Source organism: Asterias rubens, chromosome 15 (genome assembly GCF_902459465.1).
Source record: "Asterias rubens chromosome 15, eAstRub1.3, whole genome shotgun sequence".
NCBI lineage: Eukaryota > Metazoa > Echinodermata > Asteroidea > Forcipulatida > Asteriidae > Asterias > Asterias rubens.
In genome coordinates this window covers 5,005,755-5,132,518 of record NC_047076.1, presented here as the reverse complement: position 1 = coordinate 5,132,518, position 126,764 = coordinate 5,005,755, and the positions used below count along the sequence as shown (strand labels likewise).

At 39.2% G+C, this 126,764-nt stretch overlaps 2 protein-coding genes across 8 annotated transcripts; one reads left to right on the top strand and one right to left on the bottom strand.

The window, feature by feature from the left end:
• The first annotated feature begins 6,680 nt into the window (after window positions 1-6,680).
• LOC117299913 (ankycorbin-like) lies at window positions 6,681-43,308 on the top strand. 5 transcript variants are annotated; one of them, XM_033783510.1, is made up of 11 exons: window positions 6,681-6,830; window positions 16,748-16,974; window positions 28,547-28,752; window positions 31,483-31,617; window positions 34,655-34,860; window positions 36,750-36,894; window positions 37,569-38,415; window positions 38,793-39,404; window positions 39,719-39,963; window positions 41,133-41,252; window positions 41,893-43,308. In XM_033783510.1, the coding sequence occupies exons 3-11, from the start codon at window positions 28,625-28,627 to the stop codon at window positions 41,996-41,998; spliced, it is 2,544 nt and encodes an 847-aa protein (XP_033639401.1). In that variant the 5' UTR covers window positions 6,681-6,830; window positions 16,748-16,974; window positions 28,547-28,624; the 3' UTR covers window positions 41,999-43,308. The 5 variants fall into 5 exon arrangements, with proteins under 5 accessions (XP_033639401.1, XP_033639397.1, XP_033639399.1 ...); XM_033783506.1 differs by having other exon boundaries at window positions 36,717-36,894; XM_033783508.1 differs by lacking the exon at window positions 6,681-6,830 and adding an exon at window positions 8,266-8,318 and having other exon boundaries at window positions 36,717-36,894.
• A 20,074-nt stretch (window positions 43,309-63,382) lies between these two features.
• On the bottom strand, window positions 63,383-119,525 carry LOC117299789 (coiled-coil domain-containing protein CG32809-like). Of its 3 annotated transcripts, XM_033783308.1 has the most exons (21): window positions 118,566-119,525; window positions 97,816-98,006; window positions 91,060-91,164; window positions 87,691-87,844; window positions 87,016-87,214; window positions 86,181-86,457; window positions 85,390-85,717; window positions 84,110-84,539; window positions 83,376-83,687; window positions 82,796-82,958; window positions 81,910-82,009; window positions 80,907-81,052; window positions 79,022-79,188; window positions 78,509-78,639; window positions 77,699-77,774; window positions 76,928-77,011; window positions 76,199-76,337; window positions 73,975-75,927; window positions 69,579-69,691; window positions 68,844-68,897; window positions 67,263-67,342 (listed from the first exon to the last, which is right to left on the bottom strand). In XM_033783308.1, the coding sequence occupies exons 1-20, from the start codon at window positions 118,582-118,584 to the stop codon at window positions 68,891-68,893; spliced, it is 5,094 nt and encodes a 1,697-aa protein (XP_033639199.1). In that variant the 5' UTR covers window positions 118,585-119,525; the 3' UTR covers window positions 67,263-67,342; window positions 68,844-68,890. The 3 variants fall into 3 exon arrangements, with proteins under 3 accessions (XP_033639197.1, XP_033639198.1, XP_033639199.1); XM_033783306.1 differs by lacking the exon at window positions 68,844-68,897 and having other exon boundaries at window positions 63,383-67,342; XM_033783307.1 differs by lacking the exon at window positions 68,844-68,897 and having other exon boundaries at window positions 63,383-67,342; window positions 84,110-84,536.
• Between the last annotated feature and the right edge of the window lie 7,239 nt (window positions 119,526-126,764).

Genomic DNA, 126,764 nt, shown 5'->3' with positions numbered 1-126,764 from the left:
TGTATTCTTAAGTCTGGGTTAGACTTGACTAAAGTCCCAATCCCGTGCCATCGTCAGAAAACTATTGTTCTGTGATGCTCTGGAATCCCCAACCTGTTCCTCTGCCATGACGAGAACGGGACTTGTATCAAGTCTAATTCTGGGTCGGCTCGAAGTCAAATTCAAATATTTTGGTGAGAAATTGCTTCTTTCTCGAATCTACATTTTACATCATAGGGAGCTGTTTTAGTAATGGTCATTTTTTGACAATTATGGTCTTCACCTTTTTTTTTTTTGCAGAGACGATGACCACACTTTGCTGGAATATGTCTATTACTTTGGTTCGACAAAAACCTCGTTTCTTGCATGTCTTCTTAAACATTTTATACAATTTAGTAAGTTCCTATTCGAATGTGTGTTTTTGTTTAGTCAAATAAATCAATTCAAATCAAACTAAATCAAACACCGAAAAACTACTACAATGCGTAAATAATGCATTGAGACCAGGGTAAAACTGTTTCCCCTGTGTGCCGTGTTTTTAGAGCGAAACGGACGTTATTCGTCTTCTCATTTACGATTTGAGCCCATTGTTGTGTGCTCACCATCGTCACGGTGTAACAATAACACTACCATAATGAGGAATATTGCGTTGCAAATTGAACAGGTGTAGAGAGACGGAAGTTCGTCCAACAACGCATTTCTGGCACAAAGGCAGGGATTATTGAATGGTTTAATCACTATTATGTTTTCGGACGTAAACGGCAAGGGACGCGAGACGCCAAGCCCGGAGATTCTGTGCTCCCATACGGCGAACTGTGTACAAACTACTTCTGATAATGCCCTCTTTTGAGACACTTCTCAGCCCAATTTCCTACATGAGGAACCGAATCTCCAGCGGACAGAATTCCCTGGGACACCAGCCAACTATTTTACCAAGTCGGGTAAACCATGAATTCCTTCCTCCATGGGTAAACTAGTAAATTGCAACTTTACTTCTTTTGTTTATCATTGTGGAGGCCGCGAGCGAAAGGTGTGGGTCGGCTAATTAGTTACCAATTTAGATTTTTGTCGCTTCTATGTTTATTTAATGACAGATTTAGGGCTATAAAATAGTCAAATAATCGTTAGAACGGGTCAGTCTCTCGTAATGTTGATGTATCAATTTGTTTGGCCAAAAAAAATCAGTGAGTGACTTCTGCAACAACAACAAAAATACCAAGGAGCAACAGCCATGCAGTGTCTTTTTTCTTGATAACTTGTTATGTTCTCTAGATAGTGCACCTTTAAAAGTTATTGCGCCATATTGTGATCAAGTGATGCTGGTCAATAACCGGAAATAGTCGATGAGTTCGTTTCATCGTGTAGGACCCTATAGACCCACAACATCCACAGGCGCTTGGTGCTACGCAGACTCAAGAAATAATTGTTCATGTTTTGTGACTATAGCCCCCTCTATCGCTACTTTTTGTGTGAGGAACATCACTAACTGAACATCTGACGTCACACTTTGCGGATAATAAAGACAGGGGCCAAGTCTATAGAACAACATGCACTTCGTCAGATTTCCATTCATAGCTTCGTTATGTTAGGTTTATGGTTATATCATGCTCATTTCTGCTATGCAGAAGAGTGTTAATCCACATTTTCTGCATATGAAATTGGGGCCCTGGTATGCGAGACTCCTTGGATCGGTCGAGTTGGTCTTTGAAAAGCGTTTGTAACCGTTTGATCCACACACATTTGCCACAAAATTTATTGCGTGGTTTTCCTTTTACTTTGCGAACTAACACGGTCGGCCATTATGGGAGTCAAAAATTGGACTCCCATGAATGACCGACCGTGTTTGTCGACGAGGTAAAAGGAAAACCACGCAAGTTCGAGTGTGGATTATTATATACTACTTTTAAAACATCTTTCTAATCATATTATGCATTTTATAACAAACGGTTAACAGACGCTTTTCAAAGACCAACTCGACCGATCCAAGGCAACGTGTTCCTTTAGTAGAAACAACCATCTGAAGAGAGAATACGAGGAAGTGAAAACCTTTCATTCACGTTGACGATCCGAAACAACAAAAATAGGCAAACTTTATTGAATCTGTGTCCAAGGGAAATCTCTGTCCACCTGAGAATCTGTCCCCATAACTTGGGAAGTTAACATGAATGAAGGAGGACAATTCAAAGAGGGCCGGTGCTATCGGAATCAGTGGGACAGATCACATAATCTCCTGCCACGGGGACCCAAGAGAAGCTGATTGAGGATCGTATTTAAAGAAATATGCCTTGTATCAGAATTATGATGTGTAGGTTTCAGTCCGCACTTCCCGGTATAGTGATTATGCTGATCTCACAAACATGATTATGATTCACATTTCCGGTAAGAAATGTGTGTTAGTATTCAGAGCACATAGGGAAGCTTCTTTGTGGATAATAGCTTAAGTCATAGCGGCTTCGATCGTCAAATCCCGGCCATCCGCTCCGGACTCGGTGTGATGTTGGAGCACCGTGAGTCTACTCGGCTCCACAAATTGACGGCACCGCGAAGCCGAAACCGGTGTGGCAGGCGATTCTGTCCCCGTAGATGCTGTCCCCCATGCATAAATTATTATGACTAACTGTGTACAAACTTCTTCTCTGTTAGCGCCCTCTTTTGAACCATCCTCTTCCAGTCCGTTTTAATTTCCCACTATCTCTGAGACACCGCCCTAGCCTGGGTTTGCAAAAGGACAAGGCGGTGGTGGTGGTGGTGGTGGGGGTGGTGGTGGTGGTGGTGGTGGGGGTGGTGGTGGTGGGGGTGGTGGGGGTGGTGGTGGTGGGGGTGGTGGGGGTGGTGGTGGTGGGGGGGGGGTGGTGGGGGTGGTGGGGGTGGTGGGGGGGGGGTGGTGGGGGTGGTGGGGGGGTGGTGGGGGTGGTGGTGGTGGTGGTGGGGGTGGTGGTGGGGGTGGTGGTGGGGGTGGTGGTGGGGGTGGTGGTGGGGGTGGTGGTGGGGGTGGTGGGGGTGGTGGTGGTGGTGGTGGTGGTGGTGGTGGCGGTGGTGGTGGGGGTGGGGGGGGGGGGGGTGGGGGGGGGGGTGACCAATACAACCGCTGATAAAATTGAACAGTGACACATAATGGTTTTCTATTCTCCTGCAATGAGCGATAAACAAACTCAGTATAATGGGTTTTGTGGTCGCATAAAATCTGACCCGGAATGAAAATTCTTGCGGGTGTACATAAAATCGACAATACTACATCAGAGCTTATTCTGAATTTATAACCCCAAAGTAGTCTGGATTTCAAATTGGGGGGGGGGGGTATACGGGTGGAGGGCGCATTATTGGGTCTAGACGGGTAGCTAAACAGGATTCGAAACAACAAGTTTTAACTTTCCCTCATGCAACAAACACATGATGTTGTGCTCCTGGACCCAATTTGCCTACCACAGATTGGTTTGTGGGTTCATAATCTGATCCCTTTCCGTTCTGTTGAGTAACGAATATAAACAAATGAGATTCATACACAAAGGAATTAATTACTCCAAAAATTGTAGACAGGAGGCTGCAAGGGTGTCGATACGCGGTAAACGAGCCCTTAAAACCAGGGCAATCGGTCAACACATTGTGCTGAAAATGTCATAGACACTGAACACCTTTGGTAATTGTCAAAGACTAGGCTTCTCACTTGGTGTAGCTCAACATAATGCACAAAATAACAAACCAGTCAAAATTTGAACTCAATATTTGTTGCTCGTCAAAGTTGCGAGATAATAATGGGTAAAAAAAAAATACCCTTGTCACACGAAGAGACCTCAAAATCGAATTCTGAGGTCTCGAAATCAAACTCAAATAATATTAATTTTGGTTTTTACCCATACACCGATGTGTGTTAGCACTGTATACTCAGTACTTTCCCGAGTCCTGTGAAAAAAATATCACAGGCATGTTACTCGGGTGGGATTCGAACCCACGACCCTTGGTCGTGGGTTCAGGAAAGTGGGTAAAAACCAAAATTAATATTCTTTTATATCCCCGATGCAAATTTAACATCTATTAAACTCAAATAAGTATTTTAGTAGAAAATTACTTCTTTCTCGAAAACCATACGTTACTTTTCAGAGGGGGCCGTTTCTCACAATGTTTTATTCTATCAATAGCTCTCCATTACTCGATATCAAGTAAGGTTGTATGCTAACAATTATTATGAGTAATTACCAATAGTGTCCACTGTCCACTGCAATTAACACCTGCCACAATATTTGGCAATAATTATTATTGCGTAAAACGAATGGTTTGTTGCAAACGACAGCACGTGATTTTCAGAACAAACAAAAGTTTGTTCAAACTTTCGTAAACCCTGGGCTCATACGGATATGACACATTAACTCCCGTAATATTACTTTCACAACGTGAAATTAGGCCCTTATGGCTGCATCTTTTATATAAAAAATTGTGACCGTATATTAGCACATAATTCGGCAGTAAGCAGAGAGCAATGAACGGGTCGGGACCCAGGACGACAACCCTTACGGATGAATTGTTTTCTTCCATGGTTATTAGATAAAATATCTCTATTACTAAAATGCATCAATTTCCTCGTTTAAAGACAGTGGACACTATTTGTAATTGTCAAAGACTAGTCTTCACAGTTGGTGTATCTTAACATATGCATAAAATAACAAACCTGTGAAAATTTGAGCTCAATCGGTCGTCGAAGTTGCGAGATAATAATGAAAGAAAAAACACCCTCCGTCACACGAATTTGTGTGCTTTCTGAATCTTGATTTCGAGTTCTAAACTTGAGGTCCCGAAATCAAATTCGCGGAAAATTACTGATATCTCGAGGGGAGCTGTTTCTCACAATGTTTTATACTATCAACCTCTCCCCATTACTCGTAATCAAGAAAGGTTTCATGATGATAATTATTTTGAGTATTTACCAATAGTGTCCACTGCCTTTAATAGCTAGCTATAAAAACAACGAGGTCTCTTTTTATTAATAGGATACATGATCTATTTTGGAGTAAATGGCAATGGCCTATGCCATACAAAACTCAGTGAGAATTCTCAGGTGCGTGAAAAGTCTGACCACATCTCTAAGTTTAAGTTAAGTTTCGAACAGTTTACAAAATTCTTCTGTTAACTTTCAAGGCTCAAACATGTCAATCTCCTGCTTATTTATCTGAACTTGTTCATCATTATTCCCCTACTCGGACTTTACGATCATTTCAACAGTCACTGTCAATCGATACCTTTCCTGTACATATGAGATATAAAAGATGTACCTAAAGGATTTAGGTGTCTTTTCAATCGATACCTTGTCTGTCAAATGTAATATAAAAGATGTACCTAAAGGATTTAGGTGTCTTTTCAATCGATACCTTGTCTGTCAAATGTAATATAAAAGATGCACCTAAAGGATTTAGGTGTCTTTTCAAACGATACCTTGTCTGTCAAATGTAATATAAAAGATGTACCTAAAGGATTTAGGTGTCTTTTCAAACGATACCTTTTCTGTACATATGAGATATAAAAGATGTACCTAAAGGATTTAGGTGTCTTTTCAATCGATACCTTGTCTGTACATGAGATTTAAAAGATGTACCTAAAGGATTTAGGTGTCTTTTCAAACGATACCTTGTCTATTAAAATGTAACATAAAAGATGTAACTAAAGGATTGGGAGACACTAGTTTGCAATGATAATGTTGTCTGTAAGGGAACTGTTACTGGTTTTCACCAACAACACTCTGGACACCGCATGGAGGAAGACCTACAAGCAATATGGATCACAATATCGTGTTTTGGGATCGGACTCCTAATTAACCGACCCCTCCCCCCAAAAAAACAACTACTATTATCGCATAACCTTCCCATTGTTTACAATAACACTATATCAGAACAATTAGAGATGTGTCTTCTATAGATGATCAAGATAATGGATTGTCTTGAAAATAAACCAGAAACGTGTTAAACAAGTATACTTTATATATACATGTATAATGCAGCCATTCAACGGGTTCTCCAACGGTGTTTTAGAAGACTTTGCACCACTGCTGGTGGCTGAATTAGAGTCGTAACGACTGGGGATGTGGGTTTGGGATTGGAATACTCCTTTAGTATAAGAGTATAAGTGTTAGCATTGTATTCTCGACGGCATTCCTTACGAACCAAGCTGGTGAAAGAAACGAACAATGAAAAACCGGGGCTCGTTGTGGGATTTATAAGGATGTGGACAGTCGTAGAGGGAGGGGCTTGGGATGGAGTCTTCAAAGCAGACCTTTTTATTGGCCAGGAGCTTAACGAACGTTTTACGTACGTGCAAAACGCATGAACACTATTATTATTATTATTTATTAACGATTTAAAACGGTGCATTCTGCTGATAGTCATTAATCTAAAAAGAGAAGCACCCTGGTCAAATTAAACATTGAGTGTCCTTGCTTTTTACTTTGTTATAGTTGGGGCAAAAAGTAAGAAGGAAGAGCAAGGGGGAAACCATGCACAGTTATGCGGTGAGAATTTCTGCGAAGACTCAATGCTTGGTTTAACCATGGTTTAACCGGATCCGTTAAACGGGATTTATTGGGGATTCCCCGTTTTTACCTGAACGACCAACAGACACACGCGATGCACACAACCCAGACGTCTGTATGAGGTAAAATACACAACATGTCGAACGGCATCTATCTAGAGCTTCGAAGGTCGACTAAACTGCGAGCATAACTCGATCGATTTAATTTGTTTTGGCGAGCAATCGTGAAAATAATGTTAAATAATACAATTTAGAGTTCACTTTGCTCTCCTTTTTTGGAATGTGAAGGACATGAGTATTGCAAGCACTATTCTTGGTTTCCAGTGGACTAGTAGTTGGTAAGCATGAATTTGTTAGATTTTGTTTTGTAGAAGTTCTAATTCTACCTCCATGTTATAACTATGGCGACAGTGATGAGACCGATGTTAAAAGCGGAGCCATTAATTAACAGCTCAACAAGGTGGGCTAGGGAAACAGAGACAAACATTAAAAGCCGACTCAGTCGTTTTCCTGTGCGGGGGGGGGGGGGGGGGGAGCTGTGTGTGTAGGTCCTACTACTTGCCATCAACCCGCCGACTTATACCGTCAACTCGCCGTCAACTCATTTTCGTGCCGTCAACTCGTTAAATTTACATAATTTTTTTTGTAAATTATGCAGAGATGCCAAGTCCAGAGGCCAGCTATGCGTGAGATTTTTCAAAGCTCAACCCCCCCCCCCCCTGCAACCCCCCGGGAATTTTTTTTTTGTGATTTTAAGAAGGCCTTTTCGAAATCGTCGCCAACTTTTTTTCTTCTTTCCCCCCCCCCCTCCAAAAAAAATGCAGAAATTTAATTGTGGACAAAAAAGTGTTCCAAAATGCATCAAAAACCTCTTCAGAATAATTAAAATTCACATGAGGTACACAGGAGATACTGCTGGTTAACATGAAAGTATGATTGTATCAGATTATTTCCCCCAAAACTATAAATAAATCTACTAAAAATGATGTCCAAAATCCTCCGCTCACTGCTTCTGCCTGTTGTGTCTAGTGGAGCGCATTGAATGAATTTGCGAAACGAATCGGGACAAACTTGTGCGCAATAACCGTTTTGCGCTCTGCCAAATTTGAGCTGAACCTGCTTGGAGAGCAAAAGTGTGCGCAATCTGCAAATTTGCGCTCTGTTTGTGCGGCAGGTCAAGTTGATGATTCTGACAAACTGCGTGCAATCTGAAGATTGTGCAAACTTTGTTGATTGCTTTTTTTGTACACACACGATTTGGCAATGCATTGTCGTTATTTTAAAAAAAATTCCCGGTCTGGCCCCAATGCGTGAGAAAATGGTTGCTGTGCGTCGTGTGAGCGTGAGATAGAGCCCAAATGCGCGAGTCTCACGCCTAATGGGTGAGACTTGGTAGGTCTGTAAGTGGGACATGGAAGCGTTAAGTCTGTGCTAAACTAAACTACCGGTACATAATCTCATGGTTTTTCGTAAAATTTCATTTACAAAAACGACTGTGTGTTGATAAAAACAAAAAACAATCATTGACATCTTGGGCCAAGACTAATCCATGTGAAAAAGCAAGATGGCGGTCGACGGTTTTGCTGCTTTGAGATTATTTTTTCACAAGAAAAAAAAACTCAATTTTTTTCTCCAAAATGTAACCTAAAACTTACGCGAATTCTCTTTTTGCTAATACTTTACAGTTCTATGCTTCTTTTGTGGATTTTAAATGTATATTGGAGGAGTTACCGCGAGTTGACGGCACAAGTGAGTAGACGGCAAGTTGACGGCAAGTAGTATGACCCGTGTGTGTAGTACAAGGGGTTGCCAATACAAGTTAACAGGTAAACACACTGGATCATTTCCTAGTTCAGAGTCGCAACTTTAGTAAGACATTGAAACCATTGCGTGGAGCATGACACAGCGAGGCTAGTCCGAGGCTAGTCCCAATGACAGGAATTACAATTTGTTAAAGATTTTCCAACATTAAGCTTTCCAACGAAAAAGGGCATCTTTTATGAAAGGGAATTTTATTAAAGAGCCTTTAATTGATAAGGGTCATGGCTGTGTGGTAAAGGACCTTGCCCTTTGACTCGGCACTTATATATTATAAATATCGCTCAGCCACATCTGGGCCCAATTTCATAGAGCTGCTAAGCACAAAGATTTTGCTTGGCATGAAATTTCTTCCTTGATAAAAACAGGATTACCAACCGAATTCCCACGATTTTTAGGATTTAGCAAACAACAGCTGAATACCAGGAACAAGCAATCACAACAAATGGAAATTTGGCGGTTTTTATCAAGGAAACTTTTTTGTGCTTAGCAGCTCTATAAAATTTGGCCCTGATATCCGAGTAACCTTGTTGGATCAGTCCTATCATAGTTGCCTATGATAAGACTGATGATGATGTGATAAAAGAGATCCGTAACAGCCCAATAAAGATTGGGCTTAGCTATGCCTACCAACAAATTGTCCAAAAAAAATACTATTCCGTGAAGAGACACAGAAGTGGTTAAAAACATTTGCACAAACCCATATTTCCAGTGGTTTTCCATTGTTGGTTTGTGTTTGTATAGTTTCATAGGCTTACGTGTTGTATTGTCTTGTTAAAGTCCAAACATTACTAGGCTAAAGGTCAACCTTAAAGAGTTACATGTGCAATCATCGCAACATCAATACCTTAGAAGACAGTTTATCCATTCTGATTGGTCGAGAGGGCATCACGTGGGGGGTGTTTAAACGGATGATGTAACACCAGTAAAAAGTGTTTAAACATGGGCATGACACACGAGCTTTTACCTGTGCTTATAAGACAGTTTATTATTTCTAGATTGGTCGAGAGCAACGGCTGGAACAGTTGTGTCGCATCACGCGATACGCACGACCTGCACATCAATCTCTTTATAAGGAGTTGTTTACTAGAGGGCCTTACCATTTCAAAGCTGGAGGGGTGTTTTGTTGAAATAAATCATTGAACAATTATAAATTTTGCGTTTTTAAAATACTTTTGGACCAAAACTTTTCATGATTTTTGACCGAAAAAGGTATTTATGAATGGGAATAAAAATGTGCTTGGCCGGTATTGAACACTGTTTAAAACCGGTTGCAGTCCGGATGCTGAAAATTACCCGAGCCGGATATCGCATCTGGACTGTACCCGGTATTAAGCGGCCAAGCACATATTTATTCCCTTATTCAAAATACTTTTTCTTCTATTCATGCAATACAGTGTAGTCATCAAACGGATACAATTTTCCCTGATTTCTCAATGAAGTTAGACAGTTTTACTATAGTCATTTTGTAGTCAGGGGGGTTTTGAATAAAACTGACTGCAGTAGGAAAGCAGTTTGGGGTGTACTGAGTATGCCCATGGAGGAATCAGAACGTGTTCTTATTCTTCCATGGTATGCCCATCAAAAAAAATTAAAAAGTTCCCTATCAGGCATACATGTTCACCAGGCGTTAAAGCCATTGGACCCTTTCGGTAAACAGTATTGTCCAAGGCCCACACTTCGTGTATCACAACTTCTATATCAAATAACAAACCTGTGAAAATTTAGGATCAATCGGTCATCGGAGTCGGGAGAAAATAACGGGAAAACCCACCCTTGTATCCACGCGTTTGGCCGTGTCATGACATGTGTTTAAAATAAATCTGTAATTCTCGCTATCGAGAATTGATATTGTTTTACTGTTTTCTCAAAAAGTAAAGCATTTCATGGAATAACATTTCAAGAGAAGTCTTTCACCACTACCTTCTGTAAACCCTGTAAGTTATTTGTAAATCTGTGAACTTTTTTTTGTTGTTCTGAACCGAAAGGGTCCAATGGCTTTAAGCTAAGCTTTTTGTAAAGTTAGCCCTCAGGCTTATAACTGGGCATTGTAATTGATCCCAAGAAGTTTTAGTGGCACAGATTTTAAAGTGTAATTTAAAATAAAATAAGATATGTAATCCGTTTCCCGTTGCATGCAAACATGGTGAGGCAACATTCAAGGTATGGTCTCAGAGTCATTGACAAAGCTGTTTGTTTTATAAGATTTCCCTGCAATGGAAGTGATTACAGTGCATTAGGTAAAGCTGTTGATTCAGTATACTCTCTGGAATGATTAATGTTTGCTCTTTGATTAGTTAGAGAGGAAGATCAAATATCAAGGGCATTGGACCCATCCCTCCCTCCCCACCCACACGGGGAATTTACACCTTTACACATTCATGTTTTAAACAGTCATAGCATTTGAAGGCGCTATTCCATCAAGATCATAGCATAGAGAAAAGTTGTCCTTTCTCTATGATCATAGTATGTAGTGCACCATGAAAGCAATTAACATGTAAAAAGGTGAGTCTTTAGAACTTTACGAAATGTGGATGGATAACAGATTCACCCAGTTTGTATGTCAAAACAGCTAATGTCTGTACAAGTTTCCTTTTCTCAAAATGAGATTAGTTTAGGTATAGGCTATAGCTTTTTTTCCCATGCAAGGGTCGTGTAGAGCAAAGAGGACCATTCCTTTGCTCAACAAATATTTTAAAATAAAAGTGTTGTGGCCGAGCGGTTAAGAGCACCGAATTCAAACTCTGGTGGTTGGAATCCCCAGCTGTGACACTTGTGTCCTTAAGCAAGACACTTAACCATTGCTTCGTCCTGCGGATGGGACGTAAAGCCGTCCCATGTGTTGTGTAACGCATGTAAAAGAACCCAGTACACTAATCAAAAAGAGAAGGGGTTCGCCCCAGTGTTCTTGGCTGTGGCTGCTGAATGCCCCATAGTCACCTTGTAAATCCTTATAAGGTGCTACATAAATGGGTGTCAGAATTCATCACTTCAATAACCTATCTTTCTGAAAGTTTGTATATATACAATGTACTCAGCGCATTGAGTACCTTGTTGGTAGTTACATGCGCTATATAAGACTTCAATATTACATTACTTAACTGTGGTCCAACTGAGAAGGTCACAGTACTTGACCTCCAAAAAGTACACTGAATCATCAAGGAAGGATCTAACACAATATCGCTGTCAAAGTATTCAGTTCCTTTTTTCTGAGACATGGACCCTAAGGATCCGTCTTAAGTTAATTGGGCAATCTTTGTGACCAGAATAGAGAGAAAGGGGAAGTGCAAAAACTGTCGTGCATGTATAGTAACCACAGTTGGGGTGCACTTTGGCAGGATTAAAAAGACCCTCAGGACTGTAGTGGGCCCTCGGTGGGTTGTAGGTATGTGATAATTGGTGCATTTTTGTTCTCATCATGTACAGCAGTACATGTACCTGTATTGTACTGGAATGAAAATACAGCAGATCTATTAAAAAATAAATACCGGTAAGCATTTACCAGGTTCTTTTACATGCATACACACAAAACCAAGTATCACGACTGGGACTCGAACCCACACTCTGCTTACAGAAAGACCAGAGCTTGAGGCCGGTGATCTTGTCTGCTTTTGCCAGAACGTTTGCCAGTGTACCATTTCACAAAGCAACGATAGGAACTATAAAAGGCTTCAATTCCCTTCTGAGTGCAAAGTTATCATTGATGCCTGATGCCTCTTAATGTAGGCCCTATAGCCCAATTCACCTGACGTCATCATCAGAATAATCTTGGATGTTCCATTTTGGTGGTCAATGCCAACGTGTGTTTTTTAATTCAGAGAAGCGCGCATATTAGGCGACGCAGCGTTTACATGTAAACCTATTGACCACCATGCATGGTTAGCGTGGCATCAGTCGCCACGTGTGACGCGCCTGCAAGGGGGTCAATAGCAGAAGATCTATCAGGGATAGGTTTGCTCAGTGTCAGTGGTTTCTTAGTACTGTCTTATAGGCCCTAATCTCTCATGTTTGACACTGGTTAGAATTAAGCTTGGGCGATATCGATTTATTTTATTCACGATATATCGCAGACAATATATCGCGATATTCGATATAATCGTGATTAATTAAATTTGACATCGTCAGTCTTCAAACTCCCAGTGAAAGTTGTAGAAGAGACAGTCATAGCATAAGAGAGGTGTTCTAACGACCTATTCTTCTAATTTTACTCCAAACCTATGGGGTGCAAGATGTCTCATCAGCTAGGAAATACATCGCGATATTGCGATACTTAATTGATATCGCGATATACCGATATTTTGATTAAAACCAAATCGATCCGATATCGAAATCCTTTCCAAATTAGTATCGTGATATTCGATATCGCCCAAGCTTAGTTAGAATCCCACCTCAGACTGGAACATTTTATCTGGATTGGGCTGAGTTCCTACTTGGGGTTTTAATCGTACCACATCTAAAGTTGACCATTTCTTCTTACCCATTTATCCTGTAAATGCAGATTCATTCATCCCATTTATAAACCTGGGTAAAGAGAAACAATTATGGCTTAAAGGCAGTGGACACTATTGGTAATTACTAAAAATAATTATTAGCATAAAACCTCTCTTGGTAACGAGTAAAGGGGAGAGGTTGATAGTAAAAAACATTGTGAGAAACGGCTCCCTCTGAAGGGACGTAGTTTTCGAGAAAGAAGTAATTTTCCTCAAATTTTATTTCAAGACCTCAAGTTTAGAATTTAAGGTCTCGAAATCAAGCATCTGAAAGCACACATCTTCGTGTGACAAGGGTGTTTTTTCTTTCATAGCTATCTCGCAACTCCGATGACCAAATCGAGTTTAAATTTTCACAGGTTTGTTATTTAATGCATATGTTGAGATATGTAGCAAATGAGAAGACTGGATTTGAACAATTACCAATAGTGTCCATTGTCTTTAAAGTATCTCACGAAGGACATGTGTGGGCATCAAACCCACACACCAGATGATTCAGCCATCAATACACTAGACAGTTCCACTAAATAATAAGGTGGTCATATTTATTATGACATGACAATGGTGTGCCACCGTGGACATTAAAATACAATACAGTGTACAAGAATGGGTGACCTGTCTGGATTGTTGGGGTCATTTTATGGTCATCAAGTGCCATGAAATGACATGGTCATCAAATGACATGACAATGGTGTGCCACCGTGGACATTAAAATACAATACAGTGTACAAGAATGGGTGACCTGTCTGGATTGTTGGGGTCATTTTATGGTCATCAAGTGCCATGAAATGACATGGTCATCAAATGACATGACAATGGTGTGCCACCGTGGACATTAAAATACAATACAGTGTACAAGAATGGGTGACCTGTCTGGATTGTTGGGGTCATTTTATGGTCATCAAGTGCCATGAAATGACATGGTCATCAAATGACATGACAATGGTGTGCCACCGTGGACATTAAAATACAATACAGTGTACAAGAATGGGTGACCTGTCTGGATTGTTGGGGTCATTTTATGGTAATCAAGTGCCACTTGAAGTAAATCAGTCAGGAAGGAATTATGATGATTCAACTTTGTTTGGAAGACTGTCTGCAATGTGGGAGTTAACTGTTACCATGCTTCCTCCGCTCAGTGGATGCTGACAACCTGTTTAGGCCAATAAAAAAAAAACGTTTGAGCGTTCTTCATTTTTGAAAAAAGGAAGGAGTTTTTTTTTAATGGCCACCACATTTTTTAAAACAAACGGCTGAAATGATTTTTTTTAAAAGTGGTATATCCTTTTTTTCCTGGAAAAAAAAATCATTTATAAAAAAAACCACTACAAATAAAGCGGGCGAGGACGCTAAACATGTTTAATTTTTATTTGGTCTAAGCAGGGTTGACTCTCATTATTTGAAGCTTCATTTCCTACACACACCATGGTAGATGAAGATGATATAAATATAAATAAACTAGTAAGCAAAATGATTGTAGCAACAAATTAGTTTTTCCCTTTTTTTCTTCTAATTCCAAATGTTTTGCAGCTTCATTTTCTACACACACCATGGTAGTTGATATAAATATAAATAAACTAGTAAGCAAAATGATTATAGCAACAAATTAGTTTTTCCCTTTTTTTCTTCTAATTCCAAATAGGAATTGAGTAAAACGAAATTGTGCTCAGTTTAAAACTTTCTTAAAAATAGCTGTACAACTTTACAAGTGACTTTCTTTCCTATTTAAAATAAAAAACAGTTGAATTAGATTGGTACTATTCCTCCATGGTCCTACTGACACCTATATGTCCATCTGTGGCACTTTCTATTTCTTCTTCTTCTTCTTTTTCTTTGGTGGTGGTGGGGGGGGGGGGCCTAGCCTTAAGACAATCTTTACGAAACTAATAATGTTTGTTAGGGATTTATTTCCCTCTAGTAGGTAGACACACCTGTTTGCAGTTTGGTGGTTTTTGAATGAATTTCATGTTCCCATTAACTGTTCCTTTCCTTTTAAAAGCAAGTCATACAGGAAGGCATGAAGTGATTCAACTGTTTTGAAAACCTTTAGCGCTTAAACCTTTTGTTTGACCTGCTTCCCCCCCCCCTGTACCCTGTACCCCTTATTTGTCTGTTAAGCACCCACTCATTTAGTGATCACAATGAGAATGGGTGACTACGCCCACTTACCAAGGATACTGATGAATACAGCATTTATCACTAATTACCCGAACGAGAGTTCATCAGAAGTGTACTTCCATTTTTGCCTTGAGAGATGTTTTGCCCTTTTTGGACGCCCTTGGTAACTTTCAGTACGTTCATTTGGTGTATCCCAACATATGCATAATATAACACATTGTGAAAAATGTTGTCTCAATTGGTCATCGAAGTTGCAAGAGAATAGTGAAAGAAAAAACACCTTTGTTGGACAAATTTGTGACAAATCAGATGCCTAATAAAAGGCTTCGCGCCTGAAGTCTTTAAAAGTTTGAGTGGGAAGTACCTCTTTCTCAAAAACTACGTTACTTCAGAGGGAACCATTTCTCACAATGTGTTATACTATCAACAGGTCTCTATTGCTTGTTACGAAGTAAATTTTTATGCTATCAATTATTTTGAGTAATTACAAGAGACAATGATTTCTAGTTGTTGTTTTGGTCATCAATTTGTCAAATCCAAAAAATATGTTAGACCAATAGTCAACAATTTGTTCAAACCCCAAATAGCTTTAAACATTGGCAAGACAAAATTAAAGCATGTGAGACAGGTCTGACGAACAAACAAACCAGGTTTCACAGCTGAGACCAAGATTTAACCATGATTTAACTACCAAAAAAATTACCCTTGTTTATATCCCAGACAAAAGTTGTTGGGATTTTTTTTATGGGCCATTGAAGTTGATATTTGCACATGTTAGTTGGATCATAGAGGAGTCATATAGATTGTGTACTCTTTTGAAAACCAAAGAATGGGAACAGTTTAGTTTATTCGGTAAAGTGTGATCAAATTCAAAATGACAAATCTTGTTGTCGTTACTCAGCAATATTCTCAAGGTCAGATATTGCTAGCCCAAGCCATTCAGATTTGTGTTTATTACTTAAAAATCTTGTTCTACGAATGAATTGAGACTCCCTACTGCAGGCCATACAGTGTACAAATGCAGGTCAAATTTTACAGGCCAACAAACAGTGAAGGTGTTCTGTACACATTGTTGTTAGAATCATTGTGTGATCAATATTGAAAGTTGGTACAAAAATAAATTGATGCAGCTGGTTTGTGTTATAAATAAGTCTGCAACAGGCCAGTAAAAGAGACAGCCCCCCCCCTGCCCTTGCCGAAAAACGAAAGTATGCCAACAATAAATGACAATAGTGGACAAAACAAATAATAAGCACAACAATTGACCGAATGGCTTGAACTAGGCTTTCAATCCAATTCTATTCTACATAGCTGCGTGACAGGTAGTGCTCCAATGTAAGTTTTCTTTCATATACGCCCCTTTCCTCCCAAATTCATATTCGCTTTTCCAAAAATAAAAATTCCTTGTTATACGCAATGGCCTAATTTCATAAAGCTGTTTAGCAGAAAGTACTGCTTGACAAATTTCCGTGGTTAAGCAATTAGTGGGGCACTATCCACAACAATGCAAACCATGTCATTTTTGTTGGTAACGTGTTTCAAAGCTACACTATTCTGTGCTTAGCAATTTTGTTGTGGTTACACTTATGATAGGCTTAATGAATTGGTCCATGTATGGTCTATACGTTCCAGATCAATGCACTTTCTGTTGGCAAAAATACTTTAAAACTTTTAGCTGAAACCTACGGTTCTTTTCAGAACCACCCAAACTCATTTAGAGATTATCATTACATGGTGTACCGCTAAACCTTACTAAAAGAAATTCCAACATGAAAAATTTCAAATCGTACTTAATATTTAAAACTTTTCTTACTGTCATTTTCATGTAGTGGCTTTCCAGATCAACTGTAGCAGGCATGATTAATACACAACCCTGACTATGCAAGTCTTGCCTGCAATGTAAATAAGTTGTGTGAATCATCTGTATTCAGTATAATACTACTACTACTTCAAGGTGGGTGTTTCTGGCTGCGATTTATAACCAGTATTGTATGATGAGATGGTCAAGCGTGTGGACATATTTGGCATTGCATGGAGTAAGGCAACCAACTGTGAGGTAAGGCTTTATACTTTTACGATTTTTCTTTTGGCAATTCTGCATTGTATTTAATAGATGGAAATTTGCATCAGGGATATAGATTATTAATTTTGGTTTTACAGATAGACCGATGTGTGTTAGCACTGTATACTCTGTACTTTTTCCCGAGCTCTGTAAACAAAAATCAAAGGCATTGTATGTGTGAAGGTCAGTTGACCACTGTCGATTCCACTGCAGGGAATGGCCGACATTGAACCAATGCAAAGCTGTGTTAGAATGGTACTCCACTAACATTTCTCCATGTAGGTAGTGAAGGTAGTTGTAAACTTGTAATATGGAGGTTGAAATAGGGATTTCTACCTCCATGGTTGTATTTAACGGAACACGTTGCCATGAATCTGTCGAGTTGGTCTTTGAAAAGCGTTTGTAACCGTTTGTTATAAAATGCATATCGGGTGGAAAGATGTTGTTAAAGTAGAATACAATGATGCACACAAACATGCCTTGAAATTGCACTTATGTTTCACTTAGTTACCTGTTCATGTTTGTTGTGTTGTCATTTAGCCTTCGAGAAAGACTCTGCTAGGTTCGAAACGTCAGGCCATCAACTATTTTTTGCATTTATAGAAAAACAAACAAAAATGTTTAAAAGTTGAAGTGAGATATTTTGAGTAATTTTTCTTGTAATTCATACTAAAATTAACACCAGAGAACAGGGCCATAGTCCAGCGATTTTAGAATCATGCCAGCTAACTCTGGACTGGACAAGTCCATTGGTCTTCAATTCAATATCTTTATAGAAAAGGAAAACAAGGTGTTCAAATGTTGACTTTTCTGATAAATATCTTTCAATTCTGCTCGGTATCAAAGTTTACTTACCCATAAGAGAAATCAGATCAGTCTGTGTGCTTGTTCAAACATTTTATTGACCCAATTGTTAATGTTAATGTCCCTGCTATACAGTATTAGTTGGAACTTTAGGCAACATGGGTTTCTAGTCTAGGGATACACATACAGATACCGATATGTCGACACTTTGTGTATTTTGCACACACGTTAGCAATGGATTATAGGAGCTCATACGCGTCGTAGAAAAATGGATACTGTTTTGCAGACTTTTAGTTGTCTTTTTGTCCTAGATGAAAAACATTTCCCACGGAGTTGCCTTCACTGGTATCGTTGATATTGATAGAAATTTGTTATAGTCATTTGCAAGCAAAACGATGAGAAAATGCAGTGTATAAAACACATGGTCTCTATCGGTCATGCATGTCGGAAAAACACTCATGATGAATGCGAGCTCCCTCAAGTGACACATACCTACATTTTGCGAAACAAAATCCAACACGCGGCTGACGTGAATGGAAACGGTTATCATATCCGTATCTGTATCTGTATCCGCACGCATGCGAAACCTCTCTATCGACGGTACACGCTTACCTGTTCAGGCATGTATGCTTTGTTTTTGAAAGGGCAAGGGCATCAAGGCATTCTCCTTGGTAAAGGACACCATAGATAAGGAAATTGTAAATTTCTACTGGAGCATTTCAAGGGCACCAAGGCAATGACAGACAAGAGGGGCATGGAGGCAGTGGTTCTCGTTGCCTTCGTGAAGTATCAGGCCTGCCTGTTGACTCCTAAATGGCAAGCCTTAGGCACTCCCCGTATGTGTGGAAGGCCAGGGCTCATTATTTGTAAACTATGTTTAAACTGCTTAGCAGAAATGAGCAGGATACCATTCGAAACTGTTACAGATGACATGGTTGCTTGGCTGGCAACCCTATTCTTGAAAGCATAACTTTGTTCGTGCTGAAAGCTACCTTTTGTGTTTTTAAAAACAGCTCTTTGAAATTTGGCCCAGATCCGGTTTGTGACTGAGCCTGCCCTGTTTTTATGGGATTCTAAGGCAAACATGTTCATGATTAAATATAGTTCTTACACTGTCAGCATCTGTTTTGTTGCAAAAACCTAGTATCATGTAATGTTCATTTTAGTGAGATACTCTGCTGATTCTGTAAACAGGCTTATCTCATTAGATTGTAAGGGCACACCTAGGAAACCTTGCTATAGTATTCAAACAGAGTCCCCCCCCCCATAAACCTCCATAGCCTAACACACACTGCTAAATATAAGTACTTCATGAATAATTCATTAGACCATAAGGGGACTGAAATGGGGATTCCCCTTTTATCACTGGACCGTTCCATTAACAGATAAGGTTAGGGTTGTCCCTTCTTTTGCAACTGACTGAGGGCACTCAAAAAATGTATTGCTTCTATAATCTGACATTTTGTAGTGGGGGTTTTCTATTTGAAATCCAACGCTTTTTTTTCCAGTCTTCAATATTGACACTCACGAGAGTGAATAAACTCAGATTTTGGCGTTGCTTTAAGATATTTTTGGGGCGTTGAGATGTTAGTAACCTGGAGGGTTGACTAATGTCTGACTTTGTTTAATGTTTTACTGGAAATACAATCTGTCGGCGCAAGTGGCCGATAATGTCCTGTACATCCGCTTTGAATGGACGCTGCTTTAAAGATCGGAAATACACGGAGGATGCTTTGCTCAGATCACACCACCCCGCCATAAAAGTTTGGGAACCAACATTGCACCCCTGCCAACATAACCAAGAGGCGTAGATTTAGACTCTAACCTTCCACTTCAACAGTTTGGAAGTAGGCCTAAACATTTCTTTTCGCAAACTTCAATTATTACTTGTGGTGGTCATCAGGTATTCACGTACATTGTCTACAAGTGAAGTGGTGTTTACTAGGTAAGAATTTGTTTTTATTAGCCGTTTCGTAGCGCAGCGCTGCAAAACAGCTCTTGATTTTTTTAATAGTTTTTTTTAATAAGGTGTATGTTAAAACAATGTTCTAAATAAAAGCCGAATTGCTTTTCAGGGTTTGCCCTTCACAGACTGCATGGAAGCAAGTAAGATTTGAAACTTGGCATGGTGGAAGTATAACTAAGACAGGTTGCAGTAACACTTCTCCTGAAGACAATCAGAGTATATTGATCAAAACGTTGAGTCGTTAACCACCTGTTCTTTTCAGAAGCAACACTACTCAAAACAGATATTCACATTTAGTAAGCGCAAACCTCTCTTAGTTACATGTAGGCAGTTTGGCTAGAGTGCAGCCCAAATCCTTCAATTTTCTATTCTCCTATGTCACTAAACACCAAGTTTACAGTTCACACCAAGCAAAGCTTCAAACACCATTTAAACACCACATTGTTTGGATTATATTATTAGAATGTCTGACTCAAATCCTTCTCAATCCTTCACTTGAGCATACCATGAGCATACAAATTGGAGGAACTCAGAGTATAAGGGTTTTTAGTTTAACTTTTGCAGTGACAGGGCATTAGGTCCAGTTAGCTTGTCTTAGTCAGTTTTTTTTGTCAGCAGTCCGTTTTTCATATTATTTGGGATGCTTTTTAAACAGTGCTCTAACCAGTCGGACCACTTTGAGAGAATTTTGACTGGTCCTTTGGTTTTTTAACAAGCATGGGGCATGAATGCAATTGCCTCTGTGTTACATAAGCAGAAAATATGGCTAAACAACTTTTTGCTAAGCAGAAGTTAGCGGGATACCAGTCACAAAGTGCACACATGACATGGTAGTTTGACTAGTAACTTTATTATGGTAAGCACAATTTTGTTGCACTTAGCTACTTATTCTGCTTTAAAAGCAGCTCTATGAACTTGGGCCCAGGTTTGTTTTTAGGTTGTCATGTTTTAGAGCTACCATGTTTAAGAGGTACTTAGTGCAACAACTTTCTTTTGGTTAAATGTCTAAATTTAAATTTTACAACTTCCTCGCCAGAAAAAACAGCATTTCCACACATTTTCTTTTACACTAAAATCAAGTAACTGTTATAAGTACCTGCCAATCAATCGTAGTTGCTTTAATTGTAAAGTGTGGTGTCACATTATAAATCAATCACTATGGTTATACTGACAAGTTGTCTTTCAATGAATTTTATTGCTTTGTGAAATCAACCCCATGGCCCAATTTTATAGAGCTACTTTAAAAGCAGAAAAAGTAGCTAAGTGCAACAAAATTGTGCTTACCGAAATAAGGTTAACATATGTAATGCCTGAATTTCTTGCCAAGCATAACCTTGGTAGAAACCCACAGCTACCATACAATATACCTCTGTATGTATAAGGGGATGACTGTCAAAAATGAATAGTGAATTGCCACAGAGCTTGTTTGAAAAGGATGTAGACCAGGCACCCTTTTTTTTACAAATGAAAACACTGTCACTCAAGTTTGTTGACCCAATGCTCCAGTAGTTCTTTTATACTACAGGTTTACTTTGTTCATTATATAATTCATGAAGCCTACGTGTATTTTTACATGACCCAGGGAAATAATTTTGACTTCCTTGTAGAGCATTATATATACAGGTTGATACTTTTTTTGTGGGATTTGTTAATTTTTATTTTTTAAAGTATCCCTGTCTGAGCTAAAGAAATAAATTTTGTTATATTATATAACAACATCCAAATGCAATTTTTTTTATTTGATAATATATAACAACATCCAAATGCAAAATTTTGACCCAATTCACCTGCCGTTGTCATCAGAATAATCTTGGCTGGGCCATACTGGTGGGCAATGTCACAGTGAGTTATTCATTTAGGCAACGCGGCGTCTACACGTAAAACATATTGCCTACCAAAATGGTGAGCGTGGCACAGTCACCGCGCGTGACGTGCCAGCAAGGGGTCAATAGCACCAATAATACTAGGATGAATGGGGAACAAGAAGAATGTTCAGTTTTAGATGTTGGAGGAAAGCCCATTCATGCAAGGACTAAAAACCCAGTCGACATGCAAGGCTCCACTGAAGTGGGGGTACACAGAGGTAAAAGGCAGGGAAAGAAACCACTGAGACAACCTGGGCCCATATTCATGGAGCTGCTTAAGCACAAAATTTTGCTTAGACGAACAAATCCTTGCTTAGTAAAATCAGATTACCGGCCAGGACTCCACTAAATTGTTAAGACTCCACTAAATTGTTATGCTAAGTACACAACAGCTAAATATCAGTCACAAGCAATGTATATGGCATGACATTTAGGCAAGTAACATGTGTAAAACAAGTGAGCTATTTTTGTGCTTAAGCAATTTTGTTGCTTTATGAAATTGGCCCCTGATCAACCTTAACTGTTGGATTTGTTTTAAAAGCATATTTTTTCCCAGGACCTTTTTGCACCAGGTACCTATAATTTCATAAGTATCTAACCAATTCAAATGAACACAAAGAACAGGGAACTACTTTTATTAATCTACTAAAAACATCCATACAGAACACTGTGAAATTTATACAAATGGAACTTAATGCGGGTATAAACTTTGTTCATTGAACTTTACCAAAAGCCATGCCATTGCCACAATGAACAATACACAAGGAAGTAGAATTAACCAGCACAACACTTTGGGACTTTCCCTTAAGTATTTGTTTGTCTCTTTGCCACAGGTGCAAACAGTGCTTTCTATTGAAATGGCATCCTTCGTTAATTATTGTCTTTATTTTGTAATATTTTGTAAGCGGTTACACATGACCCTTGGAATAACTTTCTTAAAGGCAGTGGACACTATTGGTAATTTCTCAAAATAATTATTAGCATAAAACATTTCTTGGTGACGAGTAATGGGGAGAGGTTGATGGTATAAAACATTGTGAGAAATGGCTCTGTCTGAAGTGCCATAGTTTTTGAGATATAAGTAATTTTCCACGAATTTGATTTAGAGACCTCAGATTTAGAACTTGAGGTCTCGAAGTCAACCATCTAAAAGCTCACAACTTCGTGTGACAAGGATGTTTTTTTCTTTCATTAGTATCTCGCAAGTTCGATGACTGATTGTGCTCAAATTTTCACAGGTTTGTTATCGTATGCATATGATAAGATACACCAACTGTGAAGGCTAGTCTATTGCCTTTAAGCGTCATGTACATATACTGTACAGGTTAGTAAATACACTTGTGATTAAACAAAAAAACTCTTTTGCCACAGGTGCAAACAGTGCTTTCTAATGAAATGGCATCCTTTGTTAACCATTGTCATTATTAAGGATTTTGTGAGCAGACTCGCCAGAGTATAACCCTTGGAAAAACTTTCTTAATAGCAGCATGTACATGTACTGTTTATGTTAGTAAACACACTTGTGATTAAATTTTTTTTTTTAAAACCTCTTTTGTCACGGGTGCAAGCAGACTTGAAATGGCATCCTTATAGTAAATTATTGTCTTTACTTATATTATTGTGATTTTGTAAGATGACACACCAGAGAATGACCCTCAGATTAACTTTCTTTAGCGTCATGTACATGTTCTGTACATGTTAGTTAATACGCTTTTGATTTAAAACAAAACTCATGGCTTCTTTTTGAGCGATGCCATTTTGTGGCGAACCTTTCTGAAGGGTATGTATAAATTATGTGCAAAGAAGTTTTGCTCCTATAATAATATTATAGGCTATATGTGACCATCCACCACCAATGGGCTGTAAAGTTGACACTTTTACTGTTATGGGCTCAATGCATTTTTGGAGAGAGTGTGTAATCAGCTTCAAAATGATACCATCCACATTTAAATCAGACTTTTCTTGACGAAGTTATGATTTCTCAAAGCCACCTACTTTTTTATTCAGATTTCTCAAAGATTTCTTGAAAACCCAAACAATTTAATAGGCTCTGCAATGTACAAGTGCAACTTACAGCCTATTGGTGGTGGATGGTCACATATATTAAGTAGTAAAAGGAAGTACTGAATGCCCTTGTATGCATGTACAATGATAAGTAAAAATCTGGGTTTACTTGTGCTTAAATAAAGTAAAACAATAGTTAGTGACCTGGCATTCGACCCAAGGAGAGTTATTCTCAAAGAAAGACTTTGCCAGGGTCACGTCATGCCATTTTACTATTTTTATTTCATAGGTCTTTTGGGTTGGTAAGAAGTTTGCTGCAGCTTATCATATTTTCTAAATAAAAATAAAGTAATTAAAAGATTAGTAGATAAACCGATTTAGTTACCAATCAGAAATTTCTAGTTTGATTTGGGAATTTGTGTTGTTAAAATCTTGAAGTACTATATCTTGAAGCAGAATTAGGTCTTCAAAAAGATATATCTTTATTTTATGCTGAATTTATCAAACCAAAGCTGAAATCTTCCTTGGGATTTGACCTCTCTCTGTCCACCGAAATTCAATCGAAAAACGATATTGAAAGGTTTGCAATAACACCATGTAATGACCATCTCTAAATGAGTTGGGGTGGTTCTGAATAGAACAGTTGGTTTCAACTTTGAGGAGGATCGTTATTAACTTCACTAGCTCAGAGTGAGTTCTTAATTGGTCTCAACGCTTCGACTTAAGCTTGCTCTAGTCATCGTCAGGAGATGAAGTCATTGCCTAATACTCAAAATCCAGTGCTTGTGCAATATTCTGCAACTCTCTGTACAGTATGAAGTATTCAGGGATTCAAACAGTGTAATAATACATCTCTAAAGGATATTAAAAAAAGGTTTCAATTTGATATCATTTTTTTTTCAAGAGTGGAGGTTTGGTTCAGTGACTGTCGATTGCAAAGGCTAGATGGCAAGTCCACGTCCAAAATACATATGTACAGTGTAAATGCTGCACATAATGTACTAACCTAATCACTGCTTCTATTATACTACATTTCTTTTCCTAGTCTTTTTTTTTTGCTCAGTTACTTCCTGGTTTGGTTATTAAAGCCTCGCGGAACCAACAAATGTGTGACATTTGACTAAGTGTTGCGTTGGTGACTTGAGTAAAGTCTCAAAGTACATGTTTGCAGTGGGATGACTGACTGTACAGGGCAATTTTAGGAAGGATCCGGAACTTGTAGACTCTACAGCTTCTGTGCTGTTTGCAAGTATGGAGTGACCTGCATTTCAATATGTACCATAAACGGACATGTCAAGTGTCGCTTGCAAAAACCTGTACAAATTGTGACATAAGGTAGCTTTTGATGGTGACGGAAGTTTGAATGCTCCATGTGTAATAGGAATAGACCCACCTAGCTATGGATTTTTTTAGTTATGGTGTTTGATGAGAGCAGAACCTTAAAAGTTTAACAGTTCAGAGAGCTATTTTTCTTCTTTTTGCTGGATATGGTCTGGAAGATGATAAGCTTTGGAGTTTAGCAAGTGTCTTTGACTGGGGACAAGCTGTGAGTACTCTATTTTGTATTATGCCCAATGAAATTTGAATACAGTACAACAAAGTCTACATTTACTTCAATTTAACAGCAGTGGACACTATTGATAATTACTCAAAATAATTATTAGCATAAAACCTTTCTTGATTACGAGTAATGGGGAGCTGTTGATAGTATAAAACATTGTGAGAAACAGCTCCCTCTGAAGTGACATAGTTTTCGAGAAAGAAGTAATTTTCCACGAATTTTATTTCGAGACCTCAGATTTAGAATTTGAGGTCTCGAAACGAGCATCTGAAAGCACACAACTTCATGTGACCATGGTGCGACAAGGGTGTTTTTTCTTTCACTAATATCTCGCAACTTCGACGACTGATTGAGCTCAAATTTCCACAGGTTTGTTATTTTATGCATATGTTGAGATACACCAACTATGAAGACTAGTCTTTGACAATTACCAATAGTGTCCAAAGTCTTTAATAGATGTTAGATTTCAACGGGGATGAAGAATATTCATTTGGTTTTACCCATTTATACATCATTAGCACTGTATACTGCACTGTATACTGCACTGTATATTAGCACTGTATACTGCTGTGTTTTCAGCAGTACCCGCTGCTAAAACATATGATTTGAGCTCCCTCTAGCTACCGGGCAATCTTAGTGGTCCAGTTGGGAGGTATGTTGCGAAAACAAAACCCTCCTCCCGACGGGAGGAGGGTTACGTTATCGCAACTAGTTGGGAAGACACTGCTGTAGAATTGCTAAGGTGGTATGGTCGAATCCATCCTGAGTAATATGCCCGTGATTTTTTTCACCGAACTTTAAAAAGTTTAAAAGTGCAAGTTTTCAAATCTATGCATATTGTGAACAGGAAGGCAGTGAAGTTCAATGAGGGGTGAAACATGATCAGACTGTTTTGTTGTATAAATTTGTAGTTCTATATTGGAGATTATTTCTTCCCCAGATAATCCACATAGACCCTTAGTGTGTATTTAATGATAAAATTGCATCGGGGATGAAGAATATTATTTGGTTTTACCCACACACAGATGTGTGTAAAGCACTGTATACACGTACTTTCCCAATTGCTGTGAAAAAAAGTTGTATTTCGGTATCAATGTGATTGCACTGCCACACAACAGATTGTGAATAACTTGTGTGTTAGTTAAAAAAAGCAAACGACTTCCACGAAGTACCCACATCAGATGACAAAAAAAACAGATCCTGCCAGATTTTGACATTTGGTTTGAAAATTGCATAAAAACTGTTAAATGTGTTAAAGTTATAATGAGAACTTGACCTTTTCAGGATGCTTACTAAAAACAGGTCCAATGTACATGATGTGCATGCTGAATAGTATCCATTCTCTGAACTCTTGTTCGATTTTGTTGTTTAGTTGGGTGTTTTTTTCGCTCAGCTGTTGTAATTTCAGGGAAAGTTGGGGTTACTGAAGCTTCATTGTTAATTGTGTCCCTAAATTTCCCCAAAACTTGCAACCCATTGTTACAAATTCTTTGGGCAACTGATCAACCACAGTTATATTAATAATTTGTATTACAACACAGTGTACACATGTTTGTTATCAGTTCAAAGGTTTTTTTGCCTTGTGGTTTTTAGGTACTATATTGTCCTATTTTGTGGTCGGTAGTTCCTCCATAATTTTGGTTTTGCTCCAAGCATTTTCAATTCCACAGTTGTAGATCCTGCTTAGCCGAAACAAACGTAGATTTGTGATGGGGAGCAAAAGTCGGCAGCCAGCGGCTTCATGCGAGAGCAGTGATCTTGCGAGAGCAGTATTCGATTATGGAAACCTGAAGAATAACGCCACTGCTACAACTTGGCTATCTAACCGTGACAGATCATTAACGACTTGTCCACAAGTCTAAAACAAACACTATTTTCAGATTATTTTGTCTCAATAAAATGCATTTTTTTGTCATTGTTGCAGCTTACCTCAAACCGTAGGTTCACTTTGTTTCTGGCAAGGGTGTATATTTGTTTGATAATGACTCTGAAAATTAATGGCAATAAAAACTTACGTGTTAAAAAGTACAGGAGCTTTGGATAGTATAAATGCGTTTTTAGAAACCTTTGCTTTGAAGTACTGCTGTTGTGGAAAAGAGGAGGTGTGATTAGGGTGTATATGACCCCGTTCCCACTGGACCCCGCATTGATCTCCCTGTTCGAGAAAAGGGCGATCAAGACCCCGAGAGGCGATCAAAGGTGATCAAAGTGAAATAAGCTCCAGTGGGAACGCGAGGGCGATCAGGATCTGACCGTGCAATTTTGATCCTCCTCAGGAGTAGGATTAAAGCGAGATCTGATCATCCTTGTGGATTATTGGGCTATCAAAAGTCTAGTGGGAATGCAAAGGGCGATCAGACATCGCAATTTGCTAGCAAAACAGTGTTCTTTTGAACCCACTTTCGTTCCCAAAAAGGGGGGGATCAATGCGCGATCATACTCAAGAGGGAACACGACCGCGATTTCACGCCTGCAACTAATCTTGTTGCGGGATCCTGATCTCGCAACTTTGGATCCAGTGGGAACGCGGTCTATGTTATTCCAGTAAGTTGTCACGCTCGCAAATGGATTCTTACCAACCTTGACATTACATCTGGGTTTTTTTTTAAATACCAAACACACAAGGAAATGGGGAAAGTGACAATACAAAAAGGGAACAAATTGGAATAAACATTGTTATTGTTAATTTGTGTCAAGTTTGGTGCACTTGCCCTACATAAGGGACATATCCCAGAGATTGCCGAGGACATCTTTTTTGCTGTTAGCAATGAACGCACACAGCCATTTTAATTTTCATACAAGGACCCTATCACACTTTCATGTATCACTGAGAGAAGGGGTTCACCCAGGTGTTTCTTGCAGTGCCATCTTGTAAAGACCCATGTAAGGTGCTAAATAAATAGGTCTCATAATTCAAAAACTTAAAGGCAGTGGACACTATTGGTAATTACTCAAACAAAATGTTAGCATAAAAACTTACTTGGTAACGAGTAATGGGGAGAGGTTGATAGTATAAAACATTGTGAGAAATGGCTCCCTCTGAAGTAACATAGTTTTCGAGAAAGAGGTAATTTTCCACGAATTTGATTTAGAGACCTCAAAATTTGACTCGAAATCAAGCATCTGAAAGCACACAACTTCGTGTGACAAGGGTGTTTTTCCTTTATTACTATCTTGCAACTTTGTTGACCAATTGAGTTTAAATTTTCACAGGTTTGTTATTTTATGCATATGTTGAGATACACCAAGTGAGAAGACTGGTTTTTGACAATTGCCAATAGTGTCCAGTGTCTTTAAAAAACCTCGAAACTAAGTTTTATCTCACCTTAAGTATTGAGCAGTCTTTCTTTGGGTTCCTCCCAACAGGTTGTCTCAATGATTGAAAGGCTCACATCATCTCCAGCGGGACGAGGAGTCGAGAACACCAGGTCGTAGGTCAGAAAGATGGCAGAGATCATCCTCGCTGCTAAGCATGGATTGTACAACCGCGTTCTAGCTGAGCTTCGAGAGGGCACCCCAGTTGACATACAGGATATCGAGGGTGGAACACCTTTGTACTGGTCAGCTTGCGGGTAAGACTGGGGAAAATAACATAGTTAAGATTATTTATTGACACCCTGTTTCATAGACCTTTTTCGCAAATACCCACTGCGATAAGCGCTTAGCTGCTGAATGAGGTGCATGCTGGTCTAGCTGGCGATCAAATTAGCTGAGCTTCAAAAGGGTGCCGAGGGTGGGACACCTTTGTACTGGTCAGCTTGCGGGTAAGACTGGGGAAAATAACGTATTTAAGAAAATGTTACATTACTGAGACCCCGTTTCATAGACCTTTTTTACAAATACCCATTGCAATAAGAGCTAACTGTTGAATAAGGTGCATTGCTGAAGTAACGTAATTTTTGAGAAAGAGGTAATTTCTCACAAAAAGTAGGCATATGAAAGCTCACAAGTTTGTGCAACAAGGGTGTTTTTTTATTTCATTATTCTCTTGCAACAGCGGTGACCAATAGATTATTTTATGCATGTTCAGATACACCAAGTGAGAATAATAATAATAATAGTTATAATAATAATAATTAGACTTGTAATGCGCATGTATCCACCCTGCTGGGTGTTCAGGGCACAGAATACTGGTCTTTGACAATAATTACCAAAGGTGTCCAGTGCCTTTTAATCTACAGGGAAGCTCATTTCCAATTTATTAAGTGCAAAGATTTGTTATAAACATATACCCGACATGTTTGGTGAATTATTGCTGAGGTTTATCTGAAACAATATAAGGAAATGCACAGTGTTATATTATGTAGCTTACAGTTTCACAAATTAGTTTCTATTTATACATGCTAAAGGAATGCAACTGACCAATCTACTTTTTAAAAAGGAGGAAAATTAAGGGAATCTCCCCCCGGGAATTAAAAGTAATTGTGAACGGGAGGGTTAAGATGTCAAATTTCCCCAAATGAAATTAATCGTAATGAGCTTGTTCATTCATAACCGTTTGTTTATTCCAATCCTTTGAATTTGATTAGTAACATTTACGGGTGTTTTTTATATCAAATTTTCATTGATTCTTTGAAAAAAATGTGCATCTGTGGACCAGAGCCCAATTTCATAGAGCTGCATGTACAAAGGAGAAAATGCCTTGATGCCCTTGCTCAAAAACGAAGCATACAGACCTGTGCTTCGATTTGAAAGAGCAAGGGCACCAAGGCATTTTCTCCTTTAGTAAAGGGCACCCTATGAGGAAGTTGTCAATTTCTACTGTCAAGCATTTCAAGAGCACTAAGGCAAAGACCCAGAGGCATGGAGGCAATCGCCTTCGTTGCTTCTGTGAAGTATCAGGCCTGCCATGGACCTTATCGCAAATACTCGGTACATGCGCACTAGGGGTGTAATGAGGTGCTTTCAGATGCCAATTTCTTTGTGGGAAATTACCTCTTTCTCAAAAACTATGTTACTTCAGAGGAAGCCGTTTTTCACAAAGTTTTATACCATCAACAGCTCTCCCTTGCTCAATACCAAGTAATTGGTTATGCTAACAATTATTTGGAGTAATTACCAATAGTGTCCAGTGCCTTTTTATTGTAGTAACGGTGCCGATCGAACCTGTAGGGGGCGCCAGCACAACTCCCCATCGGAGCACTGCTGGTTTCCCATGCAGGCCGATCGGTAAATCTGCTCGCCAGAGAGGGCGTCTTCTGGTTTAGGTTTCTGCTTTGTGTATGTTCATGACTTGTTGAGTGTAAATAAAGCTCAAGAACAAGGGACAGAAAAAAAGCCAGTTAGTTGCATCCTTGTGTCATTTCAAGCTGTGTACAACGCGACCCCTGGTCAGCACTACAATGGGGTACTCATTTATTGTAAAGAAATGTATTGAAATATTAGGCTGAATTTGAGGGGGCCACAGGGATTGTGTAGCTGACAAGGATAAGTGCACTTGAACCTTTCTTAAGACCCGGATTCAAATGGGCCAATAAATTCCTACACAGTTTAACATTTGAACTGTTAAAATTAAAACAAGCTCTTAGAGAAAATTTACTGGAGCAAGATTTGTACCTTTGACCTCCATGAACCTGCTGGCGCTCTCCCAACTGATCTATCTAGCCCTTATTTTCTCAGTATTTATGTTTGGGGTGCAATTGAAAAACGATTAAACCTGAAATTGCTGTAAATACCAGGAATCACAAGTTATGACACAACCTTGGAAGTGACAGGACTGGGATCAACTTTAGAGGATGCGATTTTTGTTTCAAATATCAAGTAACAAACCACAAGAGACTGTTCATTTTGGTTTTACCCATATACATCGATGTGTGTTAGCACTGTATACTCAGTACTTTCCTGTAAACAAATAACAGGCATGTAACTCGAATGAGATCCGAACCTACGACCTTTGCAATTCTAGAGCCGCTTTTCTTAGCAACTAGACCACCCGAGATTGCCCGGTAGCTAGAGTTAGTTTGAATCCTATATTTAGCATCGATACCATAGCATTCCATTCCATTGAATAGATGGAAATTTGCATCGGGGTAAAGAATATTAATTTTGGTCTACCAATATACAACGATGTGTGTTATACACAAGAGACTGTCACAAGCGATTGCCTCCTACCCCCTGGTCATTGCCTTGGTGCCCTTGAAATGCTCCAGTAGAAATATACAATTTCCTCCTTTACCAAGGAGAAAATGCCTTGCCTTTCAAAAACGAAGAATACAGGCTTGGACTGGGTTCATTTTAATTTTCGCTTTTTCGTTTTTCTAACACCCTTTTTATTTTGATTATTATTTGTTCTAACTCCACAGTGGTCACTCAGATATTTGCCGGTTGCTTCTCAGCAAGGGGGCTAACCCTAATCTGGCAGTGCAATGGGGATCATCGCCACTTCATGCTGCAGCCGACCGTGGAAAAACGGAGTGCATAAAGTACCTCATAAGATAGTAAGATTTTTAACAGAATATATATTTGGTATACATATTTGGTATGTGTATGTCTACTTGCCAGGTAGAGTTTGTTCTTTAGAGAACTGTCTTGCTAGATATTCTACTACCGCGGAGTAGATTTTCGGATTTGCCTGGAGACTTCTCAGTTTGGAAAAGATTTCTCCAGCTTATTAACTAGTACCTAGGCGGAAGGTAGAAAATTGGCAGGGACTACTACTTTAGCTTCTAGTGGATTGTTTTTAACTTCACTACCGCAGAGTGAGTTCTTACATGTAATTGGTCTCAACGTTTTGACTAGCTTGCTCTAGTCGTCGTCAATAATAATGATATTAGTGGCCATTTATAATGCGCCATGTCTGTCTAAATGACATTCTGGTTTATGTAGTGATAAATAGATCCACCCCTCAAGCTTAGCCCCCTTATGAACTGACCAATTACAAAACAGGAATCACAGGTTTACAATACAATCTTGGAAGTGGCCCAGACAGGGATCAACTTCAGGGGATGCGGGTTTTGTTTAAAATATCAAGTAAAAAACCGCAAGAGTCAGATTTATGAAAACAAAGATATCACTGTATTAGACCGATCAATCAAGCTCTGCCTCCTTATGTATTGACCTATTGCAAAAATAATTTTGCACCCATGAGTTAAAACAATTTGTTGGGTATCATGGCTGAGTGGTCTAGCGCACGGAACTCAAGTTCTTTTGGCAAAATCATATTGATGTGGGTTTGAATCCTGGGCATGACCGAGCTTTTGTCCTTGACCGAGGCACTTATAATTGCTTCTCTCCACCCAGGAGTAAATGGGTTCCTGTGATGGTGGAGATGGTTGCTGTGGTTGATTTAGTTTGATGCGCAACATTATGGGAAAGTATAGAGTTCTTGCTCCCATTAGGAAACAGTATTCACAAAGAGAAGGGGTTTCTTTCCGGCGGTAGCTGCTGAATGCACAGTAGCACCTTGTAAACTATTAGAATATGCTATATAAATGGTTTTCATAATACAAAATATAGCTTTGCTTAATCCTGTGGAAAGCAAATACAGAGTGCTTTGATATGTCCTTAGCGAGTGCTTTTATACGCCCTTAGGGGTGTGATAAAGAAAGCATTTTGATACACACCTATGGGTGCGATAAAGCATGTAAGAATCCAGTATTAGAAAGGTTGAGTTCTAAATTTGGCTTCCAAACTTGGGTGCCATAAAGGGATTTGTATGTCTTTAAACTGCATACATACAAAAACATAAAACAAGCATTTTGATACGCACCTATGGGTGTGATATCACTATTTAAGAACCCAGTATTAGAAATTGTGAGTTCTAAACTAAAGTGCCATAAAGGGAGTTTTATGTCTGTAAACTGCATACATACAAAAACATAAAACAAGCATTTTGATATGCCCATATGGGTGTGATAAAGCACTATGTAAGAATCTAGTATTAGAACGTGTGAGTTCTAAATTTGTGCTTCCAAACTTGGGTGCTATAAAGGGATTTTTGAACTGCATTAATACCAAAACATAAAACAAGCAGTTTGATAGGCCCATATGGGTGTGATAAAAGCACTATATAAGAACCCAGTATTAAAATGTAGAGTTCTAAATTTGGCTTCCAAACTAAAGTGCTTTGAAGGGATTTTCATGTCTGTAAACTGAATAGGTACATACACGAACAATCATGGACAGGCCAACAAATTGCAGTAGGGCACAGCAACTTTTATTCTTCTCTCTCATATTAAAGGGAAAGTTGCCTTGGATCGGACGAGTTTGTCTGAGCAAACGCGTTTGTAACCGTTTGCTATGAAATACATGTGGTTAGAAAGATAGAATAATTATAATGGTCACACAAATATGCCTTTTCCTTTTATGTCATGAACTAACACAGCACTCTAATTTGTGGAGTCATTTTTTTTTACTCCAAAAAATGGCCAACCGCGTCGGTTTGCAAAGTGATGGGCCTACCGGATGTCAAAATATCAAATAATTTCCTCTTTTATATTTCTACCGGTGATGGTAAGATCAACAAACTAAGAACAGCTCTGGCGACAGTCCAAGATATAAAACTTAACCATTAATAAGAAAAACGTTGGCAGAATATCAAATAATTCCCTCCTTCACATTTCCTGTGGACAAAAAAAATTGCAAACATCAATGCTTAATTTGTCTCCTGACCTTTTAGTCAGTACCATTACAATCAATTATCAACATACACTCTACCAAGTAAAAAAAAACAAGTGGTTGCCGAAAAGTAAGCATCCTATTGTTTTTTTCCACCAAGACAATTTTCAGATCCTCTTTCGCCTTTCAAAACTTTGCCTTGGGTTGCGGCAGAACAAAAATGCTTACAACCTCTCTGCTAAGCAACATTCTGCAGAATACCAGTTACATACAGCACATGTAATATGGTATTTTGGCTGATAACCTTTTACTGTTAAGCACATTTAGCTGCTTTTAATGCCTTAGCAGCCCTGATATCGCAGGCCTGATACTTCATGTTTCCATGCCCCTTGGTCATTGCCTTGGTGCCCTTAGAATGCTCCAGTAGAAATAAAACCTTTCCTCGTAGGGTGCCCTTAGCAAGGAGAAGTGCATTGGTGCCCTTGCCTTTTAAAAAACAAAAGCATACTGGTACATGTATACTTGTATATTTTTTATTGCTGCTTCGTTGCTTTTGGTATTCCTCTATGTATTTTTAGTCCTAATGTGTTGTGTGCTTTAATGGTTTACTTTTTATTGTTCATTGCGCCTTTGATCTGTGTTGCATTCCCTCACTTCTGAGCCTTTAATTTTGGTTGTCTCTTTTTCTAATTTTTATGGATCTCTGCATTTTAAACACTTTGTGTTTTTATATTTTATTGTTTACTTCCTAGATGGTTTAATGTTTAATATTTTTATCGTTCATTGTCATGCGCCTTTGAACAGATTTGCCTGGAATTGCCATAGTATAAATATTTTTTTTTATATATTATTATCGGGTCTGATGGCACTATCTCATAAACATTTTCTACATTTTCAATCCTATTTACGCTATCTTAGTGGTGCCAACATAAGTGCACAAAACAACAACGGTGACACACCGCTTCATCTTGCCTCTTTCCGCGGGCACAGTGACGCTTGCATCATCCTCCTGACTCACGGGGCAGACCAGACCATTCTCAACAATAATGGGAAGACATCTCAACAGGAAGCTCAAGGGGCACAGCATAAGGACATTACCAAGATACTCACAGAGAAGAAAACTGGTATGTATTCAGTTGGGTTTGAAACTTTGCATGGTGGAAATACGATTTAGTAAGGTTTTCTCTCTATGAGTTGGGGTGGTTCTGTGAAAAAATGTTCGTTTCAACTCAACGTTTCAGAATCAGAATGCTCTGGGGGAGAAGCGGTCAGAGCATACCGATCGAAGTGTCGAGTTGAAACCAACAGTTATTTTCAGAACCAAGACGATCGGAGCATACTGATTGAAACGTTGAGTTGAAACCAATGGTACTTTTCAGAACCACCCCAACTCATTTAGACCCCCCCATTACCACTCCATTAATGGCGTTACCGCAAACCCTATCAAATGTATTACCTTCACTTCCCAACTTCTTTTTGTTGCACTAACTGATTTTTATTCTAACCCAAAGGTTGATAGTGACCACTATAAGATCAGTTTATTTTATAAAGTTAGTCAATGGTTGCGTTCGATTAGCTTCCCCGGGTCAACCCCGGTGTGTGGCACTTTCTTTTACGAGGACAAACGTGTGCAGATAAAAACGCAACACACCGGGATCGACCAAGGGAAGCTAAACGAACGCACCCTATGCTTTAACCCAAGCCAGCCCAAACTAAATAGGCATGCGTGTGTGTCCAATAACTTTCTTTTGTTTAGCTAACACTAATCTGAGCCATGATATTAGGCCTTTTCCGTTTGTTTTTGTTGTCATGTTTTCTTTTGCCATTTTAATACAAGCAAAATATTTTGACCTGACAAATAGATTATGTTGCGGATAATGCATTTGGACTACTCCACAATCAACTTTATTATAACCCTGTTCACACCACAGAGCCAATCCCCAGGGAGTAAAACCCCAGGACAGTTTGGGGAGCTTTGACCCCCCACAACCACTCCATGATATTTGATGCAGTTTTCCTGGGGTAAAATTAACACTTGTATGCAATAATTTGCTTAACCCCACTCCCAAGCAGGGTTCATATTGCCCAGGAAAGTTTGAAAAGGTTAACCTATTTCTCCCAGGATTGTCCCAGGAAATTTGTTTAGTTTTAGGGCTGGAATTACATGCAGATCACGGAGGCCAAGGCCTTGAGTGCCCCTGGTGCCCATTGACTGCAAGATTTTCAAGTGAAAGTGCCCTTTGTAAAACTAATAATTGCCTTGCCCTTTCAACATGTTAAAAGATGAAATTCAAGGCCTGTATTTTGAAAGGGGCTTAAGTTATGACTCTGTTTTCCTTTACTTTTTTCTGCACTGACCAGTTTTATTTCAGAACCAATTTCTGAATTGTAATAATCTTGACACTCTTGGTTGGCTGCTCCAGCTCGTTTGGACATTCTTGACGAGTTGTCTTTCTGGGCTGTATTGCCGTCCCTGTGTGACGGGATTATTATGATTCATATCTTGCTGAGATAATTCCTTTTACTTTTTGTTGTTGTTAGTTATCCTCTCATTCTATGGAGGTTTTGTTTGTAGTTAAAGTATTACACCCTTTTTAGACATGTGCGCCAGAGTCGCGCCGAACCAAATAGATTATTGGACTCTAGGTCGACCCAAATAAATTTGGGTTTCAGAAAGACGCACTTAACAAAACCTTTTACATTGGATCGGCGCATGACAAGATCAATGTCTAAAACCAAGGCATTCCAGAGTCGTTCCGAACAATTGCAACAGTTGAGCGTTCGACTTTTTGCGAGTCCAGTCGCTCCCAACTGTTTCAGACGTGAAACTTTTCATGTACTTAATTTAGAATTTGGTTCGGCGCGACTCGCTTGAGCACCTGTCTGAAACGGGTTTTAGTTTTAGCCTAACCAACTAAACATTGCATGTGCATTCTATCTCTCTCTGTCTGCTTTTTTACGCTGTGTGTATCAACAAAAGCTCAACGAGCCTCATCGTTCCCTCTCACAACAGCAAACCGGGAAGTCCTGATGCCAAAGCAGTATTTACGAGCAAGTGACAGTGATGATGCACTACTTAGAACAGACAAGAAGACAAGCCTGAGACACAACCTCCTCGCATCATCTCTTGAGAAACGGGAAGTGGAGTTGAGGGAGAGGTAAGACCGTAAAAGACCCCTGACATTTGCCGCCTTCGTTGATGAAATGTGCACAGAAAAAATAATTTGAGTAAGACTTGAATCTTCGACCTCCAGATTTGGTAGAGCTCTAGTAAGTTCAACCCCAAAAAGTTTTACTTTTTAAGGGAAGGTACACGTTTGGTAATTACTCAAAACAAATATTAACTTAAAAACTGACTTGGTAACGAGCATTGGAGAGCTGTTGATAGTTTAAAACATTGTGGGAAACGACTCCCTCTGAAGTAACGTAGTTTTTGAGAAAGAGGTAATTTCTCACTATAAGAATAAAATACTTCTTGCTAGAAGTCTTTTATTCCTATCTGCAAGCACACAAATTCATCCAACAAGGGTGTGTTTTCTTTTATCATTTTCTCGCAACTTCGATGACCGATTGGGCCCAAATTGTCACAGGTTTGTTATTTTATGCTTATGATGGGATACACCAAGTGAGAACACTGGTCTTTGACGATTACCAAACGTGTACAGTGCCTTTAATCTGTCAGCTCTTGTGGTTTATCACTTTAAATTTGTTATATTATTTGTTTTACCATAAGTTAATTTTTGACAACCATGCATCATACGCGTCATACAGTTATTAAAATATTTCCATTTTAAATACCTTGATGTGAAATCAATGTTATTTTTTTTTACAGACCTGGTACCAGACAAATTCCCATGGCTCTGAACCAGCTATCCGATACAACATCCAGGGAAACCTTCCACCATCACCACCGACCTTTCTCTGACCCGACACCAGCATTTCTTGGCGGACGGCCAAATATTGCGGACTTCTCCGACCCAACCAAAGAGATCAATATAATGTCGGATGAGATTGACTTTCATCGCAAGCAGGATGAGACGGAGCGTGATCAGTTCCTTGGGGCTATCGATGGTCTCCAACTCAAGGTAGCTCTGTTGACGTCTCAAAAAGAGGCGTTAGAAGCGAAGCTGCAAGGGGGTAGCAGCAGCCCGACCCAGGATATGGTCGTGACAGAAAGAAGGAACTCTGACACGAGAGGGCGCCAGTTGTCAAATGAACTCTTTCTGTTGAAAGAGTCGCCATTGGTGAATCGGAAAAGGTCCTCGATTGGCTCATCCACAGATGTGTCATCTCTGTTGACATCAGTGGGGACCTCGAGTCATAAAGATCAGAGTCCGGAAGGCTCTCTGACTAAAAGCATCTGCTCCTTCATGGAGAAGCCGTACCTGTGTCAAAGCACCATGATACATCAAGTTTTTTCTCATCTTCAAAATGACAAGACTGTGTTTCAAACTCTAAAGGCCTCGACCAATCAGAGACTCTATGAACTACGGCTAAGCCTGAACGAAAGGAACGATGTGTTTTCATTGGATGAGAAAGGGAAAGAGTGGTTGTTGAATGAGGACTATCAGATCATTGAGGGTAGGCCAGTGGACAGAGAGTTGAAGCAGTCCGAGGATGGACTGATCTCTCAAATTTGCGTTCGGATTCTTCATAAAAAGCAAACATACGTCATAAAGGTTAGTCGTTTATAATGCAGCATTGAGTATTGGCCCCCAAACCATTTCATCAACAAGCAATAGGAATTACATGTACCTTTGTTAAGGGGACAGAATGTTCTTGTCAACAAGTAGCGGGGACCGTGCATATTGTAAATTCAATTTAATTCAATGTGAGAAAAACACCCTTGTTGCACAAAAAAGGATTCAGGCCTGAATTCTTTTAATATTTGAGTGAGAAATTACCTCTTCTAAAAAACTACGTTACTTCAGAGGGAGCCGTTTTTCACAATGTTTTTACTATCAACAGCTCTCATTTGCTCATTACCAAATAAGTTTTCATCGATAGTGTCCAGTGCTTTTAATATGTTCTTTATTTACTTTTTGTAATCTTGTAGGTCTTGATGAACCACAGAAGGTCTCCCAAACCATCAGGACACAAGTGCCCTGGAGATTCCCTAGGAACTGAATTCAACATTCTACAATCTCTTAGTGACAACCCTCACTTGAACATCACGAGGATGTACCACAATTTCGAAATCCAGACTTCAGAACTGAATAACTTCTCCGATGTCTCTAAGTTCTTGGACGGCACCCTCTACAGTCAGTTGGCAGACAAAACTGCAATGGTTGTGTTTCCGGACTACTGTACGACGTTGTCTCATTTGGTATCGAACTATCGAGCAGACAGAACATTGACGTATGGATCCATACGTTCTCCAAGTGAATTGTTTGTGCTGCGACTGCTGCTGCAGTTACTCGAAGCTCTCTCATACCTTCAAATTAATGGAATAGCCCACAGGGATATTAACTCAAGGGCCATTGTTGTGGACTGGAACTTAAGACTCGTCCTGGGGGAGTTTGGATATGCGAGGAGATTGCGGAATGATGAAGGACAAGGGATTCCGTTTGTGGAGAAGAGTCAGATTGGTGCTGGTAACCCGCTGGCCTGGTCACCGGAGTTGCTTCAATATTCAGTCAACGGACCGCCAAAGTCATGGCAGAAAGATGTGAGTAAAATGTTGAAATAAGGAGCTGCAAAAATTTGTCCTTCATGTTGAACATGTAAACAAAAGTGCAGTAAAAGCAAAGAGGGAGTAAAGACAAAAGAACAGTTAAAAAGAAATGTGGATTGGCTGAATAAAATTCTCAAATGGGCATCGAGACATTCTCCTTGGAAAAGGGCACCCTATGAGGAAGTTGTAAATTTCTACTGGAGCATTTCAAGGGCACCAAGGCAATGACCAGGTCAAAATGACCTAGCGTTTCGCGTTATGCAAGGGGTCCATTAAGATTGTCTTATTCTCTTTTGTCTTTTTTACAGCTAACACTTCTAGATGTCTATGAGAGTTCAGACCTCTACAGCACGGCGGCCATGTTGTGTTGCCTTTTTAATAGGTTGCCAGACGGAGAACAGTCTCCTCCATCACCTGGGATGATCGCAAAGTGTCTACCTACAATCTCTCTGGAGGTGCCAGGGTTTCTGTCTAAGGAGGGGAAGGCATTGTTTGGACGTATGCTGAAGGATAACCCTGCGAATAGACCTACTCTGAGGGAGGCCATACTAAGGTACAGGAAACAATTTCATCTATATAATAATAATAATAATTTGGGGGGCTAGTCATCCTAACTCGCAGCTACAGCTGAATTGCGAAGGACGCGGCTACAACGTGTTCGAGAGGCAGGCATGCAAGGGCGCCTTCAGCTACCAGCCACATCAACCCATTATGACCACGGACCACAGCCAAGATTGAAAGTGTTTTATTTTTCCCGAGGGAGGAAAACCGGATAGTCTGGAAAACCCTCGTGGCACATCAGAGAACCAACACACAACTCAACTCACATATGGCCCTGGCTGGGAATCGAACCTGGGTCACCTTGGTGAGAGGCGAGCGCTTTACGCATAATCCAACCGTGCCACCAAGCATCCGAAGGATGATAAACTATGGTGTCTTCCTTTGAAAACAGTTTGGGTACTCTTTGTATGACACAAAACACAAACCTCCACAGATTTACATTAAACTTACTCGGTTTGAAAATAATGATGGTAGAAAGCTTCCCTTAAACATTACTTGCTGAGGTGCTTTTTCAGTTTTTCTTGAAAATAAATTTTATCTCAGTGAGGCGACAATTATTTTAACATGAACAATGTATTTAAGCGACTCTTACGAAAACATTACTCTGATTTCCACTTTTTTTTCCTCAAAACCTTGACGAAAATGAAGCTAAAACTTCTACAGGTAAATTATATAACATTTAACTGATCTTCACTCACAGTGAGTAGGGATTCATGTTTTGGCCAAAAACTTTGATACACAAAAGGTATCAAACCCCTTTAATTTGACACCAAGTGAGCTCAGGAACAGCAGCGTAAATGGGGTTAGCAGAACGAAGGAATAATGATTAATTGTCTTTCTTGAGAACACAAGTATCGGACTCTGTTGATCAGAAACACCAGCAGTGCTTAAGTGCTCTTAACCGCTTGGCCATGACACGCCACATGTCAGGCCTTACTTCACGGAGGCGTAGAGGTGATTGCCTCCATGCCCCCTGGTCATTGCCTTGGTGCCCTTGAAATGCTCCACAAGAAATTTACAATTTTCTCATAGGGTGCCCTTTACCAAGGAGAAAATGCCTTGGTGCCCTTGCCCTTTCAAATGAGAAGCATGCAGGCTTGACATGTGATCCTGTGTATGTCTTTGAGTCTTTTTATAATTTTTTTTTTCTATCCTTCTCAGAACTGGCATGATGCTGTATGGCCCCGAACCATCAAGTATCAACTCGCTTACTGAAATGGATACATGGTTGCAGTCTCAACATTTACGATTACTAGCAACGCCACCTCAAAGCAAGTCAAGGTAAATCACCAAAAAAATCCATTTTACTTATTTATTTGTTTCGATTGACTGCTTCTCTTCACCCAGGGGTATAAACGGGTACCTGCGAGAGTAGAGGTTGGTATTGTGTAGGAAAAAGCCTTTGGAGCGCTACGATTGCCCAGGTTGTACACTCCCCAGAGAGCTGAGGAAGATCAAAGGAATGTTATTGGTCCAATGACCAGGGCACTATTGTAAAGCGCATTAAGACGGTTGTTGTGAAATGTGCTATATAAGAACTTGTTGTTGTTATTATTATTATCATTAATTTAAAAAAGGAAAACTGAACATCACGAGGATATTACAGTTTACATAAAGTGTAGATAACAGTAAATCTCTGGATGATTAACAACAACAAATCTTGGCCAGGCAGTCAGTAGAGATTAGCAAACAAAACAACTTTGAAATAAATTTCAAGCTCTTGAATTTTAAAATGTGTGTACTTAATTGGGCCATCGATGGGACACCCGCCATCTACCTACTCCTGGGGCTGAAACAGAGTTACCCCCTTTACAGTCTGTGAAGATGTAGGCATGGGAATCACCCATTAGGAGCCTGGTTGGTGGAGCACTACCTTCTAGTGACTATTACTCATTTGTCTATTAATGTTTATTTTATTCAGGGAGTTGGATGAGCTAACGAGATGTCTGGATTGGGAGCTTTGCCATGGTTACATGAGCAATGTGTCAGCTGTTGAGCTATGGCACCTGTATAATGATCCAATATAAAGGAAACTCGAGGCAAATGTCATCTTCACTGCTACCGATAGAGAGATGTCACCTCTAGAGGGCGTCCGACAAGTGGGAGCTTTGCACTCTATGGTGATGTACTGCTCAGTGTGGGCCTACTAAGTGTTGTAGTCGCGACTATTGATTGCTTAGTCAAGTCACGACTACTGTTTTTCAACTTGTCGGTTAATCGTGCCGCTTAGCCATGATTACCTGCCTGGCCTTCTTTCCCTCGACTACCTGCTCGGTGAACCAATTGTGACACTCACGACTAATCACGACAACATAATTTACTTACGAAACACAATCAGTGACACGATCCTTCAATCCTTTCAGCGTGAATTCTACTATATTGCCCCTGCAGCAAACATTATGGTAGAATGTTATTGGAAAGGGTAAACAAGGAACTGCTTTTTGCATTATTGCATTGTGCTTCATGGTGGTTCTTGCGAGACATACTTATCACATGCGTAATCCATGTTGGTGGGGTTCCAATTTGCTTCTTACCGTTGCCCTGAGAAACCTGCTCAAATGAGCAAGTTTCAGTGTGCACCATGGTTAACTAAAGGTTGACCATTTTTACTCGAACCCCGGGCTGGTCGACCTTTGGTTTACTTTACTACCGTATTGTGGTCGACCAAACTCATGATGGTTTCTTAACTGGTCCCAGTTGCCTTTTCCACGCTAGCATGTGTAAAGCGCAGAGGGGAACCAGTAACACTTTAGCGAAATAGGAAGGCAAGGGAGTGTTAGAGGAAAAAAAAAATCAATTTTGCATTATATTTAACGGTGAATCTTTTCAGGGAGGTGGTGATAAAGGTAGCCACATGTAGGCAGGACCCCTCGTATTTAAATTGCCATCATCTGGAAAACCTACTCCAAGTCTTTCACAAGTTAATCAGGACTGTTGGACATGTACCTCTTTTTGTTTTACATGATAAGTACCTCAAAATAAACATTGAGGCCAAAGATGTTCACGCCAGGTAAACTCATGACTGAAGAATGCTTATGTTCTTGTGTTTTCCATTCAAATATAATACCTCACTCTGTTATATCTTTAAAAAGAAAAAATATGTTCGAATGTTGACCATGAATCTGCATGAAACTTTTCTGCATGAAGCGTTCCAAACAAGGTTTTTCTCATTTTGATTCAGGTCTTGTAAAATAATTGCTTGTCTAATTGCTTGAAAGCAAACTGTTGTGCTAACTGTTGCTCAAAAGTGTATCTGATAGACCTTACAGCACATTTTGCACTCATCTGCTTGCAAGAACCCCTAGGAAGTTAGCTTGCCCTTTGCTTTGGTTACGCCATTGGGGGGGGGGGGGGAGTGGGGCGTTAAGGGGCTCTGGGGGTTGCTTTGTAAGTTGTGTTTTTGTGTGTAAAAACATGTATATTTGGGGTTGGATGATTGTTAAATGTTTTGACATTATAAGGAAAGTATAATAAAAATTAAAATGTAACTAAAAGTGTGGCCTTATATTATATCCAAGTCTCTTGCACATTTTGTATCATAATATAACAGATTGTCATGCTAATACTTTTTACCCAGTTCTGATGAAATTCATCACATCTGAGATGTAGAACCTATTCTGTTTTTACAGAATAACGTTTTTTGCTAGGCTTAAGGCTGATGGAAATGGTAATATACTAGGTGCTATAAAAAATGGAAATTTGCATCGGGATAAAGAATATTATGTTTTTGGTTTTGCCCATATGTGTGTTAGGCCGTGTCCGAAACGACGACTTCGGCTACAGCTACGTCTAGATCAGCGCGTCTACCAGTGTTGAAGAATAGGCAGACGCGCGCGATCTAGCCGTAGCTGTAGCCGAAGTCGCCGTTTCGGACACGGCCTTAGCACTGTATACTCAATACTTTCCGGAGCTCTGTGAAAAACACCAGAGTTATATGCCTGTGATTTTTTTCACAGGGCTTGGGAAAGTACTGAGTATATACAGTGCTAACACACATCGTTGTACAGTGTATATGGGTATAACCCACAATTAGTATACTTGATGCTAATTGACGATACTTGGAGTAATGGTACTGCATTGATTTCTGGAGGAGTCTGTTTTCTTAAAACCCTCATTTAAAAATATAAATGAGGGGCTCCAGTAATGAGTTGAAATGCTTTATTGTATTTTATACTAAACCTCAACTCCCATGAAAGATTTACTGCAAAATTAATAGCCTTCCGCACTCAAAACAAAATTATGGTAAACACAACAGCAAACTGTTGGACTGTAATTATGATGGTTTGCCTGATCCCATGTAAAGTATGATCAGTTTACCAGTGCAGTCCTCAGTCCAACATCATACAGTAACTCAACACTCCAAAATGTTGCACTCTGAGTATGGTGGTAGGCCTGATCACATGTAAAGCATGATCAGTTTACTATAGTAGCAACTCCAGTCCAAAAGAAAAAAAAACACCAACAACAGGATGCTGGGTTTCGGTTGAGAGAGAGTTGGGTTTGAAGATATGCGATCTTAAAACCTGCAAAATGTTCTAATAGTTCATACAACTTGATGGACATTTGAGGGTTCTTGAGATGAAACCTTGTCACATTTGATGTAATTTATTCCAAATTTTTAGCATGTTTCCATGGATATCACCAACTTCCCACAGCCTCTTTGCCTGGCAACCATATTTGTATGCTGTAACAGCATATTATAGATAGGGCTGTATTGTATATAAGACAGTATTGTAGATAACGGAAATGTATAGTCATAAAGCCATACAAAGTTTCATCAAAAATAATATATTTTGTGCCTTTTTTTTTAATGTCCATTTGTTGTAAATTCATCAGAAATTCTATTTTGATAATTATTATGTTGATTAGCTTATAGAAGTGTGGTTTGTATAGTTGTCTAGTGTGATAAAAATTAGACAGTTCAACATATTTGGTCTGAATTGTTGTGTTTGTTTCGGGCTGCTGTAGTTGGTTAGTTTGGTTTTGGACATTATAGTAATAATAACATTGCAGCCCAAAAGCAACTTACGTTTTGTAAAAGGTGATGGAAAGTTGTAACGATTGTGTGTTTAAATTAATGGGGGATACTGACAGACTATAAGTATGGCATACTAATTATAATAAGGTAGTTGACAACATTAAGTTGATAACTTTAAGTTTGTTTTGTTCCCTTTCTCACTTGTGGTAAGAATTGGCTTGTGTATCAGCTGTTATCTTTGGAAGGGATGGTAATTGCACGATATTTAATACAAATCTACAATGTTTTTTTACTAAATGAAACTTTGTGGATTGGAGAAAAGGTAAAAAAGCAATAAGGTCTTTTTTTAGATGTATAAAATAAAAAAATAATAATAAAAGGCATTTTTATTGCGCTTTTCCAAAACATGATCAAAGCGCATAAACAAAGAAAAGGACAAATTAAAACTTGCAAGAAACAAATAATTAATCTACTATTTAGGAAAGAGATAGGTTCTGAGTTTTTTCTTATAAGTAACAACACAAGAAGATTTACGAACATTAATTGGGAGATTATTCCAAAGTTCAGCAGCAGAGTGTGAGAAGGCGTGTTTGCCATAAGTTAATCTAGATTCATGAGTGTTAAAGATGCTCTGTCAGATTTTTGGCCCCAAACATTAAAAAAAAAAATTTTTTGAGTGAATGGTATTTCAAAGAGTATCACCCGCTCTAACGAAAAAAAAGTTTAACTTTTACTTTTAATGGTCAGGAACCATGACAAAAATTTAAAACGTTTCTTATAAAACACATAAGAATTGGTTACGTGATATATTGTCGTGATATAATTTGAGCACTTTATTTCACTGCTACTAATAATTGGTGGACTTTTTTCGAGCAATGGCTCAAATGAAAGCTTGTAACTTTCTCGACCCCCATCAAAATACCTATTGAATTTTAAATCAAAACTTTTGGGTCAAATCGGCCAAAAATCTGACATAGCATCTTTAAGCCAAGTTTTATCGGAAGAAGAACGGAGTCCTTGGCAGTGGATGTATGCAGAGTAAGAGTTTTAATTGGCTAGATTACTACCCTTATAAGAAGAAATGTAAAGTCTGCCAATGAGGGACACACTGGAAACAGGAACAATTACAAAACAGGTACAAAAGTACAATCATTAAAATGTTCCCAAAGAAGAATTGGTTTGTCTGGTTGAGTGTTGTGTCAGAGTTAGTTTGAACGTTGCTTACAATGCATTTCATAACTGTTAATGCTGTAGTGTATAAACAACCAAATCCGAGCAGTGTACATAAATTAACCTAACTTCATAGTTTTAAAAAGTGCCTTAAATTTAAATTTAGGTATTGGTTCTTGTGTATAGGGAAGAAACTAATCAATTTTAAAGAAAGTATTATTGGAATTATTGGTTTAAATTTTGAATATTGATATACTGAACAGTTCCCACAACCATGTGTGTTGTGTAAAGTAGTTAAAAGAATCTGCAGTTGATTTCACGAAACGCTAGGATCAATCCTATCTCAAGTTAGGATGAGTAACCCGTCCTAAGTTAGGATGAGTTCAATGCGTCCTACGTATTTGGATACGGAATTGAACTTGTCCTAAGTCCTAAGATTAATCCTAAGTTAGAAAGAGTTTGGTGAAATCGACGGCTGGTGCACTTATCAAAAAGAGAAGGGGTCAGCCCCGGTGTGATTGGCTGCATATTGCACCACACCAACTTGTAAACCATTACATGGTGACTATGTAAATAGTCTTATAGTTTAAACAAAGTGTAGCTCCACATACCTTGCAGGAAAATGTTGAAGCACCTTGAGATATAGAAGTGCCTTGATATAAGCGCTATACGCCTCTCTTAATATTTATGCATGACGTCAAAATTCTTACCCAAAATGAGGCTATGGGCGCACGTCCCCCATCACTTGCAGTGGCTGCGCCCATCGCCTCGTTTTGGATTAGCATTGTGACGTACCTCATGCATAAATATTAAGAAAGGCGTATATAAGCCACTGTTTATACAAGACCTGAAATAATCCACAGCACCCATTGCAATTGCGCATGCCGTGGTGCCCTGTGCTTTTGCCGTGGTGCCCTTTGCAAAGTTCCAACGCAAACTTACATTTTCCTCGTAGAGTGCCCCTTACCAGAGAAAAATTGCTGTGCCCCTACAAGAGCGAAGTTCAAGACCTATAATAGCCTTCCATAAGAGTACACTGTTTAGTTTGGGTGCTTTTATATGTACATATTTAAAGGATTTACCCAAACCAAACAGTGCGATTATAATGTGTCCACTATGGGTGCGTTTGTTTAGCTTCCCTGGGTCTACCCTGCGGTGCTCCCAATCGGGTGAGCCCCTTACAAGAGCTAATCGAACGATCACACTCGCCCTCTCGTGGTGACGGCATGCACCTCAGGTCACCCCCAAGTGACCCACTCCACAACAAGCAGGGCACTGGGGGCTGACCCGGGTGAGCCCCGTCAAAGCTATTCGAACGTACCAGGGCAGACCGGGGTAGACCCAGGGAAGCTAAACGAAAGCACCCTCCATATCTCAAAATGGTGTACATGTAGGATTGTCTTTCACTTAGTGAGGGGACATTTTGATAGAGCTGGCTAAAAATATTATCCATGTTATGAACCATGTGACCCATTAGGCCAAGTAAAAAAAAAAACATGTTTCGCGTCCCCGCCCGCTTCCTTTTTACAGGCCGCCTCCTTTTTTATTTTATTTTTTTATGCACATTTTTTTTTTTTTTTTTTAAATAGGGTTATTTTAAATGATCTCAGCAAAAACAATCTGAATGTCTTGTCTGAATGCCTCGACTAAATTGTTTCATTTATGTTTTGTGTATTTCAGCAGTAGAAAAAACAATGGATATTTGAAATTTTAACAAAGAATGGCGGCCATCTTGAAATAAAAAATAAAAAATAAAAAGCCCCTCTTCTTTTTTTGAAAAACCCGGACTTGAAACATGTTTTTTTTTTCACTCGGCCTTATCACAATTAAAACTTGTATATGAATATTTTAGTAAGTGTTAAGAAATTTTAAATTGATAAGGGAAGTTGTGGTCATAGTCTTAACTTTGTATTAATTCAGTGTTAGTGCTGTAACTTGATCATGTGACATTATTGCATTAATCATGTACAAATGTTGACATGGAGTTGTTGTTTTGTGTGATATATAATTTACTTTTTGTTTTCTGGAAAATAAATGTTTGTTTGGGAAATGAATTTTTGTCAATGTGTGTCTGTGTGATTGTTCAAGGTATGCGGATGCGGACAATGGTGGTAAGTAACTAACAGGTATGACAGTCTTATATAAAATAAAATATTTTTTGTACAAATCAAGTTAGTCTAATGGTAACAATATTATTTAAATTAACAATCAAGTGCACATGTATCAAGAACTTGGGCAATATAATAAAGTAATTATGAAAAACACCAAACACAATGCTTACAGGCAGTTTGAGTGAAGGGGCAATACAAGTTATAATCTGAATTATGTAAATACTTTACAAATAACAAATAACAAATAAATCAGTGGCACAAATAACAAATACAAAATCAATCAGTGGCGCAAACAAGACTGGTCAAAAGTCCAAAACAAATCATCACAATTTGCAAATCTTGAAAATAAATAAAAGATGTTAATGGTTTTGGGGTAGACACTTTATAAAATAATAAAGTTAATGGTATAGCAGTATGCATCCATTCCCCACCTGGTCCTCATTACAACAACAAATCAAAATTATCACAGATTTTTTATTTTTTTAAAGTACCACCTGTGAAAAAGTTAATTGGATTCCAATTTCCAGTCGGTCTCTTTGTCTCACCCAAAGAGGTTTTAAATAAATCACAAAATGTTATTCTGTTTAACATCAGTGGTCACATCCTGACTGTACATCAACAGCCAACCTGCCAACATCACACCCCATAGCAGGTGAAACTGACACATAATTGATTGAATCTTCCCAATTGTAGGATGTTGTTTCATTCAGAAGAAACATTATATACAATAGGGATATATAGTGAGACAAAAATAACACCACCTTGCAGAATTGACATTTGGATATATGACATGCAGATTTGTTATTGTATTGTACATTGTCAATTGTCAACATACAGTAGGCTCATCACGTGGTGTATCCCCATGAGGAAAATAACAAAGATCTGTCAAAATTTAGACTCAATTGGTCATCGAAGAGGAAAAGTTTCCGTATGGCGCCACCACTTTTTCATTCGATGTGAAATAATAAAGGGAACTTATTTACCTGATTGAAATATCCCTTTTTGTAAAAATGAGTGAAAAAGTGGTGGCGCCATACGGAAAGTTATCCATCGAAGATGCCAGAGAACATTGTAAGAAAAAAGGTTACTGAGTGAGAAATTACCTCTTTCTCAAAATCTACATGATTTTACAATGTTTTATACTATCAACAGGACAGCTCTCCATTAATAGTTACCATTAATAATAATAGTTACCAAGTAAGTTTTTTATGCTAAGGGTTATTTTAAGCAATTGCCAATAGTTTCAAGTGCCTTTAAAAAAGAAACATTGGCTAACAAATCAATGATGAATTGATATTAATTATCAAAAGACTAGACAAAATAATATAACAAGATTGAGGGGAATTTCACGGCCGGAGGGAGCTAAACTTTGAGGTCCAAGACAAGGACGGTCACCAACTCGGTGTTTCTATTTAATGTATAGTTTATTGACTGTTCTTCCACAGCGATAAATAGTCCCTTGGACATTAGTCTTGGCCCAAGACTATGGTGCTTGATTCTGGATAGTGTACTACGCGCAGTTCCAAATCGCCAAAGCGCGCCCGGTACGGTATGATTTAGTTAACTGGGAGCTTGAAATCTAGACTACACTGATTTACAACTGCGCGTAGTACACTATCCAGAATCAAGCGCCATAGTCTTGGGCAGAGACTACTTAGACATTAGATGAATCCATGTCAAATTAAATATCAAGTAATAAACCACAAGGTAAACTGTCCCTGGCAGGTATTCGTTCAAACCCGAACATGCTAAATTAATGTGCTCAAACTTCACATGCAGAAACACAAACAGGGCAAATCAATGTGCTCAAAATTTACATGCAGGCGGCTATGTGCGTTTTTACGCACGACTCTATGAAAACAAAATTCAAAATGGTTACCTCCACGGGCTCAAGTTGCTGTAAATCCTCGTCAGGTCTCCAACTGTAATTCTCAAATTCTACCACAAGCCTGACTCCACAGGGAACAAGAAGCCTTCTTAATTATTTCTTCCTCCATGGTCTTTAGATAGTTCCTTGTTGTGGTGAAAAAATTGCCGTCGGTTTGCAGAATTTCGTAGAAACGTGGTCATGATTTGACGCGAGCCGAACGAACAAAACGATTTGTATTGACAGGTTTTGCACGCTGGGCCCGCCCGAAACAATACCACTTTTGCAAGGTATCCCACAATGCTTAAGTAAAAAATAAAATGCAAAGAACGTCTATGGGTTTAGAGTCATAGCGATTTAATGCACTATGCCTTATGTAAACCGGATAAAAAATAAAACAGAAAAGGGAAAAACAATGGGTCTCCATAAAGGAATTTTAAAGGCCTGGTTTCTCCACAAGGAAATTTGTGTATAAACTCTACGGAATGTTCTTAACTACAGGGACAAAGAAAAGGGCAAAAGATGTATCCACAGGGACACAACAAATATAATGTGTGCACTCGGGTGTGGCGAAAGAACGGACAATGACGGAATGTGTTACATAAGGTAACATACCGAAGAATTGGATTAGCCAAACTGATAGAATAAAGACTTGTGGCTTGCAAGGAACATGGTTCCAAGCACAGGTTTTGAGCCAAACAATTTGGTAGTTTCGATGAATAAATAGAAAATAATTAACAATTAAGGTTGTGGTACATTTTAATGTTTAGTACAAATTAAAAAGGGATCTCATCTTGTGTACAACAATACTTTACTCCGGCAATCTACTTGATGAACTAAACGAAATAATAGTTTCTTTTTACGTGCTAATGGTATCAAGCTTCTGATATTAAAAACATGTTTCCGGAGGTCGTTGGTTCGAATCCCACTCTAGTCAATTCTTTGTTCAACCCCAAAAAAATCATTTCAAAATTTACCCAGTCAGTTTCCCTTGTGGTTTATATTGATATTAAAAACAGTTTTAACATTCAATCATTATCAATCATATTATTTTACTTTTAGTATTCCCCTTACACCGTTTCCTTTCAGACATGCGCACGATCGCGTATCGAATATAAGCCACGCCCCTTGTTACTTTTGGCCAATCACGTAGCTGTGTGTCTGGTGCGTGATTAATTTACATACACCTTACATACGTACGTATGCTGAAACATTGCATAGAGGTCCAACATACCAAGATCGTATGGTGTTTTATACTGTGATTATCTTAAAGGAACATTACAGAATCGGTTTTTGCTAACAAAACAGTTGGTGGCAGTTTTTATAAGCACTTGATGTATACTACCATACGTAAACTGACAAACCTGTATAAGTTTGAGACCAACCGGCCATCTGGGTCACGAGAAAATAGTGGGGGGGGGGACGATTACACATTTTGCATGACATCGATTTAAAATAAAATTTAATAAAACGCTCACTATGAGCGATAACCTCCAAACGGGAAATAAATTTTATAAATTTTTCTACTATCATCATCATTAGACCGTCTTAAGTTTTATGTAAATCTTTGATTTTATACGAGTTTTTTTCTTAACAATTTTGTAATACGTTCTTTTATAAGATTAAAGTAAAGGTATGAATCGGTTTATTACCGTGAAAAACAAATTGATGAAGAACTAGACCCTATGCTAAAATGGAATGAACTAAAGTATTATAGTGAAATTGAAAGAGTACTTCAATCTGATTGTTTCGTAAAAAAACACAATGTACATTTCGAAAGACTATACTATAAATAACTCTCAATGTATGGGATTTCACAATACATGGTGTCTAAACTTCCTCAATAGTAAGTATTGCCAAAATAGGCTACGAGGCCTAGTGCAACGAGCTTGGAGTTCTGGTGATAGTGACAATTGTGTCATTGGGCAATTTACTGAATTGCTTCTCTTCACCCCGGAGTAAATGGGTACCTGTGGGGTAACATGTGTTTCTTGTCTGTGATTGATTAAGCTTGACTGGTTATAGGAAACATAGGCTATACTCCATAAAAATCTCGGCTCTCTGTGCACAGGGAGCTGAGATGAGGAGTGAAACGGCCCAAGGATCGGGGTAATACTCAGTGGGTGCGTTCGTTTAGCTTCCCTGGGTCTACCCCGCGGTGCTCACTCGGGTGAGCCCCTGACAAGAGCTAATCGAACGATCACACTCGTCCTCTCGTGGTGACGGCATGCACCTCAGGTCACCCCAAGTGACCCACTCCACAAGCAGGGCACTGGGGGCTGACGGGGTGAGCCCCGTCACAGCTATTCGAACGTACCGGGGCAGACCGGGGTTGATCCAGGGAAGCTAAACGAACGCACCCAATGTAACGTGAGCGTCAGAATACTTGCGAATAAATGTACATCGGTAATGTTATCAACCAAGCTACACAATTAGTTTTTGGTATGTGCCTTTGTTTCTTAAAGCATGTTCAAGTGATATATGACATGAATTCGATTATAGTCGACCTATGTCAGCCGAATGTTGCGCAGTTGCTTTGCTCGATATAGGCCGCGGATGGGGGTTTCCCTCCTCGAAATGTTCCCATACTTAATAATAATACTTGAACGCACTCTTTTCCTCTTGTACAGAAGTAACCATTATTCGTTGCGAATTTGTGACTTAAAAATTCGTATCGCATTCGCATTTGCAGAAAGTATGAACCGACGTTAAGCCTTACCTTATTTCGGTGCCACCTAACGTTTGTTGTCTAGTGTTGGTTCACATATCCCTCTCGAGAAATAGCACCAAGACGTCGTCTCAGTCAAAAAGGAGACCACTGGAGACCATGATCGTCACATGATGGAGTCAATATTAAGCCTTCCGTAAATTCACGCTTGGAAACTTACCGCACATTCACTATCGATTTTGCATTTTATGTGCTTTTCTGAACAACAGTCAATGGTACTTTTGAATTAATCTTTGAAAGTATCAGATGTACTGTTGATCTATAAATCTGATGTAACTTTCAAATGAAGGAATTGATATAACAAAACGGTTTTGTTTAGAATTTCTCTGGCATAATTTATAGTCCAATCTATAAAGTAAGGTTTGTGGTAACACCATGTAATGATAATCTGCATGCATCATCAAAGTCCAGCTTTCTCCAGAAGAAAATCAGCGCATACTGATCGAAACTTTGAGTTGAAACCAACGGTTCTTTTCAGAACCACCGCAACTCGTTTAGAGAGTATCTAAAAAGAACCGTTGGTTTCAACTCGACGTTTCGACCAGTATGAGCTGATCGTCTTCTGGAGAAAGATGGACTCTGATGCTGATTGTCATTACATGGTGTTACCACAAACCTTACATTATCATATTTCCACCAAGCAAAGTTTCAAGTTAAAACTATTAAATATTGGTGGTTTTTTTTTGCCGTCTCTCTGGCTCTCGCGCACCAAGTTGATAAGTGTTTTTACTCCGTAGTTTGAAGCGGCAACAACGCGCCAAGTCCGCGCCGGTAGATGATGACTGTTATGTAGACCCTTCAACGCCAGCTGTGTGCTCACACCAGCCGCGGCACGCTGGTTTTATAGCCAAGAGGGGGGAAAGTATCTCAGGAAACTCGGTGCACTGTGGTGTTCCTGAGGTGACAGGAAAACAGCGTGCATTATTGAAGAAGCATTTCAAATTGGTCGACAGTTTCCTTTGGTTGGGATAAATGATGCTAATTGCGTCACCAGATTTTGAGGTGTTTCGTCCAATGACCTTGCGTTGAAGTCATCCCCAGTGGTCGGTCTCTCTCTCTCTTTCTCTTTAACTCAGAAAAAAATCATCTTCAATGGAACAATGACAAACTCAAGGCCATCCATTTACCGTGTTGGGTATTGTTCCATTGGTAACTCATATCTGAGATTTTATCGCATTGTTCACACCATCCCCGAATCATCGTGTATTCACACGATGATGGAACTGCACTGTGCGGACCCAAAGGAAGTCAATTTCCTCCATCTTGCGACCATCCAATGCCCTTAATGAGAAGCATCTCCGCACAGCCAGTGTGCCAAAGTAACGATTGCTGAACACCACAAAACACCTGCCTTCCTACAGATCGTAGCTGGTGCGCCCACAATCCCAGTTACATCAAGTTGTCTACAGCCTCCCCTAATCCGGAAATGAACAAAGAAAGCTTCAGCGATACCCTTTGTCAAAAACACCTGTCGTTTGTGAGTCGTTTCAATGGAAGTACTTAACGCCTGCGCAGCCTGCGTTCAAAAAGTGATAGAGACATTTTATCGCGTCGTTACACGGAGTATTAAAAAAGATGGGGAAATACAATGCACCAACTTCTATCTGTTACTGTTTTTAGACCAAGAATGTGGGACTCATGATCTTGTTAAAACAAATTCTAGGATTCAGGGGTGTATTAAGGAAATAGAGCGTGTTATCTCGTCCTTACACGGAGTTATATAAGAGATGTGGAAAAAACAATGCACATACTTATATATGTTAATGTTTTTAGACCAAGAATGTTGAACTGTGTGATCTTGTATTTTGTGATCTTGTAATTTGTTACAGTCTTCGGGGGTGTAAGGAAGTAGGGCATATTATCTCGTCGTTACACAAAGTGTTAAAAGAGATGTGGAAAGTACAATGCACAAACTTCCTCGTTATATTACTGTTTATACCAAGAATGTGGGATATGATCTTGTAAACAAAAACTCCAGGATTCAGGTTTGTTCCCTTTCATCATCTTTTCTTTTTGAATCAGTATCGCCATTTTGCAATTGTAAGGAATTTCAATGACTCTTCGTATATGTCCTTGTGGTTTATAATATTGTTATTTCAATGGCAATTGAAAATGTCCTCAATCAGTAGAAATTTGGTCAGAGTTTGAACCCAAGATCGGACCGAACGAGGACCCAGGCTTCGTATAAACTCATGAAAGTCATATTAGCCACTCATCATACACTTACTGCTTCTTATTTTGAAGAAAGCAGGTCAGTGATATTTCTACTGAGTGAGGTGAGGTTTAGAATGATGAGAAACAGTCTAACTAAAACGCCTCCTCCCAGATCCCATGGTTGCCAAACATTCATTTCCAATTTTCAATTTGAAGATTGTATTTTGCTTCAAAGTTTATTTTATGTCCACATTGGATATATTTCTTAACAATAAAATTCGAAGAAATAATGATATTTCTGTTGAAATTTATGAGAAAGTGGCAAATCTTTGATTTGAAACTGTATAAACTGCAGCTATTTTACAGTGGTGTGTTATGCAGGTTGTTTTTATGAATATTCATATAATATGGTAATGATAACAGGTCAGTACATGGGTGTTCACCGTCTCTTACGTAACTACGCAAAAGCTTGTCCCTAATCATGTGACATAGCAACTGTCTCTAGTCTAATGAATTCAAATTTAAGTGGTAACTTGTGATCAAGCACGTCATTGTACCTGACAACATTCAAATCTAACACGCAAGTGGCTTATTCAGCAATGTCTCCAGGGTGGATTTCACAAAGGTAGTCCTAACTTAAGACTAGTCCTAGGCAATGCTAAGAGATAGGACTGGTCCTAAGTTAGGACCAGTAACTCATCCTAACTTAGGACTGACCTATCTCTTAGCATTGCCTAGGACTAGTCCTAAGTTAGGACTATCTTTGTGAAATCCACCCCATCGCATTCTGCTCTCAGCTGAGTATTGGTGATCCATCATGGTGTGTGGTTCAGAACCGAATGTGCAGGTCACAAGACTTTTAAATAACAGTGATGGCTCTTGAAGAGTCGTGGTTCTTGACGTCCCTACCAGGGCCCAATTTAATAAAGCTGAAAAGCAGAAAGTACTGCTTGACACATTTTGCATCGGGGATAAAGAATATTCATTTTGGTTTTTACCCATTTACACTGATGTGTGTACTGTTAGCACTGTATACTGTGTACTTTCCCGAGTTCTGTGAAAAAAATCACAGGAACATCACTCGGTTGGGAAAATAATGCTTGACAAATTTCTTTGCTTAGCAAAAATTGAGTGGGACACCAGCCAAAACAATGCTGGTAACCTATTTCTGCTAAGCGTTGCTTACAGGCTTTATAGAATTGGGCCGATCTTCTTCTTACCAAAAAAAGTAGGCCATAGAAAATCAAAGCAGTGAGTCGGTCAAAAATTACAAATTATTTTGCATTAACTGTTTTTTTTAAATATTATTTATAAAGTAAGCACTTTCTAAAATTAGAAGAACATTACAGCATTTCGGAATCACTGGTTCCCAAATTACCAGTGGAAGCAGTACAGTGAAATAACCGCTATGGATCTGCATCACTGCATCAAATAAATCAAGATAGAGGAATTATTCTGACTACATTAGAGTATTGTTATTCCATCGGTGGTCATTCACTTTTGGTCATGGTTGGTTTACTAAGATGTTAAGTTTGCATCGGGGATAAAGAATATTAATTTTTTTTCTTTTTTGTTTTTGTTTTTTACCCACATACACCGATGTGTGTTAGCACTGTATACTCAATACTTCCCCGAGTCCTGTGAACAAATATCACAGGCATATTACTCAGGTGGGATTCGAACCCACGACCCTTGCAATTCTAGAGCAGTGTCTTACCAACTAGACTACCGAGGTTGCCCGGCAGCTAGAGGCAGTTCGAATCCTATGTTTTGGCAGCGGGTACCGCAACGATGTAATAGGTTGGTGTTCATGGTTGGTGTTGCATACAGTAAAACAAAGACGGTCCAGCATTCCCCTGCTGCTCTAAGCCTACGCAACAGAAACGGTCACCATATCCATAAATGCTCTATTCACAAACTTAAACACAAACAATTATTTCATGAATTTTATGATTAGTCTGTGACTAATGTATACTGCCGAGAAAGAAACACTCTGACATTACTCCAGCTCTACCCCGCCCATAAACGGGTTTTGACCGTTGGAACCGTCTAATGGTGCTTATGAATGTCCGAGTGCCGAGCGTGAACTCACTTTTCCATAACGCTATTGTGTCTTACTACACTCAGTGTGTAAACCGTTGCATTGGCACTATATTTGATATTAAACAATCGAAACGTGCTCTCATATTCTGTACCTCCTGGAGACCAAGGACAAAACAAAAAGGGGAAAATAACAGGACTCCATAGGGAAGTTCTAAAGACCTGGGTGCTCCACAAGGAATTCTGTGTACAACGTCTCAAAATCTGAAGTACAGGGACAAGGAAAGAACAAAATATGTCTCCACAGGTTGAATATTTGAAATATGTGTATACGTCTCAGCCAATGATAGCTCTTCATTGACATAAGTAAAGGAGACTGTTTTTGGCTTGCGTCGTTTCAATGTGTCTATTGCAACATGTAGGCCTACTCCTGACTTGAAATTCATGTTTTAAGCAAGGTAGACATAGTTTTTAACGCCATCCGATTTTATGCGCGAGCAATAGTTTTTCTGAAAAAATCAGATCAGTGCCCAATTTCATAGTTCCGCACAAAAAGTGCTGAGCAGAAATTAGCAGGATATCAGTCAAACATTGAACACGTGGCATGGTAGTTTGGCTGGTAACCTTATTCTGGTAAGCAAGATTTTGTTGTTCTCAAGCAGCTCTATGGAACGGGCCTGGTATTTGGCTTGATTTATCGACCCTGAAACCACGGTCGTCCAGCTGCCTTTACCAACCACCACTCGCCGTTCCAGGCAGGTTGTCGATGGTGATTTGTATATAATTAGAACTATTCAAACAGGCGGTTTCTTTTTGGCGGGGGAATCACTGTAATGTGATGTATCTTTGTCTATGAAGCTCAATGAACGGGTAAACGTACTTTATTTCAGAGATGCGCTTACATGATGTAATAATACTGGGTTTTATCACCGTAGGTGCGCATCAAAGCGTTTTTTTCTGTCCTGCAAGGTGATAGTGGAGCAACGTTTTTGGAGTATGGGACATATTCTTTTGATAGTACCATTGCAAAGTGCTGTGGCACAATATGCCGCCAAGCAAACCAGGGTCCCTGGGGTGAAACCCCTCATCGTTAAGTTATTTTACGTGCGTTACACAACACGGAACCAACGGCTTTGCATCCCATCCGAAGGACGAATCATAATTGCTGAGTGTCTTGATATAAGTGTCACGACTGGGACTCGAACCCACACTCTGCTGATCAGAAACACGAGAGCTTGAGTTCGGTGTTCTTATCCGTTCAGCCCAGCATAGAGACTCATACCAGTGGGAACCAGAGGGTACGGGGTGCCTCCTCCGCTCAGATCCCTTGCCCCACACAAACCCCAAATATGAGATCGAACAAATACATAATGAAGATGTTGATACTTTTAATCTGGACCCCCCCAACAAAAATGTCTTTGGCCCCCCTACCCCCACCCCCCCCCCCAAAAAAAGTAGAAAAACATGACATTGGGCCCTGCAAAACTTGAAAGTTAAGCCTTGGTGCACCTAACGTTTAAGTAAAGCCAAAATATACATCTTTAAAGGCACGAGACGAGCGGTTTCAAGCTTGCATACACAACGGCCTTTCCGTCATGTCTCTTATTGGATGTACGCTTGTCATACATTTTAAATTAAACCGAAAGTTCATCAATAATTAAAAAGAGATCCTACTTTAGAGAAATTAATAATGCATAGTCCGGGCGACGCATCTTCCTTCAAAAGCAGCTGTCCCGAGCATCTTATTTTAGCTCACCGATCTGTTGTTGTTTAAGATCCATTGCGGCATATTATGGAACAATGTCCTTCACATAGTCAAGGTTTTGCCGTTAACAAGCTGGTTGTATCATTCTGACACATTCCCGGATGTTAGTATGAATTTTGCACACACAGGGTGCCAGAGACTGTGTGCGTTTGGTTGTGCAGTCTAACAATTTAACATTGCCGCTAACTTTGGTTCAAAATGATCGGATCATGCACGTTAATCCGGAGGTCCCACAGTCCCACTCTAGTCATGTTTTCTTTGTTCCACCCCAAGATCATAGTAGGCCCGATCACTTGCTTTTAAGATTTATGATGTATTGATACCATCGTATCACTCAGCAGAGTGTGTGTTCGAATCCCCAGCCGTGACACTTGTGTCCTTAAGCAAGACACTTAACCATTGCCTCGTCCTTCGGATGGGACGTAAAGCCGTTGGTCCCATGTGTTGCTGTATGCGCCGTAGCACCTTGTAAACCCTTATAAGGTGCTAAATAATAGGGTCTCAGAATTCAGAATAAAATGAACAACCAAACTATTTACCATCATTGTGACTGGTATCCTGCTCATTTTGTTTTGCTGCGTGTGACTGGTATCCTGCTCGTTTTAGTTTTGCAGCACAGCATTACATAGCAACATGCTCTGCGTCATTGGTCCCATGCAGGCCTGAACCACTTTGTTCATAGAAGTGACGGAAAAGTTTTGAATGGCAGATAAGATTAGCCCTACTAAGTGTAAAAATAATATTTTGGTATACTCTGACAACTTTGATGATAATGTTAAAGCAAAATCTATTTAGGCACATAACAGAGTGCATCTACATTAAGACCTATGCAAACTCAACATAAATTTCACCTAAGGGCACATTTTTAAGCACACAATACGTAACTATAGTCCATCTCCTCGTCACTGTGTTACTTCAACTGCTCTCAATTTGTTTTCACATACCAAAGGTGACGTTAAAAATTAACAATATCCATTTCCATACAAAGAGAAGTAGAAAATCTCAAGTCTTAAAAAAGCTCGCCACATCTGCGTGTATTCACACGACGTTTGCACTTTACATTGTACCACCAATATCCCTAGCACTAAATCATTTACAAAATACATTTCAAAACACCGTGAATGGCTTAATTTCCACTTTGAAATTTTGTATTTGCAGATGAATTAATCTGTTAATGATGGTTGCATAGAGTTATTTCCTTTGGTAGACGCAATTAATCCCGACCCTTTTGTTTGGTGTTTGTGTTCTGGAAATCTCTTTTGCCCGTGACCTCGGCTTCCTAATGCATTTTGAACACGGGCCCATCATGCCAATAATCTTTACGCGGGAATTGTTAAAGATTCACCTGCTTTTTCCCGCCAATTTGCAATATGTATTATAACAACGATGACATTGACCCCGCAAAAGTGCTCGTCGTAAAAAGCTTTCTATTGCAACGTCACAGCCCGAGTTTTTGCCTACCGGGATGAAAAACTATGGAAAGCCATAAATGCAAATAAAAAACAAATAGCCATAGTTTGTAGAAATGTAACACATTCAAAAGCAAGTTGCACTTGTTGGAAACAAATCAACAAATCTTAAGAAAAATTTCGGCTCATTGATTGGTTAAGAAAATATTGAATTTTGTCACAAATTTATTTTGCTAACAATCGGCCGCCCATGCCAACTGACGCACCATGTTTATCAGCACTGGAAAGGTCTATTACAATTGTTCCGGACGAGTACTGGGCACAACACATGTTTCGAAGCTTGGTCTCTTGTGTGGCAGGAGCCTTTGGAAATAGGAGACTCTGCATCCTGGAGCGGAGGCGACTTTTGTTAATGGACATCAAAATTGCCATCCTCAAAAAATAATGTTCCCCTTTTGAATCGATTTAGAAGAACACAAAATTCCCATTGAAAAGCACTACAGCATGTGGCAATTGCATCCCAGAGATTGTCTTCCCATACGGCGAATTGTAAGAAAAAACGTCTGATAGCACCCTCTTTTTAATCAACTTCTTCCAGTAATTGGAGGGCGGGGGGGGGGGCACTTGCTTGGATTTCGAAGCTATGTGTTGAATGCGCAGGTTCAAAATTAATCAGATGCAATTGTGTCCGCCATGCAAAACTGTCCGCTCCGGACACTTTTGCATATGCAATCGTGGGCTTTGCAAAAAACCGTCCGGCGGACATGTATATGACTGTACATGTATTTGCGCGCGTAAGCGAGCGTGCATGCACTGAACCTACGTATATGCATCATGAATATTCACGTATTATGATTGCAGCGAACAGCACCCAACGGCCGAACATTTCCCATGTCATTCATGACATGCATTTACCTTGTAAAAAAAATGGCGAAAGTGTTCCGTCGACCAAGGGCGTTTAATTTACTGCAAGGACGGTTTTGCACAGGGGCGGACACTACTGCATAGTTAGTTGTGTCCGAGCGGACACAATTGCATATGCAAAACCGTCCGGCGGACATTATTGCATATGCAATAATGTCCTCCGGATAGTATTGCAAAGAGGCATAATTGCATGCGACACCGACGGTCCCAGGCCGGAGCTACATTTTCGAACTGGGCCAGTGTATAGATGGATTGCACATGACGTCATTGACCACCATCTTTGATGGAAAAGTGATTGCGTGTTCGCGCCGTCACAATCTCAGCCAAGTGATATCCTTTCATGCGTGCATAAGTTCACCAAATATGGCGGTCAATGCAAGGGTCTATTGGCAATACAATCATCTCTTACTTTACACGCCTACCCAAATGGATCCTGTCTTGCCACAAGATACCGCAGCAGACTGTGAGTTTAAGTCCACGGAACACAAGCCATGGTGTTTCCAAACGGAAGAAACCCATGCATCCAATGCTATTGCAGGGAAGGTATAACACTTTATTATTTGCAGTCTCTTGTGGGGTACTAGTGTTCGATATGAGGCATGGTGTATACCCCATTATACTCTCATTGTGTGCTTGGAACCTTAGGAACTCTTTCGAGGGGCCTTTCTGTACAAGAGAAACAAGTTAGCGTGTTAAAGTATGGGAATAACTTGTGAGAAGGGGATATTTCTTCGCATTTTGAGCATGGTTCAAAGACAACAATATCACTTAAAAAAATTACTTCCAACAAAGGACAGCAAAGTAAACTAACTTCTCTTTATTTGCTGATCGCACCGACAACAAATTTGTACCACTCTTAAGTTACACTTATAGGCGGTTTAAATAACCCCATTAACATTTTGATCGTTCTATATTAATGTCAAAGCAATGGGTAAAATACGTGATTTGACTTGCATTCAATAATCAATTAGATAAAACAGAACTGGTGTGGTAGAAGGTTCTGTCCCATAGAGCTGAGCCCATTTTCGAATACACGGCTTGGCTCCAGATTTTGCTCAGGCTAGCTTGGCCCCGCGTACGCGCTCGGGGCTTCAGACGAGAGGACGGAATCCAAAGCCGAGGATTCGGCAGCCGAATCCAAAGCCGAGGATGCGAAAAGGTCCGACGATTAATTTGATAGCGCCCTCTTCTGACACAACTTCCTTCAGCCCATGTTAATTAATTACTGTAGGCCCCTAGCCTATGGAGGGGAGGGGTTGGGGGGGGGGGTGGCGGGACACTCTGGAACTTAAAAGGGTATTACAGGGGAGCCTTGTAGTTCTAGAAGTAGGGGAAATACACACTGGGGTCATAATCCCTTGCGACACTGGTGTTCTTAGCAGTTTGAGAGTTACAGTTTTGCATAAAAGAAGAAGTGTCAAGAACAAACTTGTGTCTTGTAAACATTGTAAAAGAAACATAATTTAACAGTGGCCGGGTAGTTCAAGAACAAAAACAAAATGTACATTAATTGCATGTGAAAAAAAAAACAATACCTGATAATCAAAAACATTTAAGAAACCAAATGCAAAATGTCAAAATACTTGTTTTGGTTTCAAAATCTTCCCCAAAGCAAAAACAAAAAAATAACAAACAAAGATAAATATTGTCCGCGCTGCAGAATATTATGAATATAAAGTGGACTCGTACTTTTTGACAGTCCTGGTCTCACAATTATATGAAAGTAAAGATTTTACTAAATAATTTACGTTTCCTTTACGAACAACAAACATTTTTTTTTCATCATCAATCAGCAGGCAATCAAAATAAGCAGCATGAAGTAAAATGTTTCAGATGATGGACTGTGTGAAAGGGAAGGTACATCTTGGTAATTACTCAAAACAAATATTAACTTAAATACCGACTTGGTAATGAGCATTGGAGAGCTGTTGATAGTATAAAACATTGTAAGAAACGGTAGCATAGATTTTGAAATAGAGGTAATTTCTCACTAAAATAATAAAAGACATCTAGCTAGAAGTCTTCTTTCCTATCTGAAAGCACACAAATTCGTCCAAAAAGGGTGTTTTTTTTCTTTTCATTTTCTCCCAACTCTGATGACCAATTGAGCTCAAATTTTCACAGGTCTGTCACCAATACCTTCTGTAAACCCTGTAAGTTATTCGTAAATCTGTGAACTACTTTTTTGTTTCTGTGCCGAAAGTGTCCACTGTCTTTAACATACAATATAAGGTAATTATAAAACACAAAGAAACTCACAAGAAATGGAGGTCAGCTGAAAACATTTAATCTCTACAATCAGTTATCAATCAGTTATCAATCATTTAGAAAACTAAAACACTGCTGTCTGCTCAGACTTTTATCTATACAAAAATTCAACATTGCCTTATTTATACTATGTACAGAATTTCAGCTTTTTCAGGTAGCCATAAATGTGTTTCAATAAAGAGGTATCGCAAGTTTGGAAGATTGTTGTGTTTATTTGTTTGCTAAAACTTTGAAGGCACAATGAAATGAAAATGGCAATAGTTTATATACCATTGTTTGCATCAAACTTGGTGGTCAAACCCTTTATAATTAAAAGGTATCCATATGTTCTGTGGAGATAAGTCACTATTGAATAAAAATGGATTTGGATTCAAGAATTATTTATTAGAACGAGGCAAGTCAAATTAAACCAATTGGGTTTGACTCTGAGAAACACTTGTGCTTGGCTTTGAGAAACACTTGGGATTAGCCTTTGTTAAACACTTGGACTAGGCTTCGATAAGCACTTGGCTAGGCTTTAATAAGCATTTGGCTAGGCTTTGATAAGCACTTGGCTAGGTTTTGATAAGCACTTAGGCTTAGCCTTTGATAAACACTTGGACAAGGCTTTGATAATCACTTGGCTAGGCTTTGATAAACACTTGGGATAGACTTTGATAAGCACTTGGATAGGCTTTGTTGATAAGCCCTTTGGCTAGGCGTTGATAAACACTTGGCTAGGCTTTGATAAGCACTTGGGCTTAGCCTTTGATAAACACTTGGGGGAAGGCTTTGATAAGCACTTGGGCTAGAATTTTGATGAACACCTGGGCTACGCTTTACCATTATTATTTAAAATCAAAACCACAAGGGGCTTAAAATGGTGGTAGAAGTTGAGTAGAGCAAACAAGTCATGACAATTAGCTTTACTTCATTTGTACTGATCTTTGTTTTTTAAAGTTTAAGGTTCTGAACGAAATTCGTTTTTAAACTTGTTTAAAAAGTAGATATAATCAGAAAACCACAACCTGAAACTTTATCAACTATTGTGGTTTAAATTTCACAAATACTTTGCAATATACAAGGCACCAAAATCAATCAGAAAACATCAACACAATGTGTCCACTTAAAAAATATTGTTTTCATTCAGCATTACGTACAATTATTGCTACCGCCACCAGGCTTTGGAAAACTTACTACTAATCACAATTTATTATTAGGGATCAAACTGAGTAAATGTATACATAATTTCACTTTTTACAATCAGGGCGCACTTCATCTGTAGCTTATACTTAAAGGAGTATAAAACTGGATGTTTCCTCATGTAAAGAAGTTGTTGTAGACTGTATTGTACAAAAAATGTGATCTGTGAAAACAAAAATCGACAATAATGATGAATTCAATGTGTAAAAGCTGTCACTAGGTAACTACAGCTCAACAGAGGGCGCTGTTAAAATAGTGTGATTGTCTTGAGCCTTTCAACCCACTTTTGCTCAGAGAAAAAAAAATGCCGACCACAAAATGAGCAAAGCTTGATATATTCTCATCTTATTTTTCCGTAAACAAAATAACAAATTAAGCCTCGTCTTAATTTACCCCAAAGTAATAAAAGCCACCATCATCTATGATCGAAAGCTGCAAGGGTCAAGCCGAAAACGCCATTTTCAACCAAACTACTGAAGCGAAATCGATACACACAATTTCTACTCAACACTTACCAGTAATCAGTCAGATACTTAAATTTCTATCACCATTAACTTACACACACTTTAATATCTATGTACAAATTAAACGACAATTAAAACTCACCAAGAATTACCAGTATTCAAGTTTTCCTTTTTTTTAAAGGTTTGTATAAAATATATCTTAGGCCAACAGCCAGCAATAAATATATGAAGGTATTGCTAATTAAAAGCATCTTCTGCCCAAATAATGTACACTTATAACTTTTCATTTTGCCATAAACTGCTACGCAAATTAGTTTTGTGTTAGAGGAAATATTGAATTCGGCTTTTCTAATTGGCGTTCCCCTCAACCGAACGTTCAAAATACAAACTTTGATGTGTCAGGGTTAACGAGTTCTATAAATTATGCATTATTTTCTGTAGAAAAATAGTGTTCCCCCCTTTCTGCTGTTCCAATTATGGAGAGAAGAATAAGCTCTATAGATCAGATTATTTTTATTCAAAATTTTGACCTGCACTCTCCTTTCATAGCTGCTCAACTCCCCTCAAGACAATTTGGAGCAACTTATTTCTGAATTAGTGACTTCGACTAGATCACCAAGTTAGCATGTGTTGAATGATAGGCTGCCTTAGTAACACCCTTAGCAACAGCCAAAGCCATAGCCGACACTTCTGACACAGCCTTGGGGCCATTAAAACAATCATGGACTCGAGCTTAGTCGTATCCGAATTTTTATCTACAGCTACGGCTACAGCTGTTGCTAAGGACGTCCTAAACTTAAATGCATGACGATGCAGAAGTCTAGCCGTAGCCTTAGCCGCTCACTCGGCCTTACAGTTTTAGTTGATTCCAATACTTCACTTGTCAATATTAAACACTTGGACAGTTATAAGTTATAGTTTTGAAATAGTTAAAGATATCAAGTTATTACAGACAGACAGTGTTTGCATAACAGGTTATTCAATTTGAATATTCATGCAGCTATGTACATAATTTACATAATTTGTTCATCATGTCTGTGAACAAATTAAGAACTATATAAGAATAGTTTTGATTAAAAAAAAAGGATTTACAACTTTTAGGGAGAAAACAATGGTAAACAAGGCAAAGTTTGAATGAAATTAACTATCAGAATCAGTGCTTATTTTTGTATATAATAACATTACATATTCATCTTGCATAGGTTCTATTGATTGTTTTCATTTAGAAGTTAGGGTTACCTTAAAATATGAAAACCTTTAAGAGTCCTGTTCAAAACTTTGACAGGGAGTTTACAAATTTCAGAGAGTAATTTAATGAAATTTAAAGAGTTGGATATATGGATTAAGAATTCTCTTAAAAACAGCTTTTAGGGCCTGGAGATAGATTGTTCGTAGATTGTACATTATATTGTTTGCAGTGAAGGCTGGCAGCCCTCACTTTTGCCAACTGCAGGTTGACAGTGTCATCCACAAAAGAAAGGTCTATAATTTGCATTAAAGGTACCAGACATTACTGGTAATTACTCAAAATAACTGTTAGCAAGAAAACTTACTTGGTAACGAGAAATGGAGAGCTGTTTGAGCAACAAGTGAGGTTTTTTCCCCTTCATTCTCTTGCAACTTTAAGGACAAATTGAGTCGACATTTTAACAGGTTGTTGTTTTATGCATATGTTGGGATACACCAAGTGGGAATACTGGTCTCTGACAATTACCAAAAGTGTCCAGTGCCAGCAAGAAACAAAAGAACATGAGTCTGATTCCTATCAGTGAGATGAGATTTAGATGTATAAATCCCATTGTGTAGACAGGGAACCATGCAATCGCCACAAAGTGTAAGCTTTTGAATAGAAGACTTCTAGAAGATAAAAGTCTCTTCAAGCTTTTTAGTGTAGACAGTCTTCAACTCTGGCTTTCCGTTGTGTTTTCCGTTCACAGCGTTTAATTTCTGGACAACCTCCTTCTCAGTTGTCGTCACAACCTCTTTCTCTGGTCCCCCTGGGCTCTTGTTGTTGCCATTATTAACTGGTTTCTTACCACCTCCATTGGTTATCACTTGTTTGGGGCTGTCTGTTTTTGCATGATCGATAGTTGTGTTGTTTTTCCCATTGGCGACTGTATTATGGTTTCCATTGGGATGGACTGTGTTCTTGTTTAAGTTGGATTTTTCCTCCGTGCTGTTCTCATTCACAGGCTGAGGGGAAGTCACCACCCCCGCCTTGGCCTTGGTTGCAAAGTTCCGGGGAGCCATCTCATGCAATTTGAGCTGGGAGAAGACTGGCTGGTGGACCATACCATTGGTGACGGGGATGCTATTGGAGGGAGGGGGAAAACGGGGTGAGAAACGGAGGGGAGAGCAGTGAGCAATCACAGGCATTTTAGATCATGCAAAACTGTAGCAAATCTTAACAATTTAAGATAAACAAAGGGAAAACACACGGTGTCAAGCAAAGTCAAGATGGAGTGCTGAGACAACTTTTACTTAAAGTTTATCACCACATGCATCAGTATTTCGGGTTAGAGAACAATTGGACTCGACAGTTGAAAAAAAGTATTTAAAAATGCAAACAAATAGTAAAATGGCCTGATGTTTGGACCCTACCAGAGTCTTTCCTTTTGTTTCTCTCTTTCATTTGTACCATAGGTCCTTTTGGTTGGTAAGTTGTTTGCAACAGCTAATTCTAATTTCTGAAGTATAAAAAAAAAAAAAAATTAATCCCTTGATAAAACCTGAAGTGTCATTTTTTCACATTTTTAACTTCTAAATAAAAAACTAAAAAACATAACACCAATTAACTCCAACCAATAACTGTGTAAAAGGGTAAGCTTATTTCATGCAATCACCTTCTTGAAAAAGAAAGCATCAACAACACAACTTGAACATGTCATAGAGTTTTTAAACTCAGAAACGCACAAAGTTAACACAGAAAAGCCACAGAAACCCACAGTAAGCAAGCAGAATCACCAGTGACCACATACAACTTCAAGAATCTTTTAAAAAGTATTTGTTTTTAACAATGTGGACTGAATCAACTCTAAACCAGTAAAACAATCTATCCACCTTTCTGAACTAATTGATACATAAAACACATTAAAAAAAAAATAAACTCACAGAATTTTAAACTGTTATTTTTGATATTTTTTTTAGTCAATTCAAATATATTAACATTTAGTGCAGAAAATTGTTATTTTTGATATTTTTTTAGTCAGTTCAAACATATTCACATTTAGTGCAGAGCTTTCAACATTTGCACCACTCAATCAGGGGATTGAGAACATTAAATCAGGGAGATATTTAGAATGGCATTGCAACATTATGGGGGGGGGAAGTTTCTATACAATCAGGGAGAGTATCCAATTTGTTCTACAGGTCCCAATTTCATAGAGCTGCTAAGCACAAAAGTTTGCTTAGCATGAAATTTCATCCTTGTTGCTTGTACTGGTCTTCAGCTGTTGTTTGCTTATCCTAAAAATCACGTGGAAAATTGGTTGGTAATCCTGTTTTTATCAAGGGAGAAATTTCATGCTAAGCAAATTTTTTTTGCTTAGCAGCGCTATGAAATTGGGCCCAGACCATGGAATAAGTGGTTTATTTTCAGGGAACTTTCTGCAGTATCAAGGAGAGTTGGCGGCTCTGGTAGTGCAAATTGTCAAATTGGCAACATAAAAAAGGACAAAGTTAAACTTTTGTTTTAAAATGTTAGAATCATGGGTTTAAAACAACCCAGATTAAGGTCAAAGGTTAAGATCAGAAGACTAGACAAGCCAACAGTCAGCACAGCATTTTTCAAAAACAGCGACAGAGGAACGTACAAGGTGAGAGAGTTTTGTTTTTATCTGGCTGGTGAACCGGCGAGTTTTCAAGCTCTGAGAGAATTAAACAGGAAGAGTTTAGAAAGCAACATCATTTGTAGGTGATTATGGGAAAGGATCAAAAGAAATAAAGAGAAAAAGTTATAAGTAACAATCAGGAAAATATTTTTAATTGAGAGAATGTTGTATTATAAAAACGTCAGGAAGACAAGAGTAAGACAGTTCTTGATAACGCACAAGTTTTCATGATTCTATAGATCAAACACATATCAACTTATTAATCAACCTTGAGAAGGGGTTCAGAGAAAGAAATGCTGACAAGACAGCATTCGATTGAAGTCATCTAAAAGAAAAATGTTCATTTGTTTTTCTTTTGAACTCTGTCTGTGTCATGTTCGTACATGTAGATCTCTTTTATGTATTCCAAAACCAACATTATCATACATGATAAATTTGATGTACCATTGTGTCCTAAATCGTACATGTACGACCCTTAGTAAACATTTGATCACAAGACGGCATTATCACTCAAGAAATACTATTCACTTGGGATGAACCAAGGCAGCACTAGTCAGCAGTTTGATGGCATTTTCGGTTCAGAACAGGAAAAAGCGAGTACCAGTCTAATAACAACAGGTACTAGTCTAACGACAACTGGCCATTTTCCATGTTCTCTTTCTGTGACTATTTCTGAGTGCCCCTTTTCAACAGAGGGTGCTATTTCCTAAGACTCACCTGTCAGCAATGATTTCTCTCGTGGCGATGTTTCCACCACGTTCAAGGGAATTAGACTGGTAGGGTTTGGGGCCGACTCTGTACACTACGGTTTGCTTTGTGTAGCTCGATACCTGCAGGCAAAATCATATGATAATACATTCATGAATATTTAGTTATGGAAATTTTTTCTTGACAAATCAAAAGAGTTTTAAGGGAAGCAGTGTTGAATATTTCATGGTTCATTTTTACTCATGAATAATCCACTCATGAATATTTAGTTATGGAAATTTGAAGTTACTACTTGACAAATCAAACAAGTTGTAAATGCAGTCATGTTGAATAATTCATAGTTCATTTTCAGAATTGATTTGGGCAAACAATTAGGCCGCTTGGTATTACTAATTATGTTTGGGTGTATTTATAAATATTCAAATATGGTAATTCATTCAAACACGGTAACTTTGTCTTCAATTTACTTAACAACCACAATAACACAGGGAAAATCACATGAAAGAAAAAGAGAAGTTTGCCAAGATAATCCTGAAATGTATCTGGGTTGGGTTAGTGCCCCAGTGTCTCTTGACTCAACAAGCAACTTCCACAGAATGGCTGTATACTGATCACTGTTGATGTTATACTGAATGATTTAAATGTTTAAATTTTAAATCTTCTACAGATAATACACATTTCTGGAGAAAGCCAAGAAAGTTAGGTAAATTAGGGTCAAGGAAAGCAGTGAGTATATGTCTGTTAAAGCAGCACGGAGTGAAGCATTTCTACGATTTATTTTGTGCACTAAGTCTAACTATTAGCAATCGTTAAGTGGTGAACATTATTGTCTATATAGCTGTTGTCTCCTGGGCCCAATTTCATAGTGCTGCTTAAGCATAAAATTTTGCTTAAGCAAAAAAATCATTGCAACCAGATTACCGGCCAAGGCTCCACTCAATTGTTACGCTAAGTAAACAACAGCTAAATATCAGTCACAAGCAATGTATGTGGCATGAAATTTTGGCCAGTAGCATGTGTAAGCTAAGTGAGCTATTTTCGAGCTTAAGCAAACTTTTTGCTTAAGCAGCTCTATGAAATTGGCCCCCGATTAGGATACGCTGGTACCCAGATTGGGATAACCTGAAACCCAGATTTGGGTAATCAGATACCCACATTAGGATCATCTGAAACCCAGATTGGGATAATCTTATACCAAGATTCCAATCAACTACTACCCGGCTTGGGACCTTTATTCTCACAACTAGGATACAAACAGTCCCTAATCAGGAAACCCCTGGGTGAAATAAAAGGACCTCCTATTTTTTTTAAATAATAGAGTGATGCATTTTACTAAGAAGAGAAACACGGATATTAGGCAGTGAGGCGTAGAAATTACTTATAATAGTGCTAATATCAAATCATGAATCATCATGATGGAATCAGGTGCAAGATATGGTAATTGGGCTTATTTTAATATATGGTAATTGAGTCAAATTACGTAGTGAATATTCGTCAATCTTTAATAATGTATGGTAATTTACAAGGAAAGCTTGATGAAAATGGAAAAACATGAGATGTTAATGTTTTGAAGTCACACAGAAGAAAGACATTGTAAGTTTAATTCACGACACTTATAATTTCATGCAATCACAACGTAGCGAGAGAAAAAGGAAGCAGGCAATAAACCACGCAAAAATGCATGCATTTCAAAACGGATAAATAACGCATGAAGTATTGAGCATGCATATGTTACTGGTACAAAACATAAGCAAAACTTGTCTTACATTTCCACGTTGCGCTTCTACACAAGAAAAACACATTATCGTAAATAAATGCCACCTTGACCCTTAATCAGCAAAATAACCATGTAATACTAGACAATTGGCAGCAACATTGAAAACAAAATATAAACGGCGAAATCGACAGCGAAATAGAGAGCAGTCGTTCAAAAAAAGAATATTGGTTATGATCATACTTTATTTATGATTACATAACATAACATTTATAGACCTGTGATATGATATGACAGCCGGTTTCGAAAAGCTTTGCAACACAAAACTGATACCAAGCTTTGCTAATTTACCCTAACTACACTGACTAAGTAAAGAGGGAACATAATTTGTCTTCCCATATTCAAAATAATTTGTGCTTTGTGTAAGCTTGACCAGTTACAGCTCAGCCCCAAACTAGGTACAGAAAACTGTGCAGCTAATTATCAACAACTTGTTGTTTTACCAACGATTTCTAGTTTTTTCATGCTAACAAAAATTTAACACCATACAAGTAACAAACTGAGTTTTAAATGACATCTCTTATTTGATCTTTTTATAGACGATGTGACCTCTGACGTCACATGAAAATCATAACATGATTCGAGCGCATACCGCCGGGCAAAACCTTTGTGTTTTGGCAGCCAGCTAGAAAGTGTATGCAATCTTACCATGACTACGACTCTTTTTGCCCGGCGAAACATGACGTATACAGTGTTTTTTCAACAGAGGGCGGTTTGAATGTAAACATAGGTCACATCGTCTATACAAATGCAGTACAATTTTTCCAAGCAAATAAAATAAAAGGCAAAGTTACAAGTAGACTGATCCACAAACTGACAATATTTTACAGTGAAAGCAAAAGGAAATACAGGGCAAGTGAAAAAAGAAAAAGAAAAAGGAAAAAAAGGGACAGTGCAGAAGACAACAATTACATTTTCCTGAGAGAAGAGTTTGTGTTTGTTTGTTACTCACTTTAACGTTGTATCATCTGAATTAATAAAGGCCAGTGCGGATTATGAACAGACCTAGGGTAACAATAGTAAATAACTTTATTGACATTTTACGGAAGCAATTTCAATATTCCGCAATGAAAATTTTACAACTGTTTGAAAATTCAGAAATTATTATTGTCTTAAAACTTTCTAGCCACCGGGCTATAAAGCTCTTTGGTTTGGTGGTTAGACATCTGCTCTAGCAGTGCGAAATGTAATTAGTTCGAATCCCACCTGAGTGATTTGCCTGTGGTTTTTCTCACAGAAATCAGGGAAGTTCTGATTGTTTAAGACACATCAGTATAAGGCCGAACAAAATCAAGTTACATTTTGAAGTTCTTCAAATACCCTTAGAGGGTGATTGTGTTTACAGCCTATCAGTGAAACGCACCCCAGGTCTGATCATTGTCAATGTAATAAGAAGAAAAAAAGCTAGAAATAATTTGGATGAAATTTAAAAAAAGTAAAAGAGCAGTTTTCAGTTTTATAGTGAATACCAGAGTGGGAAGGAGACACTTAAAAAGCCCATTTGAGCCGTTAAGCCGTTTACTTTCATTAAAAAAGGAACAAATAAGAATCTTCTGCAGAAGATCGTGTCATTTGACCAAACGGTCAGTATACAAATTATTTTTGTGCAGCCTTTTGAATCAGGTATATCTGAATTTATTTTGTCATTTAGTCCAAGAAAAATAAAACAGATCTGAAATCGTACAGGCCATTATTTTAAGCACGCTGGTGGTTTGCGACAAGAACATTTTAGTACACTTTTGAATAAAAGTATGGCATAACTCTACCATATTTTGACTGGTGTTGCAATTCGTGTTTAAGTTTTATGACTACTTGTTCCTTTTTTTTTTTGGGGGGGGGGGGGAGAGAAAATTTGGCAGAAAGGTAAATTAATAATTTATGGAGAGTGTTAACATTATTAGAGCAAAATTTAAGCACAAGGTGGACCAAGGTAAAAATTGGAACATGAAAACACCTCATACCCAACAAGCATGATGACTGTAAGCAGCTCAATAAAAAACACAGACATGTGGGGTTTCTTCCGATAGCTTTGACACAAGTTGTGAAGAAACATTGTCACACACAACTTACTGTTGTTGTTTTAAGTTTTTAAACCTGCCATCCAAAATGCAGGCATGCAACTTTTCAGCTGATCAGCTGTTTTCCTCTCTTTTTTTTTCAAAACAGTGCAATAGAAAACTGAAAAACACTTAACAAAAGTTAAGTATGATCCGCCATTTTTTTTTTTTTTTTTGCAATTAAAAAGTTGCATGTCTAAAAATGGCAACATAAGCCGAATGTAAATTAGTTTTTAGTTAGGATTGTTTTTGCTTAATTTGGTTATAACCAAATTAAATGCAGTTTAGTGCTACCTGCCATCAAATGAAACCCTCGTCTATGTACATTTGTGGTGTTTTTTGTGAGCAGCTACATTTCTACCGTTTCTCAAAAACTACTGCTGCAGTGATTTTGCTCAAATGCGGAATGTGGAGAGAGAGAGGGCATTCAGATGCTGAACATTTTCTTAAATCTATGCCTTTGGTAGACAGACGGGGAAGCAGTTGAAATGAATGCAAGGTGTTTGGCGTGTGGAGGAGAAGCTTGAGTGGCTAAAAAACGGGGGTGAGAATTGGAGGAGAGTAGGGGCGTCACCTCATCTTGGTCATCTGCTTTGGAGGCTTCTCCTTGGCTGTAGGAGACATCCACCTCAACTTCAGTTGGCGTTGGAGTCTTGGACGGTGAGTCAGTTGATGCGTCTTCTTTTCCATTGCTATCGGCATGAGGTTCTGGAGTCTTTGTCGACTCTCTTGGGTTTGTCTCTGATGTCTGATCGTCCTCGGTCTTCTTCTGCTCTTCCTGGAGTCTGCGTAGCTTGGCGTACTGCTCCTTGAGTTGTTGGATCTTCAGTGCACCTTTCTTGTCAACAATGGTTATTTGTGGGCGAGCACCTGGATCTGAATTCTGTCGATGCAATGTTGTGTTTTTCTCTGTTTCAGACTGACAGTCTAACCCAGACGAAGATTTATTCAGGACACCTTTTTTGACTGTTGTAACAGTTGTTTCAGTGGTCTCCAATGTCCTTGCCACTAAGATTCTTTGTGGCGAAGTAACAGGTTTAGTCTGAGGGGCTGGCTGGCTCTTCTGAGGGGCTGGCTGGCTCTTCTGATAGAGGGCGGGAGAAGGTTTCTCTGCAACAGGTGGCGGTACCCATCCATTTCGCTTCTGATGCTGAGGAAGTGTGACGGTGTGCCTCCTTTGTCTGTCAATGTTGTTCCCGGACTTTTTTCTTGGAGGTACATCATCTAAACTCGTCTCCATCCAACCTGATATGGGGAAGGGGCGGAATGCGGACTTGGGGGGTACATCGATTGGCTCAACGGGTGAATCAATACGCCCCCTGGGAGGTTTGGGTGGGGGCGTAATATCATAGATGGACGGGACGCTGGATCGCCTCTTAATTGGTTGCGCATGGAATTGCGCGGGTAAGGTTTGAGTCTTTGAAGGTTGCCTGAATCCAGCTGGTTTTGGAATGCCGATTGTGTTTTTTTGTGGAATGCAGTTTGTGTTTTTTTGTGGAGATTGTGGCAATGGCTGGGAATTCTGGGGCTTCCTGAAAACAGGGATGCTGGACAGTTTAGTTTGAGGCGAAGTTGGAGAGTTGGTCTTACTTGGGCTTGATTGGGAACTGGAACTAAGAAGCCGAACAGGTGCTTGGCGCTGAGGGGTAGTCGCCAGACCAGGAGATGTGGCGGACCCACTCTTAGCAATCATCACTGCCCCATGCGAGAGCATGACCCCACCCTCGGGGGTTACAACCCCGCGTGGAGAGGTCACGCTACTTTTGGGAGAGGTAAACCCCGTCTGACCTCCAGGCGACCCCATGGGTCTGCTCTGACAGGTCATGATAGTACCATGAACTGGCATGGCAGCTTGACCTACGGATGAACCCCTGACCTCTTTCAAGGTCAAGGCCTCTCTTTGAGAATTAATCATGCTAGGTTTAACATTCTTGGAGGCGGCAAGCAGGGGTTCACTCTTTGATACGGAGGGGGACATGGCACACGCAGGGACCTGTTTGGGACTTGAACGGCACTCTGAATTCACACTAACTGAGCTAATCATGCACAAACTAAGTTCAGGGGTAGAACGTGCGGAACTAGACTCCACCTGTTGGCTGTTGTTGGATGGCGACAGGACAGGCTTGGGTGGGATCGCCGGCGCCCTGTCACTCTCCGCTGGCGAGGTGACCACAACCGCTGGGCTCGGGCTCAAAATTGCACCTGGAGTACTAGGAGAGGTTGGCGAGTGGGTTGTGACCACTCGCTGGGAGAAGTGGGTCCTCTTCGGAGGTGGTGGAGGGGGAAGCTTCTTCTTCGTTACGGTTGCCTGTTGTTTCGCCATCTTCTCCGGGGTCAGGATCGGGGTCATAGCATCATGCTCTTCACTCTTGAAGAGCTCCCGGAGAGCAGCTCTTCTCTTCTGGTTGATCCTGTCGACATTCTGGGTCTTTTTGAGGGTCTGACGTCCCTTGCCGAGATCCATCTGGAAGCGATGCAGCTCCTGAGCCGTCCTGCGCTGTTTGCGCTGTCGGGATGCATCTGCAGCCTGTACAGAAAAAAATCAAAGACATTTAAAATGTTTAAATAACCTGGTAATGACTTAAATGTGTGTGCTATAGAAATTAATCCCATAGGTATTATATTCTATATATATGATCAAATCAGGAACGCTGCGTGCTTCATTGATGTAAGCGTTTATACATGCATACGACCTGTCCTACATTATGGCCACTTTCATAGCAATTGAGGGGTTATTTGGTCTTCTCACTCCATGAGTTCACATTTCGTTACCCACTTAGAGGTAAATTTAAACTCGCCTGTAAGTTCTTGACACGTTCAGAGTGATTTGGTGAGATGCTTTGAATGGTTTCCATCAACCTCTCACGGTTGACAGGTTCCGAGGTTTGCTCAAAGACAGGCACAACTGGAGTACGATGCTCTTGAACTGACGCAAGTCTGGAAAAAAATTGGGGGAGGAAGAAAAGGATGTCAAAACACTGGTGCAATCTTCATGAAGAACTTGAGTACTTTTTGCTTTCGTGGCAAACTTATCGATGGAAGGTAGTGGCAGCACTTTAAGTCTAACTAATAACATTAAAAATACGCATGCGCTTTTGTAGCAACAACTACTTGCATCTGGAGAAGTAGTTAATGCTTCGAAAGCTGATGCAACTTTATTTATTGTAATAAGTTACTCTTAAAGCGATAACCACTATCTTCATGTATTCAAAGTTGTGTTTTTATTTTACAAAATTGCAGCGAAGGCCCTACTTTTGCACAGAACATATAGCGTTAGTACTGCATTTGGGACAATAATATAACATACATTATGTAGGATATAGAAAAGTTTGCGGTAACACCATGTAATATCAATCTCTCCAGAAGACGATCAGAGCATACTGATCGAAACGTCGAGTTAATCCAACGGATCTTTTCAGAACCACCCCAACTCATTGAGAGATTGATATTACATGGTGTTACCGCAAACTTTTCTATATCTTACTTCCACCATGCAAAGTTTCAAATCCTACTTATACATTATGTACCTCTTCAGTGTGCACAGGGTGCCGGTAACTTTCTTACAGCGCTTCATGTAGTCATCAAGCTTGCCTGGCTCATCCTTGATGAAACTATATGGAAAATTGTTTTTAACCAACATTGAGTTAGAAGTTTCTTTAAACTATTTGTATGTGTCAAAAAGAGACGAGTGGTTACCGAAAACAGGCCCTGGATTCAATTGAATTTGAACAGAGACTTATTAAAGGCAGTGGACACTATTGGTAATTACTCAAAATAGTTATTATCATAAAACCTTTCTTGATTAAGAGTAATGGGGAGAGGTTGATAGTATCAAACCTTGTGAGAAACAGCTACCTATGAAGTGACGTAGTTTTCGATAAAGAAGTAATTTTCCACGTATTTGATTTTGATACCTCAGAAATAGAATTTGAGGTCCGAAATCAAGCATCTGAAAGCACACAACTTTGTGTGACAAGGGTGTTTTTTTCTTTCGTTATTATCTCGCAACTTCGACCACCGATTGAGCTCAAATTTTCACAGGTTTGTTATTTTATGCATATGTTGAGATACACCAACTGTGAAGAGTAGCCTTTGGCAATTACCAATAGTGTCCACTGCCTTTAAAAACAGTGTAAAGAATATGCCGAATATGCACAGGAAGAATTTTCATAAAAAAATGGAGCAGCATAAACATTTCTTTGCCATTTATGAGGCATCCTTGGTTTCATTACCTAAATAAATATATAAATACATATATAATAACAATACACAAATAATATTGATCAACTATTTCTTACTTTTCCTCCTTGACAACAACCTCCATCTCTCCTTGCATGACAGCTTTCATCTTGTCAGCCAACACAGGGAAAGCAACTGCGACAAAGACAAGAGAAATAAAGATTCTTATCGGGGTAAAGGAAGCCGAGGTAAGCCAAGTCAAATTAGCTTGGACATACATACAACAGAGCATTTATAAAGCCCCTTTTTGACAAGATCAAAGCGCTACATTATAAAGTGAGCAAACCAATAGAACTATACTACAGCATATAACGTTTGATACAGATTTAAGAGATCTCTGTAACTCGGCAAACACAATTTCTAACAGACGCTGGGAGGTTGTGCCACATTTGGGGAGCAACATAGATGAAAGTCCGGTTGTGAGCAGATGAGAGTGTTCTGATGGTTGAGTGTTCAGTTAGGCGTGTGGTGTCGGAAGCTGATCGCAAGCTGATATGTGGGGGTTGGTAGAGAGCAAGGCAAGATGATAAGCAGCCTGGTGATATACTTAGAAGACCAATACCTCGATTAGACCAATACATGATGAATGACCAGAATCATGCGACTCATAGTGAGTGTATAGGGTAAATAAAACCAGGCAAGTGACCACACAGTGTGCATGGGAAAAGCATGGCTGCTTATTCCATCTTATGGCAGAAGCTTCTATTATGAGTGGTGCCCTCAATCAAAGACGTTTTGACAGAGTTGTCTCCAGATCTCCCTGCCCTTGCCTGTAAATTGCCTAGTGTGACATGGCACTTAGGCTACATAACAGGTTTAGACGCGAGAACATCACCACTTGTAGCATTTAAATGTAATACTATCCAAACCTCTTTGTTGTGCGATGTGCTTGCTGCTGTTACCGATGTTTTGAGCCAACGCATCCACTTCAGCTAGATTGACATGGCAGTGTTTATTGACGACATCATCGCGCATTTCTTCAACGGACGACTCAAGGTCCCTGAAAAACAGCAGTCATTTGAACTTGTTTATTATTAATTGGTTTATTGCTAAAATCACATTCAATCAATCAATCAATCTTGCACCATATCCCGCAGCCCCCCAAACAGATGAATTACATGACATTTACAATACTAAAACACACAAAAAATTAGGCATCTGAAAGCACACAAATTTGTCCAACAAGGGTGTTTTTTTTTTCTTCATTATTCTCTTCCAACTTCGACGACCAATTGACTCAAAACTTTCACAGATTTGTTAATTTATGCAAATGTTGGGATACAGCAAGTGAGAATACTGGTCTTTGACATTTACAAAATGTGTCCATCAGTGTCTTTAAAAGAAGAACGGAAAAAAAAACACCATGAAAACATTGAAAGTACCGTATGTCTTTATCCAGGTTGTCCCGATTGATTTGATATCTGACGTAGTCTTGTTGTGTCCTGGTGCGGAGTGAGCGTACTGGGTGCTCATTACCCGCTGGTGTCACCTCTAAGGCCAACTGCACCTTGCGATTGGTAGCTCGGAAAGCTACATTCATATCCTGCACCTACAGACACATTATTAAAAAAAATAGATGTTTTGCATCGGGGATAAAGAATTCTAAATTTTACTTTTACCCTTACACCAAAACCTTGTTTTTGTTTTAAGGAATTGTGTACTTTTTCAAAATGTCCATAGATTTACATTAACCTTACAGGGTTTGAAGATAATGATAGTGGAAAGCTTCCCTTCAAATATTACTAACTGAGGTTGTGTAGTTTTTGAGAAATGAATGAAACAAGTCACAAAATAGTTTTCGTCTCAGGAGGATGAAAATTATTTAAGCATGTAAAATCCCATTAACCAGTTATGATATTAAAACCATAACCATAGCATAACTGGTTAATACGTTTTCACATGCTAAAACGAAAATTATTTGTTTGACTCATTTCTCAAAAACTACAGCACCTCAGTAGGTAAAATTTCAAGGGAAGCTTTCTACTATCATAATCTTCAAACTGTGTAAGTTTAATGTGAATATTTGGACGTTGTGTTTTGTGTTAGGAAAAGGTACATCGACCCTTTAACACAGCTTGTGAAAATACAGAGTATTCAGTGCTGACACACAGGACTTGAGACCTTTTTTGAAGGACATTATGAAATCAGGCAAAGATAAGTTTGAAAAAACTAGCACCCCCCCCCCCTTCCCCATGGCCCAGAACGTGGCGCAGTTACCCTATTCCCATTAGGCATGGGATTTATAGATCAAGGGTTTATAATTCACTCCCTCACATCCCCTTCCCTCCCCTCTGCCCTCGCACCAGGCTTAGAATACACCTACTTGTATAATCATACATAAACCTCCCTACCCCCCTTCCCCCTCTCTTATTTCTATATATCCTAAGCACATCATGTAAAAGTGACGCTAAGTTTTTTATTAATGCACCTAATTTCTACCTCGACCTCTTTTCTTGAGCTTGATGGATGAACATCCTTTCCCTAGCTTGGGGAGTTCACCTTGTCTCCCATATTATATTATCATCCAAAGTACATGCACTTTTTATTGTGGCATTCAACTTCTTAACTCGTCATGTGCCTTTTCATGGGGACAGGAAGTCAATTCCATAGGCGAGAGGCAGCAGTAGAAAAAGCTCTCTCACCAGCTAGTTTGGGTGACTTGTTCACCACAAGGGAGATGGCATCATAGCTTTGAAGGGAGTATGTGCAGTCATGGATTTCAAAACGTGAAAAGAGATAATCTGGAGCACTGTGATTTTAAGGCAGTGGACACTATTGGTAATTACTCAAAGTATAAGTGCTAGCATAAAAGCTTACTTGGTAACGAGTAATGGAGAGAGGTTGATAGTATAATACATTGTCAGAAACGGCTCCCTCTGAAGTAAATGTAACGTATTTTACGAAAAAGAAGTAATTTTCCAAAAATTTGATTTCGAAACCTCAAAATTAGATTTTGAGGGTCTCAAAATCACACATCTGAAAGCACACAGCTTTGTGTGACAACAGTGTATTTACTTTCATTATTCTCTCGCAACTTCAACGACCAATTGAGCTCAAATTTTTGCATGTTTGTTATTTTTATGCATATGTTGAGATACACAAAGTGAGAAGACTGGTCTTTGACAATTACCAATAGTGTCCAGTGTCTTTATTGATCTGTAGGTATGGACCAGTGTGTGGAACTTGATTCATTGGGCTAAAGGGAGCCAGTGTAATTGTCTTAGAAGTGGGGTCATTTTAGAATGACATTCAACTTAACGTGCTTACCATGTTTAGTTGAAGTTTGCGTATCTGCTTGAGTTGATCTCTGACGTCCTTGACGGAGTGTTTAAGACGCAGTGTGGTGTCTCGTAGCTCCCTGGCATTCAGTGCCGCCATCGGCTGTGGTGTAACGGAGGTGCTGTCAGTAGAATCTAATGAAACGTGGAAAGATTGCCAGCAAGGTGTTAGCATAGTTGCACACCTAAGGGTGGGGGGGGGGAGGCATGTAAATTTACTATCCGCCAGTGACAAATCAGTATCATGATAGCTGAGTCCGAGTCTTTGGCCGTTGGGACCCAAGTCGAGTCCCAGAAATTGTGACTCTCAAAGTGGACTCGAGTCTGATTCCTGGGCTTGAAACCTGCCAGGCACTATTGGTATTTATGAAGTTTTCTGCTATTGGGGTTGAATAATTATCAAAAGAAATGAGGTTATTTAAAATTAATGTTTAACTTCTAAAAAAAGAACATTAACATGAATAATACAGAGCTAAAACAGATCACTCTATAGTAACCCAACAGACCCCTTGCAATAAGCCATTCTGAGATATGGTGTTCGCAACGCTATGACAATGTAAAGGTTTGGGTATATCTGTCTATATGACACCTAAACCGAACAGCGCACTCCTGTAGTGTCTGCCATTTCTCAAAAAGGTTAATGGCCGTCATCGTTGATGTTGATGGAAATGTGTATGCGTATCCGCACTGTGCACGACTCTCAACCAACGATAGCTCTTCATTAGGGAGGTTTCGCATGGGAACGGATCTGGTTAGTGCGACGGATCTGTCATCATTATGACGACATACGCTACTCACTATCTGCTATTTGTGCAGATGACACTGATGATATCCCGCTTGCTACAGGTAAGGTTACGGAGAGCTAAACGTATGCGTATGCGTATCCGTTCACGTGTGAAATCTCTCTATTGACCCAAGTGAGGAGGACTGTTTTGGGCTTGTTACATCGTTTACAAAAATGATAAGAATGCAATAAACGAGGGCAGGCTTACCACGGAGACTGTCTACTGAGGCATAGTTCCGCTGATTCTGAGTGGCTCGGATGACCTCTTCGTTCACTCCAGTCAGTTCATTCTTACTACGGTTCATGGCCTGCAACAAACAACACAAAACCTGATGAATAATTTGTTCTTGATGCTAGGGTGGGTGGGCAAGGTGTAGGGTGAGAGGAAAGAGAACATCTTGAGCCAATAGCTATTTCAGTGTTAAAAGGGGGTTCAGGTTTTCAGTTTGACTCAGTGGTTTCTTTCCTGCCTGTTTCACCTCTGTGAACACTGGTTTGAACCGCAGACCGGCGCCTTGCATGTGGATTGGGCTTTCAGTCCCTACCTGGGCCCAATTTTCATAGAGCTGCTAAGCACAAAAATTTGCTTAGCATGAAATTTTTGCCTTGATAAAAACATGATTACCAACCAAATTTTCATGTGATTTTCAGGATATGCAAACGACAGCTGAATACCAGTAACAAGCACTGTGTAACAAATGGAAATTTGGTTGGTAATCCTGTGTTTATCAAGAAAGAAAGTTCAGGCTAAGCAAATTTTTGTGCTAAGCAGTTCTATGAACTTGGGCCCTAATTGTATTTGTTTCCCCCAATTGGGGTTTTCCTCCCTCATCTTAAACTGACATTTCTTCATCATCTTCTCTCCACAGGTGTCGTCAGGCCTATATGTTACAATGCTAGTCACATTTGAGGATGCTTTGATTTCATTACTAGAAAGTAATAAATGAACTAGTGAAAAAGCTGGGTGTGTAGTGAAATATATTCCAACTTAGTTAGATTTGGGTTTCACTTGGTACATGTACAAAGCTTTTCCACTAGTCCAGTTAAACTGGTCCTGGTGACAAGTTAAACCCGAGTATGTTTTTGTTAATTACCTGTGCAGGGGGCATACGTTCAGGACTGTGTTTTGGGACAGGTCCCCTTGTGTGATTGTCTTGATGTTGTGGGGAGCCTGGTGGCTGTTCCCCAGGCTTCAGGGCGGAGCGTACCATACCAGCCAAGCTGGCAATCTGCTGCTCCATGGCAGATATTCTTACCCTAGATTGGATAACAGATTAAAAAGATATGCACTATTAACTATTACCTGGTCTCCCAATTGTTGAAAAGGTCTTATAAAGGGCATAAATTAGGGGATGAGTCTGACTTCACTTTCCTGACTTTCTTTTACTTTTGTGCTACGAAAATTGAGTGCATGCTTACATGTGGGCTTGTTAAAAAAAACTTGCAAACTTGAAATCATGGAGTTATTTTAGTTGATATTTGTACCCAGTTGTCAAGACAAAATTTGTTTAAAATACTGCAATTTTTTGCAGGGAACTTTTCCTTCAAAATTAAAATTAATTTGAAGTCTCAGTCTCATGAAAGATGTTTTTTTTTACCACAGAACTTTTAGCTCAAAAGCAACAATTTTTGCAATCAACTATTGAAAAAATGTATAGAAAAAGTCAGTCTTACGAGGTTTCTGTCTCAGGTCCACCGCCTGCCTTAATGGGAGAACCATGTCCTTGCTTCACGACCCTCGCCTCCATCTCTCGACTACCCGGAGGGGGGCCCTGTCCCCTGAGTGGTGTAGTGTGGGACGGCGGCATGCTGCGCGGTCTCTCCTGTGATCTATCACGCCTCTCCATGGGGCGGTTCTCATAGGGTCTGTCCCGGGGTCTCTCCATGGATCTGTCGCGGGGTTTGTCCAGGGTTCTGTCCATGGAGCGGGTAGACCCTGCCTGCTGCTGCTGCATATGAATCGGAGGTGGCTGTCTCATTCCTTGCCTGTGTCGATTCAAAACAGAAAAGAGTTACATCTATATTTGTTTGTTGCCACACAATGTAAAGGGTCAAATTGGAGGCAACCACTTGCACTGCATGCATAGGGACAAATTGACAGCAGAAGAGACAAGCTTCTACAAAATTAGACAATTACACTTCAATTGGAATGGATTTTCTTTTTGGTTTGCCTGAAGCTGACTGCTTGTAAATTGCCTTTAAGGAAACAGATATTAAAATTGTACTGTCCCTAAAATAATTTTAAGAAAGATGATTTAAGTATGTGAAATGTCAACAATAAATTGTTATCCTCGGGAAAACAAAAAAAGAAAGAAGCACCTCAACAATTTTTCCAACTATTATTAAAAAATAAAAGACTAACTAAAAATTGGAGGCAAAAGCTTGAGAAACATTATAAAAAAACTCACCCTGAATTCCTGCTTGGGGATCGTCCCGTCATATCCCCAGGAGGGGGTTGCCGTGGGTAGGGCTGGCCATCAGCCCTAAACTCTCCTCGAGGAGCCTTGACTGGGCTACCAACGCCCTGAGGAGGGGGCTGCCTCCTTGGACTCTCACCAGGCCTATCCCTATAAGGTCCATCTCTAGGAGGTCCACCACCTCTTGGATCCGGGGTTCTCTGTGGAGGGGGACCTCTTGGTCCAGCCATGCCCCGTTCTAGGGTTCGCCCGCCCCGTTGCTGTTGTTGGGGAGTGGAGCTCCTGGGTGGCTGGAAGTCTGGGCGATGCTGGGGGTAGTTGGGGTCGTGACGACGCTCCATTGATGGGTGTCTTCCTGGTTCTGAAGGGTGTCTTCCTGGCTCTGATTGGCGTTGTGGTGTTTCGTGGCCTGGCCCTGCTGCTGTTCAGATAAAGAAAATCATGTCAGCATTGTTGATTTCTTTACATTCTCAACTGTCACATTTATAGATCCCAGTTGTAATTCCGCTCACACCAGGGCCCAATTTCATAGAGCTGCTTAAGCAAAAAATTCTGCTTAAGCAAAAAATTCCTTGCTTAGTAAAATCAGATTATCGACCTAGACCCCACTCAATTGTTATGCTAAGTAAACAACAGCTAAATACCAGTCTCAAACAACGAACACGGCATGACATTTTGGCCAGTAACATGTGTAAAATAAGCCAGCTGTTTTGGTGCCTAAGCAAATTTTTTGCTTAAGCAGCTCTATGAAATTGGCCCCAGAGCAAGACATTATGATTTTTGTTTCCAGTCCCTATAGAATTCAATTTTCTCCAACATAAATGTTCTAAACCATGTAATGGTTTGCTGTAGTACAATATGCTGCCCATCAAACCAGGAACATCGGGGTGAACTCTTTATGATAAGTGCACTGGGTTCTTTTACAAGCATTACACAACACACAGGACCTATGGCTTTACGCCCCATCCGACGGGCACAGCAATAATGGTTGAGTGGCTTGCTTAAGTGTCACAACCAGGACTCGAACCCACACTCTGCTAATCAGAAACCCCAGTGCTTGAGTAATTCTTATCTGCTAAGCCACGCTTACCCAGGCCTGATACTTCACAAAGGCAACGAAGGCTACTGCCTACATGGCCCTGGTCATTGCCTTAGTGCCCTTGAAATGCTCCAATAGAAGTTTACAATTTCCGCATAGGGTGCCCTTTACCAATGAGAAAATGCCTTGGTGCCCTTGCCCTTTCAAAAACCAAGCATACAGGTCTGCTTACCCATTGTAGTTGTCTGTACAGTGTTCTGTATCCTCTGTTCGCCAGACAGGCGCTGCTCCATGGGTCTCCCTCCATTCTCTGGGTGCGGTCTGTACACCTGCCCCTTCTCGCCCTGGCGTGGCATGGTCATACTCCTCGGCGTATTCGTTGGGGTTGTCCTTCCGTCTTGTGAACGAGGAAGCGTCTTACTGCTCATGCGTTGAGGGCTCCCTCTTTGGTAGGGACCTGGGGGTGCGGAGCGCACGGGGGCTGTGGAGCGTTCTGGAACTCCTCGTTGGAAAGGTTCTGCAGATGGGGAGCGTTGAGGTATACCGCTTCTGGACCGCTCCTGAAATAAAAACATGTTCAGCGACTTTGAGGAGACAATCAAACTTCTGCGGGCCACTGTGGAATGGAACCATTGCAAATCACGCCAACCAAGAATTTGATAGACCGATTCGCTGCCTCTTATTTCCATTGTTCGCAGCAATGAGTTACATGTACGATAAGTTTGAGAATCCAGTGTGCCATAGGCAATTATCGGCAGTGGCTAACAGCCTAGAGGACGACCAAATCACGCTGAACAAGTACAAATTTTGTCAAAAGAAAACTGAAAATCCCAGCATTACATCAGTTTAATACTTAGTTTAGTCCCGGTTTAATTTTCAACGATATTTTTGACAACAATATTTTAATCTGAAAGTTTTTCAGATTTTTCACCGAAAACAATACCGTCTTGATGGAACAACATAAGTTGGAGAAATACCATGCTCAACTTGTGAATAACCCAGCAAGGTAAGGGCAACACCAACCTGTTGTGTGTACATCCTCCTGTTACCCATCTCCATAGGGGTGGTGCTACTGGGCCTCTTGTGCGGTTCAACCCGCTCCCGACTGGCTCGAGCTGGTTTGGACCCCACCGTGTTGTAGTTTCTCTCCCTGAAATCTGGCAGCTCAACGTCGAGGAGTTCAGAGTCTGAGTAGACGTTGAGGTCGAGAGGCGTGGAGGTGGAGTTGTGGATGTTCAACGTGCCGTCCTCGACGAAACCTGGCTCGTAGATTTTCAGGATTGCTCTGTCCTTTACCTCACTGAAAAGATTGAAATAGTAATAATACCAAGGTCGTAATATGAGGCGCAGAAACAAAGAGAAACAAGCAGGGCCCAATTTCATGGCTCTGCTTACAGTAAGCAAAGAATCGCCACTTGCGGAAGCAGAGAATTCTATGCTTTTGTCAAGCATATTTCATGGCAGGCCTGATATTTCACAGAGGCAATGAAGGCAATTGCCTCCATGCTACAGTAGAAATTTATGATATTTGCCCTTGCCCTTTCACAAACGAAGCATACAGGCCCGTCACAGGTTGGCAAGGAATTTTTGCTTGTGCATGTGCCGTACTCCTTGTTACTAGGCATTCTACACTTACACAGCTAGCACAAAGTTAGGCCGAGAATGGTGATTGTAAGGGCACAATTCGGCGGTAAGCAGAGGACGAAATTCGACCCAGGTGAGAGGTGAGAGATCTTTAAAGAAGCAGTATGATTTGATTTGAAAAGTAGAGGTGTAAATTTCAAAGATGGTGTGCTAGTAGCTGTATACTCCTCTGCAAACCACTTTTTCGACCCTCCCTTTTTAAAGTTTTACTTACTCTAGTTTTTCGAGCTCGTAGAATATTTCAGTGACAGGATCCCTAATGTAGATCTTCCTCTGGGGTAGGTCCAACATCGGCATGGCTAGCTTGCGGGGAAACGCCCGCACGAAGAGTGCCTTGACGGTGTCCATTCCTGTTACCTCATTAGGCATCAAGGCTCGCTTGGTTTCATTCATATAGTTGAGGTAGACCAAACCTGGGAGTTAAGAAATTCAATCACTTAAAGGAATTTCTCAGAAATGTCAATTGAAATACTTTGAAATAACTTGAAATATCTCACCAAACCTAGAGGGTTAGAAATTGTTTCACTTAATGGCACTGGACACCTTTGGTAATTGTCAAAGACCAGTATTCTTATTTGGTGTATCCCAACATGCATAAAATAACAAATCTGTGAAAATTTGACTTAATTGGTCATCAAAGTTGCGAGAGAATAATGAAAGAAAAAACACCCTTGTTGCAAAAATTTGTGTGCTTTCAGTCCCCCCCCCCCCCCATTAAAAAAAATATATCAAAAGACTTCAGGCCTTTAGCCTTCTTTTAATATGTGAGTAAGAACTTCCTTCTTTCTTTCAACTAATTTTTTAAACTGAACTGAGCCAACACAAACAGTGCAGGGTTAACTGTATAAAAAGGAGTGCAAACTCCAATATGATGTTTCATGAAACGTACCAAGTGGCTTTTCTTTGGACTTGTTGATTGAAATTCTGGATATTGGAAGACTCGCCCTCACTCTACCCCCACGCTGGAACCCGGTGGCTTGGGTATCCATCTCGGACATTGTTCCATCATCATCGTAGAAACCATTAGAGAAGGAAAGTGGATCCTGTGGGATGAATACACAATAGAGGTAGTAAAGTATGCAGGGTTCTCCCCAAGCTAGCTTATTGGGTCGATACACGGATTGCATTCCAATACGCGAAAATTTTGGCTGATACGCACAAAAAAACACATTACAATCATAATCTATCAAATTAGTAGGGGAGATGGCCTCAGCCTTCAATCCATACCGACCCTTTGTCAGAGGCAACAGTCATAGTAATACATTTATTTTATTACTTATTTTACAATAATCATCACCATTTATAATGCTCCAGAACGCACATTGGCATTCAAAACCAAGATAAACACCGAGTAGAAAACACTCGGAAGAACTCATTTCAAATCAGTGATCTTCAGCCAAACTTCCAAAATTCGGGTCCAGAATGCTCAGAACAGTTTTAAAAAAATTAAATGGAGAACCCTGTATAAAGCAAATGTTTTTCACCAGGCAGCTTTAAAAATGGTCTAATTTCAGACAAAAAAAATCTGATATTTCTAATCCCCCGGCTCTCTCAGGCATGATATTTGGTTTTTGAAAAAAAGTATAGTGACAAGGGATGACCAACATGGTGCAGGCTCCACTAGACTTTGGAGGCTATAAACACAATTTTTTGTACAGATTTTTCCAAGGGCAAAACAAATTGGAAATCAGGCTAAAGAAGGAAGAATATCATGGCTGCTCTCTAAAAAGATTTTTTCCTGACCGAAGACCATTAAAGTTTCGGGCTCTGAGCTTACCATGACAATACCCCCCCACGTTCACCATTCCTAATAACTCTGGTAGCAGAGTTTTACGACCCGATGACTCCATCAGTAAAAATCTATTGACTGTCTGATTTGTCATAGAAATGTACATAAATCACTCCCTTGTGATGTGGTATTGCATCTGTGGTCAACAGCCCTTACACTGTGGTCCTTGTTCCCTTTTGTACTGGAGAGTGGTGCAATCATCAACTGGTGCTCAATTGAAGTTTACAACCAAAGGATCTGTGCTTTGATTGTTGAGATTTATTGAGGTGGGGTGGGGGGGGGGGGGCAAGAGATGAATCTTTTTGAATACATGTAGATGTCTAATTTGCATTGGGATAAAGGGATAAAGGAATTTTGGTTTTTACCCATTACATCGATACATGTATCTTCCTTTGTCATCATAGCTTACATGCCAGAGCATCGATTCATACAGTCTACGTACAGTCCTGGTAATTTTTAACATAATGGCATGTTTTGAAAACTCACTTGTGAGTGTAATTTTCTTGATAGGTGATGGGCCCACTTTAGCCCCTTCCAAGTTCCATTCTCAGGTATAGTAATAAATATGGCATTGCATCTGTGGTCAACAGCCTAACAGTGTGGTCCTTGTTCCTGTAGTACACTGGAGTGTGGTGTAATCATCAATGGGAGTTTACAACCAAAAGGATCCGCTGTCTATTGTAGGATATTTATTGAGGTGTGGAAGGGGATTGCAAAGCCATGAATCTTCCTTTTTTCTTTCACAAGGCTGACACGCCAAAGCTTCAATTCACAGGTTGGTGGCATCACTCATAATTTTCAACACAATGGCATGTTTTGCAAAACTCCTTTTCTTGACAAGGGTTGGGCTCACTTTAGCCCCTGCCAGACTAAGACATGGTATTTATAGGTCCTTGGGGAAGGGTAAGAAGGTTCATTGAGCACAAGGGCTAACCTGTACTTGTCTATACGGTGTAAGCTTTAAACTTCTCAGGTTATCTAATAACAATTTTTTCCTATTTTTTTTCTAGGGCACAAATGTCAGAAATCAGACTCAAGTAGGCAGAACATAATTTCGTCAAACTAGACACATTTCTTGAGAATGTTACTTTAAGTTTAAACCAATTCAACTGTAGTTTTGGAAATAATTTCATTGTACAGGCTTATTTGAAACTGTTCCAAAATTTCTCTTTCAGCGTGAACCCGTTCAGTGTATTGTAATATTATTCCATCAAGACACCCATTATAACAGAGTACACACACCTACAAATAACTCTGATTCAGAATGTTACTTTAAACCATTTAAACTGTAGACCTACAATGTATTTATTTAATTGAATAATTTCATTCAGTCTTTAAGTGAAACTGTTCTGGAATTTCTATTTTAAGCGTGAACCCATGGGTCCACCAGCCAATGTATTGTAATTTTATTCCCCAGCAAGATTGATACCCTGGCTATCACATGGAACCAAAATGTAAATTATGACTCTCTGTTGTTGTAATTAACATCATAAATCATGTCCGCAGATGCATGGCTGTCCCTTTGCAGTCCCAAAAATGGAGAGACACAGTGCATGATAAGTGTTAATGGGGGACAGTGATATATTTATGGGTAATGTGGAACAACATCAAGATGATGTCGGCTCAGGACTAGACTTGTGGACAAGTCATTAATGTCTGATGCGGTGATAGCGTTCCAACTCTCTCTGCTGTCCCCCCCCCCCCCCCCCCCCCCGCGAAACTACTGCCTAATGCCCTGGCGCTGTGCAAGCTCACAAACAGGGAAGTAGCAGTGGCCAGCCAGCCAGCAGCTTGGGAGCGAGAGCAGTGATCTTAAATTGCCTCACGTTCTGGCCTTATTTACGAGGGCAGTAACTTTACACTGGCTGTATATTATACACTGTATCTCTTCGCAGAAAATAAGTCCACAAGGGAACGCATGATAAAGTTACACTAAGGCCAACCACTATAACTTTCCACGTGGCAGCATAAGAAAAAGTCCAATGGGAACACAGCTTCTACTATGTGGTATTTAAAGGCAGTGGACACTATTGGTAATTGTCAAAGACTAGCCTTCACAGTTGGTGCATCTCAACATATGCATAAAATAACAAACCTGTGGAAATTTGAGCTCAATTGGTCATCGAAGTTGCGAGATAATAATGGAGAAAAAAAATAACCATTGTCACACGAAGTTGTGTGCACTTAGATGGTTGATTTCGAGACCTCAAGTTCTTAACTTGAGGTCTCTAAATCAAATTCATGGAAAATTACTTCTTTCTTGAAAACTACTCCACTTCAGAGGGAACCGTTTCTCACAATGTTTTATACCATCAATCTCACCCCATTACTCGTCACCAAGTAAGCTTTTATACTTATAATTATTTTGAGTAGTTACCAATAGGGTCCACTGCCTTTAAAATGGCCAGTGTTACCACCAGACCACACCAAGGAATCTGTTTATAAAATGAGAACCGTTTCTGTAATTACCTTCTCTGGTGTCTTGGCTCCTTCAATGGTGGACGAATGGTCCGGGTATTTCTCCTTTAAATACTCCATGAAGAGCTCCCTCTTCTGCTCTGTGGTCAATGGTCTCTGTGGGGAGTTAAAAAATAAAACACAAAACATGATGATAATTATTTTGGTGATTTTAAACCTTTATGTAACCCCCAGGAATTACACAAGTACAGGAAGGTTGCACTAGTTACTGGCACTCCAGTAAGCCTAAAAGTTTGAATGGGAGGGAGAGGGGTATTGGAAACCTAAGAACCTACAGAGTTCCAACATTGCAACTGTTGAAGTGCACACAGTTGTTTCCTTCACTCATTAAACAGCAATGTACATTAAACCAAAGTGGTCCCAAAATGAAGTACGTTACAATTTGTTGTACAACTCTACAAATGCAGCTGTACAACTCTACAAATGCAGCTGCTTTCTTTAAGTTATCACCACCCCTTTAATTTATCACCACCCCTTTAAATCCAAATTCTTCTTCTCCAAAACAGCAAATGGTAGTCCATTAAATGAACAGGAATCTTATTTCCAACGATCTCTTTGCTTGAGACGAGACTGATGTGAAACTTGCTGGCATCTCCGTTGAAATAGAACACCCGTCTCAAATCAATGCTTACCCCCCCCCTTATTGACAGCGAGAAGAAATTGAGAAATCAATAACTATATCCTTAGTTGAAATAGGAAGTTGGGGAGCAGTGTTTGCCGTAAAAAAAACAACAAAAAAGTTCTTCTTATCCGTTGAAACAAACTGTCCCAAATTCCTGGAAAGAATTTCACTAAATTCCTTGAGAGACTGATGATTGTATCGGAATGTCAGGCAGATGTAGTCAAGTAAATTGCACACAACTGATTCTGCAGCTATTTTATCATAGTTCCGTATATGAAGGTTACCGTACAATTACCAAAAAAGAAAAAAAATGACTGTTGAGGAAATGCCCTAGGACAGCTTGCATACAAAACAGAATTGTTTACAATACATTTTAAAAGTATGGTCAAGATCTGGTTCTCAGCTCTCACCTCTTTATGCCTTTTACTTTTAGCTAAAATATGGCTCTAATATGAGTTAAAATATGGCTCTAATATGCAAACAGAAATTACTAAGCATCATCAATCACAACAGGAAGATCACAAACTGTGTGTCTCCACAGTTCAAACCACTCCAAATTGAAGGCCTCCACAATGTGTCTGTATTGTCCCTCAATGTAATAATTAACATTCCCTAAGTCCTCCGGTCCTACTAAGTTAAAATATGGCTCTAATAAGCAAACAGAAATTACTATAAGCAGATCAATCACAACAGTAAGACCACAACCTGTCTACTGCATGTTATGGCCAAGCGGTTAAGAGCACCGGATTCAAGCTCTGGTGTTCGATCAGCAGAGTGTGGGTTCGAATCAAGGTCGTGACAATTGCTACATAAAGTTGGGGAGGTAGTGCTTTCTACCAGCCAGGCTTCTGATTGATGACACCCAAGCCTACATCGGTATGGACTGTAAAAGGGGTAATCCTGTTTTAGCCCTTTGAGTAGGTGGCAACGGCCTCTGGAAGAACAAAAATTGTAGCCCACACCTTGAAGTGGCCTCCAGGCCTTGTGTGTCTGGCGAATTGCATAAAAACAAATATAAAAAAAAGCATTTCAACAGTTCAAACCACTCCATAAAGTTTGTATTATTCCTCAACCTGTTAAACAACAACTATGTACAAGTACTAAAAGCTCTCACCTCTTCATGCCTTTTACTTGAGTTCCCCATTTTCCAAAACCCTCAAGTTGTCAAAAACTGCGATGTACAACACAGTAAATGCGAATAAATGCACTGTACGCAATTCCACATCCAACACTCAACGATTCTACATTTGTAACAATTGCCCTTCAGCCCTTGGATTGTACTTCAGACAGATCTCGACAGTGCATCATATGATTAGTTACGTATAAAGAGTACGTCATGTGAAACACAACTTATTGAAACAGTATACTAGGTTTCACCAAAACGAGCAGATAACAAACACAAAAGCCAAGGTGCAAGTGTCACATGTGAAGATCACAACTGGTGATAAAAATATCCATTGAAAGTAAAGTTGTGCTTTATTATTTAAAATTGAATACAATTAGAAGTCTATGGTCATTGTGTAAATTACATCACACCATAGAGCAACTCTTTGCTCTGAAGTATAGTAGTTTTTGAGAAAGAGCTAATTTCTCACTATAATCATCTGAAGCCTGTTATTATATGCATCTGAATTTCAGATGCATTTCTGAAAGCACACAAAGTTGTGCATCAAGGGTGTTTTTCTTTTCGTTCTTGCAACTTGACCAATTGAGCCAAAAATGTTCACAGATTTGTTATTTTATGCACATGTTGGGATACACCAAGTGAGAATTCTGGTCTATGACAATTTTCAAAGGTGTCTAGTGCCTTTAAGAGGAGGATAAATTACCAAGAACAACTGACTTTAGGTTAAGAAGAGGAAAAATTACACTTGGATGGATTCATAATCTTGCCTCAGCTCACTAGAAAAACCTGTAAACCTACTCACCCCAACGAGCACAAATCCCTGGAATAACTCAACCTATAAGAGAGTAGATCCCACTTCCACACTGCATACTTTATACTAACGACCAACAAATGCACAGTTTTTTTAGCATCTTCTACATACAGCAGTGAATAATTCATGAGGCGCCTCAGATTCCGAGTCTCAGGTTGACTCAGACTTGGTTACTCTCCTAGCGTGTTTTTTTTCTTTAGCGTGGGTCTAAAATATCAAATCACCTTGGCACTCGAGGAGTATTTATTGCCAGTGATCATTAGGTGACCCCAACAATGGGTGATGTTTATGGTAAAAGACGCAGGTTCTTTTCAACTGGGGAGATTTCATTTCCTGAGCGGAGTGGGCTGGTGAGCAATGGTTCATTAAATCTGAATCGGAGATCTATTCTGAGAGAAAGATTGCATCACGTTCCCCGTGTGAACAATCAATCAAGACTATGGTATTCTTGCTATTCTTTAAAAGGGGACCAGTCTATTTTTCCTTGCAGCCTCGATATGATTACTACACTTAGTTGAAACGGAAAGACATTCAACGGTCATACCATGGTCATACATTGAATGATCATTCATAACAACTTGCTTGGTGAGAGGCACTGCAGCTTTTGATAGTACAAACTATTTTGCGAAAGGATTCTCTTTGAAGTAATATGGTTTGGATCGTTTTTCTTTCTCAGACTTCTGAGGCTTTGGTGTACAATTGTGAATGCTGCAGTCAGAGATGCGGTTGGTATCCTCTGCCACCTCACTAAACACATATGGATTCAACAATCTTGTGAAAACACAGTGACAGTTTTTGGCTGTAATCACTGTCATCTGAATCTTTCACATGATCTTTCTTCATCATTTTGCCTATAAATTATCAGCATTTAACGTTGACAAATACAAGTCCTTAGACCCAACCTTTAGGCACAAAAAGTAACTAAGCACAAACACAATTTTGGTTAGCAGAATATGGGTCATAGCCAAAACACATGAGCTGTATTTGACTGAGTATCCTGTTTAGTTTTGCTCAGCAGTAATAATAAAATATAAAGCAGGGCACACATTTCTGCTTTTGAAGCAGCTCTATGAAACAGGGCCCAGATGGTGTCTGTCAAGTAACAGAATTATAATTTAATCTTCTACATTTCAAGAAACAAGATAGGCCTATCTGGGAGTTGAGAAAAAAAAAACACCTTAAAAAACTGAAGCGTGACTATAGGCCTATCATCAAAAACTAAACATAAACAGTGAGCAGTTCAGATTTCCTAACAACATTAATCAAACTTGTTTATGAAAAACTCTCTTCATTATACTTGTAGTATGAAAGCCGTCATAACAACATTGCAATCAAACAATGACACACAGTGAAGAAAAACGATTTAGGAATATGACCAACATTAAAAGAACAACTGTTTGGGTGTTCCCATAATCCATGTTTGGCTAAAACTTCCACAGCTGTGAAAACAAATGTCCATCTGTTGAAAGAGTACATTCCAACAAATGTGGGTTATTTCACTTTTTTAATGACTTTTTCCTCACTTGAAAAGGGGTCAATGCTGGTACACAAAAATACATGTACTTTAAAGGCAGTGGACACTATTGGTAATTACTCAAAATAGCGCATAAAACCTTTCTTGGTGACGAGTAATGGGGAGAGGTTGATGGTATAAAACATTGTGAGAAACGGCTCCTTCTGAAGTGCCATAGTTTTCGAGAAAGAAGTAATTTTCCACGAATTTGATTTCGAGACCTCAGATTTACAACTTGAGGTCTCGAAATCAAACCATCTAAACTAAACGCACACAACTTCGTATGACACGGGTGGTTGTCTCTTTCATTATTATCTCGCAAGTTCGATGATCGATTGAGCTCAAATTTTCACAGGTTTGTTATTTTATGCATATGTTGAGATACACCAACTGTGAAGGCTAGTCTTTGACAATTACCAATAGTGTCAACTGCCTGTAAACACATTTCACAGAATTAGGAGTAGTGCTACGCATCAAACTTTAACAAAGTGAAATTTGCATCATATAAAGGGGCTACCGTTCGTGTTTAACCCACACTGATGCATGCTAAGCACTGTATCCCGGTTCTGAAAGGAACTGTCCCCCTTTTTAACGACCACCTTGACAGAAGGTAGAAAATCGGCCGCGAATACTACTTTAGTGAATCAATGTTAACGTCAATACTGCAGAGTGAGTTCTTAATAATTTGTCTCACTGTTTCGACTAGTATAGCTTGCAAATCCGTTTTGTCATGCTTAATGATAACGGTATGAAAAAAGTGGACTGACTCAAAGTTGGAAATGTCAATACTCATGTAGCCTACATTGCAAGGTATATTTTAGTATAAAACTTCTTACTGTATTACAATATAAATGAGAAAGTTACCAGACTTTGAACAGTGTAGTGTTGAGTAAGATTTGAAACTTTGCATGGTGGAAAACCAACGGTTTTGAATCCAAACTCATTTAGAGCATGGATAGTCATTCCATATAATGTAGTGTTGGGAAGTTTGATTTTGCTCTGTTAAACAGACAACTCCACATCACAGATGCACAACCAAACATTCCTAGTAAAGACAAAAAGACCATTCACGGAGGAAGGAATTCCTTGTAAAATCCAAGTGTCAACTCAACATTATCATTTCATCCTAAATCACTGGGGTCATTTCCATACTATTGTGTGCAGTTACAGCTGCAGTTACAGTTGCACAACAACAAATTCCTAGTGAACAAAATTGTTCTTTCAATCAGTTCCCGGAATACCATTCATGGAGGAAGGAGTTTCTTGTTAAAACCATGGTAAAACCCCCTGTCAACATTATATTTTCACTCTATACCCCTGAGGTCATTTCCATTATACTGTGGTTAGCAGAATAATAGTAAATCAAGATCAAAGAAACTGTTTACACACACCAATGGGGACATGCACAAAAGCATCATCACATAATCCCCTTGTTGTGTCATACAACACTGCCAGTCCATTATCATTGCCCCCACTGCATTGATCCCCCATGCTTGCCCATAATCCATGGCAATTTGCCCAATGTATTATAGCATTGATAGTGACACCTTTAATGGATTTTGGCGCCATTAAGAGCTAGGATGTTTGCTATAGATCAAAAGCACCAATTAGGGTTTTATGGCTGGGTTAATACCAGTGAACACAGCAGTCTCTCTTCAAAGAGTTTTATGGTCAAGTATAATCATACAGAAAGGAGGAGGAGTTATGGTCTGCACTGGCAATTAAGTCTGTGGATCCTTAGACCCCGTTCCCACTGGACCCCGCATTGATCTCCCAATTCACGACAAAGGGCGATCATGACCCCGAAAGGGCGATCAAGACCCCGAAAGGGCAATCAAAGAGAAATAAGCTCCAGTGGGAACACGAGGGCGATCAGGATCTGACCGTGCAATTTTGATCCTCCTCAGGAGTAGGATTAAAGCAGGATCTGATCGCCCTTGTGGATTAATGGGCGATCAAAAGTCTACTGGGAACGCAAAGGGCGATCAGACCCCGGAATTTGCTAGTGAAACAGTGTTCTTTTGAACCAACTTCCGCTCCCAAAAAAGGGGATCAATGTGCGATCATACTCAAAGGGAACGCGACTGCGATTTCACGCCTGCAACTAATCTTGTTGGGGGATCCCGATCTGGCAATTGTGGATCCAGTGGGAACGCGGTCTTACTCTATGGGATAACCTCTATAGAATAACACCAGTAGGCCTACATGTTACATGCATTTGTGTGGCATTACTTTTATGCTCTTATTATAGTTGTTTTCATCATTCCGACGTCTTCTTTTTCTACAGCAGGAAAATACATAAGTAGAAGTAGAAAGAGAAAACTGTCTCTGAAAACCTAAACAAAAATCAACAGTTTGGTCAGCTCTACCAATCTTTCTTCCATTTTTTATGGTCAAAGATCACATCCTTACACTGTACCATTTCTTGGGAATAGTCTTCCTGTGCATATTCACCAGGCTAGTTCTGTACACATTTTTATGTCTCTGTGTAAAAAAACTCATTTGTTTGAAGCTGATATTGGTAATCTGCTGTTTTACTTGTAATTTATCTTTCACTGACAGTACTTTTTACTGTTCCTTTTTATGCGCTTAGAGGCATAAGGCGCATTACACATGTCATTATTATTATTATTATAAAAATGCAAGATTGAAAAATTATGCTTTGTCTCGCTTACCTGACCAAATGAAGTCGCAGGTGCCTGCGAGGATAGCGTATGTCTCCTATCTTTCTCACTAAGGTACTGTCTGCGTAGATTCTGGGCTGACTTGCCAATGCTGTGTGTTGCCCGTCGCTGTCCTGTATTCGCTTCACCCTGTTCAAGGTATGCTGGGTTCACCCGGAGACCCCCTCCTTGGTCATTGGCTCCTGTAAAAGTCAGGTGAAAGACAAACAAATTGTTAGAAATTAGACTGAGAAAATAGAATTAGCTGTTGCATTGTGTCCCTATTCCAAGGGGTTCCAGTTGCGCGTTTCAAGAATACCGGTGGGTTTTACCGCTTACCCCTACTCCACAGCAGGGGTGGCTACTCCAAGAGCAGGGCTATTCCCCGGGGTATGCGCATTTGCCAGGACAGACCTGGGGTAAAGCGAGCATAGTGTGAAAAGGCAGGCCATTATTTCCAGGGGGGGGGGGGGGGGAAGGGGGAGAGGCGGAGGGCAACCACAGGGAATAGAGTAGTGTGAAAAGGGATTGTAGTAGACACTTCATGTTGACATTCACAGCCAGGCTCCTTAAGGGCAGTGGACACTATTGGTAATTGTTCAAAATAATTATTGGCATAAAACCTCTCTTGGTGACGAGTGATGGGGAGAGGTTGATGGTACAAAACATTGCGAGAAACGGCTGCCTCTGAAGTGCCATAGTTTTCGAGAAAGAATATTTTTCCACGAATTTGATTTCGAGACCTCAGATTTAGAACTTGAGGTCTCGAAATCAGCCATCTAAACGCACACAACTTCGTGTGACAAGGGTTGTTTTTCTTTCATTATTATCTCGCAACTTCGATGACCGATTGAGCTCAAATTTTCGCAGGTTTGATATTTTATGCGTATGTTGAGATACACCAACTGTGACGGCTAGTCTTTGACAATTACCAATAGTGTCCACTGTCTTTAAGAAAAACCGTATGGGATCATGGCAGCAAAATTTTACTTGCAGCTTGTCCTTCCCCTCAAAAACATACAAATCTTTCTGGTACCTGCTGCTAAAATATAGGATTCAAACGGCAAAGGTTGTGAGTTCGAATCCCACCCAAAGTAATATATGGAAATTTTTCATAGGACCTTGAAAAGTAAAGGCCTACTGAGTATTTAGTGCTTAACGCACACACAAACATAGGCCTGCACAAAGACCGGTTCACATGAAAGTTCTGACACCATGTTAACTATGATATCCTATCCTAAGGTAGAACATTCAGTGACACAAAATGTTCAGTACTACACAGGAGTCAGTAAACTGGGGGACAAATTAACAAGTGCTATAGCAGCCTCCTGCCGATGGCTGATCATTGATCAAAAACGAACGCAATCAATCAGTACAGAGAGTATGTTCTCTCGGGGCAGACTACCAGTAATGTGCATGGTGTGCCAGATATACTGGCTGTTAAACACATAAGACATGTTTACCTATGATCTGATAAACACAATCTGTGTCCATGGTGGGGGCATTTAGACTTTAATATACATGCAACATTTTTGTACGTATCATATCACTCATGCAGCATTTGCCTTGGTGCCCCTTAAACCAATAGTCTTACAAGGCGCACCAGCAAACACATCCTACCATGTAAATGTTCCATGGAATTGTGTCGAGGTGACAAAAGGGCAGGACATGCTGGGAAAAAAGTCCAAATGATGGAAAACAAAGAAAAGTGTAGTGTTTTCGTGTTTGTAAAATTAACTTTGCTAGTTAAGAACAAATCAGTTACGCTCATGTATACAAACACTGAAGTCACTTCTTGAGGGGTGTAAGTGTAGTCTAATTCCCAGTCAATTTACTACTTGGTCAACAAAGTGTAGTGTTTTTCAGGGTTTGTAAAAGTCATTTTCCTAGTTTAAAATAAATCAGTTACACTCTACATGTCCATGTAAACAATTACTGAAGTCACTTTTGAGGGGGCGTAAGTGTAGTCTAATTCCCCACCAGACCGATAAATTGAAAAACCAGCAGTGTTGATTGTAAAACTGCCATTTCAATTTGTCGCTTGACCTAACAGACCGCAACAAATATCAATTGCCTCTAAAGTGATATCCACTTTCAATTAACCGGCTGGTAAATAAACTAGGTATTAGATCAACATCAGCTCAGCCTGAAGGTGTTATTACCAGGACATGTACCTCACCTTGGGTCTTTAGTTAAAGGCACTGGACATTATTGGTAATTACTCAAAATAATTGTAAGCATCAAACTTACTTGGTAACGAGCACTGGAGAGCTGGAAAGATATTAATGAAAGAAAAAAACACCCTTGATGCACCATGGTCACACGAACTTGTGTGCTTTCAGATGCTTGATTTCGAGACCTCAAATTCTAAATCTGAGGTCTTGAAATCAAATTCGTGGAAAATTACTTCTTTCTCCAAAACTACGTACATCACTTCAGAGGGAACTGTTTCTCACAATGTTTTATAATATCAACCTCTCCCCATTACTTGTAATCAAGAAAGGTTTTATGATTATAATTATTTTGAGTAATTACCAATAGTGTCCACTGCCTTTTAAGATACTTACATTACAAAAGTTACAACACAACAGCCATGATATTCTGAGCAATATCTTACCATGGCATTCTCTCAAAAACACTAACACCATACCTCCCCCTTCTCAATCTCAACACAATTATCTTTGACAGTATTGATATCTTCCCTGACAGGGACCCTTACCTGGGAAACATCTGTTGGAAACATTTCTTGAGGCTTTACCATAAAGGAAGAAGAAATGGAATTCCCTAGATGTATGTGGAAATGGAGTAATTATGGAGAGTCATCCATCAACTTCTTCAAGATCTATGATTTAAGAACAGTTTATAGGAAGGCCTGCACATTTTGCTACACAGATGGTACAATGTTTTTTTTATTTAAATGGGCAAATATTTTGCTTCTTGGTGGAGAACTTCCACTGAAATTAGTTTGCCTGAAATGCTAAAGGTCACGAGGAATTGTTTTTATCGTGCAAGACCAAAACTGGATGTTCTTAAGCAGTGAAAATATTCCACATTTTTCTCATGACTCCAATAACTGAATGAGCTTCAACTTTCACATTTTTGTTGTTGGTCACATCAAGTGTGGATACTGGTCTTTGAAGAGTTGTCAGATATTTCTCTTTGTCCATACTTGGCAAAGTTTCACTGTCAAGCGGGAGATCATTACACAATTTGGGTGCTGCACTGAAAAATGTATAGCAACCATTTTGGAAATGATGAGAAAAACTTTGTGAAGTTTATTCCAAAGTATGACCAAAGTATGAACAAACAAAAACGTAGAGACTATGACAGGCTCCCATAATGGGCATGTAGAAGCAGCACACATCAAACAGAGACAGAGTAAGGGGATTGTTGTGGGGAAATCACTCAAAATTTGGGGTAAATGGGCGTTACAATTTAGAAAACAAAAGAAGCATACCAGGTTTTCAAAGTTGTTTAATGATACCATCCCAGCGCTGTACGCTTTTCCCAGCTGCTCTCTATCTATTATCCATTGATCACGAAAAGCTTGGCACAATCACGCAACGTCAGTCCCATGAAGCAAGAAGTACTCTCAAAGATTATACAAAGACTACTCCGCTAAATTATTAATTTCCCAAAGTCACACTGCCCTAGTAGTTCCCCGGCAAAGTACATGACCATGTCTTTCACCAGCGTCAAATTAGGAATGCTAGACATCCCCGTAGACAGATGACCGGGTAGGAATTTCGGCTCATGTATTCAGATGTATTTTAAAACATTGACGGCTGCATGTAGAAATGCGCTTTGGGTACTACAGTTTGCTGATCTTATAGGAATTTACATTCCAGCATGTACTTGTACATGGTACTTGGAAATGTGCATAGCTTCCTGATTCAAGTGCCCGCGATGTGTACATATTACTAAGTTACACTGCCCAAAAGATGTTTCTTTAGAGTAAAAGTGCTTTTCACAAATCTTGTCAGAATACTCTTGCTTTTTCAGATACATTTTCCTACTTGGCAGGCCTGTGTGCTTTTTGTTTTAAAGGGCAAGGGCACCAAGGCATTTTCTCCCTGGTAAAGGGCAACCCTTCCCTGTGAAGTATCAGGCCTGACTTGGTGTTGTTACAATGTATCACTTGACAGCTCACACTTTAACTTGAATGCCAACTACCTCAGATGCAACGCCTCAGTCTGCACATAGGCCTACTTTATAATTATGCAAAGCCTCAATCTGCACAAGAACTTCAGAAGCAATGTAGGCTCAATCTGCACCAAGCACACATACCTCAGATGCCAAGCCTCATTCAGCACAAGTACCTTAGACTCAAAACCTCAATCTGTACTACCTCAGATGCATAGCCTCATTCTGCACAAGAACCTCAGACACATAGCCTCAATCTGCACTAAGGATATTACAAGTAGTACATTATATTCAAAGCCTCAATCTGTAAAAGTACCTTAGACGCAAAGCCTGGATCTGCACTAACCCTAGACGCATAGCCTCAATCTCACCAAGAAACATGTACCTCAGATGCCAAGCCTCATTCTGCACAAGTACCTTAAATGCAAAGCTTCAATCTGCACAACATTCAAAGTCTCTGTACCTAGTACATTAGGCGCAAAGCCTCAATCTTTACTAACCTTAGAAGCATAGCCTCAATCTGCACAAAGTACATGTAGGTACAGTACCTCAGATTTCAAGCCTCATTCTACACAAGTACCTCATGGGCATAGTCTCATTCTGCACAAGTACCTCAGAGTCAGACGCATAGCCTCAATCTGCACTAAAGTACCTGAGATGCAAAGCCTCTGCACACAAGAACACTGCATCAACACTTGTTTCCAGCATTCTGTCTTTTCCAGGATGGTAAAACGCTCCCGAACATTTTCTCAACAAATCTTTATTTATTTACACGAGCAATTTCAGCTCAGCCAACTCCGCCTCCTTGAGCAACTGCCAAGGTCGCAGGGGTCATGTAAGGTCAATTGAAGGCCATGATCAAGTGCAATCTTGCGGCACTCCAGAGACTTGGACTGTGAGTGAGGCCCTGGACTATAACACTGTACAGGTGTGGAAGTAAAGTTCTCAGAAATGTGTTTTCTGTTAAATAGGCACTGGACACTTTTGGTAATTGTCAAAGACCAATATGTTTAGTTGGTGTATCCTAACATACTTTATAATCATGAAATAAAACCCAATGATTTTTTTTATACTAAATTGGTCACTAAAGTTGCAAGAGAATACTATATTGAAAGAAAAAAACACCCTTGTTGCACAAATTTGTGTGCTTTTACTTTCAGATGCTTAAAAATTGCTTCAGGCTCGATGTCCTTTAATATTTGAGTGAGAAATTTCCTCTTTCTCACCAAGGCATTTTCTTCTTGGAAAAGGGCACCCTATGAGGACATTTCTATTGGAGCATTTCAAGGGCACCAAGGCAATGACCAGGGGGCATGGAGGCAATGACCAGGGGGCATGGAGGCAATCACTTTAATTGCCTCCGTGAATTTAGAAAAAGTGAGGGCAAATTTTACACACACTTTATTTATCTTACATGTACACATATGTTAGAAAATGCAAGGGGCACATCCTACATGTACACAACTTTCCTTTGTAGTACTGATTTTTGTTGTTACTCATTACTGCTTCTGTGCACAGGTGAAAAATCATTACACACACAGTCACTTTTTCCACCCTCAATTGAGTTAACACTTATTAAGACATACAAGGTTACAACCCAGTGAACTGATGCCTGGTAAAGTTTTCAACCATCTTGATATATATCCACACAGACTAGCTACTGTTCACTGAGCCTTAGGAAATGTGTCCACTGCTTCTAAACCAGTACTAAGATGAACTCTTTCCAAGGTTGTGAACAAATTTCTACACCTTCAAAATCTGTCACAGCTGGGACTCCCAAATGAAATCTGAAGTGTAATCAACACGGCGTAAACAAAACTTTTCTTGTATGAAAATAAGTGTAAACCTCACCTTTTTGTGCACACAATACATAAAGGAAGTACATGTACATGTTTTAATCACACACAAATTTGTGTAATGGCATACTACTTCAGAGAGGTAACAAAGCTAATTGCTCAGACCCCTTACATTGATATGAAGAAAAGAGCTATCATTGTGTGCAGCCCATACACGCGTGCACATTTCCGTCAAAGATATTGGAGTATGCAAGAGGTCTACTAGTGTGTGATGTACATGAAGTGCTGCACACTGCCTCTTCAAGCAGTTCTTGAAGAGACAATTGTATTAAAAATTTAACTAATCAATAATAAACTTACTTTGATAAAAATAGCAACATGTTTGAAGGATTTAAGGTCTCCACTGTCATGGCTTGTAAAATGTCAAAGTTTACTTAGCAAACAGCCTGTGAAACAATTTTTCTAAACTATTTCAACTTAAATTTCAAAGACAGTTTACCTGAAACATAAACATTTCACAGCAAAGTGATTCAATAATTGTCTCTTCATGAAAGTGGTGACAAAATGTGAAGATGTTTTTAAGCGTGATAATAGGTCATTTAAAAAAAAAAGTAGGAACATTTTATCGAGTACAAGGACTGACTGACCCACTTGTGTAGGCTCTTACTAATACATTTCCGGCTATTTTATTTATCACAATTTTTCAGATTTTTCCAAAGGCAAACCCGAAAACAGACTAAAGTAGGACAAATATCATGCCTGTGAAATAATGGTCATGGTTGTGGACCAAACTCCAATGTTTACCAATTCAGGTCATTCAAGATCACAAGAGGTCAAGTTTGGGTCACTAAGGACATCCCATAAATCACATTATAAGGACTCCATTAGGCACCAAGGGGTCACGCTTAATTACCTAAGTTGTTTAGGGGGTCACTCTTTGTGGTTTGTCTCCAGCTACTACAGGAAGTCCTCTAAACAAGTACCAATTTCCTGACCACACATGGACGGGTTTTCTTTCTCTTTTCATTTAAAAGGATTTTCTTCCTCCATGGTTGTAGCAAAGATGGGCAGTGCTGGGCGGGCCTGCCGAGGACTCACAGTTTTTGCCCAGCACTCTAAGCGAAATAAATTGTGCCGCCCAGCACAGATTAAAAAATTGTCCACCGTGCATTGATCAGAGACACAGTTAATGGTAAGGAGTACCAATGTCACAGAGACAGAAGACAGTCAAAATGCCATTCAACTCATTGCATGGCCCCATAATGCGAACAGTTGGAAACCTGGCCGCACTTTTGTTGATCCGCTCACCTCTGGTGGACTTCAAAAAAATTTGATTTATTGCCCACCACTGAAAATGGCCTAGCTACCACCATGATTCAACTAATATCAAGTTGAACATTGAGCAACCCAAAATCAGCAGCTATTAAAAGTTAAAGAGATAGCACAGGCTTGTATGCTTCATTTTTGAAAGGGCAAGGGCACCAAGGCATTTTCTCTTTGGTAAAGAGCATCCTATGAGGAAATTGTAAATTTCTACTGGAGCATTTCTAGGGCACCAACGCAATGACCAGGGGGGACAGAGGCAATCACCGTGAAGTAACAAGCCTGAGAGCATACCTTTGGTAATGATTCCAAATGTTAATGGCCATGGAAACTTACTTAGTAAGACAGCTGTTGATAAAGTATAACATTGAGGGGGATTCAATACTCTGCATGATTGGGTTTTAGACTTTGAATTTTGTTGACATAATTCCTACGTGTATGTTGGGCCACACAAAGTGGGGATACGGGTCTTTGACAATTACCAATGCTGTGATATAGGGCAAATACATAGGCCTATGTCCATGTGTATACATTTTGTTAAAGTATGATAAGCAACACATTTGCCTTTCAAGTAAATAATTTGTTTGTGTGTAATTACTGAAATATTTCCTATTCAGTTTGTAACTAAAATCTTTAAAGAAGTCATACAATGCATTGTAAGTGTAACTCTTCAAAGAAATAATGTTAAAATAAGTTGCAGTTGCTTGAATTTGGTTCTTAGGCCTTTTCCCTGAATTTGAACGCAAGAAAAACAAAACAGTCAACAACAAAACACTGCTCAACCGGATCCCTTGGAATTGGTCCAGGGCTTTTCCCCTAGATTTCAATGCAAGAAAAAATAAAGACATCAAAAAATGTATCACTGCTCCACCATACACACTTTGTTTGGCAGTGGGCCTATTTGCAAGTGTGTTTACAGCATAGTTTTTCAGCCATCTGGAGGAAATACCCATGGAGTGTTATGAGCCCATCTCACTCAATAAGGGCAGTCTCGGAGGACCAGACACCTTTCCATTCCATTGGACCCTTGGGTGCTAATTATATTCCGTTTGATAGTAGTAACAAGTAGGGCCTACATAATATGATAAATATCCCAGATAGTCACAAAAATCCTATCAATAAATATTGCATAGTGTTTAGTGACACAGAGACCTCTGCCACCATGGTCAAAGGCTAAACTTAGTAAAGGCTTAATACTTCCAAGCTGGTATTGGTAATATTGATATAATATTTGTTATGCACCTGGTCATTGCCTTGTTGCCATTGAATGTTCCTGTAGATATTTACAATTTGCTCATAGGGTGCCCTTTACCCAGGAGAAGATGCCTTGGTGCCCTTGCCCATTCAAAAACGAAGCACACAGGCTTGCTATTTGATGTGAAATACTATACTGGTACTGGTAGAAAAAGCAGTCGGACTAGTGAAGCAGCAAGCTAATTCATGGTCGTACTGGCTATCCACTGAAAAAAGGTTGAGGGCAAACTCTGTGTCACTGACATCGCCATTTGATAGAATACAATTTTCTTTGCTACGGGACCCTAGATGATATCAAAATAATCAAACTCCACAGCTGCCCATGACAAAGCAATACAGATTGAATACAAAAACACAAACAGTTCACCTGGAGAAACAACTGTATTCAGGTGGGAAATCAGCGAGTTTGAGACGATTCAACCTGATTTTAAAGCAGAGGTTTCTGTTCGAGTTGGTGCTTGGATGCAGAACAAGAGTTTCAGAGGTTGTCCTGGGCCCAATGCTTTAAAGCTGCTTTAGCAGAAAATAATGCTTTTAGATTGTTCCGCTGAGCAGAAATGAGCAGGACACCAGTCCAAGATTGTACACCTGACATAGCGGTTTGGCTTGCAACCTTATTCTGGTAAGCACAATTTTGTTGCGCTTAGCAACATTTTGTTGCCTAAGCAGCTCTATTAAATTGGAGGCCATAATACCATGTATAGGCCATGGCCTCTGTTGTCCTGGTGTCCAGGCCTTGGTGGCCATAACAAAGTTTCCCATAGACTTATAAGATTTTCCAATTGAGGTGCCCCTTGCAAAGTGAAAATGGCCTTGCCCTTTCAAATCAAAGATGAAATTCCAGGTCTATTGTTCAAGGATTTTTTAAAAGACCTGTACTATGCCTAAAAGGTATCTTAAGGGTGTTTCTGCTTGGCATCTTATCAAGTTGATTGGTGATATACAACTAAAAGAAATCAGTTAAAATTTGATAGCATTCTTAAAAACTGTTGTTATTTACAAGTAATACTCTATCCCTTTAAGAGTGGATGGCAAAAAGTATTTAAGAGACTGACCCGATCTGAATCACAGCTTAAAATCTCAAGGGTAAGTCCTGACATTACTAAATAGGGCGGATTTCCGTCCCAGATAAATAATGCTTTTCTTTCTTATTTCTGAGGGGGGGAAAATAGCTCCCTCAGGTCCTGCACCAGGTTTTTCTTTTAGAGGGTGAATACCATTGGCTTTAGAGGGTTTGTGGAGGGTTAAATGGGGTTAACAAAAAGGCACCAGTTAGTTTCCCATATGGATCTTGCAATTCTGTTAGCACAATATCTCACTTGTAATGGCAATTTACAAACAGTTGCCAGTCGGCAACTTTTTTCTTTTTGTAAGATAGGAGGGAGCTCAACGGAGATAAAATAATAGTGCAAGAGTTATCCACACAATCGATTTGATACACATAGCATCACCTGTAACCTTTCATAGCCCAGACTCAGCAGGAACAAATTTTTTTGATTCCCCGAGAGGTAGTTTATATCAACAGGTAAATCATTCTCGTTAAGTTCTACCCACAGGAACAAGGCAATCTCTAGGGATTTGAAAGCCTAGGGCAAATTTTCCCCGGAAGTCCCTTTCAACCTATAAAATACACTCTTTTTCAAAATGTTAAAGTAGGGTAGTATCATAGATTGTTTCTGGTCAACATAACACTAATATATAGGCACAATTACAAAGATAGATAGAATAAAAGTCACAAGTAAAACTTACACCCCCCCCCCCCAACAAAAATGTTGACAAAATAGGGACACCACCAACCAACGAATAAGGACACCAACATATGAATGGATAGCTCAGTTTGTGGAGCGCCAGCACACGTAAATCCGGAGGTTGTTTGTTTGAGTCCCATTTGAGTCAATTTGTCTCTGTTCAACACCCGAGTTAAACTTTCAGCTGAAAACAGTGTATACTTACTGAGGAAACAGCAACAAAACTACCATGGCATTTTCACAAAAACCTTTAAAAAAAATCCACCAATGTTTAGCGAGGCGACCGCTTCTCTGGCCCGGCATTCACAAATTGGCACCAACCCTCAGAAATCTGAGAGGTGATTCATGCTAAAAAGTGTGTCTCAGACTAAGATGTTTTTGTGTGAAAAATGATTCACATGACCCTAATAATTCAAAGGGATTCCTTTCCTAAAATAGATTATACCGTGAGCACTCAACAGCTGCTGTGCTTCTCACCAAGTAAGTTATTATGGTCATTAATTGTTTTGGTATTCACCAACTTTAAAGGCACTGGACACCTTTAATAATTGTCAAAGACCAGTATTCTCACTTGGTTTATCCCAACATCTGAATTAATATCAAGTCTGTGAAAATTTGGACTCAATTGTTGGTCATCGAAGTTGCAAGAGAATAATGAAAGAAAAGGCCTTCTTGTTTCACAAATTTATGTGCTTGCACTCAGATGCCTGGGAAAGGCTTCAGGCCTGCAGCCTAGATTCAAATATAAGGGTGAGAAATCACTTCTTTCTCAAAAACTTTGTTACTTTAGAGGGAGCCGCTTCTCACAATGTGTTATACTAACAACGGCTCTCGATTGATCGTTACTTAAGTTTTTATGCTAACAATTATTTTGAGTTTACCAACAGTGCCTTTAAGGAAATGTACCTTTCCGTACTTTCTCTTGTCACATTGGATAACCCCAGCAGCATTGCTCTCGATCAGTTGAAATCTACTTTAGTTTAAATAAAAAATAAAAGCACTCAAACCTCACAATCTGATTTAGAAGTTATTTTGGTTTTGTAATAACAAACTGGGACAGGCAAATTACATTTGAACAACTGTACACAGTACCCTGGCTCAATGGCTTATTTTGATTAAAATGTCAACTCGGGTGTATCAGTGTTGTAATTAGGTCTCCTTGCAACTTGTTACGGATTTTGTGATACAATAAAAATAAGATTATCACAACAAAACTTCCCGCTATGAGGCATTTCAGGGCTTAGCTCAACATTTTTAAAAGATCAGAAATGTTTTTACAAGATAGGAATCAAAATAGAAGAAAACCTGTCCCCTTATTTAACGAGCATGAGAGAAGACTGATCCAATTCATTACGGGTGAGTAAACTAAGTAGTTATACTTCAATACTTCAAAGTTCAACTATTTTTTAATGAAACTGAACTTTGTCTTTCAGCGGTATTCAGACGCCGGTTTATTTTGTTGTTCCACAAATTTGGAAATGAATTTAAGAATTCAATTTCTGCACTTCAAATTGAGGTCACCAGAATGACCCTTTCTGTCTGTAAAACATTATTATTTATTTTGTGCTTTATTAAAAGCCAGACACACATTGAAATGAGGGTGCCGCCCGACTGTGTGTTCATGACTACTTACAATAAAAGCCACAATTCTTTAAATCGATGTTAATCTCACAACTTAATTCAACCATTGAGCTATGATTCAACCGCAGAGGAAGCAGGCCCTTTTGGGTAATTTCATCTTTTTGAAAACATGTTTTTGTATGTGGCCGACTCTGTCATTGCCCCCCAAAAAAGGTCTGAAACTACGATTCAAATCAGGAGGTATATTGAAATGATGAAGTTTCCATCATTTGGACCCCCTTACACTACAGAGTTGCTATGAACGGCAGTCTGTTTTTTGTGGTGTTTTGTGTGGCGGCTGTGATCAATAGTTGGATCAGAGCTGGATCAAGCGCTGGTTCTAAACTCAACACAAAATCTTGATCTTTGCCGATGTGATAAAAATCTCAATCCACCTTTCTGGATTGAGTGTTGCAAACGTGGTGTAATTTATCATCCCTGAATTTAAATACGTAGGAGTACACAACAATGCTGGTTTGTTGTGTAGTGCCTCAGGAATGCCTGTGTTGTGTACTGATGTATTCACTTTCATGTATCAGAATTCCTTTGGTAACCTTTCCAAATGTATGCACACATTATTCCCAACCAAGGATATCTGTGCAAGTTTTAATGAACAATCAAAACGCCTGTGGTGTCTGGTCACAGCAGTTTTTGTGCTTCATGGATGCCCCAGTGTGGGTTTGTTACAGATGTTATGCTTTGTTAGTGAAGCGCATCTGTACATAGTATGCATAACGACCTTGGTATCTCCCCTTCTCATATTCAAAATAATTTCTCTGGTAAAAAGAGACAAAATTATTTTACACAAAAGGGTCAGACTGCACCTTATGCTCAGACATAAAATTGTACATGACAACCAAACAAATGATACAATTATGTACAACAAATAAATGAATGTACAAACACTATAAAACTTTAGGCCTGTATCCTTCATTATTGATAAGGCAAAGGCACCATGCATTTTCTCTTCGGTAAAGGGCACCCTATGGGTACGTTCAGACGTGGGGTTAAACTAGTCCTTAATCCAAAAGTGCTTAACTAACCCTGCGTGTGAACGCAATATTCTGGTCCGCGAGGGTTAATTTGACCCACTGAGCTGGGCTAAACTAAACCAAAAAAATTGGTGGACTAGCCTAACTTAGCCCAGGTTTTACGACCAACCCCCCACTGCGAGGCCCAGTAAACCATCGTTGGAACGCAACTGACCTGCTACTTCCGGTCTATTTTAGCCCAAATGACCCGGGCAACAAAGGTGACGTCATTCCACGTGTATGGATGGATCGGCAGCGAGTATTGGGTGGTGTCTGCATGATAATATCTCCTTGCGTCTCTCCGCTGCCTTCACTTTATGTTACCATTAGGTGTTGGGGCCCCGGTATTCCCCTTCGCCGAAAATGTTTAAAATGGACCTCGCACGAAAACAAGTTCTCATTTTTAGTAGCACTATTTAGTTTTTAAATTCACTTCTTCTGTACGAAACGCTACTTTATGATAACGAACGGGTTTTGCTTTGAAGAAAGTGGCATCTAATCACAGCTAAGCTACACACACGGGATCGACAATTAAGACCAAAGTTTGGGTTCGAAAACTAGTTGTATCTGGTTTCTGCCCTCAACAACTTTACGTAACAGTTATACGAGTACCAGACTTATGTTAAATTGAAAAACAATTTTTAACGTAACATGAGAATGTGTGTAGGCTACGACTTCTCAATGACTAAGTTGTGATATATTTACAAAAGTTCACACTCGAAAATAATTTTAAGCTTTCAACAACAACGTGTAAATGTTTCGTTCATCGAGGGCAGTGCGGAACGGAAACTTCAGCGGGCACAATAGAATTGCGTTTGTGCTGGGGCCAAGCAAGGATATGAAGTGATTTTGCCGTCTTTAAAAATGGAATACATGATGACCAAGAGGTTTGTAGAGACGATAGCGGATCGAAACCCTGTGGAAAACGCATGGACAATGTAACAAACCGGAACCAGCAATGGTGACCCAATAATCAACATCGTGGGCTAGTTTAGTCCGCTTGACCAGAATAAACTCACTGTGTGAACGCAAGCCAATTTTGGACTAAGTCATGTTTATCTTTTGGACACCCGCGGTGCTCGGATTAAGGACTAGTTTAACCCCACGTCTGAACGTACCCTAAGAGGAAATTGCAAATTTCTACTGGAGCATTTCAAGCCTCATTGCCCGCGTGAAGTGTCACTATCAGACCCGGGGTCAATTTCACAAAGAGTTTAGGACTAGTCCTAACTTAGGACTAGTCCAAGGAGATATACAAATTGCATGGGTAGTCCTAAGTTAGGACGAGTAACTGGTCCTAACTTGAGATAAGACTAGTCCTAACTCTTTGTGAAATCCACCCCAGAACTTACAAGAAAGAAAAACAAATCTCATTCAACAGTTGTGGAGAATGAAGTGAAACCAATTGCTGCACATGTTTGCTGTTTGTGTTGTTTTTGTGAAACATCCTCCATATCTATTTCTTAGGATTGGATACAGCACAAAGAAACTTACACAGAAACATTTAGGGAGGGTTTTGTTTTGAAAAATTGAAATTTCAAACCATAAAAAAAGTTTGTGAACAATGCTATCTATCAATACCACACAATAAACAAGCAGTTCCATTTTCCTGTTGGTTGCAACACTTTCTATTTGGTTGAAACAATACCACCTAGAGTCATGGAGAACAAACCCTTATGTTACTTAAAGCCATTGACCCTTTCGGTAAACAGTATTGTCCAAGGCCCACACTTTGTGTACCACAACTTCTATATCAAATAACAAACCTGTGAAAATTTAGGCTCAATCGGTCATCGGAGTCGGGAGAAAACAACGGAAAAACCCACCCTTGTTTCCGCGCGTTTCGCCGTGTCATGACATGTGTTTAAAATAAATCCGTAATTCTCGTTAACGAGAATTTATATTGTTTTGCTGTTTTCTCAAAAGGTAAAGCATTTCATGGAATAATATTTCAAGAGAAGTCTTTCACCATTGCCTTCTGTAAACCCTGTAAGTTATTTGTAAATCTGTGAACTTTTTTTTTTTTTCTGAACCGAAAGGGTCCAATTGGCTTTAAAGGCAGTGGACACTATTGGTATTTGTCAAAGACTAGCCTTCGCAGTTGGTGTACCTCAACATATGCATAAAATAACAAACCTTTGAAAATTTGAGCTCAATTGGTCATCGAACTTGCGAGATAATAATGAAAGAAAAAACACCCTTGTCACACGAAGTTGTGTGCGTTTAGATGGTTGATTACGAGACCTCAAGTTCTTGAAATCAAATTCGTGGAAAATTACTCCTCTCTCGAAAACTATGGCACTTCAGAGGGAGTCGTTTCTCACAATGTTTTATACCATCAACCTCTCCCCATTACTTGTCACCAAGAAAGGTTTTGTGCTAATAATTATTTTGAGTAATTACCAATAGTGTCCACTGCCTTTAAGTACTGCAGGGTTTTCCCCATGCACAAGGTGTGGTGTATTAGCCCGGTATGCAGCGAATTGCAGCTTGATGCGCCGAATTGCGGCTGATATGCCAGGGGAGAGTTTTTTTCGATTCACAAAAATCTGGAAGATGTCCCGGTACACCACTTGAAATGCACCAGATTTAGGGCCACTGATTTTCCGCGATCGCGGAAAACGGACGGAATTCGCGGAATCCGCCCTTTGAAACGGAAAACGGGATTTCAGAAAATTTGATTTTTTTTTTTTTTTTTTTTTTTTCTTGACGCCAAAACTATTGAAATTGCATTCTTTATTAAGATTCTTTTTGTTAAACTAAAAAGGCATCAGAAATCAGACCATTAAAAAGTACGAGATCGTAACTGTGGATCATTCTGTTCTACTTCACACCATCCTCAATGTTTACACACATGATGTACACACGTTGTTAACATGGTTAAGCGAAGGGCATTATTCGCGGCACGTTTTTAACATTTTTTGTTCACCCAAATTGCATTTTCTCCCTCTCTTTTACCAACAATAATACACAAACTAGCTTACCTATGATCTATAAGAACACATACAATGTTTTTTCATCTCGGAAAGGTCTAAAATAAAACCGTAAACTGTCAACATTCTGTCGCCAAAGCGAAAACAAAATGGCTGACATTTTGTTTGTGGATGGAGAATGGTCACGTCCATAGACTTGTTCCCAAGTCTTTGATCATGCTGAAACAGCGCCCTCTTGTGGATACACTCCTGTCATTAGCCTACAATGTGGCTGATGCAGAGAATCAACTGCAGTTTTAGACTTGGAATCAAGTCTATCTCATCATGTGCATTGATACTGCAGTCGCAGTGCAACCTTTTTAGAACAGCAGTATACAAAATAATCCACAATTATAAAAAAAAGTATTTTTTTGAAATTTGTCAGTTCAAATGAACATTTTACGAAGTCAACAGTGCAACTTATCTCAAATTGATTTTTATAAGTGTGTCCCTGGGTATTAAACAACCTTTTATCTAATTAAAAAAACATGAAACGGAATTTTTTGTGCCTGAAACGGAATTCATGTTTTGGCCAAACGGAATTTGCACTTTTCTGAAACGGAAAATCAGTGGCCCTACAGATTGAACAGAAGGGCCTTTACAAGCAAACACAATTAAACTACATTTTGAGGAAATCATTTTTAGTTCAGCGTGCTTAGACCAAGGACCAAACTTTAAAAATAATTCAATCCTGGAGGAAACGCTGATACTGCAGATGTGTTATGCAAACGAGTCACTGTAAAATAACCCTTGAAACAAATTTGGCCAATATAATCAATTAATAGTTGAGTAAGTATAATGCAATTATCAACAGGTTTAGACCAAATCAATCTACTGTGCACAGTAGTAGTTCGCATTTAATGTCACTATATAAACTTTACACTGACAATTCAGCTAAAAATAAAAAATATCACAAGTATCCTTCATTTTAGGAGCCCCTACAGCAAAAGGACCCTATAAAAACATATTCTCCCAAATCGGATACCATTTGGTGGATTTGCCATTGTGCCCAACACAATACTAGACACAATGGCTACTCCATGGCCTCATGCTGTGAAGTCTGGTGCCACATTGGTTTTGCTTTGTCACAGCACAGGTGGCCCCTATGACTGCATTGGATGAAAGACGCTGAACTTGGGGCCATACAAGAGTTTCTTATGTTTTATGTCACTTAAAGGCACTGGAAACCTTTGGTAACTGTCAAAGACCAGTATTCTCACTTGGTGTATCCCAAAATATGCATCAAATAAACCTGTGAAAATTTGGACTCAATTTGTCATCGAATTTGAAAGATACATAATAGTGAAAGACAAACCATCAATTGTTGTTGTACAAATTTGTGTGCTTTCAGATGCCCAAGTCTTTTTTATTTGAGTGAGAAATTACCTCTTTCTCAAAAACTATGTTACTTCAGAAGGTCAGAGGGAGCCACTTCCCACAATGTTTTACACTATCAACCGGTCTCTGTTGCTCGTTACCAAGAGAGTTTTTATGCAAACAATTGTTTTGAGTAAAGTTTCATCATCTGTACTTAAAATAATTGTTCCCAGGTTACTCTTTAATTGTTTTTGTTTTTCATTGCCTGTTGTTGCTGAGTGCCATGATCTAGATGGAATGGCACTATACAAATCTGGTTATTATTATTATTATTATTATTATTATTGTTGTTTCACACACATTTGTAGACTAAGTCTGAGTATTATTTCTTTATACACAAAATCCAACAAACATTGTTTGAACAGGAAGTTTCACAAACCAGAATTACATGCATTTCATTATTCTTGGTAAACACAATTTAAACCCACAAGTATTTTTCCCTGAAATATTGGATATACACACATGATCCTGGTCTGTAATTTTCTTTGCGGTAAATAAATTTACACAACACCACACTGCCTCCTTATCGGTGCCACTTTACAATGTTGCAATATGATAAATGCAGTGTAGTGTAAATAATGATTCACGGTGACCAGTTAATCACAAAGATGGACTTTGCCTCTGACCTGAACTACGCGTCTTGTGAATCATAGCTAAACTAACCAACAGAACACATGTAAAGAACAAAGAGATACTGAACTCGACATATAATTAATTATTGAAAAGGTCAAAAACATGTAGATAGCGTCATGGTCGGATATTTTTGGTTCCAGAAAATATCAGCATTTTTTATACACATTTTGAAAGAATTTGAAAGCAGATTTAATTTTTAAAGGCTGAACTTTTTTATGCAATATAAACAAATTCACAATAACAGTACTAAGTTCTAATGGTTTTTCTGCAAACATGCGGAAAAACCAACAAATTCACAAATCACATCACTAAGTTCTTATAGCGCTTTCTCACACCTGATGGGCGCCTCAAAGTGCTCAGTATTTTTTTTCTGCAAGGTATGCTGGACTACATTTTTTAAAAGCCATTGGACACTTTCGGTAAACAGTATTGTCCAAGACCCACACTTCGTGTATCACAACTTATGTAAAAAAAAAAAACCTGTGAATATTCAGGCTCAATCAGTCATCACAGTTGGGAGAAAATAACGGGAAAACCCACCATTGTTTCCCCAGGTTTCACCGTGTCATGACATGTGTTTAAAACAAATCCGTAATTCTCGACATCGAGAATTGATAATTGTTTTAATGTTTTCTCAAAAAGTAAAGCATTTTATGGAATAATATTTCAAGAGAAGTCTTTCACCATTACCTTTTGTAAACCCTGCAAGTTGTTTGTAAATCTATAAACTTTTTTTTTTTCTGTTCCGAAAGTGTATAATGGCTTTAAGTATGAAACTTATTCCTTATTCCTGTTATTTTTTAAAAAGTAGAAAATGTTTTAACTGATAGACAGACATGAAGACTTCTTTACACATTTTACAAACCATCATTACAAAACCTGATCCTTAACATTTACAATATCTTTCAAATATTCAAAGTAGCAATTACAGTTCAATGACTCACAATTATTCATTTGACAGTTATAGCACCGATTCCACTAATGACTTTCCAATCTGTCCAGGATACAACACGAATAAGAGAGATCCCCCAACACCTAATTTTTTATTCATGATTTTCCGGTAATTAGACCAAGCCTCGATGATGATGCGTACAGGAACAATACAAATCAAGAAGCAAACGACCATCAGACACACGAGGGTATTGGTTTCAATCTGTCGTTTGTAACATTCTAGATTCACAAGTGATAACAGCCTCGGAAACCAAGACGAGTCAAGAAGGAGTAATTACGCATCCAGCTTCCCTCGATGATGATGACTCAGAAGAGGGTTTTCAACAGCACAGAACTTGTTACATTTTTAAGGTTTAATTGCTCGCGGGCAATTTGCAATCGCAATTTTCAAACGACTGTGGGCTGTTGTTGGAGGGGAGTAGGGATTGCACGAGTGATGACCATAAATGGACAGAGTGTCTTAGGGCTGATAGGTTATGAGAACAGGTGTCTCATTTTATGTATGATATCAGAGGGTAATTTACATTTCTAGATAAAAGATGCACACTGTTGGTAGCCTAAATCAAAAGTTAATTATTTTGTGTGATGACCCGATTTGGCGCTCATCAAAGGTGATAAAAACGTTCAAGCAGGCCGGATACTTCACAGAGGCAATGGAGGTGATCGTCTCCATGCCCCCCTGGTCATTGCGTTGGTGCCCTTGAAATGCTCCATGTAGAAATTCACAATTTCCTCATACTGTAGGGTGCCCTAAATGCCTTGGTGCCATTGCCCTTTCAAAACAGGCCAGCGTTGCGTTTCTAAAACAGTACACTTTGCCATGACAGATTTGGGGCAATACAATTTGCAACTCATCAGAAAGTATTTTTATATTATTTCCATTGGCAAAATATCATCTCTTTGCAAGTAATTTGAATTTCTCACAGCACATTTTAACGGGCACCGAAGCAATGACAAGAGGGGCATGGCGACAATTGCCTCTGTTGCCTTTGTGAAAGTATCAAGACTGGACGGGTGTGGACAAGTACATCACACACATTGTCTTGCAAGGTCATCATCACTTGTATAGTTCTTTTCACCCAAACAAGTAAACACAATAATTAAGGTCCATGGCCCCAAACTAAAAAAAACACCACATTGTGGGCATCTGGTTTAGAAAGACTATTGATCGGAACCAATAGCACAATTATACACAAACAGTATTGACCAGCCACGTTCAATCGCTGTTGTCTAAAACAAGGCCAGTAAAGCCCTAGGGTTAAAAAGGATTTTTTGAAGGATTGAGAAAAGATTGACCTCCGGAGATTTCCTTTCTAAAAACAGCTTGAATTAAGTTTGAAATCCTCCACTGATTAGTGCGATCATTTTCATCCTTTATGGGTTGGTTTTAAAACAATAAAAACCCAGAATCTTTTTGGGGTGAACAACATGGAATTTGAACCTGTGACTTCTTGATTGACGTGTTCTACCATCGGCTATCTAGCCGTATGGTGGCACCCCCTACATTACCTCTGGAACTATTAGGTTCGTTCATGGGGACGTTATAGCGGGTTCACATCCTGTTAATTCTGAATTGTAGGCTAAATACCCAAGTCAGTCTCCCCCATGGTTTATTACTTGATATTTCAATCATGTGAATTGATCTATTTTGCATTTACCTCTAGCAAGTAAATATTTTAAAAACAAGCTAACTAGACAAGAATGCGTCTTTTGACTTTAGCACTTTAGACCTTACTGTTCAAGTGAAATACAGGTTATTGTACTCATCCTCAGTAACACATGAACAGTGTAGTTTATAGCTGGAGCTTACATTGTTAATTATGCGGCTAGAACACACACTCACCAACATATGATATCAATCTAGAAATGAAAAACACAGAATATCTCACACAAAAAATACTAATTTTCACTTACCATTATATGAATAATCCATTTCGGTTCTTTCCGCTGAAGCTACAACCAAACTTTGTATCCAAAACCACAATCCAAACTCCAATAATTTTACTGTGTGGCGATAAAGTTTCAACTAGCCTAAAACTGTACGTGTAGGCATTTGCATTTCATCATTTCGGCAATTTATCTTATAAACTGGACTCCTTTGCCTGCTTTGGTTATTATCGTTTTAATCAGTAATCCATCTGAAGTAATCTGACGTACAGAGTGTTGTCATTTATTACTCGCTGTGCACACGTCACACAGCTGGTCTGTTGTTCCACTTGACTAGGATTTAGTCCAATTAGGGCGTAACGGGTTCCTTCTTAAAGCTGTCAGTCTCACTTCTGTTTTAAAGCTTTCCACTCTTCTTTAAATCACAGGTATAAAATAATGTAGTGCTCCAGCACTGACTCTTCATAAATACTCTGAAAAACTGTCCAAGCCAGAACAGCACTGAACTGTACACACAGTGTCTGTATTGATTTAAATCACACAAAGGCTCAGAGATTCAAAGGCTCTCCTGATACTATCACGGCTTCTGGTAGAGTTCAGATCTCAAATCAAGTCACGTTCACATAAAATAAACCAACAAAGATTTCCTTGGGATGATCCGGTCATTCAGATATTTCTTGGTACCAGTAGATGTTGTTTGTTGGTAAATAAACTGACAGTAGAGTTTTTTTTCTTGTCAAACCGCAATGCTGTTTTCACAGAATTCAAGTGTAGGATGCTTTACAACACATCAATCAGAGTTCGTTTTGGATGGTGCGAGGTTACTGCTCTTTGCTCACAGTCCCCAGTGGGTACATGATGTTGTAAACATGTGAGGTTAATACCGACCACCAGAAAGATGTGTAACAATCCAATGTGCTTGTACTTGTAGAACTCACTTCACAAGTCTCACATCATGTGGCGTGCTTAATGTGGTGATGATGATGACGACGATGAAGTCTCACATCCACGGAGATGTAGGTCAACTCGGTTGATGATCTGGCTGTGGTCAGGTATTAACTAAATCAAACTCCTGAACATGCATGGTTGTGATACTCAAATCCCAGACTATCCAACTGACTGATCAAGGTACACTTGGCATGCACTTTGCACTCAATGCCACACCACAACACAGACTACCTGTAATGTACCGCAGTGAATTAGCAGTGTATTTACACCTAAGAAGGTCCTTGACATGGAGTTAGCCATCCATGGATCACAAGAGTATAAAGCTGTGTGGTGACAAAGATGCCTCCTTCAAGCATAAACACGGACGAGAACGTGCCAGTTTAGAATGCACACACGCTCCAGTGTGTTTCGATTTCAATTATCCGCACAATACACCAACGAGTAAATATTTCATCGGGTAATTTTTGGGATTTAGCCAAGTTGCAATCACAGAATGACACTAGCAAAAGAGTTAAAATTATCTCAATAAAGTCACACTAGCGGAAGGAAAATAGTCTTTAGAAATCAACTACAAACATTCGGCTCGCACTCCACATCTTGAAAATTTGTGGTCCACACCAAAAACTGTTGTTGCCGCTAGTTGATCAGCATACACCTTGTACACTTTTGTAAATTTCTTGGAGCTCCAACACTTCAGCAGCGTTCTCCACGGTTTGAACAAGTCCTTGTGGTTGATGCCACAAATATTAATCTGTGGTTGGGTAAATCACTCCAGGCAATTCAACAGAAAAAAAACTCAAGAAGAAAATTTTCGAAACCACCACAAGTGGAGCCTCATATTTATACAACAAGGTCATCTGAGAGGAGTATGAGAGTCATCTACCCCCAGTACAAAACAAAAGTTGATATCCGCATTGTTGTACCATCCAGTTCATTTCCAGTTCCTTAAAAAAATGCAGGGATGATAACCCTGTAGAAACAAAACAAGGGTGAAATTCCACACCCAAAAACACCCACCAGCCAGGCTGTGTTTGGTCTACATCACAGACACAACAGTGGCTTTCATTATTGTGGCTATACACAGCACTCCTTCATCAAGTGGTGGCAAGCTTTTGTGTACAGATTGTAAAATCCAGCCTGCCAGATCCCTTTACAATGCTGTAGCATATTATGTTCCCCCCATTTATCATCCAGTGATGTACATGTGTTAGAGAGTGAGGCTCTATGCAATGACTCACACACTACTAACTGTTGTGTTTACAGTTTTTCTCTGGCGCTATTGTTCTTTTCTCTCTGGCACATGTGGCTCAACACTGGAGTATAGACCTTGCTGTGTGGTTTAACATGGGATTATTATTTGTATGCAATAAACAAGGGGCATGGGGGTCAACAGTTGTATGGCTGCAGAAACAACCACACTTGGCTGGTGAAATATAACTGCTCATTTTAGTTAATCCTAATAAGACTGATTAGTAGAAATTACTGTCAAATTTAAGCCTCATTATAATGCTGCTTTATTGCGGTTATTTACAAATGCATGGCCACCCTCAAAACACAACGTTTGTCTTTGTGCCTAAATACAATACATACTTTTTGTGTGATGGCATGCTTCTTAACAGTGAAAAACTCGTTAGACAATTTAAGAGATGTTAAACTTGCATCATCGGGGATGAAGAGTATTAGTTTTGGTTTTACCCTAAATACCGATGTGTGTTAATAGCAATGTATACTCAGTACTTTCCCAAATTCTGTGAAAATTAATGTATCAATTAAGTTGATATGTATGTTAGTCCCGTCCTTCCTCTATGGTTAGTCTAATACTAAAACAAGGTAGTGGTAGGACTAACTAATTACATTTTTTTGTTCAACTCCGTGAGCTTGTTTTGCATTAACTACATCATCAGACCCATTAGGTAAAAAACATGACTACGTGACATACTGTACAATGAAATCAACAGCCTCACCTCACAAAACATATTATTTGACCCTACATGTATGTCTACCGTGCAACATACATTTTGCGAACTCACGTGAATGAAACTCATAAATCACAGGCCCATTCTGAAATTGCATTTTTTAATTGAAAAGCGGGGTCAGAAAGTGTACCTTGCTCTGTTAAAAGCATGTATTTGCCTTTATACGAATCAGAGAGTCTGTGTAACTTTAGGCCTGTACTCTTTTTGATGTACTTAAAGGCACTGGGGTGGATTTCACAAAGAGTTAGGACTAGTCTTATCTCGAGTTAGGACGAGTTACTAGTCCTAACTTAGGACTAGCTGTACGTTTTTGATAGGACTAGTCCTAACTGTTTGTGAAATCGACCCCTGGACACTATTAGTAAATTTATACTCAAAATAAATGTGAACATAAAAACTTACTTGGGGACAAGCTATGGAGAGCTGTTGATAGTATACACATTGTGGGAAACGGCTCCCTGTGAGGTAATATAGCTTTTGAGAAAGAGGTAATTTCTCACTCAAAGACTTCATTCAGACCTGAAGCTTTTTTTATTCATCTAAAAGCAGCAGATATCGGGCAACTGAGGTATTTTTTCATTCATTATTCTCTTGCAATTTCAAAGACTAATTGAGTTTAAATTTCACAGATTTGTTATTCTATGCATACATGTAGGTTGGAAACCCCAAGTGAGAATACTGGTCTTTGACAGTTACCAAAGGTATCCAGTGCCTTTAAATGTGTCAAGAAGTATTAACTACATGTAGTGCAGTTAACCAATCTGCTAATTGCTGAAAGTCAATCTTGGCAGTGCTGAAGCCATCTGCGTACTTTCTTGGTTCCCTATGCATGCAAGTACGAAGAGGTCAGACTATATTTTTATCTTGGTGTTACCCATTACACCGATGTGTCTTATCACTCTATACTAAGTACTTACCTGAGTTCTGTAAAAAAGAAAATAACAGGCATATATTACTCGGTTAGATTCGAACCTGGTAGCTAGGGGCAGTTTGAATCCTCTATTTTCAAAGAACTATAGACCTGTTAACCATCGTTGTCCCTTTAACATTAATGACCTTTGTTTATCAAGTACAATTGTAGAGCGAGACATTGCACATTCCTGAGTTTCATTGCCATTGTGAAATACAAAAATGATGATTGTTTAAATTCACATAATAATCAATAGCAACATTTGTCACTGAGTAGCAAAGAACTTGTGCATTACAATATAAATGCAATTTGTTTTTGTAATGGTCTCACGTTCTGACCCTAGTAGCAGAGTCTTTTAGTTCTCAAAGGCTAAAATGACAACACAACATAAAGTTGCATTGTAACTTCTTCTGTCACACTGTGTCGTGTTGCCATTGACATTTTTTTATTATTATATATTTTTTCTTTGGGGGGGAGGGAGGGTGTTTAAACACAACACAGTGTCGACAGTATAACGTGGCAATACTTAAATGATGTGTTTATAAAATTAAACAAATTCTACAAAAAGACCATAATTTTATGCACAATCTGGACCAGCCAGATGTTAGGAAAAAAGGTTAGAATACAATATTTTATCCTATGAAAAAGACTCACCATTTGTTGATACATATGAAGCCACTAATAATTTTCTGATGAAAATTGCAGGAAATTGTTTTCAATTTGTTACTTCAGTTCAAGGATGGTGAAACTAAATGTAAAAAAGACACGAATAATAAACCTTTCCTTTGGAACAAAAACAGGGAAACTACTTCAATACATGGATAGGTTTATTTGTGGTGCACTGAAGAACCATCCACTTTTCCCTTGTAAAGCAGAGCAAAATGCTACGCAAAATGTGTCGGTTGCTTCTCAAAAATCATTATTTGCTACTCAATATTAGCATTCACTGTGCACAAAATCTATTCATAGTCAAAATATTTTGTTAAATGCAATATTGCTGGTTGAAATCGTATCCCTGCTATATTATTTTATATTGGCAACTTCCTACCTGATAAAAAACCCATAAAGGGTTACAATTAGAATTGAAACTTAAGTGCTGATGTATTTTCAATAAACATCTCGACTTTAGAACGGTTTTTCTCAGTTTCATTCTGTTTATTACTTTCACAACGTATGAACCAAAGGTGGTATCAACATGGGGTTTTAACAGTATCAAAGCATATAATATTATAAATGCTCTTTTTAATTGTGTGAAAAAACCTGGGTCGACAAACGACTCATTCAGCTTGATCGCATCACAAATGTAGATGTTAAATTTGCATCGGGATAAGGAATATTCATTTTTGTTTAACCTAATATAAATCAATGTGTGTTGCACTGTATACTCAGTACTTTCCCTGATTTCTGTGAAAAATGGTATATTACTCGGGTAGGATTTGAACCAACAACCTTTGCAATTTTAGAGCAGTGTCATACCAACTAGACAACAGAGATTGCCCGGTAGCTAGAGGCATTTTGAATCTCATTGTTTTAGCAGCGGGTACTGCAACGATTTAAAAGATGTTAAATTTGCATCGGGGATAAAGAATATTAATTTTGGTTTTACCAATACATAAACCGATGTGTGTTACAAATGTACAATACAGTCTCACGTTTTATTTAACAACTTTGAGGCTACATACCGACCAAGATTAACAATCATTCACAGCAGAAACCCTCCAAAGATAATCCTTCCATGATATACTAGCAACTTTTTTGTGTCTGCCAATATTGACAACTGACACGCGAAAACACACTGTGCAAACGTGCGTTACCTTCAGAACATCATCAACAACTGGCTGGGTTGAAAAATACTGAAGCAAGGACAGCGACTGATGATGAGTAATGGTGCAGTGAGGGGGAACTGGTGTGAAATCACAGACGGGATTAAATGTTTTACAACGTCATAAAGATAAAGGTACAATCGTAATGATTGGTACACATAACTGGACAATTATAGAAATTGTTCTGTCTGATGGTCTGACCTAGTACCAGCATTTTGTACAAAGAAAAATAGAAAGAGGCAGTAACAAGAATTAAATAAAAAATTCAATCAATTCATTCAATTCAAAAATAAGATATATAAGATGCGATCATGCAAAAATGAGTCGTTTGTCGACCCAGGTCATTTAAAGTTGTGAAAGAAACAACACTAAGAGAGAAAAAGTAGTAATGATATTTCTTACAAACGACCCATTTAGCTTGGTTGCATCGCATAATTATATTTAAAATGGTTTAAATTGGAATCCCTGCTGTATAACTTTGTTTTAATCCCCAATCCCCACCTCCCCCGGTGTTCCTGGTTTGATTGGCTGCATTTTGCGCCTCAACACCTTGTAAACCATTACATGGTTAGCTATGTATTGTAAAGAATTTGGTCTCATATTTAAAAAATGTAGCGCCACAATACCTTGCAGGAAAATACTGAATGTTGAATTGCCAAGCGTCACTGAGTGACAGATATTATAAGAGCTACATAAGGCCACATAAAAAAAAAAATTGTTGATCGTCCTTTTTTTTTGCGGATGGGAGAGGGAGGGATGGTTTTTTTTTAAAGTTTTGTTGACATGCCAAATATGAAATCAAGAATAAAGAAATCATCACAATCACTATAAAACAGAAGGTTTGTGTGTTTTTGATGTTTTCAATAGTTTTGTCAAACAAATTTCACTCCTAGATGACATTTTCTGTAACCTTTTTTAAACAACTAAGGGCAGGCTAAGCACAGTGTAGCCCAAGTAAATATTTGAAGAATTGTTCTTGCTTTGCCAACATGAATAAAAACCTTCTTTAAACATTTTTTCAAACCTGTACATTGAAAAGGTTGTTTTTATGATTTAAAAAAAAATAAAAAAATAAAAAAATGGGGTCGGGGGTTTTGAACGGTCGGGCGGGAACGATCAACAATTATTGTTTTAATGTGGCCTAAAGAAGCCATAATTATTATTACTATTTAGCTTCTTTTAACCTTCAATGTAGTTCCTATCAATCATTATGTACACCCTATAAAACAGGTCAAATGAAGACATGATTGGTGGGGGGGGGGGGGGGGGGGGTGAAAGGCTCTACAGTGTATTAGAACTTTTATCAAAGTCCCTTTTGTTGACATACACCAACACTTCTTTAAAAGCCTACACCATCGTTTGCTCAAACATTCAACAGTAGAAGCAATTTTAATTTTCACCTTGGTCAATGTTTTTTTTGGGGTGTTCACAGCTTGAAGGGTCACCAACAACATTGTCCTCCACCAATGCTATGTTTTCCTTGAACTAACAATCCCTATATAACTGTTTCTAGCCATGGTGGCTGTTTTGGGTGCAAAGGAAATGCATAAATATTGTCTTTAAGCTTAACGTCAATCACAAGACAGCAAAGCCTTGGAAGATTTTTGTGTCTTGACAGGTCCATTATGCTTTGTCAACAGACCAATTTTAACACTTAAAGTAGTTGGACTATTGTCACCACACAATACCCCCTACAGGAGATTAAGGTTTGGTAAGGTTGATCTAAAGCATAATTCTTGGATTGACAAAAGTCTTTTCCATGGACAAATCAAAACCATTTAAGCACTAAGCTTTGAATGATCAAATGAAGTACGGAATGCTTACAAATTGTGAACCGGGTCTGTATTGTCAGCCACTATCACTTTTCTCAGTGATATCAGAACTTAGGGTCGATCTAAGCATAATTCTTGGATTAACAAAAGTCTTTTCCACGGACAAATCAAAACCATTTAAGCACTAAGCTTTGAATGATCAAATGAAGTACGGAATGCTGACAAATTGTGAACCAGTTCTGCATTGTCCGCCACTATCACTTTTCTCAGTGATATCAGAACTTTGGGTTGGGGGGGGGGGGGGCAACCCAGAGTTTTCAAAAATCTAAGAGTCATAGATCAGTCAATCAATCAAAAGACGGTAGCGCCAAAATCAACACAACAACTTCAAAGGCGCTACAGACAGTTACATGAAACTAATTACAATACACTTGTTGAAAAAGATAACAATTGAGCAGTTTCTTATCCTTGATGTGATTTGGAAAAGTGTTCCATTCTTTTGTTCCATAGGATCTGCAAATGACACAGCATGGATTCTGGGCAAGATACACTGAAGAGAAGATACATGATCTATGTAGAGAGAGTAGTACTATGAATGAGGACCTATTCGCCCAAAGTACTGTAGTACTTATCAACATTTTTAATATTTAGCAAACCTTTTGAAGTTCTGTGAGGTCCCCAACAACACCCCTCCCCTTCCACCCTGTCGTCCCTTTGTACATTGTATAAGTTCACCCTGAAAATATTGAAATGTTTGGACGGCTCCTTATAAGAAGCAAGGCTGAGATAAATAAGAT

Coding starts and splice junctions, on each gene's coding strand:
- LOC117299789 (XM_033783306.1), bottom strand. Junction 77,775..78,508: donor GCACATCGCACAACAAAGAG/GTTTGGATAGTA, acceptor TCTTTGTCGCAG/TTGCTTTCCCTGTGTTGGCT. Junction 77,012..77,698: donor GTTGTTGTCAAGGAGGAAAA/GTAAGAAATAGT, acceptor TTTTCCATATAG/TTTCATCAAGGATGAGCCAG.
- LOC117299913 (XM_033783506.1), top strand. CDS start 28,625: ATGGCAGAGATCATCCTCGCTGCTAAGCATGGATTGTACAACCGCGTT. Junction 28,753..31,482: donor TTGTACTGGTCAGCTTGCGG/GTAAGACTGGGG, acceptor CTAACTCCACAG/TGGTCACTCAGATATTTGCC. Junction 39,964..41,132: donor CTGAGGGAGGCCATACTAAG/GTACAGGAAACA, acceptor TATCCTTCTCAG/AACTGGCATGATGCTGTATG.